This window comes from Leptosomus discolor, chromosome 4 (genome assembly GCF_034619465.1).
Source record: "Leptosomus discolor isolate bLepDis1 chromosome 4, bLepDis1.hap2, whole genome shotgun sequence".
Classification (NCBI taxonomy): Eukaryota; Metazoa; Chordata; class Aves; order Leptosomiformes; family Leptosomidae; genus Leptosomus; species Leptosomus discolor.
In genome coordinates this window covers 28,676,002-28,797,897 of record NC_141394.1, presented here as the reverse complement: position 1 = coordinate 28,797,897, position 121,896 = coordinate 28,676,002, and the positions used below count along the sequence as shown (strand labels likewise).

Here is a 121,896-nt window from a genome sequence, read left to right as displayed (position 1 = left end):
TTCAACTTCCCTTATTGGTAAAACTTTCATACAAATACAGCACAATTGATTGTGGAAGTATTTCTATCTTCAACTAAATTTGTCTAGGAAGGAGTTACACTTTTCAGAAGGCAACATGATACATCAAAGTCTGATAAGACATTTATTTGGCAGAGAAAAATTAACAGTTCTACAGAGGAAAGCTGTAGCAATTACACCAGGGTCAGGCCTTTTATTCCTCTGAAGATAGACTCTCTCAAACATGGAAACTCTATGCACCTGAAATTCAGGCTCCAGTCATCCAGGTCAGATTCACTAAAAAGTAAAATTAATAACTGCAGGAGAGTGAGGGGTTTGTACGTATTAGTGTTTACCAGTAACAGTAGTTCCTTCCTTTTTGCTAGCTTCCCCATGAATTGATTTATTCTAGAAAATCAAAGAAAAAAAAAAAAAGAACCTTCCCCTCAAGCAGATCCAATTTTTACTCTTGTGAATTCACAATTCCACTACATTTCCAGGTCTGCCATTCTGCCATCCAGGCTAGACAAAATCTTAATTGGTGATGTAGAGACCAAGCAGAAAAAAAAAAATCAGGACATCCTCAAACATCTCTCTCACTTCAGCCTTTCTTCGTATAGCACAAAGTAGACAAAACAGGGTCCAGCTGACAACATTTATTCCCTTGAAGGTCAGCTTTAAAAGAGCAAGCTACTGTAGCTACCTCAAAAGTCTGTGAAGCTTTTTTTTTACACAGAGGAGGGAGCCTGAACTCTGGAACAAGGCAGCATGAAGACACAGGCATGTGCTCCCCCGGGGAGCTGCCCCCATAGAAATGTGCTGGACTCAGGAGTCTGCTGGGCAAGTGGTGCAGTTCCCCATCTGCAGAGCTCAGAGTGAGAGAAGGGAACATACAAATCTCCCTCACCATGACAGAGATGGATGAATTTACCTGATGAGTCAAAGCTCGGTACCTCTTCTGTTTGACAACAGAGTTGAGCCAGCTAACACTGCCTTTCCATGGCAAAATGCCTAACATGAAGAAATTAAGCTGGCTTTGTTTATGGCTGTTTCATTTATTAGGTCACAAGGTTTCTGAAGTAATCAAGAACCCATGGGGCTGTTTGAAAATAGCTAACACAACAGGCACAAGCACAGGAGAGAAGGTTTGTTTGCAAGTATACACCATTTGAATTTGCTAATTTTTAACTGAAAGAGGACTTACAGCAGCAGAAAAGTGAAATGCACACAGTGACTATCAACAGCTCTGCCAAGTGAAATCCAGACATAATGATCCAACTATTACCAGGGTCAAAAAATAAGGCTTGCATTTGAAACAAACCTGGTCCTCTTTATGAGGAGAGATGGATGGAGGGGGGTAGCTGGTACTATTTTGGAAAAGTGCTGCTAACTATCAGAAAGAGTTGCATCATCCAATTTGAAATCAGGTTTTCTGCCTCTGTAATTCCATTGTTTTTAAGGCACAGACTGCTAAATTGCAAGACTTATTTACATACTATAACTGTATGGTTCACATTGCAAAAATAGAAGAAATTAAGTTGTTAACCAGACTTCCAGTACTCAGCAACTGAACAACCCAACAGAAGGGGAGATGCAAACTAAACTGTAAACAGGATTGGTAGAGAGCACAGTTAAAAATCTAAAGCAAAGATTAGTATCTCCAGCTCCTTTTGTTAAGTGCCACCAGACTGAATTGGAAGGGGAGACTCAGTCTGAGACAGGTTTGTTTATGGGAAGCTACTGCAGTGGATGATACAGATGGAAATGCCTTCTCATAACACATGGCTATGCTGGAAATTCGATTGCCATGAGAACATCTAAGACCAATACTACAAATTCTTTCAGAAAGGGATTCACAAAATTAATGGAGACAGATCAGTCAGTAGCTATTAAACACAAGGGTCTAGGTACAGGGGTTTTTTTGCCAAAAGTTGGCAAGCTGTCCCAATCTTTTATTTCTTAAGCTATTTTCTAACCATCTGTCATTAGCTACTATTGGAAACAGGACACAAAGTTGGGTCAATATTTTATCCAAGTCAGTAGACAGGAGCACACCTTTGCTGTCAGCCCCAAGTTTAAAATAAGCATGGTCAAGTATACAGTATGTGCCAAAGGGAGGCAAACAGCAGAGCTCCTGGATCCCAAGTGAGACAGAAAAGCAATTTTCTGCCTGGAATGCTCTAAGTAATAAAGTATCTTTTTTGTAGCTTTACTAGCACCAATGAAACCCCTGTGTTTGTGGGATTTATTTTTTTCTTTTTAAGCTCTTCAAAGAATAAACAGGCCCTGGATTTCACCACATGGAGAAAAGTAAAGCATATCATATCCCCTTTTCAGTGACATTTTTAGTTTATGGAACATGAGTTTAATGTGAGAAAATTCTTGTCAGCCCAGTCCGGTGTTATACATGGTTCTTTTTTCCTACTTGTACCACAACCCATAGTAATAGATAACAATTAACCATATGAATAAAAATATCACGTTTTTGTCCTCCTGAACTGAAGGGAGAGCAACAGTCACATCAAACTGAATGCTAAAAACCACTATCAACGCTTTCAAAAACATCTACCATGGTTTAACAGTTACCTTTCTAATCAGGACAGCTACAGAGAACTGCAGTAACTATGGCATTTCCTGCTTTGGACCGTGGCAAGGCACAAGAACATTTTCTGTAACAGTTATTTTCCTCTTGCACGTGCATCTCATGCCACTGGATAAAAGAAACAAGCTCTCTAAAGGGCTCAGTGCAAAAGCCACCTCATGCCACATTTCCCTGCAGCTAAAGTCTATTGATTTTTCCAAATGTGTTATTTAAGTCCTTCTTGCTGGGACAGATGTGAACAGCAATACAGGAAAACACAGTGAAGGTTTTATGTGATCCGAAACACATGGCAAACAATACCAACTGTTGGGAAAAGGCAAAGCACTGTCGCTTTCTACATTGTTTCACCTGTGCTTTTTAGTGGAGTTTCATTTGGGACATGCTGCCTACTACCGTAGTGCAAAATGTCTACCTCCACGTGTGTTCACCACTTGAAATTTTCTGTTACTACTTTATTACTGCTTGAAGGCAGATGACAGCTGGAGGCCAGCACCTGGAAAATGTGCTCTTGCAAGTATTTGAATTAGCATCCAATCATTTCAGCCAGGAAGGAGGTGGGAACAGGCCCAGTGCTAAGCCTTTCCAAAGCATGTCTGGGAATGATACACGCACCTGGTCAAGCTCTCAAATACTCATTTGTGTGTGATCCACAGCCTGCTGCAGGGAAATGCTCAGCCCAGCTCTGTGCCTGGAAGCAACAATGCCCAAAATCCTCAGATAGCACTGGTGTCAGAGAGGGAGATTGCAGCCCAGCTGGACTGGAGCTGTTCTAACCTGTGCCACTGGCATACCATCTCCCTGAGGGAGCACATCACCCTGCTAGATCTTCCTAGTATCTGAGTTTTGTGCCACTGAGGAGTTCCTTTATCCAGGGCAAAATTCTTAATCCACACATTCCTTTCCCTGCCCCTTTTTATAGCCTCTGCAGCAAAATCTAGACCACAATAGACTGTCCCCATGTTGCTTAATGACAAAGCACAAAAACTCTGCTGAAAGAAAAAAAAACCCAACAGGCTAAGGATTTTAAGATGTCAATGACTGTTTTCTGCATGGGTAACAATGTGGTAAGAACAGAACAGACCAGACAAAATGAACTTGAAGCCACAGAGCTGAAGTTACTGGAAAACAAGAACTCCGTTGTCAGTGTTCAGATATTTGCAAAAAAAAAATCACTATGTCTCACTAAATGACTGAAACAAAAGATTTAAGTAGCAGCTTATCTGTTTCCCTTTCTACAAGATCTTGAACTCAATTGAATTATCCCTCTGTAAAATACCACAAGAACACAGATAGAAGACAGGTAGGGAAGCTCAGGGATTGCATTTTGCACCCCAACATTCCCCACACAGACATGAAGACCTGGACAGACTTAGGCAGACTATCAGGAAGTTACAGAAACTTGTTTTTCTCTGCCTTTCCTAAATTCACATCACCCAAGAGCCATCTGCTAACACCTGAGGAGCACACTGGACTAATGCTGGGGCAAGCTCTGTTCAGAGAGCAAAAGCCTTTTCTTTTTCTGATTGAGTACTGATGTTTACACTGGGACTTTACTGCACAGAACTGCAGCTTATCCACATACCCCCCCCCCCCCCCAAGTCTTCTGCAGTTAAAAGGCCTTTACAGTCAATTGTCTCAAGCTGAAGGGAGAGCTCAGACTACAACCTGGAAACAGGAACTGCCCTGTCTAACAAAACCATTTCACAAACTGATTCCTGTTGGCTTTAGTAAGGCAGCAGCATGGGGCGAATCAGAAAAACCCAAGACATTGCATTAAGGTAAGCAACTGAAAACTGTTACATGCACAACTCGCCTCACAGAGCACCTACTATTTCAAAAGGATTTTATGTTGATTGAGGATGAGCTGTAAAACTTGTTGAATCTCCATCCTGTCTGATTTCAGGTTCAGCATCTGCCCAAGGCCCAGGGAAATGCTTTGTATCAGCTGCCTTCAATTTGTCTTCATCACCATTAATTCCAGCAAAGAAACAAGTATTGTTGAGATATTTGCTTGCTGAATACTCTGGCACAAAATCTCCAGTAGGAGTCATCCATCCCGTAATGCTATTACAAGGTAGGGAACAGCTCGCCTCTGAGCTACTTTGAAATGTCACATCCAGTAAACGACTTTTTACTGCTTACAGTCCAGCAGCTGTATTTTAACTAAGCAAAAGACTGCCTGAAGAGAAAGTACACAGCAAAGGCAGCTTGGAAAAACCCAGGGCTTGAGGCACTCTGGGTGGCACAACCATACTCTACACACAGCTGCCCTCGTGCAACACAGCACTGCACTGGCTGTCCCTCTCACACAAATAGGGCTTTTGGTGCTTTAGCAAAGTTGTGCCCATTGTAAAAGCGCAGCTTACACTAGCCTCTGAAACATGCAGAGCAAGTGTTTCCTTGAAAGGTTAATGTTCTGAGGTATTTAGACTCAGACCTACAGAAAGGAGGAATTATAACATTTAGGACAAAACCTACAGATTTTAAATAGTATTTTGGGTTATCTCTTTGATCCAGCAGGAGCTTTCCCACTGCTGCAGCAGCTCAGTCACTGCTGAGTAATAGTTTCACTGTCCTTTGGCACACTCCTGTGAGCCTCCTTCTCTATCCACTGCTGGCCACCCCCCAAGATATTCATGGGCACAACTGAAAGGCTATCTCACTATGTGCATTCTCCACTTTAATATCACAGCTCAGTTTTGGAAAAAAACCTAAATGGATGCACCAAGGCAGCTCGGAGTCTCTTCTTTCTTCCTTTCCAAGCGAGTCAAGCCCAGCTGCAGCCAGCCCAGCCTGCATGCGGGTGGCATTAACTAACATGCTGTTCAAGAACTGTTCAAACATTGCAGTCCTCTCATGCTGCCAATACAATTAGCACTGAGCGTAGCTCAACAATGCTGGGGAAATCCTTGGAAACTTATAAAATAGGCAACAATAAAGCCTCTTGAAACTGACACAACACGGGGAAGAAACTATGCTTTTTAAGCCAGAAGTATACTCAAGTATAGTAAAGTGTCTGTGCAAACCTCCTTACAAACTCTAGGCCCAGCAAAACAAGGCACAGCAGCCAGGAATGGGACAGCCAGCAAATGATCTCACTGCAAACAGCTCAACTCTGCCAAAGCATTTTACTCCCTCCCTCACACACGGCAATTCTGCTGCAAATTCCAGCAACTACTTCCTTTAGAAGGCAGGAAGGCAGACCTAGGCTATAGTTAAAACTTACCTATAGTATAATGAAGGTATACACACTATAGCATTTATAAAAACCCAAGTCTCTGTTGTTCAAACCTAGAGAAACTATAAAAAAAGACGAGGAGTAGGACTGAGTTCCCTCAAGGTAATTTTACTAGAGATAGCCCTAAACCATACACTTCAGTGCAACTGAAGACGTAGCCTCAAGAGCATAAATGACAAAAGGTTGTTGGGGTTGTGATTAACTCTGAATTAATCACGTTCTGGAAGAACACCTAGAATTCCAGACGAATCCTGGACTGTATCGCAGTATTAAAAAACATCCAGGTGCCGGGGTTAGGGCAGTAACATCAGGTGCGCCAGGACCGGGAGCATGTTTTACACTGTAATGCAAGTAGAGTTGGAGATTACCTCAGAGGGTGGAAGTGAAACCCTCATCTTTTACTGAAGAATAACCAATAGCACCCATAGCAAAAGCTTACGAAATACAACCAGCTTCCAGCTGCTGAGAGCTGTATCTTAGCCAGGGTACCCCCTCACAGCAATGACCCCCACTGCACACACTGCTGCAGCCATGGAAAAGCATCATAACTGTTAGAAAGATCCAATTCTTTTTTCATCATTTTCACATTTCACACAAATGGGAAAGAACCATCTGCTGCTTAAGGAGTCATCTATATCCAAACAGGATTTTGGGTTGTGTTTTTTTTCTTTTCCCAGTACATTCCCAAACAGTTCACTGCTGCTGCGGCTTATGACTAGTCTACACCGCTATTACAAACCCCCAGAACACTGGTAAATCCGGTTTAATGAAGGTAAAACAAGATAAATCCGTATGACCTGAAGTCACATTCACAAACTTTAGAGAACATAATTTGAGGATTTGGGGCTACTTTAGCAATAGTTAAAGAAATACCAGTTCCTTGCAACAAAGGGAACTGACTTTTACATTGCTTTTTAGCTAAACCTGTTAGTGCTTGAATCTCACCTTCAATTTTTATTTCTCCCCAAAATAGCTTTGAACAACCCTCATGCCCTGAGAAAAATCAAATCTCAGTTCTGCCGTTTATCCCCACACCCCAGTTTGTGTGTATAGGGAAGATATACCTCTACTGATGGACTAACACAGACTTAAGAGGCCTTTCAAGCTTTTTATTTCTTACCCAACCAATCTGGAATGCATCTGTCCCCAGATGGCAGCCTGCAGATGTTTCTCTCTAGGCTTTAGGGAATGAACTCAAGGATGAATTTTCCAGGTCCAGGGAAACTCTGAAGCAGTGTCTCCACCTCTGGAAGTCAGTATCACCATTTCTTCACTACACAGGAACACTCCCATTTCAAACATGAGATGAACTGAGGCCACATAGTGAAACCAGTTTATAGCAGAGGCAAACATCCACTCTTGAATCCAAAAAGTCCCCAGTATTAAGTATACAGCTATGCAATGACATACCTACAGAGAGCTTGTCTGGCTCCAAAGCCCATCATGGATCACGCAAACAGACTGAAACTCTTCGAGCAAGTTCAAGGTACCATCTCCGGCTGTTTAACATCAATGGGGTGGCACAACTGGAACACAGGAGCCTCTCTATTAGAAGATCACCTCCAATTTTCTGCTAGCTGGTCCCACTATACAAGCATTTAGGCTACTCTTTCCTACTGGGGAAACCACATTAAGTAAGGGAAGAGCAGGCAGGAGTGTTTTTGCGATCATGTTATTCAAATTCTGTTCAGAACAAGGCCAATCTGCGGGTGAGCTGCAGAAGCCCTAGCTACACACAGACTCCAAACTGAAGAGCGAACACACATTTCAAAGCAGTACCTTACTTATTTATCTTTGATTTGCATTTCTCTATATCCCAGACAGAGTCAAGAAGCTGAGACATTCAGTTCCTTAGAAGCTTTATTTTCATTCAAGCTACAGAAATAAAGTAGTACCTTCCAATTTCCCACCAGTATACTTTCTGCATATTTGTACGGCTCAGGGCGAGATGCACTAGGATAACTACCCTGTACACAGGGAGGAAGATAAGGCTCAAAAACTAACTTTACCTCAAAAAATGCCAAACCTTACCTATGAGTTTGGCTCCAATTCCTCAATAACATTAATAGGCACAACATAAGGAAAAAAAAGATCAATCTAAACTACCTATTGTAAGCAAAATCCAATAATTCATTACAGAAAGCCATCCAAAGAAACCTTTTAGAAATAACAAAACAGTTGTTTTCTACTTTGAAAAAAAATAGAAAAAATAGATGAGTCATTTTTGCTTTATATATGATATATCCACACACATACTTTCAAGTATCTTTTTCACTATTATCATACTTACATGGCTAGAGATAAAAAAGTGAAAATCCCATAAGCTGATTATTATGCCAAAGTAGTCACATACAGTCTTTATCCGGGCTTAGCAACACCTGGAATTCTCCATGGTATCATAGTAACCAAAAAAGCAGTGACTAGGCTCAGTGTAATTTTTCCCTTTATTGAACATGTTTTAGTAAGGCTTGAAAAGTATCAGGAGTTAGAAAAATTGAGATGGGAAAAGCACAGGCAGTCATACGCCCCACAAACTCACAGCTAAGCTTGGCACACACTCAGTATTATCAGGGAATAAAAAAAATATCTGAGTTATGTTGGGTTAGCAGGCAAACTGACACCAACAGACTGACTTCAGCTAGGATGTTTTTACATTTAAGACATCACACAAAATAACAAGTTAATGCTAGAAGCATAACAAACATCACGTGCTCAGCCACAATTCACATTTAGCTCTGGACATCAGAACCTGCTTTACTTCAAAACAGGAAGGCTAGTAGGGCATCCCATAGTCTTTTGGTAAAGTGCCAGGCAGCCACCAGGCAAGAGCAGAAGTGACTGGTTTTCATCACAGGGGAAGGAATTTAAGTGCTTATTAAAGGCTTTGCTGCAGCGCCAGAGCTGGACACCTGAAAACAAGTTCTGGTGGAATACAAAACTTTTAAGAGCTAAAAGGCAGAAAGTCTGTTTAAGCAGCTACAGTGACAAGTGTCCTGCAAAGAGTTCAAAATTTCAAAGTCTTCAAGATTTAACAGCTTGTGGAGCTTTGAAATGATGATGATTGAGAGGTCCAGCAGGTGCATTTGACAGCCAGGGCTGGGACTGGTTCCACACTGCTTGCTAATACACTCTGCATTCCCGCTCTCCAAGTCTAGTTTGGATAGACAGGGATGAAATGTCTCAAAGCAGAACATGTATAAACTATTTCCTTAATGGTGATGACACTTCCATTTGTCTGTTTCTTGCCCAATATGAAAAGGCACAAATTCTGCATAAAAATTTATTTTAAGACTAAATACTACTCACAAGAAAAAAAAAATCGGCAGAAACCACTGACTTCTTAGTAGGGCAAAGTCATCTAAAAGTTAAGTGCTAGGCAGTCTGAAAGCCCTATGGGGTTTAACTGTTAAGCTCGACTATTTGGTTTAGTACTTCAGTGCAGGATGTTCTTAAAATCTAGATTTAAAGCCATCAGGCCTAGACTCAAAAGTAAAGCTTCCTGGAAACAAGGGAGGTCACATCTGTCAAAGAGAAGACCCATGTCACTTTACTATGCTGAAATGCAACTTTTTTTTTTTTTGCTTTTAGTAAGGGTCCCATGGAGCCCAGAATTTTTTTCCAAGCATTTCTGTAGGAAAAGATTCCATTAGGTAAGATGGAAGTTTTGAGCTGAGTCCAAGCTTTGCTAAAAGCTACTAACTCCAAATTTCCAGAATTTGGATAACATTAAAACTTAAGTTTCCTGAGCTAGAGACAGCCTGAAACACAAGACAGTGACAGTGCAGCAGCAGGACAAACAATGAAAAGCACTGCACAGCCTAAGACTTGCAGTACACCCAGAAGCTGTGAATTCACAAATATTCCTCATTTGTCACCCCTTCTTCTCAGGCTCTCTTCTGGCACATTCTTACACCTCTTTGAACATAGCAAGCTTCTGCTTTCTTCCCTTGCTCTGCTGGTTTTGTACCATTAGCCGGAAGTTTAATGACACTAAATACTTTGTACCAAAACCAGACACTTAAACATTCACTGCTTTTTCCTCTTATGAGCCTGTGTCTGTTTTATTAATACAACAGAGAGCTCTCTGCTTTCTCACATCATGTAAGAATACAAACCACACCATTATAATCCAAAGAACATTAGTACGCAACACAGTGATTTGCAAGCTGTAGAAAACTAGGTTCACGGTCACCTGCTTCTTCTAGCAATGAATTAACGGCATATTTGATAAAGCATCTAATTTTCACTCAAGTCTTCTCAAAGTAGCAATTGTTATTTAAGCAGTGAAGAGCCTCAATCAACCTACTTGAAGTTCTCATATTACAGCACAAGTCAGTTGGCTGCTTAAATAGGCTCAGACTCAAAAACCTGAGATCATACCAAGAACACGATCAAACACTTTTCTAGATGAACAAAATGCTGCTACCCTGAACAATAATAGTCCAGTCAGTCTTGTAGTGAAATTGAACAAAACCAATACATTACTTCTCACAACAGTACTCAGGTTAATCTCAATGCTCTTTACAAAAGGGCAGCACTACCCACATTTCTGAATTACACTCATTTTAGTAAGCCTTTCCCCAGTGCTCCCAAATTACTTGCTCACAGACAATCTAATGTTACCACTCAGGAAACTGATTCATCTTTACCTTCCCATGTATAGAAGCATTACTGGTTTATTCAGAAATATCAAAGCCTTTATAAATACTACTCAGCTTGAAGCCGATGACACAGAAATAGTTCAGGGAAATTTAGTTCAAAAAGCTTACTTTAATTGCAAAGATGACTAGCTGAAGCAGTAAGCTGGAAAACAGGCAAGGACTGCTATATTCTGCTATGAATGGTCCTATTAAACAAACCAAACTTGCTTTGCATGCCTGCAGAATCAGGGCGGGCAGGCAACCAGTTACACCGGAATCCACAGAAAGGAGCACACAAACAGCCTAATAGCTCTCTCCATATCCAACATCTGTCCTAGTTAATAACAAACACTGAAGGCATAGTATCATTAGATATGGATGCCAACTCTAAGTGTTTCTATTGAACAGACATAATAATCCAGAAGTTAATGTAACACCTTTTTGGTATAGCCTGAGACACTATTTACAACATACATTTCTTATAAAGTGTGCAAGAAAGTGTTCCAAGCCTATCTTTGCACACAGACACACTTCGGTGCCTTAATCGGGCAGATTTAAAAGCCCGATTCAACTGAAGCTTCACTGCCACAGTGACTAAACTTGCTTTAAGGAGTTATCACAAAGAACAAAACCTCAACAAGCATCTGCCTTTAAGTTTAACTGAAGAAAGGCTACATAGCCCTGGCAAGATCTTCGAGTACACATCACACACTTAAAAATAAGAAATTAGCAATAGAGCATTGATTTGCTGCATGCTCTGCTTTCAAAGAGTGAAAAGAAAAAGCCTCTCACATTGTGCTCAAAACAAGAAGTTAACTCAACACCCTGCAAAATCTTCCCCCAGTCCTGCAAGTCAAGCAAACTTATAGCTCCCACAGCAACTTTCAAGCCAATGAAGTTTCATATCCTTGTAAGACATCACATAATCGCAGACTACCTAGACCCTCGTATACTTTTATTTTGTAGCCATGTCTCTAGTGCGCTTTACTTGTACTTCATATAGGAATTACATACTTAAAAGTAAAATTACTCACTTCAGCACTTTTAGTGTACTTCCTACCTGAAACTAGACAGCTCTCTATGTACTCTTGAATTTCTTGGTTGGCATAAACCAAAGTCAAAAGAGAAACAGCACAAGCCATGATCAATTAGACCAACCACTAAGAAAAAACAGTAGCCACATCAATATAATTTCACTTTGATTTAGGGTGCTATCTAATAGATTTATTAAAAGTTTCAACAGACTATAGCTCCAGACTTTATCTTTCTTGGAAGACACTACAATAGAAGCCACAGTAGAGACTGCCTTGTCACAAGAGGTACAAATACTTGCTGTATAGATGGAGAAATAAAAGGACAAATCTAGTTGTCTAAAAGACAATTCACTGTACACATTTTATTTACAGTTTTGTACACTGTCTTAATATGAATGGGACCGCTTTTCTACTTGAGCCATTTTAACCAAAGCAAAATAACCTAAGTAATACAAAGTGTTAAAATACAGCATAAGATACAAAAACAGACATACTATTTCTAGTAAGGAATGTAAATTATGGTGTTACATTTAAAAAAATCCACAATTATGTTTAGGAAATCACACAAACAGATCACTGATTTGACTGAAATGCATAAATTTGTAGCAAAGCTCTGATGTTACAAAAAACCCAAAAAATTACCAAAGAATGCACAAAATTAATGTTTATTCCACCTTTGTCATATTCCCAGATTCTTCACCAAATGTTACATGAGCAAAACCAACTGAAATCAAATATCACTAATGTTATCAAATAGGGAAAAACAAATAAATTAATCTAGCAGCCATCAGCATAGGTTACAGCAAAGATGATGCTGTATAAAAAAAAATTGCTAGAAAACTGTATGCACCATACTCTTTTCCAAACCAGCAAAATGTTACTGCATACAATGCAAATGTAAAACGGAGTAATTTCCTGCAGGTACAGAAATGCAACTTTTCTGAATACTGTGGATAAACAATTTTTTTTTGTAATAGTAATGTTTCTACCAAGCTATTACAGAGTGGGCCAGAAAAACATTTATGGATTCGGGGGGTGAAGTGTACTAAAATTCTGATCAGTAATGGTTACTTCAGCCAAAATAGAAAAAATTGAACACGGAAGTACAAGACAAAGGCGAATGAGACTTCTCACAAATCTTAGCAACACTTAGATGGAAATCAAATTTAAATGTAGTCCACTCTGCTTTTGAAGAGGCTTTGGTTCAGCTCCCAAATCTCGATTGCTTGACGCAGTCTCCTATGAAAGAATACTCAGAAGGTGTCTTCTTAAACAACAAACCTATTTTTAGTGGTGGAGCCGCTCTTAGTAGCTGTGTCTGCATGGGACTGATAACCAATCACTATCTTTGGAGGAAGTCCTAATCTTTCCTTGTATACTCTCCTGGAGAAAAGAAATAGAACAACAGTTTAAGCAAAGTCCTTAGGAGGGAATCAGTAACAGGACACCTGCTTTTAAGATCTGCTGACACCTTCATGAAAAAGTTGCCTATTCAGAAACAATTTCTCAGGTATGAATAAAGGACTTGAAACAGGATTTTTCTAGCTTATTGCATCTAAAAATCGGCTTATAGTTCTGTACGAACAATGACATACAATATAAAAAAGGAAAAGCTCTTGCCAAAAAACAATTAACAGGCCTGCATAAATGTAGAACACAGGGATCTACTGCGTTCATGTGAATACCATTAATATCAGCAAGCTGCATTCCCACACGTAGAATCAAAACAGCCATGAAGAAGTCAGGGTCCACAATACCAGAACTACTGAGATTATAAAATCACTCGAACCAAATAAAATAGCAATTCCCTGAAGCAGTAGTCAGTTTTTATCACCACACAGATCTCAGTTGCACAGACTTGCTGTCTCTTTTTTAACCCCATCCCCCAGTTCATTATGGTACTGGTCACGGGCAGCTACTCCACAGGAGCTCTAAGAAAAACCAGCCTGGGTCTCATGCCGTCAGAGAAAGAAGCAGCAGTACCCGTCTCACACCACACTGTGCCCCTTAGCATAGAGCGAGTGAGATGCAAGCCACTAGCGGCACTAAGCTCCCAGCTCTGATTAACCCACAGAACAAACCTGTCCAACTGCAGATTGTTACCAAAACTACATCAATTCGCTTTAACTTACCCTAATCATAATGGAGCAGTTTACAGCACCATGGCTTACCCCAATTTTAACTGTTAAATAAAAGCTCGATGTATAGCCTCTGGAGTTATGGCAACGACAGCAGGTAGTCAACATAACTTACCTTAGTCACCGTGTCAGTCAATTTGCAAAATCTTAACTTTTTCACAGTTCTCTAACAGAATCATCTTAGCTCTTTAGTTAATGGTTAATGCCATTTTAAAAATGCTCTGATGCCTACTAGGTTTGGTGAAAGGTTATTCTCTACTAGCAGAAGATATGTACCACAGTTCTGTTTATTGTTAAACACCTACCTTTCAAGTCTGAACATGACCGTACAATTAAATTGTTAGTATAAGGTAGACCCACCAGATTCTTAAAGGCCCAAATGAAGAATGTGTCAAGAGAGCCACCCAGTAAGTGAACAATATTAGCAAGATGCTATGGCCAACAGTTAAAGTTCGCCCTAAGATAGATGTGCTAAGCTGTGAAGATAAATATTTTCATTGGTTTGCAGAGGTTAGATGGCCTACAAGGACTGAATGTAAAGCAAGCAATTTTGAAGGAATCCCCTAGCTTTAGCAATAGTTGCTAAATAGCAGAGCACAACATGCATTTTCCATAGCACAGACTCATGGTAATCTGAGATGACTGATGTTGCTTACTGGAAAAAAGACTACAACATGCTACTATACCTGTCAAAAAAAAAATCCATGAAACTCAGCATTTTGTTTGATTTGTACTTAAGAGACAAAAAGATGAAAACATCAAGAGTTTTACAGCACATCACCATCCAGCTTTTTTCAAACATAAGGACATGCTTGTGAACTTAAGATTTACAGCACCTTTCCTCTCTTATTTGTAAGCATCGCTTTCCTGAGAAAAAACTTACCAATGCTTTACTGTTACCAGCTACCCACCTTTATGAACTGGCATGTTGCAACAGAATGTGCACTATCTACGGGTATTAGTTACAATGCCTCATTGTGAAACTAAAAACTTCTGCCAACATCTGTGTTCAATTCTTCGTATTTCTAAACTACAGCGAAGGTAGTGCAGCAGTACAAAGAAGTTATTAACATAAGCCTATACAAAAAACTACACAGTAACACAAATAATGAGTTACATAAACTTGGGATACAGATCTGCACAGGCTACATTTGCCTGAAGTGCGTTCTCTATCAAATTATCTGGCTTTAAAGACATTGCTGAACTTCATACATTCATGACAATAACCATGTTACTTACCCTATATGCGTAACAGCATCCCTGTTTTCACATTCAGTTGTCCATATTGCTATTTTATCACCCTTAGTTCTAACGTTAACAACAGCACCACATACATCATCACTGTAGTCATCAAACGACTCCCCAATAAGGCACAGCAGCTACAAAACAAAGATCAACCATCAGAAGCAGCAGTTCAAAGTCAGAATCCTGCTCTATAGGCACTCAGTGTACACAAAGGACTGAGAAAACCCACATTTTACTGCTTATAGGCACTTGCCATGCAGTAATCATTTTCTGTTTATTGCAGCATCTCCCTGAAATTCCAAATGTTACAAGTGAACATAAACTCAGCTTTAGTAGGGTTCCTCCTATTTTGAGTTTTCTTTCTGTGAAGAACTATCTGGGCAATGTATCAGCTATGTAAGGTCCAACTTCAATCCTGAAGTGTATCAATTCAAAAGCAAATCAGACAGCAACTTAGATGAAAATTGCTATCTGATGAAGTGGTACTTCTATCAACACATGCAGGAAGCTTCAGTCCCCACATACTCTAAAGTGGGAATTGGTCATCCTGAACAGTGTGCAATGCAAGCGCAACAATACAAGTGTACAAGTAACACAAGACTCTTCCCCCACAGATTTCTAATGGTGAAGCTTGGAATTGGAAAAGGTGGAATACTTCAGGAACATCAGATTAAGTTAGGTCACATCCCTGTACAACATTCTAACTGTGAAAGTGATATTTAAAATATCCAACTTGCAACTTGTACAACAAGCCATTTTCAGATCTTCAAAACTGAAAATTTCTCGTAGTTAAGACAGATTCATCTAGTCCCTGCTGAATTAAAAATTCTTCCGCACACTGAAGTATTAATCTCCAAATAGATGCCTGTTTACTCCACTTGCACAATACGCTAAATACACTGCTATTATATTAATTTTCCAGAATCACTTATAACATTTGGAAATTCAACACTTGCAACTTTTTTAACAAAGCAGGTCTTTCAGTACCTGTGAGAGCTGCAAGGGCTGACTTCATCAAGGAAATACAAAAAGGACTAAGTGTGCTACTGAATAAATCAGGTATAACTGCACATACTTTAAATGTTACACCCAACGGCAGGCTGCACACATTCACTGAGTAATGACAGCCATAAATATTTACATTTAAACCACACACAAAGATTCAAAATATTGATCAACAGCCTTAATACACATACAACCAAAGATGACTACCACACTCAAACACTGCAGTCAAGTACATTCTTCATGAATGCTGCACAACAGTGGAAAAAAGTCTTCTCAAATGAAGTTTATTTAACAGTCATGAATGGTAAAGATCACTAGATTATAATAAAAATTTGTTCCAAAGGGGAGCAGTAAAGGAATAGGTTTTGATCTTTATTGGAGAAAGTTGGTTACAAATAATTATTGGAATTAGTAGTGACAGTGTTGTTTCAGAGCACATATCCCAGTCACCTGGGTATTTGGGCTCTGTGCCACTGCATGCCACTAAAGAAAAAGCAGAACCCTCTAGCCTTAAGTCTACATAGACTATCTACACATTTCCAATGCATATGCAATGGCCATTAAGAATCAGAAGGGCTCATACAGGCATTTAGGTGGAGAGGCTGAATGCACACGTTCATTTACTCATGTGCAGTCATATTGCCTAGTAGTGCAACGCTCACAATCCTTTTTTTCAAGTGGCTACTACAGTGACTAGATAGATCCTAACAGTTCTGGTATTTTGGGCACCTCTGCTTTGATCCTGAAGGCCATTTCTCCCTTTCAAAGGGGTGTAATACTTCGTGCCTCTCACACAAGCAAGTGGGAAAAAAAAAGATCAGAGATTGGGTAAGATTCATTTGCACTGTACCGTCTGCAATCCATGCCCCTAAAACCCAGATCACACTAGACTGTTTTAGGCTATTCTGACTCGGTTCCTAGACAGTACAGTTGTATCGTTTTCTACAACACATTTACTGCAACCCACATAATCTCTAGAAGTCTATTTACTTTCAATTACTACATTCAAAAAAATCTATTCCAAAGAGACAACAGCAATGGAAAAAAGCATTTTTATAGTGTACATACAGGAAGATTGTGCTATTACTTGACTATCCTACTGTTAAGATAAGTACAGAGAGAACAAAAATAAATCCGAAGCTCCCTTGTTTTAGCAAGACCAAAACCCGAAAACTATTCACTTGGAGTACTTGTAAAACAAATTGTTACATTTAAGCAGTTAAACTTGGGAGTCACATTCAAGAATTTTCCCAGTAGTTCGACAGCTATTCTGTATGTTCCAGAGGAAAAAGTTAATCTGTCCTGTAGAATTATCTCTATTGCTGCTCGTTATAAGTATTTAACAGAACATAACCACATTGAGCATCATTATTGAAAAATCATGTCTCAAATACCATCTGTCAATAAAAACTACAGGACACCGTGCTGCCAGAAGTTAGTAGTCTAGTGTGACACACAGAAAGAACAAACCAGTTAAAATATTAAATACAAATGCAAGATTCTTCAATTGCAACTTCTAAAGCCATAGTGCTTACTGTCTCTAGCCAGAAGCGATCAAGGTCACTTCGTCTCTGCTGTTTGTTTAGTGTAATAAGCCACCGTCCTCCTCGCTTGTTTTTTTCATCTTCCCACATGGGTTCAATCCCATCCTACAAAGAACAACCAGAAGTTAAATCAGACTTGATCTGTATTTTTCCTGAAGAATAATCAAAAGCCCAGTGATAAATGAAATAGTAGCTTAAGAAAAAAGTACATAGTTTAAGATACATACCTGTCCAGAAATACTGCCTCGTACCCATACCAAAGTTCCAAAAAAGCTTGACAAGTGCACTTTCTCTAATGAATTTATTTCTAGAGAAGAATCAGCCCAAGCGAAAGTCTTGGCTACACAAAATTACATAAAAAAACTGTGGGAACAGGCAAAGTCAATCATCCACTTTGCCCCATATAAAACCAGATAAAATTAGCATCTACATTCTGGACTCCTTATTTTAAGTCTTGGACTCAGTGCCACGTTGGCAAAGTGCTTTGCTTATGCATAAAGATTACTTTACTGAAACAGACACCCTGGGCAGTCCATCTCAGTGACTTCCTGCACACATAAGGTGAGCATAAGAGGGTTTTTATTGCCAGGGCCACAAAAATCAACACACCATTTAAAAGTAAGTTGCACTCTGATTCCTGCTTTACCAATGGCTCTGCACTTAATTAAGTGACTGTGGATGTGCTGATCCAGCAAAGCACCCAGCTGCCACTCCCATATCCACCAGCTACGCTGCACTTCAGAAGTCAGTCATTAAAAAAGCAGGTAACTGTCTAGACAGAGTTCAGTTAAGCACTGCCTATTAATGGGAGTCACACTGCAGAACTTTGGCTGAAAGCTAATTAAGCGTTCAACATGCAGGATGGAGTGGTGTCAGCTCACTTTAAATTTAACACCCTCACTGGCAGCTGCAGAGCAGAGCTCAAACTACTTTTAAGAGGCAGTCTTACGAGGTCATGATTGAAGGACAACAGCAAGAGACTGCTCACAAGACTGCAACAGTTGCCAAGTCTGTACCTGTTCCATGCATTTAAATAACTAAATTATCGCTGATTGATGAGAAGCAAACAGAATAGATACACATACTTAAAACACAAACTTAGGATTCATGCAAAAAAAAATGCAAGCACTGTCCATCAATATCCTAACCTCTGAAGGTCCTACAGCTTCTTAAAATTTACTAGTAAGGTTTCTCATTCACCTAAAATATCACTACTTTCCAAACGCAAGCATCACCACCTCTTCCCTACCTAAAGCTGCTGGGGTTTAAAAACTATGTACACAGTCTACTGAGGAGTCCTAGCCAGCAGCTATGTTCTATAAGCACAGGAGGAACCAGGCACCAGTACTTTAAGGGATTATTTAGGTATTTGAATCCAGAAAGGAAGCTGTATGTTAGAAGCACTTTGGAGAGGTTAGGATTTAATTTAGAGCTCCAGTTCATGTCTCCACTCCAGCTGAGGCAGGATTTCATGTACATTTTCTCATGAATATTTCCTATTCACTAGTTTGAACACGTACTCAGTGTGCTTTAAGCATCAGTGTTGGGTACAATTTTCTAGTTCATACATACGTAACAAGGCATTTCACTGGTGGGGTAAAAATTAATTGTAAGAGCACAGTGCATCTGGCTAGTAGTGCTTATAAAGAATACTGGAGAACATTGCAGCCTGCCACAAAACTTGGACGTTTTAACTCATTTCATGTCACACCACATGACAGTGCTTTCATATTATAAAAATTATTGAAATTTAATATATGCACAAACATCTCAAACATAGAATGAAGGCAAATGTACTAACAGATTAAAACATACTGTCTGTGAAATGCGTTAAAGCATTTGGGAGTCACATTCATGCAATCCATGCCCCTAAAACTTGCATTTTCAAAACTAGTGACAGCCTGATTTTCAGAGGACATGTGTTTGGGACTTCCTAAAAAAGTTAACACCTTTAGGACATTCCCAACCATGTTCCTAAATATCTGAAGCAAAATATTTGGACAGTGTCTTGCTTAGTCAGGAAACCATCCATCAACATCCACAACTGAAGAAAAAAGGTTAGCAAGCATACCTTAAAGAGCGAGTAGTCACAACCAGGCATTAAATTACTAGAGAGCTGGATATGGTTGTATAAACTATTGGAGGGAAAAAAGCAGGATTAAAAAGTAAGCATTACTTTAAGGTACAAAATTCTTGAAGAATTCAAGACATATAACCAAACATAATATAAAAATTGAAAAGCATTAAAGTTACTCCAGAAGCAAACCTTTTTCTTAAGTATTTTTCAGCCATATAAAAGCATTAGCTTTAAGATGTTCTGGACTTAAAGCAGCAGAATAGAAACTGGTTTATGAACACTTGCTGGGTTCCTATACCAATACTTCTTTTAAACCTAGTTTCAACAAACTCATTAGAAACAACTCACTGAACTTCCACGGCAACAAGTTCTGTGTGCATGTGTACTCTGTGCATATACATAGAATAAGGATAACTGTATTTCTAAGGCTACTCTCTCTGCAGAGAGAGGTTTCAGGAGAAGCATTCAATTTTGCTATTTAATACAAAACTCTAGTGATGAAGGCAGTAGGCCTGATAATTTAAACTGAAATAAGCACCCAAAAGGCAAGAACAGATGAAACAACAAAACAGAAAATATATACTCAGAACTAAATTTACAACTATGCAATTCAGAGCAAAAAAACCCCACAAAAAACAAAGGAGTACATACTGTCTGTCCCCTCCTCTAGCAAGAGGACGGGTGCTTTTTTTTTCCCCTGCATTAAGGTCAGACTTCAGAAAAAGACCTGCACATATCACAGTAACCTGTAGTCCAAGACCAACTAACATTCAGGCATGGTCCAGCACCAAAAAAAGAAATTACTGTGATTTTTTTAAACACAAATCAGGCATTGGACCTGAAAACATAGGACCTGTAACAAAGCCAGTTACAGAATTTACCACCTTCCCTCCCTCAGGTTTACCTTAGGCTTAGTATTTCCTCCCCAGAACAACACACCTATTTCCCACTCGGACCACAATGGAGGAATAGCTTCTCAATTGCTTGTGACTGATTTTATACCTTCACTGCAGACATCTAGATCTAGCACCCCTTTTAATTACCCAGACTATCTTAGTGGAGCTCAAAAACTTACCCTTAACCAACTTCAATAGTAAGCTTCAAACAATTTAGCCACACATCCCATACCTCAGGATAGCAAACGACTGTTCACTCAGCCATTAGTCACTCCCACAGTAGGAACGAGGAGGCTGGTTACAACCACAGAATCTGTTCCCCTCCCTCTGACAACTACACTGATAAACACTTGTTCAACTTTTTCAGTATCTTTACTTCTTCCCTGTTGGTGCTAACAGGTCACTGATGGGTCTTATTATTCCACTAAAAGACACCATCTCTCCCTTACTGATCATGATCACATCCAAAAGAAGGTATGCAACAAAAACCTTAAGAACCCTACTGCTCAATGTAGCATGAAACACTAAGAAAGATTAAATATCTAATGTCTTTTTTTCCACCCTCAATTTCATGCCACTTGCATTTTCTCCATATTTCATCATTATGGCAGGCAAAATCTTCCACGTAAGCCACCTAATTTGACTGAAGCAAGTGCTTGGAAAGCACAGGCCTACCTTCAAAGGCTTTGTTACTGCTGTTTGGGCCTGCTTTCACAGACCTTCAATTTAGAATAAGGGTAGTTTCTTCTGTAATCTCTAGCAAACTTCTTTCAAGGATGCCATTAATCTGGATCAGCCTCTCAAGTACTATGCTCCAGATTCAGTCACTCTTGAACATCTGAAGTGAGCCAGCTATCTGAGAATTTAAGCAACTACCAAAATTTGGGGCTGAGGAAGTGACAATCAGTTGTCTACAAGAATTTACAAATTCATGTTACCATGAGATAGCTACTGCACAACTTTCTACATGTATGTCTTGTACATATGACTGTAAGCAGTGTTTCAGTGTTAAAAGCAAAACAATGTGCATTTAAAGTATGAAGAACTTCTCCAATCACTTTTTCTCCAAAGGTTACACTCTACCACATTCAGAAGAATGGGGCAGACTTCACCTTCAATTTTGCAAACATTTCAGATTACATCCAAAAAGTTGCAGTTAATGGAGTACTTTGGGTTTTTCTGACTTTGGCATATACTTTGACAACATTTGCCAGGATTATTACGCCGATTGAAAAAAAAAATCTTTACTTACGCCCAAAAATCTTCAACAGTATCAAACTTTGAGATAAGACGAAGATTTGCTTGCCAAGTTTTGCTCTTGTCATTTTTAAAAAACCAGAGGGCCCATCTAAAGGAAAACAAAATAAAAATAATAGCAACTAGAAATCAAAGTACATTAAAACCATAATTGTATCCAAACAAATTGCAAGCCTTAAGATATTATCAGCATAGAAGTCCAGTTTTAATCAATAAACTACAGGAGAAACTTCATTCTCAAACACAACTCTTTGTAGATCAACATTTGTGATCCTGTTATAAGAATCATGGTAGATCTGATCAATCCATTTAGGTAAATATTTTAAATAGTTTTGGAACATTTCTAAGCCTCTAAGCCTCCGACATTTCTCCTTGCTGCCACTACTAAACTACAATACCCTACCGCAAATAACTGATTATGGCCTAAAACAACACCAACGATTCAAAGCCAGAGCACAGCTCCCTTTCCAGCAATTTCCTTGTAAAGGTTACAAAAGCTAATTATATCACTCCAAAGCTATACAGGACATGAAAGTTTCCCAAGCACTCAAATATTAGGAGAGCATAAATTTTAAAAGGGAAGCTGCATTAAGCTTATTAACAGCAACAATCTTCAAAAATAAAAATCACCAACTTTAACTGTTTCAAGTTTTTAAATCTGCAAATATAAAGACAAGACTAAATGAAAAGTTTTCCATCTGATTTTCATCATCTCTGCTGAGTACAAATCTCAACACATTATAAATCAAACCTTTCACATAAAGATGCTCTTTCTGGGTCTAAACAGCATAGTTTAAAATGCTGGAACAGCATACCTAATAAGGCATTTAACAAAACTGTTAATTTTGATAGTTTTGGTAGTGTTGAAATCACTCAGGTTAGCACTAGAGTAGATTTATCTTCTCCTAGCAGAGTACTTTAAGTCACCAGGTGTTAATCTATTGTTTTGAGACCTTTCCTGATATTTCAAACCTTGCTTTAAAAGTTTACTATTTTCCAGTAATAGCCCCACTATCCACTAAATTGATCCTGAAGGAGTGTCAGCCCCAGTTTAATCAAAGCATTTAGCGGAAAAAGAGAAAGGATGGAAGCTGAGAGAAAGACAACATGGGAAAATGGGATGCGCATAGCATAGCACTACAGCGCAGAGTGGTTTTCCACACTTTCTCACACCTTAGGAAAAGAGTAAGGTGCCACTTGGTAAAAGGTTCACTTTGGGGCAGCACCTACCTACCAACATTAAGCACTGAGCACTCCACATCAGCTCTTCAGCTTACTTGGAGAAAATTACTTCCTAGCTGCTCTTTTTGAAGTATATGCAGGCTGCTGGAATAACTTGTGTGCACAGTTAAAGGAATTCAACCTATAAGCTTACAATATCTTTACTGCAGAAAGGTAGTTCAAGTTGAGGTTTCCAAGTACAAAGCTTCTTGGTAAAGTCCTCAGTGTCTCTATAGCTCAGTAAGAAGCCAAGTAGTAACTTTTACAGCTTTTAAGACATATCTGTTTTTGCACACTGACACAATCTAGAAGAGGGCTTTGATTTTTTTTGGTAACTTTTCTTGACTATACTTTAACGACTGCTCCATGTTTTTCTCATTAAACAAGAAAATTTAGGTGCCTTACAGTTTTTTCTTAGTGACATGTTGGTACAAATGTGTGTATATGCACTTCACAGGGTTGCTTCTGCTGTGCTTCCTACAGATAATGAAAACAGTATTACTGTAGACACTGACCACTCATATGATCAAGCCTAATAAGCAGTTTGGCTGATTAATACAGCTTCTACTACTTTCAGTTCCAAATAGGAGAAAAAAATGGCAACATATGAAGGAGTAAGACTCTGATAAGAAGTAAGAATAAGAAGTCTTTACCACTGGCACCTGAGCTGCCCAAAGTACAAGGCAGAATGGAAAGTTTTCCAGTTCTGCTTGGCAGCAACTTAATCTCAGTGTCAAGTCTCTTAAAACATACCAGATGAAAGCAGTAAAAGCTCTGCTTGCCTCCAACTAAAAGCAAAGCCTTGCTCCTTCCAGTTACCTGGATGCATTATGAAAATTTGCTAAGATTTTCAGCTTCTGTAACAATACTATGTGAAACGGCCCTGAACAGGATCAGATTCCATTTCCTCTGGAACCTCACTGTAAAAGTCTTAAAAAAATGAGAACTCTCAAAACGCTGCTAGAAAACTTAATGCAAACAAGGGAGCTGTAAAGCCACAGGTATTTTTCTACCTTTGGCAAAATTACAAAGGTGCTTCTGTACTATTTACCTGTTTTGTAGTGGATGCTTAATATACTGTTCAGGGCTGGCAACCTCCTGACTAGGTGCTGCTGGCTCAGTTTTCTCCTCTTCTGAAGGCTGAGGGTTGGGAGTGGTTTCCTGTTTGAAGAAAGGAGTTATTAATACGTTCCTTCGTAATTTTTATTGAAGTAATTTAGTTCTTTGAAGTAACTAAGAAGGGTGAAGCCAAGTTCCTTTAATTCATCCTGGATCAGGGGCCCAAATCACATCATGGAAGCACAATCTGCATCCCTTTATTCTTCAACATCTGAACAGGTCCTACAACAAATACTAACTGCATTCACACTCTGCTATTCAATGATTTGCTTCCCACATCATTTCCAGAATGGTTTGCTTAACATACATACTTGTCTTACTTTGAAACAGTTCTGAGCATTATTTCAGAAATACACAATCTGCCACATTATCTAGAATATGTGCATCCAAAAACTAATTTCCAGAATAATAATTTCCAAAGGAAAACTTTTTTTATCAGTTTCTGACAAGGCATCACTGGAAACTGATGTACAGGACCTGTTTATTTAGAAAAATCTGTTACTACAAGTAGGAGACATGCCCACAATTCTCAGTTCTGCAATCAGCTATTACAAGCAGCTACAAACCAAACCAGTAAGCAGTTATCTTTGTACTTGCAACATCACCATCCAACATCACCACTAACAAAGCTTCAGGCACCAAACAGCAGAACTTAAACATATAACAGTTCTCAAATTTCAAACTGAAATAAATGTAAACAAACTTGTTTGCCAGAGATTAAACTGATTCCAAGTATTACTAGAGACAGTGCTAGAGATGTCAAATATAATTTAAGACAAAGTAGTGAAATAATAGATTCCCTTTGCATGGAACCCCCCCCCCCCAGCTTGTCATTCGGTTTGAAAAGGCACCATGTCAGGTTTGAAATTCTAATGCCATTCCGTCAAAACAGGAAACACAAAGCTTTATTGTGAGGCCAAGTGTCCCTGCCAGTTACCACCATCTCTCCCTAATCTGCAATCCATGCTAGAATATTAGAGACAAGGAATGAGGACTATAGCTCATTCCCCTCTGCTGACACAAAAATGCCTGTACAGCTGACCCCATGAAAGAAAAAGCACTTCAGTATCATTTGTTTGATATTCAGTATCAACCAAACACTAGCTGCAGCAGATCCAACTACAGACATTCCTAAACACAGCAATACAAAAATAGTACTTAAAAATTAATTTAAACTTTGTGGTCTTAAGAGAACAAAGCAAGGTACAGGTGGATTAAGTCATAGCAAGTTATCTAATTAATGGAACAGTTTACTCTAGACTTCCATGTTACTCAGTTTATCAAAGCTGCTGAAAAGTGGAACAGATTTGAAGTGATAACATAAACACTATTTAACCTTGACAATCCCAGCTGGCAAACTCTTCTGATAACACCTAAAGATCTGTCTTAATAGGATTTTCTTTTCATTATCAATATTTAGCATTATTAAGCATGATACTACATTTTACTTCAGAGAAGTTACACCTTTAAGCTTGAAAGTAATTAAGTATGCTTTAGTTTCACAGCTCACCTAGAAAAAATAATCTCGGTTCAAAAGCTAATTTACATCACTTGTAAGGATGCTTTCACACGCTCCCATGTTCACAGGGAAGACTGAAATGCGAAGGCCTAACAGGGGCAATGACAACTAGGCTAGTGCTTTGGTTTACACAGTTCACGGGGCAGGTAGCACAATCTCCTGCCTCTTAATAAAACTATGTGCTTTCTGAAGATTCCTTAAAGGAGAACATCACTGACAAACCCACAGCAGCACAGTGTTGAATTTCAAATTTCCTTCAGTGTAATACTATAAAAATCTAAACAGATCTTCAAAAAACTTTGCAAGTGCTTCAAATTCTAGCTAGAATAACATTTCTAGTCTTAGCCCCATTTATTTTTTAAGTTGCCGGTATCAAATATACATCTTTCCCTTTAATCACAAACAAGAACCCCACAGAACAAATTAAGATGGTCAATGCTATAAATACACCAAAGAAGCTTTTCAGTATTTCCTCCTCCAAGTTATCATTTGCATTCTATTACAAAAAGTCAAGTACAAACAACTACATTTTAAGTGTTGCCCCTTCAGGGGCTTCTAACTAGAAGAGTTAGAATTAGTACCTGTGCAAATACAACGAGCATGTAAGAAAAATCTTGTTGGTATTTTGGAAGTAAACTAAGCATTAGGCTTTGTGACAAAGCTTGCTTTCCTTCACAATACTCTACAGTCGTGACATCTAATATTTACAAATGCTGTTACGCTGAAAATTTTTACACCAAAGAGACTCACTCTTGATGAGCACAGAGTATCTTCCAAAAAAGACGACTGCAGTTGAAAATCTCACTCCTCTTTGCTCAGCAAATAGCTTTCAATATACAAAGTGCTAATCCTAAAGTCTCCCTGGTCAGTCTTCCAGAAGTACTGTAACAATATAAACTGGAAGAATCAATGCAAAACTATTGAGCACATGCAGGATTATGCCTTTTCATACCTTCTAATACAAGAGAACATCAGAAAGGATTAACACAGCACCTTTATTAAAAAATGCAATGAGCTTCAGTACCTGCCCAGTACACCGACAGTCACCCTTCACATAGCTACGTGAAAGTCCTTTTCTGGACAAATGGAAGACATCTGACTCAGCACAAACACTATACTTAGGCCACCACAATAACAAGTCCCTTAAGATATTTCAAAAGCTACCCAGCATTAATGAAACTGAGGCTGACCATTATTTCATGTCCAAAACAGTACCTGACAACTCACCTCCAAGGCCTGGCTAACTATGCTCTTGACCTGGGATTATGCCACTCCCCTCAAAAATTAACCCAACCAGAAGAGATCCACCCACCCTCCCCCCAGCAACAGGCTGCCCATCAAGGATAGGTACAGCTGTACACACCAGAAGAAACCTGGAAAGGGATGCGAAGTTGGAAGCAGAGCTCACTATCAACAGTTTTCTGACTGGTCTCAGACATAAGCCTAAAGCAGCGCATTTTCACTACCACTGCCATCAAGGAAAACAGAAAAAGGTCCATTTTCATTTTTGGCTGGTTACTCATATCAGCTCCCGTTTCCTTTCATGTTGCCTTTATCTCACTATCCTGACCACCAAGCTAACATTTTTGTCTACCAAAGCACTTTTCATTATTAGTCAAATACAAAGTATGTAAGTTCACCAATTGGCATTCAAAGTCCATTTCTTGTATCCAACCTCTTTCCAGCTACTGAAATTCTACCACAAACCACAGGCATGCAGTTTTAAAAGACTATAAATACAATGTGAACTGAAGTTATATTGTCCACCTTTCACCAATTCACACCCTGAAATACTGTGATCACTACACTACTAACTTACTGAAGTCAGACTGTCTGTACCAGCAGTTTCTGGACTACTAAATTTAAAATCCTTTATATTACTTTACTACTGCTCACAACTAATGCATTCTTTAACCTAAAATTGACTTTGCATCTACTGCTAAACTAAGCCACTCCTGAGTTTGCTGCTTTTAAAATAGACGTAATAAAATAGGGTAGTATTACCAGATAAACCGGAAAACTTTATATGGCCGATCCTACTCCTCATACGCAAGACAGCATGTAATTAAGTGACATTTATTCACTACCCAGATGGTTTTTGATGTAGGAATCAGCTTGCAGAAGTCCATTAAACATTTACCTACTCAGCACTTAATGACTGTGCATATATGCACATGGATTCTGACACTTGCAGACTTAATTGGTGTTATTTATTCTTTCTCCACAGCACTCAAAGACCAACATATCAAAGGAAGGTGTGCATGTCACCAGGACAGGAAACAAACAGCACTTACAGTAAAAAATGCTTGATCAGGGTTGTCTATTGAAGAGAACAACTAGCTTGACTAGGTTTCCCCGAGTGTTTTCAGGTGCTGCCCAGACCACATTCATGCCATCTAATTGTCTACAGAAGTTGTCTAAGAAGTCCAGTTGATAGAGCACAACATTTACATCCCAGAAGGACATAACCTAGCACTATCATGCATTCTTGGTGAAAGTTATGAGAATTAATTAGTGGAAGAGGCTGCCAAAATTTCTTTGCATTAAACCAAAGTTACATTTGAGAGCTTCCACCTTCTTGTTTAGGGTTTCCAACAAGATAAGGAAATTGTATGTCCCTGTCACCAGATGTCTAGGGAAAAAGCATGTCAGCTATCTGCTGGTCCTTATACTTCTTGCAGACAACTGCTACCACACTACAGTTATTATAACAATTCACAAAGCACAAAATCAAGAGCTATTAATTTCAAAATATTCTGGACAAAAGAAGGATTTAAGCCCACCCACAAGTCTTATGTGCTGTAAGGAAACAAACCAAGTGATGATCTGATACACAACTCCGAGCAATGAATATACAGAGGTAAAAAAAAAAAATCACACATAGTGTGTGTAATACCAACTGCAAGAGAGGTACCGTCAGCCACCTGTTACCCATTAAAGCATTATACAGCTTTCCAGACACCAGGACAGAAAAAATTTTCTAGGCATGACATAACAAGGCCTAATACAGAGTGACCACCCTAACTGCCCTAATTATTATTATTTAGAACACCAAAGATTTTTAGAAAGGCATTCACTATTGGAACACTAACACAGGACATGTTTTGAACTGGGTGACAGCCCACCGAATTAGAACAGAAGTGCAACACGTATACAAGAGGACAGGAACAAAAGACTGAAGGAGAAGAATCACACACTTCCTCCAGGGTCAGAAGGGCACGCTGATTTGTGGTTTGTTTTTTTTTTTAGGAAATATAATCTCAGGTTTTAAAAGATGCAAAGGATATTTACAGCCCTTTCGACTTCTGAAAAATGGGTTACATATGCTTGGAAGTATCCATCAGATTTCCAACATCTAACTTTACAACCTTATAACAAGAATTAGCAAAAGAGTTACAAGGTATATCAAAATACTTCAGTATCTTTGTGCTTCTTCTAGCTGCCTAACCAAGCTGCCCTTGTGCTTCCCACCTGAGTCTGCACTCTGCTGCTGCCTTCACTACCAGAACATGAAATCTACCCAGGGGATGACTTTCCACATCTAACATTCTGTTAGTTTTAAGGCACTCAGACCAAAAAAAAAAAACAAACCAAGAACTTCCCAAAACTGCTGAGAACAGTTCAGACGACTCAAGGGATGAAACACCTCAAACCTCGCCACACACTTCTACACAATAGACACAAAAGCACTCCAAGTTACTGCAAGTATATGGAGCTGCTTGTACAACCAAGTGTAGAATTTTACATCAGCTGAAAAAAACCACATTGAAATTCAGAAAAATTTTTTAAAAAATTGTTTAACATATTCATGCTCAAGAGGTCAGTCTTCAACCAAAAATACAAGAATACTGGACATACCACTATATGCCCCATTACTGTAAAGCATGCAACGTACACCAGCTACTTTGATAAACAGCACTGAAGACGATTTAAACAAATGCTCTGCACATTTAGAAAAAAAATACTTTTTAACAGTTAAATTGTTCTGCCTTACACCTGCTGCGTAAGAAGCAGGGACAGCTACCACTTTCAGACAGCTAACAGAACACTTCTATTACTTAGCATGCTTACATCTGTAGATCACACAGTACCTTCATAACGTAGACATTTTAAAGAGGAATAGGTTTTAGGACTTTAAGAAACAAGTGACTGCTTTAAGTTTCTAGGTTAAAAATAGTCTCTAAATGTATGTTTAACCTTGACTTCAGAATATTTCAAAAGTGAAAGACAAATTTGAGGAAAAAGTCACATTAATTCACTTTTAAACCTGCATTTCTCTTTCATAATGCAAGCTTTCTACCAACATCCCTCATTTGATTCTCCTCTCTATCCCTTCAAAATTCACACTGATCTTTACACAGCTTCCAAGAGTCACATTTTCTCATCAAAATCTCCTGTATACCTCCACACCTGCAGGCAGTATCAGTAAATGAGACAACTCAGTCTCATATGCTATTTCTATGCATTATCTTGAAATAAGCTTGACATTTTATACAGTGTAAAATGTAGTTTTTAAAAATTGCTTTCAGAAAAATGTTTATCTCAACATTTACAAGCTGTCCAACATCTTCCCCCTCTTAAGATGAAGCTTTGTATTAGGTCAGAACTGTAGTTTACAATTCAAAAGTTTATATTTTATATTTATACTTTTATAAATATATTTATATTTTATATTTATATTTTTGTATTTTCCAGAATTTCAAGGCCCTACACCACTATGTCTGTAACCCCTTGAGATAATACTGTATAATTTCAAGAAAGTTGACTCTTGCCTACTGATGATTAGCTGTTTAAACAAGCATTTTTCAAATTATACATAACAGAAGTTTCATCCATGTATCTTAAAATGGGGAGTTAATTCACAAGAATTGCATTTGCACAAGTGCAACAACTGTCATGAAAGGCAAAAAGAGAACCATGATGCCCATTTCCAATTTGAACAACGACAGATCAGATGCTCGCATGTAAGTTACTTCCACATGATTTACACACACCTAGAAGTTACAGGCCTTGCGTGGCCATATTTTGAAGTCACCTTCAGTAAATTACCGTTTACTAAAGCATTACTATTTGTTTTGTTGTTGACTCTGTGGACTTTTGCACAGTGTTAACTGACCACATTCGATCCTCAAGGGCTACAATATGAGCACATTCTAATAGGACACACTTCTGCATATTCTCACAAATTAATCTAGAATAGTCTTAAAAGAGAAACAAGCTGGGTAGCACAAGAAAAACAGTTTCAACCTGTCAGTGCTGCAGAGGCTTAAGTCTTCCCTGCAGTGGAGAAGTAAACCACTGTGCAACAGGTCTGTATCTACTTAGAATAATCTTGCTTTTCTTAGCAACTTCCATGGGACTTTTCACAATACTCTCAACTCAAATTTCAATATTCCTGAAGAGTTTCAAACATTTTTTTTCCAGCCTCCTAACAAGACTTAAAACCTTTTACATTTGAGAGCATGGAAGTACTAGAAACACCACTGATTTTAGTAGAAGCCTATATCAAAAAAAAAACAAAACCAAAAACATATTCATTCATCTTTTGCATTTCCTGAGACACATTTTCACACTATAGAAGCATCGCAGATGACACCTCTACAAACCTAGGTCCAGATCTCGAAGGTCAACAACAGAGAGGCTTCCCTATGATCAAGAGGTAATGCAATCCCTAACCACCCATACAATTAAATTGTTCCAATTGAAAAGCACATGTATTTCTGCAACATTAAGCATCTATGACCTCAGTCACTACGCAAGCCTAACCTTAAGCTTAGGTAAAGGACAATAAACAAAAAATCTATTATTTAAATACATTTGAAAATAAGCAAGCATAGCTGATATTTGTTTCCCCGAAATCAAACATACTTCAACTATGGCAGAACATTCAATGGCAGCATTACTTAAACTGTTGTGAGCATTGCCCTATCTTCCTCTTCTACTGGCTCAGCACGACTGTCACTGCATGGCGAACTGGATCCGGGTAAACCAATTTTGCTGGGAAATGGTGTGGCAAAATCAATTATTTATTTTTGGCTAAATTAGGCCCCAGATCTAGGTCAACATGCAACCTCACGCTTATGCGAGAATGGAGAGAATGGTGCAGAGACAGGTTTACACCAGCACCACAGCCAAGAAAGCCACAAACCGATGCCTTTAGAGTAATTTTAATTTCCAATGGCCACCAGTATTACAAATTATTTATCACAACCCCTGCTAAGCTCCACAGTCATCACAGGATACTGAGCTGACAGGAAGCTTTCATCTTCAGATACATGATAATGAAAGATCAACTTCCAGATGGGAATGTGTTTGACATTGTGGCTGGAGAACATGGGAAAGGTGCTGCTGGTGGTCCAGCTCCCTACCTTAACTGACATTCTTCCTGTTCAAAAGTGCTAGTCAAGCAATTTATAAACGCTAACCAATTTCAATCTCTTGTAAGTAAAGGTGGGGTTTTTTGTTTATGGAAGAAAATTCTAAGAGGAGGATCAATGACACTTTTTGTCTAAGTGTTACAAAGCCTCTCCAAAGTACGCACTGACTACTTATTCACAGTGGGTAAGCAGCAGCAAGAAACAAGGCTTCCTTAAGTTTCTCATTTTCTTGAAACCCTAATACACAGTCTTCTGCTGTCAGCTCCTCATGACACACAAGCATGTGGGATTAGAATAACAACTATACTTGGACCACTTCCAGCTGCTTCAGCTCTTTATGGAAGTGCAGACTGGTACAACGTTTGTAGAACAGCGCATAATATCATAAACATAGCACCTAGAAAAATGAAAAAGTACTTAATTATCATGAAAGCTATACAAAAGCTTGAATAAAAATATCATTTTGATCCAGAGAGATGACATAAGCAGGAAAAGCCAACTTCGTTTGCAACACGCCTCGAGTCCTACCGGTCACACTGTTTTCGTGTTTCGGCTGCCAAACTCCCGAGCAGCGCATCTGCCAGCCTACAGGTCCTCACCCCGGGTCAGCCTCCTCACCGCAACCTCCGTGTCTGCCTTCAAACTAGACCTTCGCCGCTCCCCGCCCGCCATGAGGGCGCTCGCCGGCCGGCGAGGAAGAGCCGCCCCCTCGGTGCCCGGCCAGCCTAACCCACCGGCCTCTCCGGGCCGAAAGCAACATGGCCACCCCCACAGCGCCACATGCGCCCAGCGCGGCGAGGAGCCGCCCGCCAGGCGGCCGGCCCGGCTCGCCGCCGCCCAGAGCTGCTCCTCCTCGCCGCGCCTTCCGGCCCCAGCGTACCCCCACTGCCGCAGAGCCGCGGGGGCGGCCGGGCCGGGCGGCGGGGGCCGCGGGCGGGGCGCGGCACAATGGGCGCCGCGGCGGCAGCCAGCGCTGCCGGCCCGCAGGCCTCGCTCCCGCCCGCACGCCAGGCCCTGCCCCCGCCCGCTCGGCCCGGCGCCCCCCGCCCGCACCCCTGGGGCGGGCGGCGGTACCGGCACGGCCCTCCGGCCCTCGCCTCCCCTCCCCCCACGCAGACCGGCGCCTCCCGCTCCCCCTCCCCCCCTTCCGTCCCCCTGTCTGCCCGCCTGCGTGCGTGCGCTCCCCGCCGGCCGCGCCACGCCGCGGCGCCCATCCGCCTCCCGCCCGGCCGGAGCAACCGCGGCTCGAGGAGGAGAAGGCGGCGGAGGCGGCGGCGGGCGGGCGGGCCAGGAAGGAGAGAGGAAGGCGTGCGGGAGAAGGGAATGAAACACTCACCGGTTCCACCGTCGCCATCTTAGATCGATCTGATCGCAGAAGCGCTGCGGGGAGGGGAAGGGGCGGATAAAAAACCCACGTTCAAACCCGGTTGGCCGCCCGGCTGTCACGTGAGCCCGGCGGCCGTTTGGGGAGGGGGAGGGGAGGCGCCGGTCTCCGGTCCGCGGGCGGGGCGCGGTGCCCGCCGGGAGCTGTAGTCGCTGAGCGCGGGGGCCGCCGGGAGCCCCTCCCGCTGCCGCCGAGGCGCCCCCACGTGGGGAGGAAGAGGCGGGTAGGGCCGGGAGGCGGGGGCCTGGCGGCCGCGGTGAAAACCAAGGGAGGGCGCGGCCGGCGCCCCCCGGGTTGCCGTGTGGGACCTCTGTAAGTACACGGGGGGGGGTGGGGGACGGACCCGACGCTTCACGCACCGGTTTACAGCCGGTTCTGCCCCCAGCACCGGGCCTGGGGCCCGTTTGGTTGGCCCGTGCAGGAGCGGGTGGCTCCAGCCGCCTGCCGTTCCCCAGAGAAAACTGCCGGCGCCTGAGCACCGACCGGAACGCACCACGGTTGACACTCCCTGCCTGTTTCGGATCACGCACTTTATTTGTTTCGTTTAACTTGGATCTTTTGCCGGTTTCACATTTAACCGACCCGGTCCTCGGGCCGGGCCGAGGCACGGCCGGCCGCCTAGAGTCACCAGGCAAGAAGAGGCATCCGTCAGAGAAACCCGCTGCTTCTGCCCTCAAACCTGATGGCCAGGCGGCAGCCAGCTGGGGTTTGGCAACGGGAACGCCAGCGCGTCCAAAACATGAGGCTGCCGGTGCCTGGGCCTGGTCAGACTCCTCGCAGGGAGGTCTGGGACAGCGGTGAAGGAAGGCAGGAGGTGGGATGCCTCCCCTGCACGGGGAAACAGGAGTTCGCAGGGTAACAGAAGAGTGAGAGGCACTCCCCATCCCTTCCCCAACTCTGCAGGAAGGCATCGGTCAGCAGAGGTAGAGCCAGCCCATCTAAGACCTCCTTTTTCTTGTGAAAGGGTGCAAACGTGGAAACTACCCTCAGCCACCCCATCCGACTTCCCAGGCCTGTCAGTAGAGCCCATTTGAGGCACATGGGAGAAGGGACAGGAGAGGTGCTCTCCAGCCAAGGAGGGATTAGGCAGGTTTGGTGATTAAGGGTGCTGAAGCTTTGAACGTTAAGAGCAAATTGCCAAGCCCTGGACACCTGGTCCAATCACCTACATCAGGAACTTGGTCAAAGCGTGCTGCAAGATCTCTCATAGCTCATGGGCCCTGAGCCCCTTCTTGTACCACGGGGAGCAGGAGAAGTCAATGCTCAGCCAGATCTCTTCCCAGCACAGGAAGGCAACACAGCCAGGGTGTGCAGGCTGGGCGGGCACAGGCATACAGCCGAGTGCTTCCGTGGTTGGGAAATGAGGCACAGAAATTCACAACTGTTAGGCATCTCTCTGCCTGGCACAGAGCAAACTCTCCCTAATAATTCAGAGTGTGAAGAATTGTACTTAGCTTTAAGGACATGTCTGTACGAGGGCTGCATGGGCGCCTCATCTCTTAAGGACGGCTCCAGGCACTGTCAGCTCCCACCCTCCTGAGCACATGAGACACTGTATTCCTAAGCCCATCTGGCAGTTTAAGGCACTGCGAAGCTCACCTGGGCACACTGCCCTCCAGCCAAACGTCCCCCCCTTGGTGGGCCACAAACATCTTGGGCTTTATCTGCTGTCATGCCTGAACATGAATTGCCATGCAGATGTGTCTTCTTCCCTTGGTTGAGATGTGTCTGAAAGTAAAGGCAGGCTTACATTCAGCATTTGCGTGCCAGTAACAACTCTAAAGCTAGTTTACTGACAAGCTGTTTCTGGGAGAGCAATCATGTCAGTTCCTATTTGCTCAGAAGACTGTATCTCAAAATACAGAGTCCTGAGAGGTGGAGCCCTCTCAAACAGAGGAAAAGACAAAGATAGAAGGGCTGCCATTTTAAAACCAAGAGGCCTTAACACTTGACACCGCTGTTTTGCTCTGCTGTTTCAACTGACTCAATCTTTTTCCACCGCTAGTTAAATTATATTTCTGACCATAATAACTACAGGATTTGCAGCTGCTACATTTTCCCCACCCCTTGGCCCTCGATTAAATGAATTAGAAGTTGTAAGAAATTTATTCCAGCCACTATGGAAGAAAAATATTCCCTTGCTGTGTGCAAATAGCAGGGTGCAGCCCTGCAGGAATCAAGCACAAAATGAGACCTACCACAGCTGGAATTTTTGATGGTTCCACAGGAGATCGGAAGGCTGTAAAGGATATCTGATTTGCCAAAGCACTCCTAATTTACAAAAAAGCTCTAAAAATTAAATGGAGCTATCTTAAGAAAAAAGATCTTTAAGCAGTATAGTGGAGCTGATATTTTAGACGGCTATTCAGGAGCAAAAATGACAACTGATCAGGTGAACAGTAGAAATACAGCAGTACGAGAGCAATAACAGGATATTTGAGCTCTAAGTTGGTTCCGTGAGAAATGGCTGTAGCAGTGCAGAATTCCTGTGAGCCTCCAGAGAGGTGTTTCGTTTTCCTTTGGAAATGTTCCTGTCACAGAAAGTCTGGTAGGGGATCTGCACGTGCATCCATTCTACTTTACCTGCTAAAGAGTTCGTTAGCAAGCAGGGCATTTTCAGGCTTTGAGACCAGGTTCGTTCCTGCACATTCATGCAGTATCCCCTTGTCAGGGTGACTTAGAAATGGAGGCAGGGCATGACGAACAGAGGCCTATTATAGTAGTTATAATGCTTTGAATTCTCCCTAGAAATCTACCCTTCAAAGCTCTCTCCCTTGAAATCACTGTCCAGAGTCAGGACAGTATCGCTCATCTCATGACAGAAAGGAAGTAAGAAGTTACATTCCTGAGAAGAGAGGAAGTTAAGGAGGGTGACAGAGGGTCTGAGACGCACCTTATTCAGCACTAAGTTTTAAGGGAACCAGATATCTAAGGGAGGTGTTGGTGAGGTGAGAGAAACAGCTGGTTAGGGGAGCAATGTGTGATTGGAGATAAATATCCCAGATGCTTCAGACAGGTATGCATTCTCTTATTTGCCCCAAGCAGATGAGTTACCCCTTGGAAATGCAACTTAAGACTATATAAACCACTTTTCTCCACCTGTACACTGACTCATCAGGGAATTCATTCAGTACATTCATAACGCAGAATTTCCCTCTACAAAAGTCACGTTGACTCTCCCAAGTAGATCATAATTATCCAGGTGCCCACTAGTTCTCTTGCCCACCACAGTTTCTACTGATGTGCTAGGGAGAGCGAGCAGACCTTCTGTCCCAGCCCACCAGGCACCCTGTCTTCCATGGAACTCTTTTTAAAAACTGACATCCCATTCGCCATCCTGCAGACACCGGGTACCAGCACACTTTTCAAACCATAGTTGCACACAACTGTTAGAAATTTCCATCTGGTCCTGGTGGTTTCTTACTGTTCGTTTCACCAGTTTCATCCATTTGCTCTTCAAAATCCATTTCTAGGCTCTCTATTGGTGAACACTGACTCAAATAGTTCATGAACTTCTTTGCATTGGCCTTGTTTTCCTTGAGTACTCCTGTTAATACCATGGTTATCAATTAGTCCTGCAGACGCTGGAAGGCTTTCTGTTCCTAAGGACTGAAGAAAGATTTATTATTAGCTTTGATTCCTTGGGGAGGGACCCAATCCAACTGTTTTCTTACATTTAATCTGCAGGAATATGTCAGAATTATTATTATTTTTTTTTCTTTAAAGAAAGCTTGTTGTTTCTAATAGCCTCCTTCAGCCTGTTGTTTACTTGTGCCAGTTTTCTGCTGTATTTTTTCTGCCATGGAATTAATTTTAGTATTACCATTTGATTTCTATTTAACAATGGCAGAGGGTTCGATAAAGTATTGTTTAATCTGTCACCTCACGTCTCTAAAGGAAAACTCAACAAATATATATTCGAGTTCTTAAACTTTTATAATATTAGTTTACAAAATAAATACCAAAAGAGTTTTCAAAATAAAAGAACTGGGACATATCTTCCCAGTGACAAAACAAAAATTAAGAAAGAAAGTATTTTTCCCTGTGCTGTATAATGTCAAGCCATGTTATGATGTACATATTAAATTTGTACATTCTGAAAGTACATCAATATATGCAGAAGCATTATTTTTTGTCCACTGACATACTCTTCATTTGATCTATTTTACACAATTTGGTTCCTAGTAATTCCTTACAGACTGTTTAATGTGAATACATTAATTAATAAGCCTTCCTATTTATTTGCCTAATATGCTGCCAGATGGATCTGATATTCCAGTTTACTTGTTTGGCAACCACGCATGTTCTTTGACTGCCTGTTTTAATCCAGCCTTTAAGTCCTTTAACATAAATAAAGATAATCCATCCAGAATCCTCTTCCTCTCTGATCATTTTATCTTCAGCTTCTTCTGCATTTAACTTTGTATTTTTATGCTTACATATACATTTCAGAACCACATGTACAGACCTACATTTTAGAGCTTTAAATGTCATTTTACTGAGAACTGTGAATCAGTGTTAACCACCAAATGATACTGAATGACATATAGCATTTGGCTGGATTCTAATTTTTTTATGCAGTACAGGGTTAACAGCATGAAGCCCCTATAAGACAGGCATGGGTACTAACAACGTTTAGCGAGATAGATGAATACGTTACATCTGAGTTCTGAACGTGGCCTACCTTGTGACTGCACAAATAGGAAGTAAGCATGTGTTGTGATTTGGTACACATTCTTCTTTGATTTGTTGAGTTACAGAGGCACAAAGCCTCAATGGCACCAGAAGTTACCCAACAACTAATAATAGCAATGAGAGGATTATGAGCTACAGTAATCTTTTCTTTGAGTCACCGACACATGTAAGCGGGATCCTCAGAAGCGATGTGGCTGCTTTTCAAGTGACATCATCTTCAAACTAACTAAAAGGAAATCAAAAGAAGGCAAAGAGGTATCATAGATACATCCACAGAACCACACCTTTTGAAGTTATAGTGGGAAAAAAGAAGAGTCTGAAGTAAAGAAACGTTGAATATCTCTTCTTCAGCAATCCTCACACACTTGAGAGCTCTGTCAGTTCTCAGTGTGAATTTAAGCAGCTGTTAGGAACACCTGTTTCATTCTGCAAAGTGCGGCATCAGAGGTGTGCCAGGACCAGCTCCAACTGATCAGCACACCTGCGTCTCACTGATTTGAGTGGAAATGGAGCAGATCACTCACATCAGTGATACAACACTTTTAGAATCGCTGTGTTTTGCATGACTAAAAATCTGATCATAGAATCACAGAATAGATTGGGTTGGAAGGGACCTTTAAAGCTCGTCTGCTCCAGCCCCCCTGCAGTGAGCAGGGACTTCTTTGGCTAGATCAGGTTGTTGAGAGCCCTGTCCAGCTTGACCTTGAATGTTATCATCTTAGTTTGACTTTGAAACCTGAAAATAAAAAGACTTCTTAATGTATCAATAGTATTGTCCATCATATCTAAAGCAGAAACAAAATACTGTTAGTCTTTTACTACTAAGTCTATTTTTTTATGGTCTTGACTTTTATGACAAAACCTGGGTGAAATTCCTGTTGATACTAGTAACATTCTCATTTAATTCATTGGGCCAGAACTTCACTCTGTGACTTTTATTGTGTTTCCATAGTAAAGAATAAAAATTTTTATCGCCTCAAGACATAGTCGTGGATTCTTTCAGATATTACATGTGGTGGAGTTCCTCTCTTTAAAGCTTGCAACTTATTGGTTAACTAGGAATGCTTTTTAAAAAATACCATTTTGCTTAAAAAGATGCAGCTTTTCCTTTGTTCTTGTCCCATGATAAACAACCAATTTCATATGTACGTACTAAAAAATGCTAAGATTCTTGGATACCAGAAGAGTGTTCTTGAATTCAGAGAAAAGTGTTCTTAAATCATAGCAGGAATTTTGATCCACTGTACTAATACATAGCTGCAAGAGGCAGCGTGGCTTGAACAAGCAAAACAAGACAAAAGAATGTGCAGGATCTTCCTTTCCACCACAACTAGAGAAAGCACGCTTGGAATTAGCTTTGAGGAAGCCTGCTCCAGTCTGAACTGTGGCTGTAGTGGGCTTTTCAGTAGTTTAGTTTGTATCTCCACCTATGGAAGGAACAAGAGCGATGCAGGGGCTTACAATATATTGCAATCTCTTCTGATTTAGAGAATTGGACAGACTTTGAAATTCCTCATCATTTTTCTTTAAAGAAGAAAAATGGAGACAGGTATTTCTTTAATGCAGCTCTGTTCATTTACAAGGGACGATTATAAAGTATTTTTTTTTCCTCTGGCCATAGTAGGACTATTTCGCTTTGACCACAGGTTTGCTTTTTCTTCTGGGTACCCTCTCATACCAGGACTCTCTTCCATTCTTATTCTTTAAGATCACGCTACACAATTTTTTGCGGCCATCTTTGAGACATCTCTGTACATTTGTGATGGTTTTGCAGTTTCTCATTTTTTACATGCACACACAGACACACGCAGCCTACATAACTCTTGCACTAGTTACAAGAATCTCAGTAAGTGCCTGTACCACCTGGCCAAGTCATACTAGTGCATGTTTGCACGTGGTCTAGCTCCTGGGTGATATCTTTGCACTGTTTCAGCTATTGCTAAACAAAGAGGCATTTAATTGTGTCTTCAATGAGCCTGAACAGAAGACAGCTACTGTACCCAAGAACTTCACTGGGAAAGTGTGATTGCCCAGTCCCTGCTACTGCAATGTGCGGGAGCAAAGTGAGGAGGGGGAAGATAGTCTAAGGCACGCTCTCAATTAAGTAACGTCAAATTCAGTGGCCATTTTCTTCCTAACCAGCAGCTGTCTTAGCTGCCAGATGCTCTAGCTTTTTTTGCAGCAGCTATCTGACCCATGAGACATTGCTGACCTCTCTTTCTCCCCTTGTTTGCTAACCTTGCAGGCTCCCAGCCTTGCATCACTTTGGAGAAGTTGGGAGGAGAGCAGGAATACAGCACTGACATAAATCAAGGATCATGAATGGGCTATAAAATTTCTGATGCATGCGCCTCTGTGTGCATTTGTCAGTGACACAGGGGGACAGGCAGCTAGAAAGTGACATGAAAAGCCTGACAGAGAAAAAAAGAGCTCTGCTCAGGGAAGGTCACAGCAAAAGTCAGTGAACTTCCCCAGTGAGAATGAGTGTGCCACCAGATAATGGGAAATGGCAGTGGATGGACCTCCAGGAGGCGTGAACCGGTTCACTTATCAAATCAGAAAATCAAGGGCAAACTGGAAAACAAAAGCATTGAAACACCACAGAATCCACATAATTTTTACTGTGGAGATGATAATATTAGGCTGTTCAAAAGTAAAAACCATCACAACAACAAACACAAAAATCTTAGGTCAAATCCTTCAGACTTTGTTATTCTAGGTTGATCTGCAAAATGCAGTCTATGTTCTTTCCAAACACCGAGCAGGGCAAGTAACCAAGTTTGTTAATTCCCCAATTAGGGGGCTTGCTGTTCTTTAAATTACATATATTTTTTAATTGTTTAATTAATATATGCATCCTTGCTTCTCCAAGTAAGCAGGGAAACAGCATGCTTTTATTTTACACTTCAGAAATGCAGCAAATAAATGAAACTGAGTAACAGAAGGAACCCTGCCTACTAGTTAGTATGGGCGTCCTCTTTTTTTTTTTTTTGACCTGCATCATTGTCAACCACTACAAAATGAGCACAAACAGATAGTGACATTGTCCCAATAAGGATATTGAAAGACACCAATAGGAATAAATTGTAAAGTTATACTCAGACATGAAATGAAATGTGAATTTAATACTCATAAAATTTAGCGAAGTATCCTGAATTATTCACGATGATTATTCTGAAATCTCATCAAGAAGCAGATGATGACATTTGAGCAGAAGACATTGGACTAGATCAACCAGTATGCTTCAGGTTTTTTACACCATGTCAGTGACATCAAGTACTTGCAAACCCTGCTTAACCTGGTAAGTGATGTCTACAGCTTCTTAGGGTTCTTTAAATGGCACAAAGCAGCAACTAAAGCATATGAAGGTACCTGCTCTGCATTGCTTGATAGCTTGATTTGTTGGTTACTTGGGAAAAGAGCACTGATTTTTCATGGGCTGTACACTGTACAATACATGCTAGCAACCTGGGTCATTTAAGAGTGATTCTGCCCACCCAGTAACATTTTGCTTTAAGGTTAGACCAAGCCTTTAATAATGACTTGGATTTGGAATATGTAAAATCACTATCTGTGCATTTTACAGATCTTTAGAGATATCTCATGATGTTGGTTGCCTGTCTTCAGAACTCGGACCTAAACGCTGTCACAGCACGAGCTGCATGAATCAATACGTAGCTATTTTCACTCCTTGAAGAAAATAACAGTTGTAATCTTTGTATTTAACAAGGATCCTAGAAATGTTTCCTAATTCACAGTATTCTTTTTCCATGAACAACAGGCGGATACAAGTATTATCAAATCTAGAGAAAGGAAGGGGAGAACTGTCAGAAAGACAGGCATTCACCTGCAATTACACTTCAGTAATAGCATGGCATCAAATTATTTCGATTCTTTGACCATCAGTGAAAGTGTTTATCACACAACGAACCAGGACCAGTTACTTTGTTACCTGTCACATTGCTCCTGCAATCAGCTGGGCTACTTAGCCACTTTTTACCAATTACATTGTCATAAGATAGCAACTAAGTTTATACAAATACATTTATTCTGACAAAAGGAGAGGATTTATGCTCTTCTGCTCTGGAGTTAGTAAATGGAAATTTTCACTTAACTTGTAAGCCTGCCTAGGAGATACATACATATATATATTTTTTTTAATTAAAGACGGGGCCATAAGACCACAGGGAACAGAACACAATTGCAGAAAATACTGAGATTACAGTTTGGATTTTGAATCACACTTTCTGGGGAGTTATGTCAATGCCAGGACACAAGGAGAATATTTTGTATACTAAGATCAGAATAAGGACTGGTGCAGTTTCATTTAAGTCAATTACGTTGAAGCAGGAAGAGAGAAACTGATCCTGCAGAGTTTTGACTGAAATCATAGGCTGTGCCTGCCAGCTAGTGGGAAAGCAACTGAGATTTACACAGGGAGTGGGATCCCAGCACTAATGGCTGGATCTAGCAGATATGTGCCCTGAAGGCTTTTGCAGCTATTCTCCTACCCAGTAGGCATCTCTCCATATTCTTTTTACAAGCGACTTCCTCTTGACTTACGAACCAGTAGAAAGCGTCTTGCAGTGATAGTAAGTTAGAGATGGTTTAGTAAGTATTGGCATCAACACTCAGAGAACATAAGCACAGTTAAGCTTTATAGGCACAGCTAGTATCTTTTTCGAGATCAACCCATGTAAACAGGGGAAATATAATGTATATCACACTTATTTTTATGAGAGGGTATCTAATCTTTCTCTTTCCAGGAAGAAAATTAGCATCCTTCCTGTGATAATGCCACCGTGACTCTGCAGCCTATTTATCTAATTTTAATTACCGAATAATGAATTTGTGATGGTGTGCCATCCCCCCCTCTCCGAATGAGAGCTAAAAATAGAGCAAAAGGATTATTATAAACTACACAGACAGCCCTACAGACCAACACCGTAATAAAGAAGATACTTTTGAAAAATTCGGGACACAGCCTCACGGATGGAGAACACCAGAAGCCAAGACAATGAACGTCCTTCTTCCTGGCAGATGGAAACGTACGTGGTCAACTGAAATACATATCTCAAGCAATAAAAAAAATAAACCAAACCAAAACCACAGGCGCATACCCGCAGGCCGGGTTATCCCGCCGTCAGGCCGTCCCTGTTCGCTGCCCTCGCCGGGAAGTTATGGCTCCTGGAGGGCACCTGAGGCTCCGGCCGCTGCTCTCCCGCCTCGCCCGGCGTCTGCGCTGAGGGACGGCGGGCGGGGAGAGGAGGGAAAGGGAGGAGCGGCGGCGAGCGGCCCTGAGGGCCGCTCGCCGCCGCTCCTCCCTTTCCCTCCTCTCCCCGCCCGGCGGCACCTCCGGGCGGCGGCTCCTCCCCCGCCGCTCAGCCGCGCCGCGCCTGTGGCAGCCCGGCAGCATGGCGGCGGTGGAGACCCGCGTTTGCGAGACGGCCGGTTGCAGTAGCGAGGCCAAGCTGCAGTGCCCGACCTGCCTCAAGCTGGGCATCCAGGGTTCCTACTTCTGCTCTCAGGTGAGGGTCGCCATTCCCGCCCCTTCTCCCTGCGCAGCCCGGCGGGCTCGGCTCGGCTCGGCTCGGCTCGGCTCGGCTCGGCTCGGCTCCCCTTCCCTCCCCGCCCCTGGGGGAGTCTTCCCGTCCCCACGCTGCGGGCCGTTTTTTTTTTTTTTTTTTTTCCTGCTCGTAGCGCTGCCGAGGAGCAGAAGGGAAATACGGGAGGGGAAAGGGTGTGTGTGTGTGTTGGGGGACACACACACGACCCTGATGAGATTTCCAGTCAGCAATTGGGACCGGTGCGCGAGCGCGGGGCCGGGCTCCGGGCGTGCGCGGCGAGGCGGAGGAGCCAGCTCCCCTTGCCTTACCCCCCCCCCCCCCCCTTGGGCCGCCCGGGCCCGGCCCTTCGTGCCTGGGTTTGTCTCTCTGCCCGCGAGGTCCCTGCGAGCTTCGGGGAGGAGGGTCCGCCGTTTGTCCTCGCAGAAAGTTCCCCCTCACGGGGCGAGGTTTGGAGCCCGAAATGTTGGGGGGGGGGTGGGGGTGGGGGGTGGTGGTGTGCCGGGCCGGAGGCTACGGTTGGGGCGGGAGCCCCTCAGCTCCTCGTGTCTGGGGGTAATGGGAGGCTTCGTTGCTGAAGAGCAGCCGCAGCGTTCCTGAGAGGGTGCAGGGTTTATTCCTCTGCCTGAAGGTTTGGATGGTCTGTCCCTGTGTCGTGTGTCCGTCCCGTCCCCCCCCCCCCCCCCCCCCTTAAAAATAAGGGCTTAGAGGGACAAAATGGGACGTGCTAATCAAATTCCAGCGTGTGCATTTCTGTGTCTGCATCAGCTCTGGCTCTGGAGTTGCTTGGCTTTGATAAACACCAGGAGACTTGTTGCTCTGAAAACATATTTTCTGTTTGCTTTAAATACGAGCTTTTGAGAAAATGATTTGGTGCTTTTTTTTTTTTTTTTTTTTTTAAATAGTGTCTTTGGATATTTTATTTCAGGGGTACCAAACAGGGTGATTCAGGTTAGGCTAGTTGTCAACTCCTGTTAAACATATTTTGTAGGCCTCAGCTATTCTCACTTATTACTACAGTGGTAATACGGTTTAGTCCTTAATTTAAATAGAAGGGTCTGTCTGATGGGTGTTGAGTGGGGTTGTTGTTTGTTTGTTTGTTTTAATAACTTTGAAATGCACAGTAAAGTAGCCTAATCCTTTGAGGTTTTGTATGTGTAATTTCTGTCAACATCAGTGACGAGTATGTGTTTAATTCAGAGATTAATGGTGAACTTCATTGTCAGAATTATAATTTGGGGTAAAATCATTGACATTTTCTGGAAAAACTTAACAAAATCGTTCATCAGCTAGATTAATTTACTAATTGGACAATTTTTTTTTTCTGAGTGAGGATGTAGACTGATAGTTATGGTTTGCATAGGACTAGGGGAAAACTTCCCACGTGCATGTAACATACCCACTGTGTGGTTTTGGGTACTTTCCCCTGAAGTCTCTGGTGCCAGATGCTGGGAATCAATGCTAAATTAGAACCACTGCAACTCAAAATTGTTCTCACGATTCTGTATCTCCAGTTCCCATGTGGTGCTTATAGCTGGTTTGTAGGATTTGCTCTGCATTTTACTACCCGTTTTGACATGTCTGATGTAAAACTCATCATAAATGGATCTTCAGCGTATACAAATATTAGTTGGTGATGACAAAACCGTTCGTTAACAGACCAGACAAGCCTGTGTGAGGAGTTCTAGTAACATCTTCACTCCCCTCTGTCTCATCCCCAGCTCGGCTAATTGTATATAGGATGCAGAGATTCTGATTATCTATATATTTGGTTTAATTATTTTGAAATATCTGCTACTGTTGTAAGGTAGAAGGGGAATTACCAGAAATATTTATTAGCTTGTTAAAATAGTCTGCTGGATAACTGACTACATGCTTGTAAAGCTGTCCTGCCTAAAAAATAAAATACTGAACTGGGAATCCCGGTCATCTTCTGAGTGACTTTGGGTGTGTTGTTCCTCCTTACTGTGCTTTGCTGTCCCGATCAGTACCATAGGTAAGCATAGTTATTCCCCATACGAAAGGTGCTTTGAAGGTTTTGGGGTGAAGAGAGAAGGAAATCGTCAGCCTGTTTTCAAAATGTGCAAAAAATGTGCACTGAGGGAAGAGTCCTTGTGTTCAGCCTGCAGCGAGGACCTTCAGCCCCCCCCTTAGTACCTTATGTGGGGCCCAGCACAGGCTGCCCCAAGGTTCCAGCTCTCCCCATCATCTGGTGTGTGTGACTGAGGAGACTCACTGCAGTGCTCTGCCGGTGTCTTGTGAGCAGAGTCAGGAGGGTAGGTGAGGTGCCACTGACAGCCTGGCTGTCTGTTCAAATAAGCATGTGATAGGCAGAGGAGTCTTAAAAGCCAGGAAATTTTCTCTGACCTGGAGCGAGATTCAGCTGACAGTACTGGACTGGTTAGCATTTGTGAAACTTTTCTGAAGTTCTCTCTGGTGGTTTTCTTTCCATTGTGGTATTACATGCGTAAATAACTGTTAAGTAAGGTAGTGGGTGGCTCTAGGATGGCATTCCGCCTCACAGCACAGCCTGCACTGTAGCTGGCACAGGCCGATTCCCTCCCTGCAAGGATGAAGGTTTCTACCCTTTCCATTAAGCTGGCCCTGGTTCTTTGGTGAGCCATTTCTGGGGTTTTTAGGGTTTTCTTTTAATGGAGGAAAAGCAGTTGCATTAAATTTTCTGCTAGTTTAGCTCCCCAAAGCTGTGCACTGCAGGATCAGAAAACACCTTTGTGCTTCAGGAGCATGCTGCTGAAGAGCACGTGCCCGTTGTGGCCCAGTTTGGCATAGCCATAAAGTCAACCCATCCTTTATCACACGCGGCCATGTTGGCTGTGGGTATGCAGGCGCTCACTCTGGGCTGAGTGCAGGATGGGAGTGACAAGCTACTTGGCATCTCTTTGAGGGGTAAGCGCATCTGTATGGACATGCACACTAGATTAATTAATTTGCTTGGAAACCTACAATGACTTGTTTGTACAACCAAAACTCCAATCAGAGCTAAACCCAAATTGGTAGGAGTTTCATTTCTCCAATGCTAAGAATAAACAACAGAAAGCTGTGAACTACTGTAGAAGGGTAACCAGTGTGGAGCAATGTGTTTGGATTATAAATAGTAACATACAATTTGTTAAGAAATACTAATGCAGGTGGCATAGGACTGAGAACCTCTGTGTAGTGAGGAGATTGATTAAGCATTATTTTCTGTCACTGCACGTAGAGAATTGAAGTGAACTTTTCAAGTAGATTGTATCAAGGCAGTGATTTCCCCAGTGGATTTATCATTTGAGTTTCTCCATTCCTTGAGAAAGGACATTATTCTGGTCATTTATTTTTTCCCCCTTTCTGCATCAAAAGGAGTACGTCTCAACAACATGCCCTGAAAATGCTTACTCTGAAGTAATTTGACATCCTTTGAAATTCCTTTGAGCCAACACTTTTTCATCTCTGGGTGTCGTGCTCCTTGGAAACTCGGTACAGCTATTGGGTAACAGTTGTGCTCGTGGGTCGTGGGTGGAAAGGGGGCCAAGGCAGCCGAGTTCTGGCCTAGCAGGGAGGTTTTGAACTGGTAATGGAGATGGGGTAAAGATGGCTTCTAGCAGCGGAGGAGCTCTGAGGTGGTGTGTTGAACCCGTGTTATTTTTTTTTCTTTCACTCCAAGGTATAACCAGAGGGAATATTCTGCTGAGGGATTCTGTCTGCTGTTAACCTTTAGTAAGATCTTCATTTAGCCTGGTAAATATGGTACTGTCGCTGCCAGCTACCTTCTTTTACTGTCTTGATTTCTTTTTTGTAGAGACTTACTACAATGTTGCATGTCTTTATCATCTTAGACTGAATTACTGTATCTCACTGTATCTTCTGAATGTGGAAATAACACAGATGCCCAGCATCACATCTCAAGTGTGTTGTTCCTTTTAAGAAGATGAATTTGCTATTACGAAATCTGCCTTTATAGATACACATCAGTTGTGTGTGAATTATATGTAGTATACATAAACAGTTTGTGTTTAAATAAACAAACAATTTACATTCCTTCTATGCCTTCTACAAGCTGCCTTCCTACAAGCAGAAGGAAAGTATATCTGTTCTTGAGATCTCCAGTTACCGCTTTTACATGAGCCTTTTAATTGTAAATTGACCTCTTATTAATAGTTTTGTGTTTCTTTCATGAAAACTTCCTCTGTCATACTATTTATATCTCTATAAGTGTCTCAGATGAAACAGAATAGTCTGAGGTTTTCTGTGGTGTGGACTGGATGCTGGTGTGGGGGCATTTCTCCAGCTGAATTCAGAAATATTTGTTCCTAGCCACATACTGGAAACATACTCTTGCTATAAAGTCAGTGGCCTGTGGTGCATTTTTTTTTTTTCTCCAAGAGGTGGAAGCCACAGATTGCTACAGAATAGTTGTCCTAACTTACTCAAGAACGGTTGTCCCTTCCTGCTTTGTGTGCCTGTGTGGTGTCAATCCCAGAGGTCCAGGTATATCAAGTGATCATAACTTGACAAGTTATAGAGTCAAAAGTGGGGACTGTGACACAGTGAAGCTGCTGCATGAAAGCAACGGTTGGATGGGTGTTTGAAGGGAAACAATTTCTCTGAACTGTACAGTAGGCAGCAGCATCTCTCTCGTAATGGTGGATACCCACCAACGGGGCTCTTACCATTTGAGGTGGGATATGACTTGTTAAATTCCAGTGACAGGAAAGAAATGCTGCTCTGTTTTCTCAGTGGGTTTATATACTGATCGACTCCTTTCTGGAGACATTTTCACTGATACTCGGACCTGGGCGCTTGACAGCTTTGGATACTGAAGGTCACAGTAACTTGAGGAAAGAGTGTGGTCCTGAAGAGAAGAGTGGTGTTGTGCTGTCCCCCACTTTGCTGTTTCGTTTCACCTTCAGTGTCGTGGAGGTGGGGAGCGGGGAGCAGCGGACCTGTGGACGAATCTAATTTTTGTCTTCTCTCATGTCAGACTGTAGGACATAAATGCCATATTTCATTCTTGGTTCACTGTTCTTTGCTGTGCCTAAAATAGGCTGAAACCTGCTCTTGGATCCAACTGCAACACATACGGGTTTCTTTTGGTATAAATGGCACTCTGCAGCTACTGCCTTCTAGGTCTTTCAACAGATTCCCTTCAACAGGAAGGTGACGTTTTTAATTGCCTATAAATCACCATAAATACCTGTGTCTGTGGTGTATATATATCCTGGTTATTGTTGAAGCACAAATGCTGAGCCGTGAAATAAGACTTCAGACTCCTACAGGCAGGCTTTCTGAGCTAGCATTCAATATACTGAAGGAATGGTCCAGTTTGAATTTCTTTGGTCTGTTGTTCCTTTGCAACTCTCAAAAATCCCTTGTATATCTCCATAAATCTGAAGAGTTGCAAAATGCAGTCCCTTCCTCAAAGTAAGGGGTCTGTCATGTGAGACCAAGGTGTCTCTGGGTGAGATCAGGCTTTAGATGAGGGAGAAAGCCAGTGTTGCTGATACCAAGGTGCTGCATGTCAGTGCTTCCCTTGGATTTGAATCTGAAAATACGTGTTCAGCTCTTCTGAAAAAACTGACTAGTCGCGTATGCTGCTTAGACTAGTTTGGGAATTTTGCACAGAGTTTTTCAGGCCAGAGGCTGTCTCTGTAGGCTTGTACCGCACCTAGAAGAACGGGGTTCAGCATGCTAAAAACATGCAACTGGTTTTTTTTTTGAACATCAAATGTATTAACAGTTGCATTCCTCAGCATACTTGTATTTATGGATAAAATGTACAGTTCACCTGTATTGTATTAAATATATATAGATATGATAACCTGATATTTTTCTTAAGCTAAATGCCATACACATAAGCTTTTTTGTCTTCTGTTTTGCATACCTTCAAGGTGTTTTTGTTAAAAACGAGTTCTCATTAAGCAAAACTACATGATCTCAGATTAAGCCCAAGACAATTTTACATTGCAAAGGACATTTTAAAATTCTATTTAAAAAATTCTCAGAATATTTTTTAAATACAGCATACTGCTTGGCACTGTTTCCTAGATGTTTGCCCATTACAATTCAGGGTATAATGAAATGCAAAGAGACAGTTAGTCTGTCCCCACAGTCTCGATTCCAGCTGTCCTTTTTTTTTTTTTTTTTTTTTTTTCTTTTTCGCTCTGTAGAATGGGTGTTTTTTGGCTTTAAATGATGAACACAGTGGATGGAGAGGGGTAATTTTGTGGAAGTGGAACATGAACTCGTGGAATTCTCAGTAACGGTACAGTGGGGTGGGTTTTGTATACCTGCTGATAGGAGTATTTACAGTGTCAAATGCCAGGTTGTATAAAGCAGCAGCACCCAAAGGCAAAGGGGAGCCTGAAGAAGAGTTCAGCCTTACGGCTGGAAATTGCTGACAGAGAGTTGGCAGAGCTATCTTCAAATGAGCTGCTACCTTGCAAAGGCAGTTCAGAAACACAATCAATGAGTATGCCTTGAATTCTGTGTTGTGGTGCCTGCATAGCTTCCTGTACTTGGGTAGCTTATTTAAAGCCACTTTGGTTATGACTGTGCTATACAGAGGTTTGCAGTGTAGTTACATTCTAATCTTGGTTGATTTAGCACCCTTTTCTCCTCTGGAATTTGCAGTTGGCTGTGCTTTTTTACATCTTAATCAGGTTGCACGGATACATGAACCGAAAGAATATGAAGCTTCCCATTACTACTGTAAAGATGACAATAATAACAGGGAAAAAAAATTCCTTGCTAAGTAGCTCAATAACTGTTTTAAAGGGTTTTGGTTTGTTTTGATCTTTCAATGGCTGATGAAAAAAAAAAAAAGCCTAAGGTATTTGGTAGTGATCATTGTGCTCATAGTGAAAACCCACTCTACTGTAAAACAAATTCTGCTATGCTGCACAATTCTGTTAATATTTCAACTCGTAAATAGAAGTTGGGCTGAGTACTTAAGGTAAAAATCATTTACAGAAATAACACTGCTTCCGCAAGGTGATCCAAGAGGAATCTTTCTAGATCATAATGCTCATTGTGCCTTTGGTTACCTTTTGGTAAATGCACAGATTCTGGTGAACACTGGGTTGAGCTTGTCTCTAAACGCAGAATCAGTGGGATTGGCTTAAGAATGGCTTGAAACCAGAAATATTGTTAAAGGTTTAAATATGTTGGTGGCCTCTGTCTAAAAATCACAATCGTGATTCAGTGTTTCCAAGTCTGTCTTGATTGCTTTATAAAAAACACATGCAATAAAAAGAAAAATGCTTTAGGTGGAAAAGGTGGGGATGTTAATATTTGACATACTAATGGATAATGTAGTGTTTGAGATCAAATCCAGGAAGTCTTCCAAGAAACTTGAAGCCAAATCCATATTATTCCCATGTACTTTTCCCCCTGAAGCTAATTAATGTTTTCAAATGCAGCCGTGTGAGGTCATGTGTTCCTTTTTTAACCATATTAGAAAAAAAAAATCTTTAATTTCTTCATTTTAATATTAAATATCACTCTGGATATTTTTTCCTGGATTTTGTTTATTTAATAATTGAAAATTTTCTATCCTGATCTGTATATGGCATAGGAACATGGAAGAATCATTAGAGGCAGGAATGGTAATAGGAAGATTGAAGTAAATGTGTCTCAGCAGAAGGCTGAGAGGAGAAGGCTCAGCGAAAAGCAGAATTTTCACCAGAAAATTCTCCAGAAAGTGGCCCAGATGGAGAGAAAGAGGGGCTTTCTTCCATGACTTGTCAGGAAGCCTGCTGTATAGAAGGTGAGGGTGTTTGCAATATGCAGTGGTATATTGGTAGTGTTTTGTCGCCAGAGCTATGGTTCTCCAGCCTGTGAGATAGCAGCTGCCGTATTTTTATCTGGAATTGCCAAGGCAGAGCTCTGCAGGCACCTACAGTGTAGTGCTTGCGTAGTCAGTTGTTGAATATAAATAGTTTGTGTGTACCCGGTAAGTCCAGTGCTTACAGGAAGCATATGACTGATCCTACGCAAAATACAGAGGTTGTAGGTGGATGTAAAGCATATCCTTTGAGTGCCTTCCAAAAGTGTCAGACCAAGACAGAGATATTCATTGATTGTATACTGCATGTGTTACAGCCTGTGCTTACAAAAATGCTTCGGACTTGCTTTGTGTACTTGTTGCAGTTGGTTGATGTGCATATAGTGCACGTGTCTGGGATGTCCTGGTGTAGAGCAGCTTGCTTGGAGTTCTGCTGTTGTAGCCTGATGGAGCTGCTGTTCCAGAAGTAGAGGGCAAGTAAAATCTGGGAAACATCTTTGGGAAGACTCAGACATATGGCAGCCTTATGCAGGATCCTCTTAGGTTGTTTACAGCTGCAGGAAATAAAAAGCCAAAATGGAGCCTGTCAGGTTATGATACTGCCAGCAGTGCGGTGCTTGCCTGGTGCTTTCTGGTTATGGGCCGGCAAAGAGGAAAGACTGTTGGCGTCAGAGAAAGGAGTGACATTGGAGAATACACCCCAAAATTTCATGGGGAAGGAGAGAATCAATTACAACCAGTAATTAACCACAGTTGATGTGTGTCTTCATTCCTGAAATGCTCCTTTATATCCCAAGAAGTGGATTCTAGATTTGCAGGCTTGGTAGCTGCTCTAAGTCCTTAGTTCTGTAATCCTTCTTCTGCTTCAGAACAGAGGCCTGCTGTTTAAAAGGGGATTAAAACCATACTGGTGCTTCTAGTGTCCTTGACACAGGGTTTTCAGCTTTTTTAATTTTTCTTAAAATAGGCCTCAGTTAAAGCCTGCTCCTTTTCTCCCAGCTCCCCAGCAGAAAACAGATAATAGTGCAGTGCAAAGGCCCATGTATGCAGTGGGTTGTACAAGTGTGACAGTAAACCCTTGCACTGCTTGTTCAAAAAGATGTTCTCTCTGGTAATCTAAAGTGTTGGTTTCAAAGCCTCTTGTTGCCCAGACCATTACGTTGGATCGTGGCACATTGAATGCTAGGCAGTCCAGAGAATGTGGTGACTTCAAGTGTATGGTGTAAGAGAAGACAACAAACAACTGGTTTTGGTGATGAGGGAAATGGCACGCAACAGGATCTCTTTGAACGTAGGGATACTTGTGCACCACTTCACAGTGGTCTTGTGGATACAATTTGATAACTACTCCTTGCAAGACTACAGAGAAAATGGATCTACAGGAGTAGACAGTTAAGACTGCTCAGTAGCAACCGTGAAGCAGGAGTAGAATGTTATATGCCAGGCTTAGTTTACAGATCTGTTGTCTTGGATTGGTTGAGTGTTGTGTACATTAGATTGAATCAGTTATTGGCTCTGGATGGTAGTTTTACAATGATGATTCAGCATTAGTATTGTCTTCCCTTATAAAGGAAAACAGTTTGCTTCCTGCCTCTTTCTTCAGAAATTCAGCTGTTAACTGTAAATGATTGGAATTAGCTGTTTCCTAATGGTTGTTTAGAGTGCACATAGCCATTGAATTACTTTCTGCTACAAACCCAAGTAATTTCCTAATTAGCACCTTAAAGGATCACCTTTAATGCTGCCTTCTGCAGCTTTTCTACTTAAATGTCTCCTTTTTTCATGTCTTTCCTTCATCTTAGCCTTTCTTTATTCTTCTCCAGCTGCCAGCTATTTCCATCTGCCCCTTTGCTGATTCATTATTCATCACATGAACTGTTCTATTTGTCCTTTGGAAGAAGAGAAAAAGACAAACTCCTTCTTGACAGTCACTCTTTTCTTGATTTCCATTTCAACTTTCTCTGTTTATTTTTTTCATTTGCTATTTCTATTCAGTAGCCCTTAATCTATAATTTGTTCCCCTGTGATCATGCTGATTGGCATCTGTTGCTTTCCTGTGCTGGGGAAGGAGGCAGAAAGGATGTGCTTAGCAGAAAGAGATGGCTTCTTGTAGGAGCCAAGGGAGTACCATCCTGCTGCTCCAATGTTGTAAGATCTGGTATGGAGATAGACCAGAAGAACTCTTATCTCTGTGTTTCCATGAACAGCACAATGTTTCAGCCAACCTGTAGCAGCCATGGCATTTAGTTACTCATTAAAACAACAAGGGGACAATGTTCAGTAGATAGGATTTGATCCGTGTGTTTCGTTGTGATGGATGTGTCTGTTTGGCTATGCTTTGTGTCTCTTCTGGCTCATAAGCTGTTGAATGTAGTATTTTCTATTGTTAGCAATAAGACTGGCAGTTACAGTATCACTTTCTGCATGTTGCTACAAGGGTTAATAAAATCTATCTTTTAGTTTTAAAATACAGTTGCTTTTCTGTTTTGTGGGGATAGCATGTCTGTCCCAGATAACGTTGCTTTAAAATATATATGGTTTTTGTTTGCAATTCTAGGAATGCTTTAAGGGAAGCTGGGCCACTCACAAGTTATTACACAAGAAAGCAAGTAAGTACATTTTTTTTTTTTTAATCCGTTTTAATATTGGTTTGAATTTTTGTCCTCTGCAGCCAGCACTAGGTGGCCCTGCTTGAGCAGGGGGTTGGACCAGATGACCTGCAGAGGTCCCTTCCAACCTCAACTCTTCTGTCTTTCTTTTTGTGTCTAAGAACAGTATAGATGTTTTTCAAGATATTTAGCACTGGATTACACATGTATGAAATTCTGTCCAATCCCTGGTAATCTACAGATCTATGTAAAATTTCAGAGGCAGCGATACAGAAATCTCAGTTTCTGTTACTGTTTCTATTTGTATGAAGTATTCCTTGAGCCACATTGCCGGGTATATGGACAGAGAAAGAGAAATGCTGAAATACAGGGCAAGGAGAATAATAAACCATTATTGTAAGGCATTGCCAGGCTTGTTCCTTTATAGCATTTTGATATTTGATGTAGTAAAAGGCAGTAAAGTAGGAAAGGTTCTTGTGAGTCTTTGTGATTAGACACTTGCTGGAATGCAGGCAAGCCAGTCAGAGTGCAGCTGTTCTGTACATTTTGGGCGTACCACTTTGGTGCAGAAAAAAAAGGAAAATGCTTTTGTGCAGTGCTGCAGCCATTGATAGGAGGTTGTATCATAGGATTTTGCTGAGTTTAGTTGAAGGTTATAAGAGTATCTGTATGCCTTAGTTACAGCTGGTGGCTCTGGTACAGAAATACTAGTAGACCCGTAGATTCTCGCTTACCTGAGTAGTAAAGATAATCCATGAGTTTAAAACCAAATAAACAAAAAGAGCAGACCCCAGTTCTGTCCCCCTTGCCTTCTCCCCCTGCCCATCTTCATCAAGCCCTGCTTAAAAGGGAGGTAGGATTAAAAAGTAAGTGGCATGGCAGAAATTCAAATCCTCAAGTAATTTACCTCCTCCGTTCCTGAAACCAAGTAAAACTCCTTTCTCCAAAGTGTTTCATGGTTAATAGGTTGGAGTAGCACAGACAATTACAAATGTTTTCCTTCTTTCTACCTTCCCAGTGTAGGGGTCTCACAGTTCACACTTGCATTCTCTATCCTGTTACTTTGTACCTACATGGGTATGAAACTGTCTTTGTTAGTAGTTCTAGTAATCCTTTGGTGCAGTCTTCTAATGCTGTTGTTTATCTGACAGCAAATTCATTTATGGTTCCACTAAATCCGTGATCTTGTTGGCTTCCTGGATAACTGCTGAGCCCGAGCTGAGCTGGCTTGGTTCTGATAGCTCTCAAGACGTCAATGCAACAACCTACTGAAGCATCTCAAGGGAATCCAAAATACCGCTTTGTTAAAACTTTGGATTTTTGAATTACTGTTTCTCAGTGGTTCATCTAAACTGAATGTCATGTGAGCAGATGGCTCAGATGTCAGCCACAGAGACTCTGAGGAATTCGTGCTAGGGCTTCCTATGGCAGACCTTTTGCCATCTCTTCATTCTTGAGAGATATAAAAAGAGAAAACAAACTTAAGTTATCAGGTTATGAGTTAAAGATTAATGCTACCATGCTCGCTCTTAACCCTTGCCTCCTCTTTCTGAGTAAATACTTTTCCTTTTGGTAATGCTCACGATCTACTTGCTTCAATCCTTTGTGTAAACACCTTCAACCTGCCCTGTTAGGACTGCGTTATTTGTGAATGAAGGCAGTCACTGGACCACATCAGACTTGAATTTCACGAAGCTGAGAGTGCTGGGAACCTCCAGCAGATTGGGACTGTCTTGTAAGGTGCACACACTGCCTGTCCTGAAATGCAGCAGTGGCAGCACCTGCACTCTCCATCAGATCTGGAGGGGTAGCAGGCTTCATACATTGAAACTTAACAGTTGTATACCCTCCTTCCCACCCCAAGTCATTTCTGTCACAGAAATCAGAAAAGGAACATTCCTCCACAGTGCAAGAATGTTAATTGAAGAAAAGCAGAAATAATGTGTTTTTTTTTTTTTTTCCCAAGAATTAAAACAAGCACAGAACTATGTTTTAGAACAACAAATGAAGATCAACTTAAATGATTACTGCACTTAATTTGTACATTCAGTACTGCTGTCCTGACATTCCCTAGTTTGCTATTGAATAAAGACAGTCGGCAGGATGTGAATTTTGAATGTGAAAAACTTAAGGGCAGTACAAAATGGTAACTGCTACTTACGCTTTTGTATATTAGCATCTAAAATGCCAGAAGGAGTCAAATCTAGACTTATGTACTTGTAACTCGCTTTCTGGAGCTACAGTTCTTATTCTTGGACTGATTTTGCTGCTACAATTTCTTTTTTCTTTTTTTTTTTTTTTTTTTTGTCTTTTCAGAAGATGAAAAAGCTAAGCGTGAAGTTTCCTCGTGGACTCTGGAAGGTGACGTTAACACGAATCCCTGGTCTGGTTATCGATATACTGGTAAACTCAGGCCACACTATCCACTGGTAAGCAATAGGTGCTGCGCTATATTCCAGCATTGCTATGTTCTGTAGCAACTAATGGATCAGTCCTGACCTGATTACCTTCCACATTTTAGCTGAGAGAGGAAAGCTTCTTTTACAATCTGAACCTGATGGCAAGGACATGTATGACTGTATCTTTACTGTGGTTCATTTTGATTTAACTTGATCTGTCTCTTCGTATATTTAAAATTAGTGAAATGCCTGTGAAGTAACATGCATCAGTAACAGACTTAAACTCATACCTTTTGGCTGTACATTTTGAGATTTGTTCTGCAAAAAGCTGCTGCTAGTTCAGATGATGTCTTGTCGTAGCTGTTTACTGTTCTCACCAATAAAGGAGCAGTCTGTTTCAGAAGAAACTCAGGTGAATTAATTTAGAATTTAAATAAATGGTTTTATAGTCTTTTATGTAAATGGTTTGAAATAACCTGGTGAGTAGGCTGGTGAACAGCTCTGCTGAAGGAACAGAGGTTGTAGTAATCTCCAGCACTGGAATGAGGTCAGTAACATCTTCAGCTGTGAAAGGTGGGTTTAGAAGATGACCTCAGTATAGCTGTATTTTTTTAATTGGTACAAGTTTGTACGTGGAATAAGCCAATTTTTTTTACAGGAGTAATGGCACTTTATTTACATGTGTCTTTTCTAATTTACCTGTGCCAGAAATGCTGCCCGTGTGGCATCCTCTCTATAGTCTTCTCCATCTGTTACAGGCTCATCAGAGAACAGATTAACAGAGCCTGAGCCCATGTGTGTTTGTTAGTGTGGTTGGAGAAAGGGTGTTTCGGCTATGTCATCGGCCAAGTAATTTAGTAGTGTTATCACTGAACGTTTGCTTTTTTGTCTTCTGGCTGCTGTAGGATTGATGCAAATGAAACTATAATAAAAAGTGCTGATGACTAGGATGATGGTTAGAAATAACAATCTTGCTAGTAGATACTAATAACCAAGAGAGGGGAAGGATTTATTTGGAACCAGTGTATTAGCAGTCTGGAAAGTAGCATAATAAACACTACAATATAACAGGGATAATATGTTATAAAACTAATTTAATTTGCTTGACACATAAAAGTTGGATTTTTACAAAGCTGTGAAGTTGGCTATTACAGGTTGTAGCATATGAAAGTAATAAAGAGTAACAGGAGAATCTTTGAGAAATGAAAACTGGAACTGTTTTGGAGTGTTTGCATACTTCACAACTTTTTCAAAGTGGAATTAGACGTATTTCACTGTATTTAATTTTGCTGCAGGAGTCTTTGTTTTTGTGACTATATTAAGTATTCTTGCAACCTAACCAGCTTTGACTATGATTTATTTAGACGCCAACAAGACCTGTGCCAAGTTATATTCAGAGACCAGATTATGCCGATCACCCGCTAGGTAACTTGAAACAAATCACAATTATGGAGTGTTATGTTTGTTTTCTATTTTTCTTTTAATTGAGAAAGCATTTAAACATGAAGGAGATACTGGAGAAGGGAACCTCTTTGTTTATCTGTTCTGCTCGCTCTACCTCTTCTTCCCCCACATTAACTTACTGTTATGAGTATTTTTTTAAAAGTCCAAAGTTTGTAATGTGTCATCTTTCAAAGGTGTTCAGGGAAGAAAAGAAAAACAAACCATGCAAGTCCTAGTCCTGTGGTTAACTTCATAACAAACAGCAATAAGTTGGCTGTCACAGGTGAATTCTGCTAAGCCATTCTCAGCAACATCCATGTACCTGTTGGAAATGTGCTATAAAATAACCAAACAAAACTGCAGGGAGCAACCCCCAAAAGAAAACTGATATATGAGTTCCAATTATTTCTGGACACAGGGGGAATACGGTCAAAATCACTTGCATATTGGTTTGTTTTGGTATTTTCCCCTTTTTATGTTGGTATTGGTGCTTTGCATCTTCCAAAAAAGCTTCTATAAAGTCTGTTAGAATAATTTTTAAATCTTCAGCCGTTCTTTAGTTATTCTTTACAGAATGTAAATATTTAAACCACACAAAATACTGTCTTTTAGGGGGTCGGTCAGTTATACAACTGAGCTTGCCCAGAATTTGTTTGGAAGAATTTACATGTTTTAATCAGCTGATTATTGCAATATATAACTAGAGATATTCACAAGCTTATATAACCCTTTATGGCTCTTTTAGAATATTATTTATTACTACTTATTGTTTCCAAAGCAGCTAGGAAAAAAAAAAAAAAATTATATGAATAAAATCATTTCCTTTTTGAAGTCTGATTTTTTTGAGGTTGTGTTTTGACTAACTGGGCATGATGGTTTTATGCAGTAAGTGAGCGGGCATCCTGAGCACGTGTGGGCATTACAATATTGTGGAAGGCTTATGAATTCAAATTAATCTGGGTAATTATGATAATGGTATGACTTGGTGGGTTTGTTACTTTAGTCTGTGTCGAGAAAGTATGTATGTTTATTGCCATTGGTAAGCTAAGTAAGGTCCTTGATTGGACATGTGTAGCAATCCCTCCTCTATATAACATGGTTTTTTTCTTTCCTTTTTTTTTCTCCTCCCCCTTTTTTTCTTTTCAGGAATGTCTGAATCGGAACAGGCTTTAAAAGGAACCTCTCAAATAAAAATACTCTCATCTGAGGATATAGAAGGGATGCGAGTAGTGTGTAGGGTAAGGGGGTTTTGGTTTTCATGACGAAATGCCTCTGTTCTTTAAAAATCAATAGTGATTTCACAAGTTTGTGACAGCACATTTCAGAGTAAAAACTTTCAAACCACTTTTGAGCACTGAAAAGTAGTTTGTGAAATTTGATATTTGCTTGCTTTTTCTTTCCTTTTGGCTCCCAATTCACAGTAAACTATCGTGCAAGCAGGAACATGACTTTTATGTGTTTTCTGGCTTTGTTGGTACTAGTGAGATAATCTGTCGCTGAGACGTTGTTACCATTAAGAATATATTTTATAGTGTGTAAATGACAACAGAACTTTTTCCTCTCCTAGAGTTAGTACTAAGTAGAAACTAAAAAGCAAAAGCAAAATAGAGTCCCATCACTAAAAATTTTTGAAAAAGAGCTGTTCAGTTGTAATCACTTCTTGTGCATTAAGTCAGACTTTTCAATGTATTTAGGTAGTTCGATTTAAGTTTATGGTATTCAGGGAAATTGTGGTCCAGATCTTAATTGAAGTATTTTCAGATCTCACAGAGGTGGCTCAGTAATATAACCTGTAGACATCTTGAAGTCTTTTCAGAGCCCAGGTCTATGCTGTTTTGCTAGCAATCTCAGTGTAGCTGTAGAAAATGGGTTGCTAATCTTCTAGGTCTTCCTGGTCTTATTTTAAATCAGTACTTTTGTTTCGTTTGCAGCTTGCTAGGGAAGTATTGGATGTTGCTGCCATGATGGTGAAAGCAGGCGTAACTACTGAAGAAATTGATCATGCTGTCCATTTAGTAAGGTTTTTTAATTGTTCTTCTGGTGTTCACAAGTGCTTTCTTCTATTTTTGAATGATTCTTATGTGGTTTTTTGGTTGTTGCATGAATTTCTTTTCTTTATTTTGAACCATTTTCCAGTTTGAAGCTAGTGGGTAGTGCAGATGTTAGAAATACGTCACAGTGCAATGGTGGATTCAAAATGAGTTAGGAACTCCTGGGCCTCTCTCTGTACCGGCTCCTTACGTGATTTCCAGCTTCAGATTCCCTCTTAAGTTTGTTCACCTGTTTTCTCAGTTAGTGTCATATCATTTTCTTTCTTCTAAAATCTTTTTGCTCCACTGATACCATTATGTAAAGAACACCATATGTAGGCCATAGACTTTTTGTGCTCTGTGTTGTTGGTTTAGACATACAGAGGAGAAAGTTTAATTATTTATGACTGGGAATCAGAACTGAGGAGCCTGAGAAAGAATTCAAACAAGATGCAGTCAGGCCAACTGAAGCTGCTATCCAGCAAAGTGTTTGAAATACATGTTCACCTATTTTCCTGGCTTAACAATTCATAGATACTTGACTTGTGTAATTTTTATTTTTCTTTGCTGTCTTTTCTGTAAGGCATGTAAACTGATAATTGAGGATACTTGTGTGCACTGTGCAGAAGGTAACGATTTTGTTATAGTTAAGTTTGTTAGAAAGCTTTCTGGTTGCTGTTCTTTTTATCTGCATTTTCAGCTGTTGAGCCGAGATTGTAAGGAACTTATTCTGGTTTTTGATGAGGCCAGAGGTTTCTGTTGAACTGCATTGAACACTGAATTATTTGCTTATGCATAATGTCTAATACGAACAACTAGTAGTTAACATGATGTTATCCCTCCTCAGCAGTTTTTGGAAACTTGCATGGCAGCTTGTTGATACTGACTGATAGCCCTAATTGGTATTTTGCAGTTTTTAAAAAAGTATTCTTTTTTTAAAATTAAAAAAGTTAACACAGTATTATTTTTCCAGAATTGCTCAGTACGTCATGTAGTGTGTATGTGTATGTACCTGTAAGTATATATAAAATGTATGTGTCAATTTTGCAAAAATAAAAAAAAAGGTTATTGGAGTGAGTGCAAAGGAAGCACTTAAGGTTTTAAAGCTAGGGCTGAAAGAGTGGTGCTAAATGTTATTTTGTCTAGGCTGTATGAATTGCAAAAATACTTAGTCTTAGACCAGGTGCTTAAAAACAGTAATTGAAAATGGCTGGTTTTTAAACTGAATAAATATTGCCATGATTTGTTTTAAACCTGAATATTTCAGAATTGGTAGTTGAACATAAAAATAGTAGAAACAAAATTAAAGTAGCTTTATTTTCTTCCTGGTAAGAAGTGCAAAGGCTAACAAAATGCTGTAATGCCAAAAAATGTTTGAAGAATCTTATTTTCAAGAGCCACTGCTTTTCAACCTATCATTCTTACTGCAAAGCTGTTGTGCATATAATTTTTTGTTTTTACAGAACTTACTAATGTAAAGTGTAAATTGTGTTTTCTAAATTAGGCTTGTATTGCAAGGAATTGCTATCCTTCCCCTCTGAATTATTATAATTTCCCTAAGTCGTGTTGTACCTCAGTGAATGAAGTGATCTGTCATGGAATTCCCGACAGGAGGCCGTTGCAGGAGGGAGATATTGTTAATGGTAAGTGCTACAAAAATTAACCTTCAATGTTTCTACCTTCTATGCGGTTAAACTGCGCAGTAAGGTGAGGTTTCACTAGCAGGCAACATGATTGGAACAGTTTCTTCAGAGAGCGTTTTGTTTTCATTTACCAATTAACCTCTGCTCTTGGTGTATTTAATTTCATGAGTTTATTTGATAAAATAAGTGCAAAAGTTTGGTCCACTTCAAGAGCTTTATAATTCTTCTACCCTGATCTGTGCATTAGTATGGTGCCCGAATATCCCACTTGTGGGCTAGGTTCCAGCAGTTCCAGACTGTATAAATAGTGAATAATGTCTATACTGAATTATTCAACTGGATTAGTTCTGTATAGATTCTTAATTAGATGGCTCTAGATCTTTAAGATTTTGCTATGGGCATGATGATTATGAAGGCTGTAAAGGCATTGTATAGGTCCATATTAAAAAACTCCTTTTTTTGAGCATCTTGCAGCCTAACAGTACCAGCTGCTTCTTGTTTGTGGTACTCAAGTTACTTACACCTTCTTGGGTGGTGGGGGATACTTTTTATAAATTACTTGACCATTTTTTGTTTTCTTGTTAATTTCTTCTTGGTTTGGCAGTAAAAATTAATGACATTTGTTTTGTACATACATTTGCACCTTTGTCTATTGCATTGGATTGCTTTTTTCTTATCTGTAAATATCCAAATAAATAAATACCCAGCATATCCTAAGATTTGGCCTGTCTCTAGAAGCAGGTTGGAAATCTTTTAGATTGTCAGATATTTGATATATATTAACATGCAATAATAGCTACTAAGTCTACGGCTCAGTGCTGTGGGTACCAGCCTTTTCAGAACAAGCCTCACGATTGCTTCCTCTTTCTAGGTCAGGTTTGGTCTGGCTGATAGCTCTGAGCTGTAGCGTACGTGTAACCATTTGGCCAATGCTCCTTTATCTTTCTTTGATTTCAAAGATGATACCTTTGCACAGCTCTCTCTTGTTGCCAGCTTTTCTGGCATTGCTGGAGTCCAAGCTAAGAAGTCCAGTTAAGCTTACTAGGTTGGTTTCATCTACACAGTGCCTTACCTCTCTACTATTTGCATGCCACGGCTTTACCTCAACACTAGAAAACACCTTTTGTAGGGGAGTTTAGGCATACCTTTGTTCACATCCCTGTCCTGACTGCGCTTGCCCGAGCTTTTAGCCTTCTGCTTTATTTTGTTGAGGAAGAGCTAGATTACTCTCGTAGCTGAGTAGGTCTTGTTACAAAATGGTCCAGGTTTTGTGGCTTGAACTTGCGTTCCCCGTGGGCTCAAAAGGCTTCCAAGTCTTGTAGGCTTCCCTTCGATAAGATAGTGGATCAAAAGCCTCTTCAAAAGAAGGCACAGAACAGGGTACAAAGGAGGAGGTAGAAAAAGTACTTCAGAGGGAATGTGCCCAGTGAGCAATAGAGGGAAGTGCCCATCTTTCTCTTTACTTAAAACTTTTTTAGCCTGCTGGAAACAAAATGTGGCCATGTCAGAGTCCAAAACAGGTTTTTAGACTCACAGGAAAATGTCATCCAGAAGTTACTGGCAGGTGATGTCTAGTCCAACCCCCTGCTCCGAGCAGGGCTTCATAACATTTTCTTACCACGCTGTTCCCTGGGAGCAGATTCTTAAACGAACCTGATCTCTCTGCAAAGTGAGATGTTCTGGCCAAATCTGGCAGTGCCAAGAGAAAGTCTTGTAATCACATGGCCTATAGAGATAGCCTCTTTGCAACAAGTAGTCTGGACGCTGTGCTAAGGAGCTCTGATACACAGTTCAGAGGACGTTTATCTGGATAAGTTATCAGGGTGCTGGTTTCTGTACAGTCCTGTTGTTACATTACCAGATATGTACACTGGTCAAAATGTTCCAGTAGTCCCACACCATCATGCAGTGAGTATAATATAACCCTGCACATGCATGGACCCACAACACGCAGTATTGTTTTTGTGTGGTGTTAATTTAATCTTTACACGTTTGCCAGCACTACAGATTTACTGTTGACACCAGTGGTTTTCCTATCGAGGTTGTACTGGTCTCTCTAAGCGGCTCATATACCATATTCTTAAAGTGTTATTGCTCAGTACAGTTTCCTTCATGGCTATTTACCTGTGCAGGGGTCTGTGTATGGATTTCTTCATCAATAGCAGTTCAATAACTATTTCAGTGGTTTTGGTACTCTAGCAGCTGTTAGACCTGACGGACTGCTGACAAAGTGTGTTAAACACAAAAGTACCTAATCTACCACAGGAAATCAGCTTGAGATACAAATCTAGAATATTTTGCATGTGTTTACTCTATATAATGATATACGATGGCAGGTTTTAATTTTTTACTCAGCTACTATGAGAGACAGAATACTAGAATTAGATGACAATTATGTCTAAACTGGTAGGGCTGTTCCCGTGTTTTGTAAAAGGACTATTTGTAACAAGCATCTTGTGTGGGTATTCCTAATATGTCTTTTTTTTTTTTTTTTTTTGGAATAAGTTAAGCTGAAAAAGATTTTTTTTTTCTCATTAAAACTACTTATGCTGCTGTTTTTCCAAGAATGAGTTATATCACTTTTAGTTTACAACCAACTTTATACACAAAGCAAATGAGGTTTTGCTGCAATGTAATTCTAAACTCTTACATGTTCTTCTAAACCTTGGTTGTTTAAGCATGCCCTTCTAATTCTTGCTATTTGCCTGAGACTGAATGTTTAAATTCTTTCATTTGAAAGAAAAAAGAAGTAGTTTTAAGTCATTTGGTGTATTTTTCTTAGTCAGGAATACTGTTGGAAAGTTGCTGTGTATTTAATGTTCAAGAAATTTTACGTTTTTGATTGGAAGCAATGGGTTTTGGCATTAACTGTTTTTGCAAAGGTGTGACTTGCTATTCTAAACATGCATAGAAATCACTGAAGTTAAAATATGGGTTAAAACACGATTACATGTGTTTTAAAATTTAATTTCCCCCTATTAGTGCTGGAATTAATTCTAAGAAAATATTTTAATTGGTGAAATCAACCATGGAACAAAGAGCTACGCTTTCCTGTTTTTTATATTTACCTAGAAAACAAATCATAAGCTTGCTGTGATTGTGTTGTATTGGTGTGGGGTTTTGCTCTTCCTTTTTTTTTTTTAATTATTAAATCCAACTGTTGACCAGTGAAACACTATCTTATTAATTAATTCTGTAGAATCTACAGGATAAACATGAGAGAATTGGCTCTGCTGCAAGAGTTTACATCTGGGATTCTTCCAAAGTAATCTTGCAACTTCTTAATTACAATACTGCATTTTTACGTGTGTGTGTTTGTCCTTTCACAAATCAAGAGACAAGAAGTGAGAAATACAGTGCTAATATTACAATATGTCTGGTATTCTTTGCAGTGGATATTACTGTCTATCGTAATGGCTACCATGGAGATCTGAACGAGACATTTTATGTTGGAGAAGTTGATGAGGGTGCAAGGAGGCTTGTCCAAACAACTTATGAGTGCCTAATGCAAGCCATCGATGCAGGTAAACCCTTTGGCTATGGCCTGAAGCATTGGGGGTTTGGTTCTCAAAGATGAGTGCTCATATTTGCTACTACCTGGGAACGACTTCTGTTGTAGAATACAGAAGTGTTAGTGTATGTCACCAGCAGATGATATATATTGTGTAATACAGTGATTCTTCAAATGGCATGGTTCCGTGGGTGGTGGTTGCAACTTTTATTTGAAATGTGGGTTGACAAGGAAAATGCACTTGATGCTGAGCTGATCCACATATGATGATATTTACATGGAAACAGCCTTTTCGGACTATAAGTTTGAGTAAGACATCCTTGATCTGAGTAGTTTAGAGAACATGAAGAACAAAATGTGTTTTGGAAAACCAAAGTACGGCTTACTACTTCTATGATTTGTGTGGTGTTGCACAATGAACCGATAAGGTAAAACACTGTTTGAACGCTTAAACATACCTCTTTACCCCTGCCAAACCTGATGGTTATTTTGTGAAGCTAATTACGAGCTCTTGATTTTCAGCTGTGGGAGTGTGCCAGAGAAGACAGATCCACATCCTTCAGTACCCACAGAGCTTTAATTACATTGCTTAGATATAATTCATGACAACGTCATTGAGACATACAATGAGATAGAAAGGTAGCTAGAGAATATCATCTTCAGCTTCATTCACAAAGGAATATACTAAGTTCTCTTAGACAAACAGAGAAAACAAAACAAAAATCTCCCAAGTCCCTGGAATATTTGTATTGTCTGTACCTTTTATAGCCTTCAGCATCTTAAAATCCCCAATAAAATTTACTCACTTCATGGCCTCTAAAGACTGAGGTTTAAGGTGCTGTGTATGAAGGCTTTAAACTTGCATTTAATCAAAAGTAAATGAAAAAAAAAATATATAATTAACTTGCTTTGGTTAATAATTTGGAGATAGCTAGCCAAGCTGAAAAGACAAAAATCCATATGAACAATGTCTTGTGTACCCATTGTGTGATCAAGAAAATACTGCAGAGTTGAGCTGTGAACTATTTATTGTGGAATTACTATTCTGAAATGACCACTTTGTTTTTCAGAGCTAAATCAGAATAATGTTTATTTTTGCTCCAGTACTGTATTTTTATAGCAAATGTTATATGTGTTGTCTCTTATCTTTCATACCCTGGCTTTGATGTATGAACTATGACAGAAATTCACCTTTGTTCATTATAATAAGATTTGAATTCTCAGAGTAACTTTTCTTTACCAACTTTTTAGATGCTGTAACAGGTTTTAATGGGTTTTAGGCATTCCCTGCTAGTAGGAGTTTTGGCAGCATCTCGGCTGTTTTTAAATCATCTTAGTTTTGTGATGTTGGACCAGCAGAGCTCTAACAACAAGAGTTGTATGAGAGAGAGAAGTGGAGGGACCTTGCTGCATTGAGATGAGTTGGTTGGCATTCTCAGACCTGAAGGAGATGGTACTACTTCACAACTATTTAGCATAAAACCCAACAGATTAACTTTCCTCTCTTCCCCACCATGTCTATTTTTGGTATTTTGGGAAAAGCATGCATGTTCCAGTAATCTAAATTTCTTGTTATTTTCTGTAAATTCAGCTTACTAATTTAAGTTGTGGTTGTTTACATTAGCAGAGACCTGAAATAAATGGCTTGCCTCAGGTGACTTTTAGCTATGAACTTTGCTTAAGATGGCTCCACATAGCCACACTTGGCATCTGGCTCCTTAAGGAATAGCATATATTCAGGGAGTTGTGAATGATCTTGAAATAGCATTTACATTCTTCTTTTCTTTTTATTGGCTCAAGGTTGCTTTTGGTATGCATCTTTGTTAGCTGACAGATGAGGCGCTGTTGCTTTTATGGTATTCTTACTCCCTTGTCCAAGGGTTCAAAGTGAATTTTTCACAGCATTTTCATCTGTTTCAAACTCTTAACTTTAAGTCTTCCTAAAAAGATTGTCAAAAAAGTTAGTCCTATGAACATTCTTATCTGCTGTAGTGTTGCCACTAAAAATCTTGTCCAAGATTAGAGATACCTGTTTGTCTCCCTTCCCCCCCACCCCAGCTTGGTCCTTCACATATAATAATTTTTCCTCTTTATTTGCGTGCACTTTTCACGTAGTAGTAGAAAGGTAAGTGTATATTAAGATACAGTTCATACATTCTTTGAAAGAAGTTACCAAGTACTGTGAAAGTCTTTTGTTGTCTTTAATTTCAAACTTCAACATCCCTTTGATATATGAGCACTTATAGCCACGAAAGGAAAAAAGTAGTGTTCTTGTGAAGTTTTCTTCTTTCTCTCTTATTTTTTCTTTTATGTGTGATTCATTCCTCCCTCTCTCATGTTATTGCACTCCCTTATGTACTTGGTGGATTAAGTGATCATAGGAGGTTGCATACAGAGATGATAGTCTGAGTGCTGTTTGATGGTTAGTTATGTTGAAAAAAGCTCTATGATTTGTGTCTTTTTAATTTTGCAGTAAAGCCTGGTGTTCGGTACAGAGAATTGGGAAACATTATTCAGAAACATGCTCAAGCAAATGGATTTTCAGTGGTTCGAAGCTACTGTGGACATGGAATCCATAAACTTTTCCATACGGCTCCTAATGTGCCACATTATGCCAGTGAGTATTCATTCCCTTTGGACTGACCCGTAGACAAGCAGTGGATTGCAATGAATGAACCCAATTTACTTCTTGCTTACGTTCTAATAAAGTAGCATGTTGCCTGACAGCCATCAAGTTAGCATTTTTGCACTTGTGAAATAATTTTTTTTTCTAAACTCTGGCCCATTACATGCTTTAGGAACGTAAATAAGGTGAATATATTATATACTGAGACAGTCTGTGCCTACAATAATTGTGTTAGCTCTCATCTGTACTGGGTAAGTGCTCAATGTTTTTGCCTGAATTCCCAGCTAATCCCTTAGACGTCCTCGCCTGACACAAGTGGGCAAATGTTTCTATCCTTAGAAGGTCTAAGCAAAAACTTACTGCCATTTCCAGATGTAAATAAAAGGCTTTGTGAATGCTATAGAGGCAAAGGAGAGAAGCTTAAGTGCTAGTGGACAACTAAGCATAAAATAAATGTCATGAAGCAGTGATAAACAGTTCACACGCAGTTAAGCTGCAAAGCTCCCCTGATAGGACACTTATTTCCTCAGACCTGACAGATGCCTCCATCTTCCCATCTCCTAATGAGCTTTAACACAGGTTATAGCTATAGATTATAATCTAGCAATCCCTGACTTTTCATGTTGTCTTTTCCCTAAGTTATTCTTTCAGAGAACAGAGAAAATCTATTAATCACAGGGTAGAAGTGTATCAATTCCTGATATTTACTTTTTGTTGTGCAAAATGAAGAAAACCTGGATTCTTTGGGGATGGAGGGCATTTTATACCTATTAAAATGCAGTCCAAGAAAAAGGAAACTTCCGTCTTTCCTGGGTGTGGGAACTTGGAACTTTTTTTTTAATTGAGCCAAAATGTCTGTTCCTAAAAAGGAAGATTTTTTTTTTCTGGTATTTTTAAAATACGGCTTTACAGCAAAAGCAAAGTGGAAAGACCTGGGGGACTTAAAGGCTCTTAGAGGAAAAAAAAAAAAAATGAAGCTGCTGCTTATTTCCGGCTTTCTGTGACAGGATTTTTAAAAACAAAAAGCTCATTTTATAAGCCTTTAAATTATTTAACAAAGTTGTGAAAACTGCAGGGAATAAAGGACAAAATTTGTTCAGATGCTGAAGACTAGAAACTTACATTTAAGTGCTGAGTGTAAGAAATACCAGCAGATGATGGAGATAGAACCAAGCCCCTTTAAGTAAAAGAAGAATGTTCTGGTTGTGTTCTGTCAGCTTTATGTCTGAGATTTTTAAAGCGTCTAGATGATTTAGACAATTTAATAAATTTACACAATTAGAGTAGACCGGGGGATGGGGGATCTGTATGTAAGAATTGATGCAAATTGTCTACAGCAGCAAAGTAGCTTGGAGCTAATAGTTCCTGTGCAGTACTGGAGTTTGTTCGAGCTCTCACGTGCTAGGCTGCGTCAGATCTAAGCTGCACTGTGGTTCAAGGTGAAACAGGGCAGAGGAAAAGGGGTGAAGCCTTTCTTCAATCAAACTACACTCCTAGAGATGTGCTGTGCGTCAGTTCATGTGCCCCCATGTAAACATTTTTGTTGTATATAACATTAAAAAGTTCCAGTATTACTGTTCTGAATGCTTTTGAAGTTCTCTGCCTTTTTATGTTAGCTGAAGAAATACAGCATTATCACCTATGACCCTGTTACCCAGAGTAATGAGTGGGGCAATGTGTCTTTTTGTAAATGGAATCACGGAATTACTTAACCACTATCATATTTTGACAATTTATTGGAGCTAATGGTTCAGTGGAAGCAAATTAAGAGGTTTCAAGCCTTCTCTGAGTATCTTAAGTGCTTCTTATGCGTATTGATTTTTTTAATGATGTTTTTCATCATAGAAGTCTGCAGAAATTTCTGTATTACGTTTGTTCAGTTGGAGAGAAAGACAGCAATTGATTTTAAGGTCCTTGAGTAAATATTGCAGTGTTGGAGGAGGAGGAGAAGGAAAGAACTAAGGGAAATCTTAATGTAAAATTAAAACTGGGCAAATAAATGGGTCATCTCTGAAGGGCTTTTCTGACTTTAGTGTTCCTGCTGTAGTATTCTGGGACAAGGATTCATTCAGTTACGAAGATGGGATCACTTTTTCTAACTTCAGTGTTTATTTTATTGCAGAAAATAAGGCAGTTGGAGTCATGAAGCCAGGTCATGTGTTTACAATTGAACCAATGATCTGTGAAGGTGAGCAATTTGGCAATAGATTAAACATATTAAGTAGCGATGGAATCGGATGCTGATTCTATTCTGTATAGTTGATAGATTTTTCATTTCCCATTGAGGAACTGATATCTGTTACTTAAAAATAGTCAGAAAGCCATCATTTATGTTTTTAGGTGGTTGGCAAGATGAAACATGGCCTGATGGTTGGACTGCGGTAACAAGAGATGGAAAGCGATCTGCCCAGTTTGAACACACGCTTCTGGTCACCGATACAGGCTGTGAGATCTTGACCCGGCGACTGGATAGCATTCGTCCCCATTTCATGACACAGTGATAGTCTAGACTGAGCAGGTGGATCCGAACAATTTTTTTTTTTTTTGTCCTTGTCTCTGTACTATGCATTTTTTTTTTAAGAGTACAGAATAGAGAGATTTCATCATTTACTTTGTTCTCAGTGATTGTAGGTAAGAGGACTATCTTGAAGAACCTGACCCAATGTCTGGAAAAGCAGAGAAGAATTTAAAGGATTTCCTGCTTTCCTCCTACCTACAACACTCATGCTATATTCTTCTTTTTCTTCAATTATCTCTTTAGTACCTTTCTTCCAATTAGACCCACAATTGCTTCTGTTGTTGCCATGATATTAGCTTGAAAAGTGTGGGTAACCTTTCCCACTGGGACTTGATATTTTGGGATCCAGGGTGATTTTTTTCACCACTTCAGTGGGCCCTGTCACTCTTTGTGAGTGGCACCTGAGATTTTAAGCATTTCTAGTTCCAAAGACTTGCTCCTGCTTCTGCAGATACTGTTCTAATGGGCTGGGCCTTGTTTGTTTATCAGTTGAGAAGTGGGTAGAAGGGAGAAGGACATGCATGTTACAAAGAATAGGCTACCCTTACCTTTAATTCTGTCCCCGTCTCTCTGCTGATGGCCTCTGTGGTGATTGCAACTGTAGGTGACAACACTGTGTTAATGGCAGGGCTTGTATCTCATGCTGGAGATTTGATGGTATGGGCTTCCTACGGGGAAAATCAATAAATTTTGTCTTATATGCAGCTCCCTGGAATAAGCTGCTTCTCGGCAAAGCAGTATTTATTTGCAGGTAGTCTCCTGCTCCAAAAGCTTGGTGAAGCTGATGTATCAGAGTTGCCTAGGTAAAGGAATGAAACAAGAACCAAAAAGATCCCGTGATTCATGGGATCCCTGTGTGTACTAACTGTGGGACATTTTTAAAGGTACATCCACAGTAGCTATTTGGTATTGGATTTGCAAGACTTATGAGTGAAAATATCTCAAAACAAGTCTGAATGTGAGAAAATGAAACGCCTTCAATGCTGTGTTCATTTTCTTTTGGTAATTTTTAAACAGATCATATTTTTCCCCCTCAGTTAAGTGAGTTTCATGCTTTTGGAAAGTCTTACAGGGGCAGCTATGAGAACTTTTCTGCTCAGGCTGGGTGTAGAGTGGGCAATGCTAATATATATACTCCTTTATTTTCTGTTAATGGGTCATGATGAGCTGGAAACTCATGTTAAGGAGTGTGGATTGATTTAAGTCTCTCTCTTCTCTACCCTTTCTTTTCCCATGCCCACTTCCTTTCCATCATATTTGGTGTCTCTGCTGAGGGAATTTATTTTTTGTTCTGAATTGTAATGAAAAATTTTTCAGACTCCATTGCAGACTTAGTCTTATACCACTGTAATGCAAGAAATAGTTAAACCAATGCAGATATTAAATCATACAATCATGGGCATAAAATACACCTTTTACAAGGTGTCTGGTGAATTTGTTGCCACATTAGACCCAAGCATATGAGAGGTACTGCATACCCTTGGCTCCCCTTGGCACTGCAGAATTTAGGTGGGGGAAAGGGGTTAGTGCTTCATAGTACTGGACTCGTGTGTACTTACCAAATACCAAATTTGCCAGAAAATGTCTTCTCTGCCCTGAGTGCCTCAGACCTCTGTTGCTCTAAGAGTATCACTGCGATGTTTTCATTACCTTTATTATTGTTTTTAATTATGCAGTAAAGTGACCTGAAATGATGCAGATAGAGCGAGTGTGCGTGCGTATGCGTGTGTGTGTGTGTAGGTTTTAACAAAACAGACTAGTACTTGAGTGGAATTACCTGTGTTGAATGAGATATAATGTATTGAAAAGATGACTGTCCTGGAGGTTTGCCCACCATATCATTCACTTGAATGGTTACAACGGTCTTGCCTTTTCTATATGTGTGTGTATGATGGGGGGGGGGGGGGGGCGGCTTCATTTTTGGTCTATAAAATAAAAGTTGCAGCTGCTTTTAACAGAAATAACTTTTTGATTTGGTGTTCCAAAACCAGCCATAGCATTCTCAATTATATCCAGGTTTGCTTGCACTAGCGCAAGCCCTACTGGTAGATGCATGCAACCAGTTAAGAATCACTCTTAAAGCTGCACACGTGCCACTTGAATACCTCTTTGTCATTGCGCCAATAGACCACATTTAACACTGCATATTTTTAATAGAGGTAATCTATGATGCTGTGCATTTCTGCTTATAAATTGAAATCACAGCATGAAAACTTGTTGTTATATGTACTGTAGAGTTCATACTACTACAGTATTTTTAAACAAGTGGAAGCGTACTCATGTCAAGGGTTGAAGCTGGGTTAACCATTAACGAATGACAGATGCGCTCTATTAACTCCTCTCACCTCTCAGAAGGGGAAGGGAGAGAGAGACTTACGGATTGGGAAAGAAAACTAACACAGCTTTATGAAACAATAACAATAAAAGAAAAGGTAATAATAGAAATAAGAAAATAATGAAATATATACAAACCTGATACTGAACCCAACCCCCTGATGACAACAGCCACCACTAACACTGCAGGGCTGGCACTGGGGCAGTCCCAGGCTGGACACAGCAGCAGGCAGGGATGGGATGCAGGAGCTGGACTCAGGCACTGGATTCAGGGATGCACGGATTGGGATCGATGACAGAAGAACAGAGTCCTCCTCAGATGTCAGTCAGCAAAGAAGAGAGAGAGAATATGACGTATATGGGATGGAATACTCTGTTGGTCAGGATTGGGTCACCTGTCCAGTTCACTCCTCCCTGCAGGTGCGACCTTTTTATGTGCTTGTGCCCCTTTTCACTTCTGGGACCACAACACAGAGTACAAGATTTAGCAGTGAAAGAAGCTTGCTAGAAGCAAGTACAAGCAAGGGCCTTTCTGCACACCATTCCTTGGCATTAACTATAGACATCAGGTGTTACCACTACTGGAAACAGTCACTGTCTGGAAAAACAGGCTGTTGATTTCAGAAAGTGCAGTTACTTAGAAGAGACTTAACAAAAAAGTAAAATCACTGAATACTGAACAGAGTTAGTTCTGTTTTAGCTCAAACCAGGACAAATCACCATCTACACTAGTTCTTTCACCATAAGATAGCACATCAGCCTGGAAAACAAAACTTATTTAATGAAAATATTGCAAAAGGCTATTTTTTTTCACCTATATAGCTGTAACTTTGCTTGAACATGACATATTAGACTTGTGCTGACTGTATTTGGGAAATGATCTATTTTTGATTCTTACAGAAGTTGGTATCCACTTAAAAAAACCCAGACAACCAAACAAAAACCCCAACAGCTTAAATCTGCTTTCTAGTGAAATTTTTAGAAATGGTATATACACTTTTGCCAAAACCACATTCCTGCAATTGTTCTGAAATAATCTCTGAAAGTATTTTCCCTTTACTGTCATAGACTGTGGAAGGTCTTCATGCTATTTCTGCAAACTGACATGAATATTTAAGAAGTTAATAGCTGATGTTGAATAAAAGTAACAGCATGAGGAGAGGGGACAAGCTGCATCTTTTCTATGACAGCCAGCAGAGTGTCTTTGGTTCACCGGTAGAAAGTTTGGGGTGATATCTATGCAAAGGAGAAGCTTCCCCTCCCCCAAAGCAATCAACCAGCACATCATATGTTCTGTAAATGCAGCAGTAATTAATGAGATGCTTACAGCTGTACATATCTGGCACACGCCTATTTAATTCATCACTGGCAAGCTTGCCAGCTACCCAAATCTCCCCACGTACCCCCTTCCACCTTCCCCTCTGCCCCTGAAGCTAGAAAACAACCGATGCTCAGAGTGCAAGTTCCGTGGCGCACACTGAGAGCTGCATCCAGTCCTGCATCCTCTGTGCAGAGGTGGCAACCACAGCCCTGTTTCCATCAGATTTACTGTTTGATCCTCTTCTCGGAAAAGGAAAGGAACTTAGCTAATCAACATGAGAAGCACCCAACATCTGATGTCACCATAACCTTAGCATTCAGTGAAACCCCATTTTCATACAGATGGTCTGGGCCTTTTAGTTCTTTGGTAGAAATGGTTGTCACTGACAAAGCTGAAAGTTCAGTGTTATTTTGTGACTGCTGCACAGCAGTTAACATGAAGGCAGAATGATACCATGTGAGCTGCATGACAAGATGCCCCAGGGGTTAGAAACAACTAATGCCGATAAAAGACAACAAAGATCACCTTTGACGCAATGAGAAAAGCACACAAGATTATCCACGTGTTCAGTGATTAATTGCAGTTTTCAATTCCATAGCGTAAAACTGCAAAGTAATGCCCTCCTACAGGAGAGGTTTGTTTCTAAATTGGTGGCTTTGCTTGAGAGGATGAAGATATCCACCCATTTGGTGATAATCATGCTTTCACAAGATACAGCCACCATGGTTTGGAAGATTTTCAACCGCTTCACTGCAACTGTACGCAGGCAAGTAGTTGATTCAAGTGCACTCAAGAGCACATTTGGGAGAAGAGCATTCATACACACATACGTGCACATTTCATGTACAGTCATTTGGTGGAAACTTTTTGTCCATTGAAGTCCTTACAGCTGTCAGGATGGTACAGTTCAATGTAGTACCTTGATCACTAAGAATGGGGTACAAGCTCTTGTGCTTAAGAGACTCTTTGTTAACTGAGCAACTTCAGAGAGACTACTTCAAACATACTACATTCAATCAACTGCTTTGCTGGACAAAAAGTGGTCTGAAAACTATGTTATGGCTAGGACATCAGTTCTCCAGCTAGGAAGAAGCTATCTTTGACCCAAGTGCTCTGGTATCACTAAACGTCTTCATTGTTGACTTTTACACTATTAGAAGACTAGCTTTCTTCAGACACTCTAAGGTGTAGATTCTCTAAAGTCAACGTAATGCAGTCAACATGATTGTATGGTCTTCATCTAGTCTATGCAGCCTCGAGGAACAACTGTTATAGTATAAATATTTTAAATCTGTTGGATCTAGTTGGGGATAGCTTTGCTGAGATGTTAAGGTAATATTCTATTGATACCATCTTGTAGTTACAGAGTACTCTCGCTGGAACAGCTTGACAGCAAGTTTTCTACTGAATAATGTTCAGCCAGTGTTTCTGGAGCTACAAGGTACTGAGAATCACTTCACTGTTGTGTTGGAGGGCTCAGTTTCCTGGTACAAATTCACTTTTTATTTCTTCCAGATGCTCAAAATTGAATTCTTAAGACATTCACAGGAGTTAACTTCGTTTCAGACAGAGTAAACAACAAAGTTAGAAATGCAGCTACCTTAACTATTTTCAGAACGCTCTAGGGATATCTTGCCAGTGACAAATGGAAAAGATGTAATTGTCCCAGTTGTATAGCAGTGTCGTTGGGTAAGATTGTTGTTAGCGGTGAGAGGGAATGTCTCCTAATATGATGAATGTCTGCATTCAGAGTTCTCTGTAGCAGTTGGTTTGACCGGGCTCCCTTAAAACAGGAAATTTCTCTCTTAAACAGTCTCCTTGGTTCACTGAAAAGCACAGACTTTATGTTTATAACTTTTCTTTAACTGGGTAGCCTTTCTGCCTCTGCTTTGCAGTCTCTTTTCTGCTCTCTGTGTTTTTCTGGACTGACAGCACTGCTTCCAGGTTTCAAGTCAAAGAAATTTTATTCCGTCAGATCACTTCAAGTATAGTTTAAGTCTTAATTTTGGAGTTGTAGGGTTTTTTCTTAAGCCCCACCCCCCAACAAACAAACAAAATTCCACAAAACTCCAAAGCCTTCCTCACGCAATGCTCTTTACTGTTGATCCCCTGCATCCCTCAAGAGAAGACTGCTGCTCTAATAGTAACATTCCCTGCTTCAATGGCATGATCCTGTTTCTGACTTGTTAGAAGTAACAATCCCGTACTGTCTGTTTTAGCAGTGTTGGCTGCAAAGGCTGCTGCAATTGCCACTAAGTTTAAGGAAACAGCAAAACTGTGCTACTGAAGTCTTGGGAGGACACCACTAGGGCAAGCGACTAGAGCAGTCTAGGCTATCATCCTTACAACAGGCCTGCCTACAGCTACTCTAATATTAGAGCCAAACAGGAAATAAGGCAGAACATGGACTTCCCAAGTGAACATGGGTACACCTGGACACTGAGGTCATACATCCAACCGCACTCTGCTCTACAGCTGGCTTCAAGGCAGAGCTGGATGGTACATCCTTTGTAGTCCTACAATAGCCTCAGAAGTTTGACAGCTGTTGGAGTTCTGCCACTCTCTCAGCAGTTACAGCACGTCAGTGCTGCTTCTCAACCCAGCTGTGCTTAGCAACCTGCTGAGTGTAACGAATCCCACATCGTTTACTATTGACTCTGAAAGATGCTCTTCCTCTGTCATGTAACACACACACTAAAATCACTAGAGGAAAACAGACACAGCAATCAGTCACAGTCTTAATGCTCAATAATTCCAACACTGTGTTTAGAAATAAGCTTTTATTAAGTAGATTGAGTTAGGCACTATTGAATTTGAAGAATAAGTACAGAAACAGAAGTTCCACAACCAGTGCTAATTATATAATGCTATTCAGTGGTTACCAATTTTTTGTTACTTAGCATTCAAAATGCTCACCCTAGAATACATCTTCTTCTTAGTCCCCGTGAGTTTTCATTTGCTTGATTCTACCCTCTATCAGAAATTCCATTATAAAAGGGCAGTTACCATGTTGCTGGCCAACTGGAAAGTCCACATTTGGCTCTAAAGTTTTAGGACAGTTCGAATGCTTAAAATGAAAGAGAAAAAAAAAATTAAATTACCAGTAAGTCCATTTTCTCCCCTTCCCTCCTCTCCCTTTCACTGCTGGAACGTAGCTCCTTTAAGAATGAAGTTCTTAAAGCTTAAATCTCATGACTGAGACACACTTAACTTCTGTCTCTTATGAATGAAGTTATGCTTATGCCTATAATAATTAAACATCCTGGTTAAAAATGGGTTAGTAATTCTTGTTATCTTTGTGGGTTTTTTTAGTCTCTCCCCCAGTAAGATATACTCAAAATGGAAGCTTTTTCAAACTATGTGAGTGTCAGTTTTCAGTAGCTAGCCAAGAATATTGATCAGGCATTCCCTCTTTTGGCTGCTTGGAGAATTTTAAGTAACTTTCACTGTTAGTTTCATAGGACATGCCCATGTAGGAATAAAGCACTGAAATGATACAGAAGTTTGTAATAGGGAAAGAGGATCAACTGCTGGATGAAATTTGCATAGATGCAGTGTTTCAAATTGTAAAAAGTACAAATGCAATTACTGTGAACTGGCTCATCCAAAATTGGAATACGTATGAGATAAAGCAGATGATAAAGTTATATACAATACATCAGCATGGATTGAGATACAATACAAAGACCATGCTCGTTTCTTGAGATAATGCTGGTAACTATTTATCCATCTGCAGGTAAACCTAATATGGATAAACAGAGTTGCCTGCATTACTGCAAGTATCCAGGAAAGTATTTTCTTTTTTACCAGAACATCTCTCTATTTTTTTCCTCTTGTTCACCTGCTGATTGTTCCCATTATTCAAAATATGTTTTAAAAAGCATGTGACCTAGTCTGCTAAATAAGCTGGTTTCTACTCTAAGAGGCACTGGTAGCTATCTCATTAAGAGTCTGAACTTCCAACAAATTACAGAGCATCTCATTAAAACTCTCATGTAAAAGAGGCCTGCTCTTGAAAAGGGACAGCAGGCCAAGCTTTAACATATCTCAGGCTAAAACTGTCTAATCTTTTCCCCTTTTCTGCATTAGATTTTAACTTGCAGATACAAGTTCCGCCACAGTATCCCCCACCACGCTGGTCCTCATTTTCCCTCAAGCACACCCATGCCCGTATCTGTTCAGGCCTTTACAAGGATCACCAAAGAGATCCTCTGATAAGAATACCCTACTTTGCACTGCTTTTGCAGGTTGATCACTTCTTGCAAAGTACGCTGCTGTACAGGCAACAAGGCTTCTCACACATCCAGCAGGTTTTTTACCAGCAAGCAGGGTCACTTCAGTGTGCAGTGGGGTTGGGCCTCACAGGAAGTTTAATACAGCTATGGCCTAAGCCTGCAGAATGACCAGTCCAAACTGCCATTTCTCTTAATAAAGAGAGAAAACTGCTGTATGTTAAGAAGTACAAACCCATCGTATGAATGTTCCACCTCAGTTCAAACTAGAGAAAAAAAATATTTTAAAGTGTAGCGTATTAAAAAATCATTCCAAGTGACTGACTGTGTTGGAAATCTACCCTAAATAGCTTGAAAATATACTGAAATCTACTATTTAATTAAAACAGACTAATAGCTTAATGACTTATAAAAATACATTAATGGGAACTCCCCTTCAGTCTCTTTACATTTCTTTTTCTGAGGAAGAATGTTTTACCAAAGTTGGAAGCCTAAGACTGACTTGTCCCCTTCATCAGCTTTACATACTTCTGTATTTCCCTTATACACTGCCTGCGTTTTGGCATATACCTAGAAGCTCATAGAAAGTCTATTTGTTTATCTCAGAATGAATGTGCATGATATATGTCAGCCTTTATCCTCCCTGTTTAAAACATGACAGTGGGCAGGGAACCTGTATTTTGACAGTGTCTCATCAAGAAATGTCTTTTACACCTTTCGCCATTATGAACGTTACCTCTTTCCTGTATGCATCAGCTCAAAAGCCTCATTAATTTTGTCAAAAGGCAGGGTGTGAGTCACAAATTCATCAACCTTGATCTTTTTGGACATGTAGTCAGTCACCAGTTTCGGTACACTGTCTACACTCTTCCAGCCTGAAAGACAGAAAGCATGCATTTGTTTTTCCCCTTTCCACCCACCTTGGAAAACAAAGAAAAGATACAACCCTTACATGGGCACTTGTGTGCTAAATATGAAAAGGAACTGAGATCAGTGACGTATTTGTCTCTCTTGCTCTAGGCAGGCAGTGAGGTAGGCCTGGCAAGAGCACACATTATCCAAACACGTAAGTGCACTAACCTTTCACTAGGTATTTCAGCATTCAACATAACAGCAGCCCTCGCCTAGGAAAAGCATGCACAAGAAAAGCATCTCTATGAGCCCCTCCAGGTATCTTTATAACCCAAGTAAGTTTTGTATTACTTGGAAAAAGGGCAGTATAATAACATCATCAAGTTTGGATACTTCCATGTACTTCTGCAATTACTGAATCCCAAAGTTACCAGTAGCTGTAAAAGTCTCAACCTGTTTTTGGTTTGACAGCAGAAAACGTGTATCAAGCACTTGTTGCTTTTATTTTAAAGCTCTTTATAGCACATGCCCATGTTAGCCCCACAATTTGCTCAGCGATTAAGCAACACAGACATGTTCATGTGAGTTCCCATCTCCCCAAAGGCTAGGTCCTTTCACTGGACCAAACCTTCATTTGGTGATAAAGCAATCCCTCTATACCGCTCCTTTAGTACTGAACAGCATATAGTTATATTCTCTCTTCAAAATATGTGAGATATCCTAGCAATGTTTCATCTCTAGCCTGGATGTAGGAATATTGGATTTTAAGTCTTTTATCTTAAAAGTCAGCACAGCATTTATGAATAGCCTATCAATAGTACATTTCTTGCACAAGCAAAAGCAAGGCAGTGTGTTTTTCCCAGCTTTAACCCACAGTAAATTATTTTGATCCCCATACCAAAAGAGAGTTACCTCCAAACGCGGTCCCTTTCCATGTCCGTCCAGTTACTAGCTGGAATGGCCGTGTAGAGATCTCCTGACCAGCAGCAGCCACTCCGACTATCACGCTGACTCCCCAGCCTTTGTGGCAGGCTTCCAAGGCAGCCCTCTTCACAGACGGATAGGACAAAACAGAGGGTTTATTGCTATTGTTTACGCTGCCTAGACTGGCACAGGTTGTCCTTCCTTTCTCCCAGTTAATGAATTACCACATTAGTATTTAAGGAACAATAAATACACTGGAAATTACATTAAATTTTCCATTGGTTCAGACTCCTTATACTGTAGAAGATTCACTTTGCTCTTTTTATATCCCACCTGTCTTCCAGACAAGTCACTCTGAACTCCCACTGGGAGTTGGGATAAACTGTGATCAGAGACAATGCAGACCATGTTACTGACAGTTAGGAATGCTGTTGTAATTTCTGAAAACCTAGACTTACATTCAATAATACATCTGCATTTCCAAAGGTTAAATTAATTATTTGCAGAATTACGGAAACACTGAGTGGTCCTTGAGATTTTACTGTTCAGTGTACAATATATTTTATGTGGGTTTCATTAGTTTTTCAACTGTCAACATATGAAAACTCACAATTTCAAAGAACTCCCATTAAGGAAAAAAGTTTGTAAATTTTAAGTGCCATTTTCAACTTAAGAAGTAGCATCTGCTTTCATTACATAATTAGGATTGGATGTAAATCGGCCTTTTTTAGTCGTAGCAGTTACCATAACTATTTAAAACAAATACATTAGTATGGCATGCTTTCTGTAACAAGAAAGCAGCTCATTTTGCTCTTTAGCTAAACAACCAAGTGGCAGCTAGCTGTCCCCTCCCTCCACGTACTACTGTTAAGCAAACACTCACCATGACTCCAACATTACCAATGCACTCAAAGGAGTAGTCTACACCACCATCGGTCATCTCAACCAGCACCTCCTGTATGGGCTTCTTGAAGTCTCGAGGGCTAATGCACTCAGTAGCTCCAAAGTCTTCGGCCTTGGCATACTTATCCTTGTTAAGGTCAATGCCAATGATCCGGGATGCTCCCGCTATTTTACAGCCCATAATAACTGCCAGCCCAACTCCTCCTAAACCAAAGACAGCACACGTAGAGCCAGGTTCCACCTAGGAATAAGAAAATAACCATGAGTAACACAGAGAAAATTCATCCTTCCACTTGAGTGGGAAACACAAGTTAAGAAGGCTAATGAAGGTAATGAAGGAAACATGGAAGCAAATACATGTGACTATGAGACTTTATCACTTAGATAAGGGAAGCTATACAGAAATTTCATCCAAAAGCCCTTAAAAGTACTAAGCTCTCCTTTTATTTTTCTCCTAAGACTCTACTCTCATCACCTGCCCTAGACTCATGCACACTCACCTACCAGCTCTGTCTCATCCTGAGCTTCAAACTATCAGAATGACTTGCAGCAAGATTAAGATGAATTGGGAAAGTAATTTATATTTAGCTGGTATCAAAAGGGATGCAGAATCTTCTACCTGGATTTCCTCTAAAGGGCATCAGGTTCTTCTAAACTGATCTGGCCTTTACAGAGAGGTTAGAAATTTTTAGCTAGACTCAGTCAGTTGAAGAGGAAGAAGAAACAGAGATTTGGTCATTATGTTTACAGTCCTAATGTAGTCCCTAAGCTATCGGTATACTTTGGCTCAGATACAGTTACAGAGAAAAGCAAGAGGCAACCACAGCCTTTACCTTAGCAGTGTTAACAGCAGCCCCATAGCCAGTAGAGATGCCACAACCCAGCAGGCACACTTTATCGAGAGGTGCTGCCGCATCTATCTTGGCTACCGAGATATCAGCCACCACAGTATACTCGGAGAAGGTGCTAGTCCCCATGAAGTGGTGAATCTGCTTTCCTTTGCAGGTGAATCTCCTGGTACCATCGGGCATGAGTCCTTTCCCTTGAGTAATTCTTAAGGCAAAGACAGGAAGTACAGTCAGAGTCTTAAGCAGTAAATACTCTCAGCAGACAGTACCTGCCAAGTATCACAGAGATGCAGTTACATACTTGCACTGTTAATTTTTAACTGTTCCAATCAACCCCGGAGTTCACAGAAATTAGATGCTAAACTCCTAAAACTTCATGTTATTAAATCCTCCATGGGCAAGCTGAAAGAAATGGAGTTTATCAACATGATGACCTTGTTAGCTACCAATGCCAACTGCTTGTGCCATGGTACCATGCCCCCGTCTCCACTTCCTTCAGTACACTTCCCTTGAATAGTACCTGTCAATTATGTCACTGGGGTTTTTGTTTGGGTGACTTTTTGTCAGAATGGGAGCTGGAAATTTAGCTGGGAAGCAGGTGTTAAGGAAATAAAGAGCTTCCTGTGTAATGCTTTACCACTTGACAGCTTTGGTGCTGACTCCCAAGAGGTAAATTCCCTGAAGTGCTTCCTTTAAGTACAGATTAAATACAGAGTCAGAGCATTTATATTTTCAAAACAGTTTACACCTTCACATACATGAAAATAGAGAAACAGATTTATTTAAGGGCAAAAGAAGAAAAGAAACTTTAAGGAAGAATGGAAAGTAGTGCATAACTGACTCCCTAAAACACATACTTTCCAAGTCATTAAACAATGACAAGACCTGTCAATTACTTTTGATGACTAGAACAGCTATACATTGGACAAATACTATAACGTGTGTCAAAATAAAAAGCATACAGACCTTATCTTCTGGCACAGATTTGTTTTAGGATTCTTACAGAACTTGCATTCTCCACACTGGGGGATGTATAGAGGGATAACAGTGTCCCCTAAGGAAAAATAAAAAAATATTCTGTGGCTAGTTATCAAGTCCAGCAAGGCATTAGGAAAAAACTGAAGTTACTCAACTTTCATGGCTTTTATGTGAGCTTGTGTTCACTTAAAACCTTCTTTGTGTATTAAAAACCGTTTACGGTATAGAATAGCACTGTTTATGGAGAGTGATAGATAAAACACTCTTCTCAGGCCTGAGCAGACGGCTGATCAGAAGTTCATCATTCCAGAACAAACAGGAATGTTACTGTAAAACAAACAACCCCAAATCAACAGTGAACAACGTGATTAAACATTTTTAAGCCCTTTAACTGAACCAACAGGTAGAAACTAGCTCTAGTTGTCTAGTCTCTTCTAACTACATTGATCCAGTTTCAAGTAAGAAATTGGTACGCTGGGCCCTTTCAAGCATTAAACCAAGAGCACATTGAACAGATTAGTGTTGTATCTCACAGACACGAGAAATCTATGCAGGCATACATCCCAGAATAAGGCATTATATTAAAACTCCTGTAATATAGTATTTCAGTGGCCAATTTGACAACTGACCTTGTAGTAAAGTAACACTTTTTAAGGAAGGCAGAAAACTTCTAAGGTATTTTCTTACCCGGCTTTACTTTCGTTACTCCTTCCCCAACACTCTCCACAATTCCTGCTCCTTCGTGACCCAAGATCACAGGGAAACATCCTTCGGGATCAGCACCACTCAGAGTATAGGCATCAGTGTGACAGACAGCAGTGGCGACTATCTGTGAAGAAATGCATAATCTGAGATACCCTGAAGAACAGAATAGTAGCACAGATCTAAATATTTCCTTTGGTCAGAAATTCAGAACAATTGCTCAGACAGATTTGCCAATCTCAGCAGCGTTTGTGACATGGCCAACATACTTTCACTCCTGGCAAGGCACAGGAGTGCCAAGGCAAGGGACTTTTTCTTACTTTGAAAAAGTAAAGTCATGATAGTACATTTTTTCTGATTTCCATCAACTAAATTCTGACGTTGAAACGAGCAGAAGATGATGTCTGGTTTCCTGAAGCTAGAAATCAGTAGTCCAAGTTGTCTCATAGTAGGTTGGCACCTCAGATTTGGAATAAGTTAGTCTCTCAAAGGTAAAATGACCAGAGAGACCACACAGGACTCTCAGTACAGCATAAATCCAGTTTAAGTCTTAAGCACCATGCAGAGATCCTTTCCACAGAGATAAATTTCACCTTATTGTATACTTCCTGGCTGATACAGGCTACTGGGAAGTCCTGATCAAATCAGAAATTTTGGTATGGGGAATTCAAGAGAGCAATCACAGCTTAGGAGCCCATAATTTACGGCCTGACTCAAGTAAAATCCAGTGCATTGCACAGCTGCAACAGCTCACAAGCTGCTGCTCTTCAAACAAGATCAAAGGTGTTCCTAGCTCAGATGTTTTGTGGCAGCTTAGCCTGTAACAACTGGAATTGATGCCTGAGACTAGCCCAGTAGAAATGATCATGATCTTTAGCCCAGTAGAAATTGTTTTTCATAAACAGAAGATTTAAATACTGGAATTTTCTCCTTTGTAAAGCCAGATGATACTAATGAACTAATGCTATCCATTCAGCATTTCTTCTGTTGGTAAACAAGCTGCTCAGCTTTAATACTTAGTCTCCCAAAATACAATGCATACAGTTAACGATTTAATTACCTTGATACGAACTTCATGAGCTTTTGGTGGAGCAACCTCCACCTCCTCAAGAGAGAGAGGTTTACCTGCCTCCCAGGCAACAGCAGCCTTGCACTTAATAACCTAAAAGACAACAACAACAAAAAAGAGGACATCTGTTGTATGGTTCATTTAAAATAATTCTCGTTCAGCCAAGTGAGAAAATGAGAGAAACACTACTCGCTTTTGGAAAGAATCCTAGATCTGAAATTTGTGATTTCACACAAAGGTTTAATTGCCCTACATTTGCTTTCAGGAAGCTAAATAATAATGAGTAAACCAAGATCTGAAATTTGGATGTCATTCTCATATTGAGCAAAAAATACAATAAACCCAGGAGCGCCTAGGAGATACTCAAGTACTGCAGTGAAATGGGGAATACGAATGGAAAGACTGCATAATAAAAATGGTGGTTTAAAATAAGAGACTGGCATTTGAGTTGTGCTCCTCAAGCACAGAGCGTTCAAAGTTAAAAAAATTCAGAATGCAAACGAGGTCACATAACAGTCCAAGACCCACATCAAGAGCGAATTTCTTGTTCCTTAGCAGGATGTCTTCTGAGTATGATTTTCGCAAGGAGAAGCACGTGCATGCAGACAACATGCAAAGCCCTCCAGTGATGCCCAGGGACCAGCGAGATTTTGCTGTATGGTTATTGCCAGCGAGTTACCGCGCACTCACCTCTGCAGAGCCCACGTGGATCACTGTTAGCGGGTCTGCATTCACTGCTCTCAGCACCATGACAAATCCTGCTCTGCAACCACACCTCTACATCCCAGGAAGCTTTTCAAGCCAAATGGTGCAGAGCCTGGATGAAAGAGCAGGATTTGTGGATCTGTAAACCCAACCCTATCAACAGGTACCTACGCGCGACTGGCTGAGGAAATCGGCAGGCTTTATAACCATACAAGCCAGAGCAGCTTCAGGTGCTGCAAGGGTAAGTACCTGGAGGACCCTTAGACGTTAGTTTTACAAAACATGGCTCCGGGTCTGTCCTTCAGGATAAAACGGGCAGGGTATCAAATAATCTGAATTTTGCTTTCCGACAGGCACACCTTGCAGCATACATGATACGCAATAGCTACCTGCAGGACACACAGACAAGTTCTGAAATCAAATTCAAGACCTTATCTGCATAAACCTGATGAGGAACGCTGTCGCAGACTAGACTGCTTTGGAACAGGTCCCTATGCAATCTACTCCAAAACAGCATCCATGTATTTTGGAATAATTCAGTTATACCAGAAGACTCACACTGATTTTCTTCCACACAAACAAGGTCTCAGCCATTGCTATGGTGGTTGGAAACACAAAGCATTTCATGGCATGCGCTATAAACGAAGAAAATGACATTTTGTGCCTTCAAACTAGCTGTGGTGTTCCCGTGGAATCACTGAAAGGGGATTAATGCAAATTCCCAAGAGCAGATGTACAGTCACCCAGCCTTTTTGAAATTTCACTGCCTGGAAGAAATAACAGTGCCAAGACCACTTGTTGAGCTTGCCAGGTCTGACTCATCACCTGTGTGTACAGCAGAAAATAACGGGTAGTTTATGACTTTCTGTGGTATTTTTGTTGTACAATAAACAGTATCAGACTTTGCCAAAACGAGGTAACACCCTCACTGTACCGGTAACAGCAGAACGGCAGACATTTACCTTGGCTTAAACTTGACAAAATAAACACTGCCAACCCTAAAAGGCCTGAAGGTCTATAACTGAAAACAGGTACCCATTCCTACAGCTGGCAGGGACCTAGATTGGACAGAAACACCCTTAACCTAGAACAGTGAATTCCCCTTGCCCTGCTTTTTATTACCAGGGTAAATATTATAAAAATGCACCGAATGTGACATAGTAACTAACTGTGGAGTCACAGTATGGGCATTCAGTCACAATCTCTAAACGCACTAAAGATTTTGCCAGAAAACCTAAATTCAAGGCACAAAGTGCAAGAGGAGCCATCATTCAGTAAATCATTTACTGGTTTTCAATCTATCCCTCATCATCCCCGCATGAAGTCACTTGTTCTCACATGGGAGACTGCACAGTCCTAAAATCTGAATTTCCGCAAGCTTAGATAAGCACAGGATTAAAGAAGACACAAAAGTCTCCTTGGGGGATAAATTCTGATCTTCCTAAAACTAACATTACACATCTGGAAGCGTATTTTGAAATAACTTCTGATTCAGAAGTTTTTAAAGAAGCTGGCTTTGAAACTGCAGTCAGCTCACTGTCGTGGTTTGAATCTGATCAACAGCCAAACACCACAGGACTCCCCCTGCCCCAGGGGATGGCAGAGAGAATTGGAGGGGTAAAGGTAAGGAGACTCATAGGTTGAGATAAAAACAATTTAATAACTGAAATAAAATTTAAATTATAACAATAATAGAATATACAAACGAGTTATGCACAATGCAGTTGCTCACCACCCGCTGACCAATGCCCAGCCTGTTCCCAGCTAGCAATCCCAGAGCAGAGAAAAATCCCCAAACTGCAATTCCAGAAGATAGCAAGCGAGCTTCCCAGCCAATCCTCATCTATACACACAGTATGATGTTGTAGGATGTGGAATATTCCATTGGCCAGTTTGGGTCCGTTGCTCTGGCTATGCTCCCTCCCAGCTTCTTGTGCACCTGCACACCAGCAAGACACGGGAAGTTAAAAAGTCCTCGATTTCTTAGCAACAACTGAAAACATCAGTATGTTATCAACATTCTGCTCATACCAATTCCTGTACTGAATCCAAAACACAGCACCAATCTAGCTACTAAGAAAAAAAATTAGTTCTATCTCAGCTGAAACCAAGACATTCATAGTGCCATAAAGGCCCCTAGACTACTCAAGAGTGGGTATCAGAAAGGCCTCAGCTTCTGAGCTTTCGATATTCAGACTGCTGCTGTGCTTTGCTGAAAATCTTGACGCCAACAACTGGAAAAAACTGCTGGAGGCCAGCCTCAAGATCGCGCTTGCTGCCAAGTGGCATCTTCCCAAACACGCACCCTTTCTTTCTTCTCCCGCGCAGCAGCCACGGGAAAACAACACGCAGGGTGACCTGTGCTTAACTACTTCGCCCAACCCATCCATCCCAGCCGGCAGCACCCTCCTCACTGCCGGGGGACTACGGGACGGTCATGAGCAGCCCCCACCTTCCCAGCCCCTCTGCAGAGCCGTCCGTTTCCCCTTCCTTCCCGCTTATTCAGCCACGGCGTCCCAAAGCCCACCGCAAACCACGCACGCTCCGGATCTTCTGCTTGTTCTTCCACCGCCGTGACTGACAGGCGGTCTAAGCTCACAAACGGAACCCTCAGGTCCAGAAAACCCGCACGGGGGTCGACTGTAACACACGGCGGGGGCAACGCAGGTATTTTTGCTCCCAGTCCCGCGCATACTGATAGCGGGAGCCTCCCACGCGTTAGTAACGGCACAGACTTCCACCGCACACCCTGCGGGCCTAGGACAGGGGGGGAGGAAACGCCAGGCCAACTCCGGCACCCCGCTTTTCGCTCGGACGGGACCACACAAACGAGCAAGGGCCCGCCACCCCGGGATCCCGAACGCCTCCCGCTGCGGCCGCAGGGCGCCGAGGCCCGAGGGCAGGAACCGACCGACCGGGACCGACCGCGGCTGCACGCGCCACGCGGGCCCCTCCGCGCGCCCCCGCGAAACGCACGCGCGAGCCGCCTTACCCCACTCGCCATCACGCAAGTCTACCGCGGCCCGACGGAAGGCGAAGGAAACCCCGCCTCTCCCGCCCCGCACATGCGCGCTGCGCCACTGTGGCGCGGGGCTTGTAGGCGCCGTGGGGCGGGCGGACGGGCAGGCCGGCGTCGGGAGGGGGTGGTTCCCTCCTTCCCTCCTTCCCTCGCGGGCCGCCGGCAGGGCAGCCTAGGGAAGGAGCGCCCGCAGGGGGTCGCAAGCTCCTTGCAGCGCTTTTCCTGCTGCGAGCCCCGGTACGGGCGGAGGTCTGGCTGTTTCCTCACGGTGTCCGCGGTGTTGCGTTGTGATGCGGCTGGTTTTGGGGCTTCTGGCGGCTCTGTGGAGGTCTTGGAACGCAATCTCGCCAGTCCGGCAGGCGCGTTTACGTTACTCTGCCTGTGAGGGAACAGCCCCCTTGTCCTGGGTAACGGGCGTAGTGTCCCCGATCCTGCCGACACCGCGTTATCCAGCCGCTTACCCCAGTAGCGGGCTGCAGCGGGCCCTGCTGCGCGGCTCCCCGAGGGCCGCAGCGTCTCCCTGCCCGTGTATTCCCGCGGGGGGCATCCCCCTCTCGCACCCGGCCTGGAGGCGCTTGGTACCGCCTGTATGTCACCGGCGCGCAGGTGGGAGCCGTCCTCATGTCCCCAGCGCGGATCCTTCGCGCCTGAATCCGTACTCGGCTGGCTAAACCGCAGCGGGGGGAGGCTCTGCTGGGCAGCAGTGTGTGCTTCAGGCGGGGTGAAAGCAGCCCCTTTCCCGCGTGAGCTAAGGGATCTGCAGTGGGATCTGCAGTTTTGGCTGGGTCTCTTGGGATCCCATCTGGCAGCTTTTGAAGCAAATGGGCTATTGCTACAAGGTGGGATCGTGAACCTGCTCGCTCTGTTGCATTTTCTGAAGAACCTTCTTTCTCCAGGCAGGATAGGAAGGGCTTCTTGTGAGGTCTGCAGAGGTGGCTGTGCAGTTCTGCCATGGGCCGTTGGGATTTGACATGAGAGGTGCTGGTGCTTGAGGAATTGGAGGATGTAACTAAGTCCCCTTAAGTAAGAAATGGAATTTTTATTTTCCGGTGGCATGCTAACAAAGCTCAGCAAATAGTGCAGTTAGACAACAGCACCAGCTTGGGGAAAAATAAACTTTAATAACACAACATAAACAACTGTAGCATTTAATAAATAACATCAAAATAACATAACTAAACCAACAAATTAAATCTGTAGGCTCAGGAAAGCTGACAGTTAGTGGGAAGGTAATTTGGGCAGTGAGAGTGCTGTATAGGTTTCACATATGGTGAAAGGTGTTGGGAAGGAAGGAAAAGGTGTTTGATCAGGCTGCCTGTCCCATGGCCTTCTTGAGGCTTTCCACTCGCTATTTCAGTTTGTGTTCACTGGCTACCACTAAAACCTTGTTAAAATCAAAGCAGACCTTGTCCGTTTCCTTGGTTAAATTCAGCTCTGCCAACCTCTCCTGAATTTTATGCTCTTTGTCACCCTTGGTTTGTCAGTGCTTCCAGAAAGCCTCCATTTGGTGTTTAGCTAAACTCCACAGATGCTCTGCTTTTGTTAGTATCTTTGACATTCTAGAAACTGCAGGTACTGATTCTGGTAGACAAAAGCACAGATGCGTAAATCATAACTCCTTAATGCTCATTGTCCAATTTCAGAGACAAAGGGGTTGGGTTTTTTTTTTTTTCATTTTTCCTTCCCTTGCAGTTTTGTGATACTCCCTCCAGTATTGCTGTGTACTATTGGAAGCCCCTGGACATGGTATGTGGTTTTGCAACTCTCTTTCTATTCTCAGTACAATGCAAGTAAACCAAGTTACCACTCTGTGCTCTCGACTGAACTATCCATGCTTTGTTATGCGTGTTTCAGGTTTATATGTACAAGTCCTGTAGGTGAAGGCTCCCAGTGCTACTGTGGTTTTCACATTGGGTTGGTTTTGGTGGTATCCTAGCAGATGTTATGGGGTTATCAGGAACATCCGTTTGGACTGAGAAAAGAGGGCTTGGAAGCACTGTGAGCATGTGTGAGAGGGGCCTGGCAATAATTTTTTTTGCGTGGAGGATGTTCTCTGTTCTGTGTGGCAAGTAGGGGGAAACACCCAAAACAACTGGGGATCTGCATTGCTTTTTTATTATTTAAAAAAAAAAATTAAAAAAATTTTACTATTGTGCCCATTATTTTTTAGTGAGGGTTTTCTGTACCTTAGTTTGACTTTGAAGTACAAGAAGATGCAGGTGAAGAAGTCACTTGCAAACTTGGCAACCAATATGTGCTGAAAGAAGGTGCAAGTGACCTGCTGGGTTGCTTGTCCCGGGGCCGTCTGAGTGCCAATGGCAGAAGCTGGCTGTGTGCCACCTTCAGAACTAGGAGGCAATGGTTAGGCCCTGGGACTGCTGGCTGCAGCCCCACGCACTGGCGAACAGGTTGGCGCGGCATAGCGAGGCTGGAGGGGACCGACATGCCTACCCATAGGCAAACTGAAATGCATTCACGCAAACGTTGCCTGGTTTATCTTCCCCAAACAGAAATAGTGCTAGATTGACCCAGAGGTCATTTTTCTCCCATTAATACAGTTTCCCAAGGAAAATCAGTGTAATTTAAATAGTTTTGATAGATATGTTTCATTAGAACAACCCATTAAACCTGAGATAACGTGTGCACAGGTTTCAGCTGTGGATGCTTGAGTGTAGCAGTCTTGTGGGGCGTTGCTCTCAAAATCGTCCTTTCGAATTCTGATTTAAGTTTCCTACATTTTACTAAGAAGTTCTGGAGGATAATATTTGCATAGCATTCAAAAAATCAGAAATTCTTGTCATTCTTCAAATTAGCATCAATTTATTTTTGTAAATTACAAATATAGCTGGTTGAAAACCAGAAACATTTTAAAAAAATAAAAATTGTTCTCATTTAAAGTGTTCAAAGCTGGTTGATATTTCTTTGGAAAAGTCTTAGTTAATTAAAATATCCTGGGTTTGTAAATACAAATATAAATTTAATAATTTATCCAGTATTTCAAGAAATGTTTGGTTCCAAAGGAAAAACTTTAGGAATAATTTCAGGGATTAATCTAGTATTCACTAATTAATCCTAGTATAATATGAAAGTATACTAAGGTAAAATAACTTTTCAAAACAAAGGCCCATGTTAATTAGACATATTCAAAGTAAGTATGAAAGTGACCGTGACCGTTTTGCAGTAGAGACACATGAGGCTGGATAATGAAAGATTTTTGATGTTTTAGATATGGCAATAAGTAATTTTGGTGGTTTTGTGATTAAATATTCTCAGATATTTTCTTTCACTGAAAATCAAATAAAACAAAAAGCTGATCTTTTATGTGCTGATTCTAATATGTTAATATTAAACTAAGTGCGTAAAGGAAATTTTAAAGATAAAAGTAGTGTATGGGTTATGCTGGCACCTCCTTGCTCGCACTTGACAGCATTTTCTTCTGGTATGTGTGAATGTCTTTTCTAGTCTTTCGAACGTAATTGTTTGGTCAGCTGTGAAACCAGTGATGTTTTGGGAATCAAGCAGAATTTTGAGAAGCTGTCTAATTATCTGCTGAAGCTGGAAGTCCTGCCCAGGCAGTGGTCGTTACCGAAGGGGCAGGGGAATCCCCAAGTTAGTGGAAAGTCAGCAGCGGCGCATTTGTTGGCTCGAGGAAGGGGCAGCTGAGCAGCCTCCTGCGGGCAATCGCTGTGTCGTGGCTGGTGGCAGAGCTCAGCGATGAGGATGGCAGGGCGTTCAGTGGAGCTGGCAGCCGCACACGCGTGTGCCCACATACCCTGCTGTGCACAGGGCAAACCTGGGCAGGTTATGTCTGCTGCAGGCCCGTGTTGAGCTGTGCAGAAACTCACCTCTTCCAGCACGTTCTGCAGCAGGCAGAGAAAGCAGAGACAGGTAACCACCAGGCGGCACTGCTATAATGACAGAACGGAAGTGCTCACCCAATTTTTCACGTTTCAAAATAATTGGTAAAGTGCAAGTTACAAGTGACTTAAGGCAGAGTTATTTTACAGCAATCGAATTCTGTTTCATCTAGGTTTCCTTTTTGAAAAAAATCTAAAGTATTTTTTTGGTGTGCCAATCCTGCACAGCTCTATTCATGTGTTTGTATTTATTACAGTTACTAGGCTAATTGGTTACTTTTTTTTGAGGCTTGTCACTAGTATAAAATTAAGGCCGTGTGGACACAAATGTAGTATTAGGGAAACATATTTTTTATCGGGAGGAACTTGTAGTGTTTTCTCAGTAGGTATCCTGGTTTGGCTGGGACAGAATCGTAAGCCAGCCATGCTAGGCAGGCTGTAAGCAGTTTCAAGTCAGCCAGGGCAGCTGACCTGAGTTAGCTACAGGTGTAGCCCACACCATAATGTCATGGGCATTATAAAAGGGGGAGATTTGCTAAGGAGAGAGCGCTCTTGTGGGGTTCCTGCTGGGGTTACTCTTCTGGCTTCTCCTGAGGACTGCTCTCTGGTCAGTTGTGATGACTGGATGTTCATTTGGCTGAGTACAACTCTGTATATCTCTGTTGGTATTGGTGGTGTTTCATTAAGTCTGTTTCACTTCTACTCACGGATTTGCTCTCCTTTTCCTGATTCCCCTCCCTGGCTGGTGAGGGGTTGTCAGGTGATAAAGCAGCTGTTACAGTTTAGCCCCAGGTATAGGCTAAACGTAGACAGCAGGGAAGTGCTAGAACTCAATTAAAACATTTAATGAGTTATTTTGGTGTTGTCTCATTACTTGCAGTCTTATTGTTTGATTCTTAAAAAGTAGTTAAGAGAATTATAGGTAACTTTTATAGCAGGGCAAAGTGAGTTCTATATGTAGAAGTTACTGTAAGTTGGCAGACAAGGTGGAATTTGTTAACCTTTGATAACTCATTTGTGTGTTTGTGATGTGCTGTGTAATTGTTGATGGTGCTGAGGGGTTTCCAGAAGTTCAGAGGGCTATGGACTGGGATAAGAGTTGCTCAAAAGAGGTCAAAAGGCATTATAGTGTTAAGAGTCCAATATTCAGCACCAAAAGAAGCTTCTGTTCAGTAGAATGACCTACTCACAGTAGCAACCCTGTTCTCTGGGGAAGATTTTGCACAGTTGTGCTGTAATATTTTGTGGGACTTGCTGCCAGAAATATGTTGGAAGTACACAGTATTTGAAAAAAATGAAACCACATCCATGTATGCCTGTATAAATGTTACACGATAACAAAGTGATCTACTGCTTTATATGATGTACCTCAAATAATAGTGCTAGCTACTGTCCGTTATTACCTTTCAATGCTAACCATTCCCTATTTGTGTGAACCGCACTCTCTTAGGTACATATTGATTCTTAATACATATTTAATAAATCAATTTGTTAAATAATGAGACCAGCCAAAAATAAAGCTTAAGCTCAAGTGAGAGTCGTCTTCAAAAATTTGAGATCAATCTTTAGGAAATAAGAGGACAGTCTGATTGCTGCAATGAAGAATCAACCACATAAAAGTTTAAAACAAACTTAAGAAAAAATGCCCAACCCACCAACTCAAAACATTGCTGTATGGAACTTGGATGTGTATGGTACTCACTCCCTGTCTTTAGATGTTCCTGTTCCATTAGAGCTCTGGGCAATCCTATTGCTGTGGGCTATTCATCAGCTTAGTAGCATTGCTCTCCTTTGGCAGGCTGTGAAAATAATATTTTAATTGCTTGGCTCAGTAGCTTTTTTGTATCCCCACAGAAACTGTCCTCATGCTGAAGAGAAATTTGGGGAAATTTTCTTCTCTTACTCTTTGTTAAATTGTCCTTGACACAGATAAAGTCACATTAAAGGAGAGTGTGACAAAAACGTTTGTGAAGACAAAGTGTTTTCAAATATCCTTCAATAAAGGGACTTCTGTGACCTGCTAAATGGTTCTCACACTCCGTGCTTCTTGTGGCTGCTCCAATCCCACATTTTTTTCTATTATATAAGCTAAAAATTTTATTACTCTCTCCTGTCAGTTCGTGATGGTTATATAGATCAGCAGTGAAGCTTTTCCATCAAGGTAGAAGTTTCGTCAAAGTTACTGCAGTCAGCTGGGGTGTAGATGTAAAAAGCCCTAGGTTCTGTAGGCTAACTCCTCTTGAAGCTGTCCTACTGTTGACAGAATGCCCAGACACATACTTCAGTTTGAAAATGGAATACAGAGTTTGGTGGGCATTGCTTTCCTCGTGAAGACTCAGCACTGGGTACCTAAAGCTGTGGAAATACATAGCCTCACTGACTGCATGTTAATTTTCCTTGTTAGATATGAATTAGTGGTAGGGATGAGGTTTTCTTGGACCATTTGAAGATGCATGTTTGGGTTTGTTTTTTTTTTTTTTAAATGCATCCAGGGTCATAGACTCGTAAGACAGAACAACAAAATATTCAGCTTCTATGGTTAAAATGTGCCTCATGAACAGTGTAAGGTAGATTTGATTTCTTGATAACTTATCTCTTTCCTGCAATCATATGGTCAAAAGCATCACTGATTTTTGTCAAATGGCAATGCATATGACACCAAGCCAAATAACGTTTCTTTGCCATATAGTCATACTCCAGCTTTGGTACACTCTCCGTGCTTTTCCAATTCTGCAACAGAATCCATAAAACTAAATTCTGTTAACAGTGAACAAACTAAATTTAATTAATAAATCAGATTACAAGAAAACCAGTTTGATACAAGATTAGACGCCTGCCTGATATTCTACCTGATTCTCTACTTTAATTTTCAAGCCAGTTGTCTCACTTTCTTTTCTGATGATTTTCTTGCCTTATCGGCCACATATGTATTTCACAAAAACTAGTAAATCTGCTTGATGAATGTTTCATGAGTGCAGGAAGTTAATTGAATATATAATGTCTCTAAAGTGTCTAATTGCTGCTGAGTATTCTGTATCTGTCCAGGTTAAATATACCCACCACACTGAGCACTAACATACTGATACAGTAATATTTATACTCTGAATACTATATAGAACATACTGCAACAATCCACTGGTTGTGAGAGATACCTGCTGAACAGAAGAAAAGCACCAGACCTATTACTAGTTAAGTGGCAGATTGTGCTGTGTTGCAAAATGAGTGATTATGGATCCCCCACAACTTTGAGATAGAAGCAATTTAAATTTATTAGCACTATTACAGTAAATAACAAGATTAGGTTGTATTATTTTTAACAATAATTAATAATTAGCCAATTATCAGAGTGATTTAATAAAATTTACTGTAATCAACACAGTGACTTACTTAAAGAGTAGAAAATGGCAAGGTTCACAGGAGACTTAGGACAAAATTTCCTAAATCAAATCGTGCATGTGCACACACACAGATATAGAGGTTAACCTATGATCAAGATTTTTCTTTCTTTGCAAATTGTAGTAAATTATTGATACCAAAGGATCTTTGAAACCTCACCAAATCTAAGCATAGTGATTTACTCACTGTTCTCCTTTGTCAGCATTTGTCAGCAGATGATCTTTGAACCCTTCTTCATCGGCGTCTATCAGCAGACAATTTTGGAAATCCCCGCAAAATCTACCCTGAGAGGTGTTCCAGCTCAAGGAGAGATACTGGGTCACAGCCTCCCGCAGTCCCGGAGAGCTCAAAGGGTCTCGCGTAGGATTGCTGTTTATAGGGTCGTGAGATGATTGACTTCAGTCAGTTTTTTTCCATTTTGGCCACAATTCTTGTCAGATAATTCTGGTACCTTCCAGAACGGGCTATGATCCAGGCAGCAGGAGTTTTGGGTATGGTCCCCAGACAGCAGGAGTTTCCGGTACTGTTAGAGAGTGCCTAATCATTCTAACTCACCGTGCTTGTAGCCAGGACAAGAAAGTACCAGATAGTCCCAACTCAACGGCACTTGTAGTCAAGATAAGAAAGCACCAGATTGTCCCAGTCCGCTGCACTTGTAACCAAGACAAGAACACAATATTGACTGGTCCTAACATCACAACATGGCCCAGGGGTTCTGCACTACCACACACTGGTGGTGCTTTTGGTTGTCTTTGCTATGAGTTTTGGTTAAAAAGCAGTGTTTGGTCAGGATACCTTCTTTGCTGTGTTAGCAGTCAAGTGTAACTCCACAAATTGCTGATTTGCAAGACATCAATTAAATGATGAAGCTTTGCATGCTGCATGCTTTTTATTTTAAGTATCACATAGTTTAGTTTTTGCTTGATAAGATGACGGCCCAAATTACTTTAGTAGTACCCTGGAAAGAGAATATTTAATACATTAAATACTGTTACACACCCACTTACACTCTGAAAATGAAGTTTTTTGTTATTATGTTCAGGTGTGTGACTCCTAAGAAACTGCAAGTGTGAATGCTTTATTGAAGCTTTTTCTATCCAGTGTTGTGAGAAACTAGGAGGCGAATGGGAAACCCTTATAATGAGCTTGTTCTGATAATTGTTCCCAGAAATTTCAAGCCTCTAGTAAGTGTAGTAACTGCTGGAACACTGTCATGAGGGAATCTACATTTTAAATAGAGTATATTTCCTTTTTTGCATCTACTTTTTTTTCTGTATCTTTCCAAACTGTTTTTCTGTGTTTCTTTCTCCTGGATACCAACAATTATTTAGAATTAGATTTAGATTCTTGAAGTATGCATCATTTTGTTACTGTTATTTTCTACTAGAAGATTTGCAGATTTTCTGAGTTGTAAGTTTAGTTTCTGAGGTTCCTGGGACAAAAAAAATCACAGTTGGAATGAATTATAGTAAGATCTTAAAGTAATTTAAAGTGAAAGCTAGTTACACTGCATCTCTCTGCACATTGCTGACAGGATATTTAAATAAACAACATATTTGATAATGATCTGTGTGGAATGTGCAGTCCAGTATCCATAAGTCACTGGGTATTGTATACCATCTTGGGTCCCCTTATGCATGCTCCTTTACCAGGAACAGCCCTAATAATATTCTCAAAGGTTATTTGCACAAAACCGTAACATTCTAAGTTTTGAATGTCTGTGAACTGCAAGAGCAAGTTTACCCAATTAGTGAATGTGTGTGCTTAAAGTTAATAAATCTAAGGGAAAAACCCCCACAACCAGTGATTCTAAGGCAGTCCCTTACCACCTTCCACGAGGAGACTGATGCCCAGCTGTTCTCTGGGCAACAGTTACCTTGGTAAGACTACCTCCCAGTTTTTATTGCTGAGCATGACATTACATGGCACAGAATATCCCTGTGGTCAGTCCAGGTCAGCTGTCCCAGCAGTACTGCCTTCCAACCATTTGCCCACCCCAGCCTGCTCACTGCAGGGAGCAGAGTGAGAAACGGAGAAGCCTTGACGCTGTGCAAGCACTGCTCAGCAACAGCTAAAACATCGGTGCCTTACCAACACTGTTTTGGTCACAGCTATAAAACACAGACCCCATGGGCTGCTATGAAGAAAGTTAACTCCATCCCAGCCTGACCCAGCACAACTCTGTAGGGCAGGGGTGCGTTTCTACCCTGTATTCAGAGTGTTTAGTGTGACATGCTCTTGGTCTCGGACAAGGACTGGCAGTTCCTATGTAGGACTGCTGAGTGACATCTCATTGGTAGAGAAATAATTTGTCAGAGTCAGTGGAAGAACCTGTGGAACTGGGGCAGTTCTGGCAAAAGTGCAAACCTGGGAACTGCCAGACCAAGACTGGAATAGGGTATACTGAAGCTGGGTGCCTGCTCTTCCAGCTTGTTAGGGAATGAATAAAGGGGTTTTGTGGTTGTTGCTTTGGAATGCAAGTGTCTAAACTCCATGTATGTCCTGTTTCGGAGCTGAACTTAAGTCAGTGATAGTTTGTGGCAGTACTATACTGAACAAAATATTTAGACTAAATCCCTCAAAAATGCAAAAGAAACTACAATAAATCAACAACATTTCTGAAAATTGCCACTGTAAGCATTAGTGTAACGCTGTAGCATGAGTAAGTTCTGTTGTGGTGTTGATAAATTATTGTTCTTTTTGTTACTGTTATTATTTCCTTCAGAACAGAGAAAAGGCCATTTTTGCTGCAAGGTAGATGCCAGTTATGTTTTTCTCCAGACTATGCCATTGTAACCCAGCTCTCTCATATCGCAGTTTTTTAAAATAATCTAGGCATTCATGAATATCTCCATGATTCCTTTAAGAATTAATGTTTGGGACATACGTACCCTGGAAGCCTTCAAAAAACTTACTGAAGTCTACATAAAAGCTTTAGCACTAGTTAAGTAAATAAACACAAGTGTAACATAATGGAAACAAATTTTGCATGTGAAAGCCAAAATGCTTTTTCATCTGCTTATAACCAATGATACATGGATAAAGTGCATAAATATAAGCCTCAGTGCTTAGTTGCTAAAGAGGATGAATTCTTGCTCAAAGCAAGAAAAGGAACTACAGAGATTTGAATAGCAAAATACTGGCTGACGAGATGCTGTTAATACTATTCTGGTGATAAAAAAGATGATAAAATTTATAGGCATTTCTATTGAAATGTATCTATTTAATAAAACAGATGTTTTGATGTACAACAGAAGACTTTCTCTGTCTTATACTAGCATGCAAAGCCCCAAGGATGTCAAGAAAGCAAAAAAAAAGAAAAATTATATTCCTATAATTCTTACCAAAATTAAAACAAGGTAAGGCCCTTCCTGCATTTATTAAACCCTATAGAGCAGAAAATCTCTCAGCAGGTTTATTACAAAGGATATTTTCAAGATATAACCAGCCTTTATTGCAAATTTTTAATGATATTTGAAGCAAACTTGTGCTGTGTTTGTTCTGGAATATAGCCCCCATCTGAGTTTGTGCAAACTTTGGTTAATATGACTTGGGTAATATTATCAGTTTAGTACTGGTGTAAAGCTACTAGTAATGTTACTGACATGTCTTTGAAATGTTGACCCTTTGACTGAGAAAAAGGAACGTTACCTCCAAGTGAAACCAAAATGAAGGTAACTGAGTATCTCTAAGGTACAGGTCAAAATATGAAATTGAGAATTCTGAAAGAAAAATTATTAGCCCAGGTCGTAATACTTGTGAGGAATTATGTAAGGAAAGCAGGGGATTTTGTACCTGCAAGTATCAAACGCATGTGATTTCTCACTGAAATTTGTGACCATTTTTATATTTCATGCAACTCATATATGAAGATAGAAACATCCTACATTTCTGCCATGTTTTGTCTGTGCTGTAAGACCGTGTTGTACCATCACATGCTATTGCTTTCGTTAAAGACTTTGTTTTTTCCTGTCACATGGTGAGAATTGGTCAGAATGTGTGCTGATTTGATCAGGAATTTAATTGACACTGCCTCATCTTGTTCTTTAAACTGATCCAGACTAGGACCATAATTGACTTCTTACTCTCTGTAACAATCGGTAGCAAGTATCCAAACCAAGCAGTCTTAAGTGTTACAGCAGAAAATCCAGTTCAAGTAAAAACATTACCAAGACTTCAACTGTTACAATTTGACTTGTTTGCTGCAGAACAAAATCAGTGGCTTACACATTGATCATGTAGCAAGTGTATTTTTATATACAAATTTTGGTGAGGATATCTTAATGTAGGTGAGTAAATTGGTGAGTAGTTGCTCGTAATGTTTTTGTTCTTAGTTCCTTATGAAGCGTTGCTTGTATGGCAAGGTGCCTGAGTGCTCTCAGAGCAACTGCCACCTCTGGAGAAAGCCATTTGCGTTAGAAGTGTTCATGCAAAGGGCTTATTCACAGACATAAAACTTCAGTGGTTGTTGACAGAAGAGTTGCTTCTGCCGATTATCTAGATGGTTGCTAGGCTTCTCTTTACTTTAGACTTTGTAAAACTTTAATCACACAGCAAATACAGAAGGAAGGAAAGGAAATTATGGGGAATAAGTATGTGCTTAATATATTTCCATTCTCAACTTGCAGGAACCAGCAAAGACCTTCATTGCAATGCACGTGCCCCAGAGATGTGGCCTGCAGGTCGAGGGACGTGATTCTCCCCCTCTATTCCACTCTGGTAAGACCCCACCTGCAGTGCTGCATCCAGCTCTGGGGCTCCCCAGTGTAAGAAAGACACAGACCTGCTTGAGCGGGTCCAGAGGAGGGCCACGAAGATGATGCTCCCTTTCTTAAGTGGGCAGAGGTATTACTTTTGCTCCCTCCTATCACCCTTCAGTTTCAGGGAAGAATATTATGCACAGGGAGCAGTAGTTTTAAAATCCTTGGCTGTGCTGAAGGGATTGGAAATTCAGTAATGAGATCGCTAGGTGATCTCCAGAACACCAAACTGTTGTTGAGCAATCTGCAGTACTCTAGTCGTTAAGTTGTGGCTGAGCAATGGGTTCCCTGAGAAGAGACTGACAATTTGCAGTGTTACTGTAGAGCAGGCACCCAATGTGATGGGTGTTGTCTGCAATGAGTTGTTTTTTTTTTTTTTTTTTTTCCCCCAGTCTCACCCATAACTGCAGGCTCCTGACAGTCCCCATGGGAGCCATGACAGAAGTCTTTCTGGAGAAATACTGTTTGAATGCTCTACTGTCCAATCTATAGTGAATCTCTTGCCACCTATCACTAATCCAGTGAAGTGGAAATTAAACATTGGAGAGAGGCTCACTGGATTAAAAAAGTACTGAGTGAGATACAATGGCTGAGTTTTCTCTAGCTGCTGAAGCTGATGCTACTTCAGTGACATCTGGGCTTTTTTGCTGCGGGACTTTAGGGTTGCAGCGAAGTGTAAGTTTATGCTAGAAAATTTAATTGATATTGTATTTCTGAACAGTGTTTTAGTGGAACTATTAAAAAAAACAAATTCAAATATATTCCACAAGGGGACGTAACATGGAACAATCTTTCTGTTTAGGTTGTAAATAGAATAGTGGAAAAAGTATTTCTCCTTCTGTATTTTACCAGGCAAATTTGAGAAATTCAGTCCACAGTATATTGGCTAAAACAAAAAAATAGATCAACTTCCTATTATAAAATGTGTCTCATCTTTTCCTCTCCCTAAAGCTGTTGGGCACAATTCATAGCAGAGTCAGCTCTACTATGTGGCTTTCATCTTGGAGTAGAGTACACTTATTGAATGTGTAGGTAGCAGGAGGAAAGAGAGGATTAGAAAATGATCCTGGCAGTTTGGGGGAATGCTTCTAAAGAACTGGGATGCAATTGAGTGTAGTGATCAGCAGAGGATGGCAAGTGACAAGTCAAAAGCAGTTCTGCAGAAAAAAAGAATGTCTGCAAAGAATAGTAGATGACAAAGTGAACATGAGTTAACATAAAAAGTAGCTATAAGGTTGAGCAGGATGTTTAATCTCTCTGAGGAGATTGACTTTGACAGTATGATACAGTTTGAAATGGTAATGGAATAGATCATTGTGGGAGGCCTTTGAGCACAAGTTCTCTCTCAAGAATAGTAGAGACTTGATCCTGCACTGGGGAAAAAAGCTAATCTACATGGTCTCAAAAAGAACCATCTGAGCTCTGTTTTCAGGTGAGTTCATTACTTTAATAGTCTTGTTTTGTTATTTTTATGCACATTGGATTGTGTGTTTTTAAAAAAACTTCTAGGATGTTAGAAAACCACACATTTGATTAGCATCATAAGAGATTTATTTGCTTACCATTTTGTTGATATGAATGATATTGCTAGAGGTGTACATCACCATCAGTTTCTCTAAAGTGGTAGTGTAAATGACCACAATCTTATGATGTACTGGATTTTTATGGGAACTAGGTTGTATTTAAAATATTGATATCCCCTGCTGGAGTATTTGGTGTGGCTGTCATAACATTTGTGTAAGTCAGAGCTCAGAGTATTTGACTTATATTATCTGAATAATCCTTTGGTATTTATTTTATTACATTTACGTAGTGCTAGTTTATGTGGTTCTAGAAGCAAAGATTGATTGACATTTATGTTTGTGTTACTTCTACAATGTGAAAGACCTGGAAGGGGGACATGATGAGAAATAGTTTGTGGTTGTTGTCTCTCACGTATAAGAAAACAGTACTGAGTCACAAATACTCAAACAGAAAATGAAAATACTTTAAGTAATGGTCTGTTCAGAGATGAGTGCTCTTTGCATTCACCTCTAATAGTTTGTAAGCATCAGCAGAGAACAATGTTTGATACTCCGATGCTTTATGTATATGTTATGGAGCAAACCCATTTGTTCCCTTTTGATCTTTGCAGTCTCATATATGGGCTTGTTGCCCATATAAACTGTTTGTTAGGATACAGTAGTAAATATTTTTCTGGGTTAAAATATATCTTGCAGAAATCTAGTGGTGTTTTATTGATTATAGTTTTAGACTGTTGAGTCTGCATTTATATTCTAGAAGAGATGATCTTTTTGTTATTTCTAAGAAACTGAGCAGTAGAATTGATTGAAATAGAATTGTAGCTGAAAGAGGTAAGCTAAATAATGGAAACCACTCCAAAGAAAAATGTGTCCTTCCCATTAGTACTCTGGAAAGAAATGCCACACATTAAAATATTGAATGCACGTTGCTGTTACGTGTAATTTGGCAACCAGCTAGAATCGCTAGACTTATCATATACTCAACTTAAAGCTGCTGCCAAGAAGAGACTGATAAAAGGAACAGAAAGATGATAGACAAAGAGGTTGATAATGGAGATTATATGGTTAAATGCCAGTAAAGAGAATTGGTTTTTCCAAGCCACACATGTGAACTTGACCCCAGCATGTCAGAAATGCCATGTATTGATCATAGCTTTGAAATTTTGTGTGTTCTCAGAAAAAGCAATGAGAGCTCTTTCCAAGTTAAAATAAAGATCTTTGCGCAAGTCTTGCATCCTTCCTCTCTTTAGACCTGTGTTCTCTCCCTACCTCTCTGCTCTCTACTTCCGTTTTTCTTCACCCTTAGCTGCTTAGCCCAGCACTGAAAGCCAGTTCATCCTTCTGCTAGTCCCCCTCCCATTCCTGGCTTTTGCTGTGCAAGAACTCGTGTTATCAGTAATGTATGTAAGTTTCCACATGCCTAATTCAGCCTTGAGGACCTACATGATCCCACCAGCTGTAGTCTAGAAGGTAATGATAGACTAGAAAAGGCCTGCCCACTAGAAAGGTATCCTCCATCCATGTGGCTGAAAGGACTTTTTTGTATACGTAAGGAATGGGATAATGTCCTAGAAGACTAACAAATAAAAATCCTTCTTGGATCAGAAACCATTTAGAATGCTGTGGTGAGCAGAACTCAACTCTTTAGCTGTTGAACAAAATGATAAATATACAAATATTAATATTTTTTAAAAATCAAAAGCCATGTGTTTAAAGTTAGGATGCAAAAAGATTAGTCCTGATCAGGAAAAAAATGCAACATTCATGAATCAGGAAGGCATTACTCTGTAGACTCATGCTCAGGACACCCAGCTCTACGGTTGGTTCACATGTCCTTCTTGCCTGTTATCCTGTCGGTTCACTCACCAGACTTGGTGGAGCAAAGACGTGGTTCTTCTCCAGGATTAGTTGCTTTCATGTGCTTTGCAGTCTTCACTCCACTTCGGAAGTGGACTGATGTTTAAGTGCTTAGCTGAAAACAAGAATATTCTTTAAGCTGTTCAGATAGACCCACTTTACACAGCTTTTGAGCCTTGTTTGAGTTGGTTTTGATTACCATTCAACTATCTACATTGTGCAAGAGCTGGTGAGCAATTCCAGAGGGCAAATGCTGTATGGCTGATATCCCATATGGTTGCTAGTGTTTGAAGTTGAAAACATCAAATTTTACAAATACTGTTACACATAATGAAAGAATTCAACTGCTTCCTAGATAACATTCCATACATATGCCTATGTTTTCATCTCACACATAAGGATATAGATGTGAACAGTGCTACACGTACTGGTATTTCATGCCTCTCAGAACTTGCCCAGTCTGCTGTTGAGCTTACAGCCTACAAAATAGCCGTAAAAAGGTCTTTCAAATGTGTAATATTATTTTTCCTTAAAACATCCATGTGATGCTCTCCTCCATCAAACTTGCAAACCCAACATTGATGTGAAGACAACCTAGATTTCAGAATTGCTGACTACCTTGCTTGCAGTTGTGAAGTGCCATGCGTAGCTGGCATCTCTGTAAAATATTTGAAATCTAAGTGAATATGGGGGGAGTTGATACTGAGATCCTGTTTCTGTGCAGCTTTGTGTATACCTTAAGAAACGAGGATTGTTTTTTTCTTATCAAATTAATAGAGGGAAAATAAAATCAAATTTGTATGTCAGTAGGCATGGATTTAATGATTAACATTTTAACGACAGATACTGCGTTCAACGATATTTCATAACCTGGCTTGCTATATGTATTCAGATATCAGACAAGTTTTAATAACTGATCTGCTAGGTCAGATATTTGTAAAGATAGACACAGGCCTCAAGGTCTTTGTCTTGATCTTGATAGTCACTGTTCTGGCCCCCTTTGTGTATTATGTTTGTTTGGAATTTATGATGGAAAAAGGGAAGAATATTCGACAGAAATAACTTTGTGGAATAGACAATGAAATGCACTTATGAGGGCTAAGTACAAATCATATCTTTCCCCTGCCTGCTGTAGTTCAAACCCTTCAATAATTTTTAATTAAAAGACAAAGGCAGATATCAATGCCTTTATTAATACCTCGGTGTTAAATTTTTGTCTTCAGTGTAACCAGGCACCAGTTTTAGAGACAATCTTTGCATATCTACCATGAAGAACAAACTAGATTATATCCTAGCAGGTATGGCTTTGCGTTTATTAGCAAGATTGATAATTCACTATTCTTCAAGGTGCCCTGTTGCTTTAATTTCCATTAGGACAAAAATGTTGTATACCTCATACAAAATGGAAGGGGGAAGAGTCAAATGAGGTAAGGAATGTGAGAGTTAGATCCACCCTGATTTATTATACATTGAAGAGATATAACAAAAATATTGATAGAGGTCTATTAAACATGTAAAATTGGTTCTGTTCACCCTAGTGAAGGAGGATGGCTGAGGGAAAAAAATGTGTTAAGATAGAGAATAGGAATCTTACAGCAATTGCTAATTTTGAGTCCATGATATCATGGAATCGTAGAATCCCAGATTATCTCAAGTTGGAAGGGACACATACAGATCATATCCTTCCATTTCCTTTTGTGCATTGAACAAACTTAGTTGCCAAACCAGTTGTGATCCTGGCAGCTCCTATAGCATTACACTCCTTCAAAGTAAGGAGGAATTTTGCTTTTTACTTTCTGAAAGTCTAGGTATAGTACATCTAGCACCCACATTTACGTATCATGGGACATAAATGCACTTGTAATTTCTCTCCCCATTTCCAATCTGTAAATTTCTCTGAGGTTGTTATCAGGAGAACTAGATACTAGATCAGGAGAAAAGCCATCAGACTAAGCTCAGGAGGCGAGAGGATCTAAAAAGGACAAATACAAATTGAAGAAGGGAAAATGAGGAGACAATAGGACCACAGTAATGTGATAAGAAAACCTCATGTGGGCTGGAGTGACAGGTTTTACCTGAGGAAAACCTCATGTAGCAAAACACATTGTGGTCCTGTGAGGAGACCAGAGAACAGCAGCAGCTGTCATTCCCTGCCGTACTTTGGATGAGGTTGCAGTATTCACCCAGCTGAGATGGGGGCAGAGACACGTGGGCGTGTGTAAGGTGGGTGAAGGTGGGAAGCAGGAGCGGTGGAGGGGGCAAAGGCAGTTGCTCACTGCTGAGATAAGGAGTGTGATGGAAGTGCCCATGGCATGAAGAAGAACCCCTCCTGCCCCAGAGGACCTCTTTTGATTGAGTGCACTGCATGGGATGAGTTTGACTGAAACCTTTTATTTGTAAAAGTGTTTTCTTGGGAGGGGCGTCCTCCTGGTTCTCAGCTGGGCACGGGATTGCTGGCAGCGGCACCAGTGTTGGCAAGTTCCTTGTTCTCTTCTCCTTGTGCCTCGCAGAGCAGGTGCTGGGCAAGAAGGGCCTGTGCCAGGAGAGCATCTGCTGCGCTGGCCCCTCTGCTCGGCCTCCTACGGCTGTGTCCTTCAAAAGAGCAGGACACTGCGAATGCTGAAAAGGGGGAAGGAAGGGAGGAGTTACAGGTGCTGCAGTTCAGGAGCAGGCAGCAGGGCGGGCAGGTGTGCCTGAGAGCTGGCCGCTGCCTTTCTCATCCAGCCTCTTCCTAACTCAGCTGCAAGAGATGGGCAGCAACAGAGCAGCCTTCAAAACCCTGCCGAAGGGAGCCCTCAGGAGCTAAGGCACCTTGTCCCTCCCCAAATCTCTTGTGCTGCTGCTGTAAGGTATGTTCTTTCTTTGGCTCTTATGCTGTTGTCGCCCCTTGCTTGTCATTCTCCATCGCCCATCTTGTGCTTTCAAGCAGTGCCCTGAGACGTGGTGTCTGAGGGCCTGTGCTGGCTTCAGCACAGTGCTGGGGGCTGCAGGATCTCTGCTGAGCTGAGCCGTGAGCAGGAGGGTTCCCTGTGTTGAGTGTGGGCTCTTCCCTCTGGGTTATGGCCGATCCTCCCAACACACGGCTCTGGTCCCTGCTTCCTCAAAAGGCTTGGATGCTTTTTTACACGCTCTGCCTGCCTCGGGCTGTTTGAATTGTAGGTGGAGGTGGCCTTTGCTGTGCCTTGCTCCTGCTAGTCAGGGTCTCACCTTTTTCCTGCACGTAACAACTCAAACCCCTCGTTCACTTTAGCAATTGGCAGCGTGTGCGTGATCAGTAAGTCTGAGTTGAATTTCTTCTCCAAATAGCTGGAAACTAATTTGGGGATAGTATCTCTCACTTTCCAACCTAGAAAGGGGAGAAAACACCTGCAGTGAGTAACTGGAGAAGTGCTTTCTTGGTTATGTGGTGTTGCTGTGTGGGTCAGGACTGAGCGACCGGTACTGATGCCTTTATCTTGTAAGCAATTTTCATGTCCTTGGGATGAGAGTGGGTTAGCATAGGCAGTTGTGTGTGTTGAACTGAATGAAACAGTTACAGGTTTATTAGCACGTTTCATACCAATATATATAGTGGAAATGCAGTACTCCTCTTTAGCTGTGTTTTTCTGTAAAACCCTCCGAAAGGGGCTTCCTGTGACATAGCTGAGCTTGAAATACTCTTTGTCACCAAGAGATTAGTGAAAAATGACTATGAGGAAAAGTGTCTTTTGTCCTACAGCTGAGGACATTGCTCAAATAGGAAAAATAATTTTCAAGGGGAGAGTTGTTTGTACGCCCTGATAGTACCTATTCAACAGACATTTGGAAATCACCATGAAAGGAAAAGATGGAAATGTCTAAAATGTTTTCCTAAGTTTCATACCTCCAAGCAGAGTCCCCTTCCACGTACGCCCAGACAGCAGAAGCATAGGATCCATGGGAATCACTGAACCAGAAGGCAGTTCCCCAACCATCACGCAGACACCAGTGTTCAAGTTGCAGGAAGCCAGGGCAGCAGTCTGATGGGACAGGCATGTGAATTAGAGAAGGTGCTGATGAGTTTGTCAGAAAAGCATTCTTTCTGTGCAGTCATCTGCCCCTCCCTGGTAATCTGGAAATGCATACTCCCTTGTGCACAGACATGGAGAGCTCAGTGCCTGTTTTGAAGCTTGTACCTTGTTTTCTCGCAAAGCCAAGAGACCGCCTTCCTGAGCAAAGATGTGCCCACCAGTGCAGGCAGCAGGCAGGGAAGTTCCCGCTGGGGCAAATTTTTTCCTGATGGGAGCCCGTGAATGAGCTGGGCGGGAGGACGCATGCTGAAATGGCACCTACCATGGTATCCGTGTGCCCGATGGCCTCAAAGGAGTAGTCCACGCCATGGCCGGTCATGTCTGTGAGCACCTCCTGGATGGGCTTCTTGAAGTCTCGAGGACTGACGCAGTCGGTGGCTCCCAGCTCCTTGGCCTTGGCAAACTTGTCCTTGTTGATGTCAACGGCAATGATGCGGGAAGCTCCAGCTGCCTTGCAGCCCATGACAACAGAGAGGCCAACTCCTCCGAGGCCAAAGACGGCGCAGGTGGAGCCTGGTTTTACCTGCACAACGTGGGTTCCTGTGAGTCTCCGGCATGAAGAGGAGGTTTCTGTGGCACAGGGTCATGGAGGGTGGGAGGGCAGCTGCGGGGTGCTTGTGCTCGACACGCCTGAATACCAACCTTCGCGGTGTTGATGGCAGCCCCATAGCCTGTGGAGAACCCACAGCCGAGCAAGCAGACTTTGTCCAGAGGTGCAGCAGCATCAATCTTGGCAACAGCGTACTCTGGGACCACGGTGTATTCTGCAAAGGTGCTGACCCACAGGAAGTGGTGGATCTGCTTCCCTTTGCAAGTGAACCGGCTGGTCTTGTCAGGCAGCAGGTTTTGTGGTTCGGAGATGCTGTTGGGAGGCACAAGCATTTGTTTTTCACCAAGTAAAGCACCCGTGAGGCTGTCAGACTTGTGGAGAGACAGCCAGCCCCATTTGAGTATAGGGGAAGGCAAAGCAAACTCACTGGGACTTCAGGCAGTAGTTGGATTCAGGATTCAGGCAGAAGTTGCATTCCCCACAATGTGGAAGGCAAAGGGGGATGACTTTGTCTCCTGCAACAAAGTGGATCCGTGTTAGGTGCCTCCTGGCAGGCCCCGAGGGTGCTGCCTGTTGGAACCCCTCTGGTTTCCGATGGCAGCAACCTACCACAAGCCCTCTGTGACCTCTGTCAGAAGGAAACCCTCAGAGCCCCACTCGTGTGTACAGGGAATAGGCCAGGAAAGTGCATGTGACAGTGGGGTGCAGTGAGTGTGCCCTGGGGTTTTGAGCCAGTGATGCAGGAGCAGGGGGTAATTTCTGAGCTCAGGGCAGCCTCGTCCGCTTTGAGACCTGACTCCTGGGTGTGTGTTTGTGTGTGTATGTGTGTGTGTCTTACCTGGTTTCACAGAGGTCACTCCTTCTCCAACGCTTTCCACAATCCCAGCTCCTTCGTGGCCTGGGATAACTGGGAAATCCGCGCTAGGAAAGCAGCCTTCCAAAAGGTGGTCATCTGTGCGACAGATGCCTGTGGCCACAATCTGTTTGGAGAGGAAAGAGTAGATGCTGAGCTTGAGAAATGGTCTGGCCTCTGTTTTAACTCCATTTGTGGAAGGACTTTTCACAGAGAGAGCTCTTCTCTGGGGAGTTAAGGCCTATGGGCAAACACCGATCCTTGACAGGCCTATTCAAGGTGTAGCCGTAAGAAGAGCAATTCCCACAAGGGAGGAAAAAAAGGTATTGAGATGTGTTTTTACCTTGATACGGACTTCACCTGCCTTTGGTGGTGCAACCTCCACCTCCTCGACAGAGAGTGGTTTGCCCACGGCCCAGGCAACAGCAGCTCTGCACCTGATAACCTGGAAGCAAGAGAGAGCATTGTGCTGCATGGGAATGTTTGCCTTTGGTGCGCTGTCGGGGACGGTCATCCTACCGTCACCTCCAGTGGAGGGGCAGAGCGTGTGTGTCTGCATGACTGTCCTGTGCTGTTTCCTGGGGGACCTGCTGGGTGGGTAGGATGTGGTGGGAGACCAGAAACAGGGGTGTGCTCAGCTGTGGGCGAGGCCAAGTGATGTTCTGTAAACACTGGCCTTGTGTGAAATGTAAAGATGAAGTGACCAGTCCACAGAGGGTAAGGCTCGTGTTTTTCCTGGGAGCACGGACGTGGAAAAAGCTGCCTGCCTTGTGTGTGCAGGACGGGGCTCGTGGGGTGACCTGGGGCAGCACGGCTGAGGAGCTGCAGCCCAGGGGATGCTGCAGACCCTGCTGAGGTGGGTATCCTCCCAACAGCACTCTGTGCTGATGCCCTGCCCGGCCTTTGGCTGCTCTGTGCTAAGGGGGAGGTGAAGACAGCTCTGGCCCCTGTCTGGCTGGCAACTGGGTAATTTTCTCCCTTGCCAAAGGGATGATTTGTGTGTGGCATCTCCCAAACACTGAGCCAGTCACTCCCCCCCGAGCTGTTTTGATGCTCAGCAAAACTGAGCCTTCGGCTTGTAAGGGCTTTTGCGAGGGAAAAGTTCGAATGCAGGCGATGAGTGGCTGCAAGGCTGCACCTCTGAAGAGCCGTGTGTTTCCCTGCCAAAGCGGGAGAGCAGAGTCAGGCTGAGCAGGGGGATGTTTTCCAGAGTGGTACAATTCGGTCTTTACATTCCTGAACTGCTGGGCAGAACAGGAGAGGAACGCAGTACCTAACGCAAATACCGACATGTGCAGTGGTATGAAAGCAGAAGCTTGTGTGATTCAAAGGGGTGCGAGTGAGTTGGGGGGGAGTCAGGTCAGAGGAAAGAGGATGCGGAGGCTGAGGCATTTTCAGAGTATTTCCCGAAGAGCAGGGCACCTCGGAAAGGAAGAGGGGAAACGCATTGTCCTTACTTTTCCAGAAGTGGCCATGTGGTCTTAGCAGAGCTGTTGCCGTTGCTGCAGCAGGCTGGAGGGAAGCTACTGCTCATCTGACCGAAGCCCCGTACTGTGAGAGGGCTGAGCCGTGGAGCCGGAGCACTGCTGGGCAGCTGAAGGAGGAGGCAGGGAGCGTGGAGGGAGTCCTGGTGTGGGACAGTCACCGGAGAGCGGGGAGCTGTGTTGAATCTGTGTCCAGAGCCGGACGCTGAGGAGCACAGCGAGTGGTGAGGGTAGGAGCTGGGTACAGGCAGGGAGATGGTGATGGGCAGCAGTCCCGCTCAGCAGGGAGCAGGCAGAAGTCCTCCGGGGAGGCTTTTATTGGTGGCTCTGCTGTCGGGCCATGCCCTGCCCTTCCTGGCTGAACAGCACAGGAGGCTCAGTGAGATTTTTCCTCCCTGGTTGCTTCCTGCAGGTGTGGAGGGAGGAGACTGGTGGCACCGCTGGGGCTTCCTCGGCGTCCTGTTCTTACCAAGGGGTAGCATTTGACCTGGCAGCGGTTCATGCCAAGGTGTTTGTGAAAGGATTAAAAATTAAAAACAGAAAAAAAGGACAGGGAAAACATGGTCTGGTGGACAAACACGCATGCCCTTTCGGAGTGGAGCTTAACTGTCTGTGGTGTTGCAGCTGTCTTCCTCGGGGTCGTAAGGGGAGGATGTGTGGGGACAGGGGGCTTTTCCAAGGACCCGTTTGTTTCACTTGTGTGTAACCAGGTTTGCAAGGGCGTTCACTGCCTGGTCTCTTCTGGTTCTCACAAATCTGTTTCTGCTGAGGCATTGGGCGAGGTGATTTATAGGAGCTTGGATTAGCAGGACCTTGCTGGAGAACCAGGCTAAGATGAGCACCTTGTGTGTGACCCTCAGGTTTGGGAACTGCTTCTGCACTTGGGAAGATGCCAGCCCCAGGTGTATGTGTTCAGGGGACTGCCAGGAGAGATGTGTGTTGGTGCTCGCTACCGCGTGTCCCAGCCGTGTTTCATGAGCCAGGGGTGAAGGGTGGCAGCAGCAGCAACAGCACTTGCTGTTGGCTGGCCAAACTCCCAGCTCTCAACCCCCCTGGACCCATCTCCAGCTTCGTTGATGCAGACCAGCAACGCTACCCTGCCCCAGCAGCTGGCTGGGTTATTGCCTGGGGCATGGTGGCCCTGTGGTGTGACAGTGGCTCCAGCCACATGGAAGCACTGCTGGGCAGCTGGTTCCCCAGCTTTGCTGGTCAAGCCCAGCCTCTGTGTGATGATGTCCAGGTGCTGCTGTGCTCCTTCATGGAAGTGAGCAGCCGGCACTAGAGCGGACATGGAGTTGTGGATCATTTTGATCTGTGTTTCTGGTGCTAAGGTACTTTTAGGAGTTTTTCCCAGGAAAGTTCTTCTTTTTCATAGGTTTCTTTGCACACCTGTGGTAGCCTCCATCAGACTGTGAATACTGGTGTTTTGTAATTTCCCAGGAAGAAGGAGTTTTTGAATAGAGTTTTTAAGGTTTTCAATATTCAGCCTGATCTGCTGCTGCATTAAAAAAAAAAAAAAATCTGTCTTGATTTGTGGTATGATTCATGTATTTAGCAAGAGAAAAAAAATTCATTTCACTTGTCCTGAGCAGGCTAAGATGTGACAGATCTTGAATGAAACATTGACGTGTCAACTCCCAATAATCTGTGTAGCAAGTGTTTTTTATTATCAGGTAGTCTGCACCTGATAACCTGGAAGCAAGAGAGAGCATTGTGCTGCATGGGAATGTTTGCCTTTGGTGCGCTGTCAGGGACGGTCATCCTACCGTCACTTCCAGCGGAGGGGCAGAGCGTGTGTGTCTGCATGACTGTCCTGTGCTGTTTCCTGGGGGAGCTGCTGGGTGGGTAGGATGTGGTGGGAGAGCAGAAACAGGGGCGTGCTCAGCTGTGGGCGAGGCCAAGTGATGTTCTGTAAACACTGGCCTAGTTTAACATCTGAGGAAACACCATTTGTGCTTTGTCAGACAAAGAGTTGGTCTCTTGGTAAATTATTGGGGTTTTCATTACTTTTAGTGGATTTTTTGTAGTGTTGTCATGTGCTAATGGACAGATTGTGCTCTAATGGGGAGCGTGGACCCTGCTCGTTCACAGGAAAGCTCCTAAATGGAGGCGCACACAGAGCCGCTGCATGTGGTCCTGAGCCAGCCTTGAGTACCTCAGAGGCAGAGAGCCGTGTCAGAAAGTGCTGTCCAGAGCTGCACAATCACAGAAATAAATTAATCTTCAGCTGAGTGTGGATGGGGATCTGCAGGGAGAAATACTCTAGGAAAGTATGAACTATTTGTCATTCCCCAGTCAGAAGCCTCTTCATTCCTCCATGTGAACATAGAACTAGATGGCTGCCTTGTAAAATGTTCCTAATAAGAATGATTTCACGAGTTTATTGTCTTGGACCCAAGCAACTATCCTGATAGAGATATCAACAGCAGGTGTTTACTATGCTTGGCAGATTACAAGAGGAATGGGTTTTGCAGAATCCTGAAGAGGAGAGAAGCAAGGAGGTTTGTTGTACTTTATTCCTTAGGTCTTTTTTTTTTTTTTTTTTTTTATTCTACTCTTGAGACTGGTGTTACATACTCTAACCTTCATGCAATAGGGAATGCCTTCGGAAAAAACATGTATCTGGCACATGGAGGATACTTCCTCTCCATACTCCTCCTTTCTGTCCTCACAAGCTTGGCTTAAACAGGCCTTCTTTGGCTTCTGTTTAAGTCATGAGTTAAACACACCTTAGCTGGTACAATAAGCTAGCTTGGCCTCCACAGGAAATATTTTGTGAGAATACTCTGAGAATTGAGATATTGTTATGCTCTTGTTCCTGCTGAATCCATGTTACCACAGATGAGATCAATTAAGTGGAATTAAGCCCCCTCTCCTTCTATTTTGAATAGTGATCCAGTTCACACTGTTGGTTCACACAGAACCTGCCTTGCAAGTTCTTCAATCGAACTGCACCTGAAAAGAATTTTTTTACGGTCCAGAAAAAAAATCTTCAGACTTGACTGCACAGGTAACCCCAAAGAAACAAATGACTGAAGCTTGGGTCTTAGTTGCTGTGGAAACTGAGTTTATTATACACACAGGTGTTTAAGGATCTTCTGTTAAAGTCTAATCTCTTGGTAAACTTATCCTCAAATCATTAACCTAGCTGGGCTGTTCAAGGACACTTTCTGCTGACACAAGCAATTAAGTCATCATTAGCACACAGTCCTCTTACTTCACGGGCTCTTCCACCCAGCTACCATGCATGTGAGTGCCTGCAAGGTCTGATCAGTACTTTCAAAAGATAGGTCAATGTTAACTATATTTGTCAAGATAGAAATAGCCTCTGTTCCTGCTTCCACGTTACAAGCACGCAAAGCAGTAAGATGCTTTATATTAGTTTTCCTGCAAACTGTTACCAGTCATCTGTTTCTTCTCGTTTACTCTGTATTCATGCTTAAAGGTTAAGAAACCTCCCCGTTATTTAGTGGAAACAAATTAACTATACTTGATGCACATTCATATTTCTTGATATTGTTTCCCAGGCATCAGATGCACTTGTACAAATTGGCCGAAGATCTAAAACCATACTGATAAAACAACTAAAACATCCCTGAGAAAGAGGTGCAAAGGTAAAAAAAGCCCAAACCACAACATGGAACACCACCACAGCAGTTTTATATAAAATACTTGGAGGTGTGAATTTGGTAAAATATCCAGTGGTGAGATGTTCTCCAGTACCTAAGACTATGATTCACTTAAATATAATTTACTGAAATTATTAATTCAAATACATGGCCACCATAAATTTTAGTCTCTCAAATTTCCTTGCCTATCAGGTAATGGAATGCTAAAATCACTCATGATGGATACATAGCTCTGACCTAGTGTTTTACTGTGAGCTGCATGCACAAATCTGTTAAGCTTGCGGTGTTAAGAAGGCCCAAAGAAACAGTTCCCTTCATTTTTCTTTTATTAAAAGATCGTATATTAAAAGCCATTTAAAAAAATCCAGGTATTTCATAACACCTGTGGCAGCAGCACACAGGTCATTCATAACTGGCTATTAAAAGAAAATTGCAGCGTAATACAGAGGATTTAAAGCAAGAATCAGGAGAAAGAGGGAGGAGGAAAAAGATTATTTCGTTTATAAACACTGTGCTTGGAGTCTTGGGTTTGAGCTTGATCCTTTTAGTCAAAGGTAGTGGTGGTAGACCTTTCAGAATTGTCTTGGTTTGTATTTCGTATGAGTTGTATTGGAGGATAATGAAGTTTGAACTGATGCAGAGCCATCTGCTGTGTAACAGTTGGGAACCCTAAAACACCAGAACACTGCGAATACTGCAATATAAAATGACAAGTTAGTGACTGTAGAAAAGCCCCTGGGCTAACATCAGCAAAACACTACTGTTTTCTCTGAAAATCTAGGCTAGTGCTGTCAACCAGGGTACTCCCTCCCTGCCCCAGCCCCTGCTTGCAGCAAAACAACAGAGCAGATGTGCAAACGTTGCTGCAGGTGCAGAGAACAAAATTTCAGGCAAGACTGCAAAGACTTTGCTCACAAAGCCCAGGGCTCCTGGCAATTAATCACCAAATATAGCCTGGGAAGCCCTTGGAGGGGGACTTAGACACATCTTTCCAGTTACAAGTGGCTCTAAGGGTAACCTCTGAATGGTACAGCTTATTCTGGGCTGAAACACTGAAGTGTCTCACTTAGTAAAAGTGGTCAGCTGCAACGTGCCGCTGTCTTCAGGTGTGTGACTGTCAGTGTTTTAGCAAAGCTGGTCGTGTCTCTGTCCTTACCAGTCTCCCCTGTTTGTTACACTAAAATGTAAAACTAACATTTACAGCACATCTAAAATAAGGTCAGTCAAAACATGAAGTGCATGCTCCATAGTTAGAACGTGCAAACAAACCTCAAGGGTGAAAATCTTCTGTTACATGCTTTTTAAGTTTAGAGCAACTAACACCTAAAATAATGGCTAGCAAATGACAATGAAAAGAAAACATGAATGTAATTCTCCAGACTGTGTAAGTTATAAACAGCTGAGGGTAGTCCCCACACATACTAAGATACACAAATGTATTTCCCGCTTCTGACAAGGGGAATTTTCAATCATTCCTATGGTGAATCTTGTCAAATGTCTCTGGCAAACAATAGTTCTGATTTCCACACCCTATGAAAACAGAGTCTGAGCTGAACTCTCGCAATATTTGAGGAATGCATGAGAGAGAAATTCCGAGTTTGCAATGTATATAGACACCAAGTACTTTCCTTTCTGAAAAGCTTTGACTTTCAAGGTAAACTACCCAGTGACTTTAGGACTAATTGCACTGGGACTCTGTTCCCTAACTCACAAGAGGAATGGTGAGTTGCTCTTCAGTAAACATAGGCTATTTCTGTGTTCCTGCTCCTCATCCTAAAACGTTTCTTGGAATGCAATGTAGCTAACCCCTGTGGCACTCCACAGCTTGGCATTCCCAGGCTCCCTTGGATGTGTGCTCTTTTCCAATGGGTAGTGGGCAGAGACTTCCTCATGTGTGTGGCCTTTTCTCCCTCTGCCACCCAGCGTCTTTGCTCAAACTAGAATCTGAAAGTTCCTCTGCAAGGAAAGACAGTGCCCGCTGCATTTTGAAAGCTAAAGCTTTGCTCTCTTTATTACTACAGCTGCCACCCATGGACACACACTGGGTGAGATTAAGGGGCATGATGGGTTGCCTTCCCTGTTCTCTGCTGTGAAGTTCTACTTTGTGTTACCATACAGCTCCTTAAGGTTATTTATATATAACCTTTACAATTATACAATGTTTACCTCTTCCCTGTCCTTAGCAGATCAAATCCTTCATTGATTTTAGTGAAAGGAAGTGTGTGGGTTATTAACGGATCCAGAACAAATTTTTTCTTCATGTAGTCAGCAACCAGTTTAGGGACTGCGTCTTTACTCTTCCAGCCTGAAAAAAACCCACAGACAATGGATAATGGAACATTAAATGCTTGTGAAAACAGATAAAACCCACAGCAGCTTAAATTTTTACATGAATTTTCTATAGCAGAATATCGTGATGAAATGTTGCATCATGGCTTGACCTCTTTTTACCATATGAGTGCCAGCAGGAAACATGGGGTGAAGTGCAGCTATTCTACATATGACAAATTCAGTGCTTTACTGGTAGAGGACCAGTAAAAATTTGAATCCTTACAGAATCCAAACTTTGCCCCACACTGAATACTGTTTCAACTTGTCTATTGATATGTTGTCCACTAAATCACACATTATACAAAAGCCAAGAAACATCTACGTTGATAACTGGAAACTTGATTGCCTGGTCAAAACTGGGGGACAGGGGTGGATGTGTGTCTCTCTTTCTTACAAGCAGGACTAGACAAATCTGTCTTAAATAGTAGGATGCCCTTCCAGAAGAACCTCATTTGTCTCTGCTATTTTATTCAGTGTCTATTGACTACATCAGCGTGAGAAAACTTATTGTGGAAACAAGTTTTCTGTGGCCTTCAGCTTTGTTTTGAGCGAGCTAGGGCTTGCTGAGTGTGGGGCTGTGGGGAGAGCTCAGAAAAGAGAAAGAACTGGAAGTGACTGATGGCAGCTGGCAAGAGGCTGAGCTAAGGTTTAGCCCCTGATGTCCTTTAATGTCCTGACTCTCCATCTCTTCCACTCTCTTATTCTTTCCCTCTCTTTCTGTCTTTCTATCCTTTTCATTCTCGTTTTTGGTCTTGCTCTTTTTCTCCCCCTCCCTCTCCCCCCTCTCTATCTTTTCCTCATTTTCTCTTTGTCCTTTTCTCTTATCTTTTTCCTTTTCTTTCTCCTTATCTCTTTTTATTTTTATCTCTTCTCCTCCCTCCCTCCCCTCCCCCTCCTATTCTTTCTCTCTTCTACCTTTCTCTCTTTCTCTCCCTTTCTTTTTTCTCCCTTTTCCCTCTTATCTTCTTTCTCCTTTTTTCCCCTCTTCTCTATTTTTTGTCTTTTATCTCTTCCTTTCTCTGCCTCTCCTTCTCTCCCCCTTCTTCTCCCCTCCCCACCTCTCTGTTTTTCTCTCTCCTTCTCTCACCATTAACTAACAGTACCCATAATTAATTCCCTTCGTGCTTCTTTGGCAGCAAAATAGCTTCAATATTGCTTCCAACAGGACAACCTAAGCAATGAATTGAGATATATCCTATTTCATTCAAGATAATTTACAAGTTCCCCAAGCCAGTTAAGTCACACATTTCCAAGTCCTTACCTCCAAAGATGGACCCTTTCCAGGTGCGACCAGTGAAGAGGAGCATGGGGTCAAAAGTGATCATTTGGGCAGCGGGTGGCACTCCCACAATCACACTGACTCCGTAGTTGTATTGGCAACAGGCCAAGGCTGCAGCCTGCATTTGAAACAGAGGGACACCTCAGAGTCACACATGATTTGCTGCTGGGACACAAAAATTCAAATTCCTTCTCCTCCTCTCAGGGCTCATCTTGCAATTAATTTTTTGTGACTGAAAGCACATCAAACAATTTCCATTGTATCTGCTCACACCATTGTATCTGCTGTCATGGGTTAGCTATGTCCTAGCTTTGTTCTTATTCCCCATTTTGTCTTAATCATTAGTGATGAGCCGCTGCTGGAAAGTAGATTGCGGGCTATGTGAAATTTAGCCACCCTGGTTAGGCCAAGGGAATACACTGAAGTTCCCTCTCCTATGTTTTTGAGTGTGCTTCTGTCCCTGCACCTCAGTGGTGGGTAGCTGGACTTTACAGGTTTAATGTTAGCTTGACACTTTGCCAGTGGCTCTCGGTTCCTCCCGCTTGGCACTTGGTGGGTTAGTGAAGAGAGAGCTAACAAGCTAATGCCTCATTTGACCACATCTTTTGGTTGCATACCATGGTTTCGGTACGGCCAATGACCTCAAAGGAATAGTCCACACCAGGGCCAGTCATTTCAATCAACACTTCATGAATAGGCTTCTTGAAATCTTTTGGGTTGACGCAGTCGGTGGCTCCCAGCTCCTTGGCCTTGGCAAATTTGTCGCTATTGATGTCAACGGCAATGATGCGGGAAGCTCCAGCTGCCTTGCAGCCCATAACAACAGAGAGGCCAACTCCTCCGAGGCCAAAGATGGCGCAGGTGGAGCCTGGTTCTACCTAAAAGAACCATATAAACGTGTCATACTGTTACAGCCTAGGTAACATACAACGTGTTTTCTTATTATCAACATGTTTTTACTTAAGCCACTTGTAATTTAGAGATTTTCTGCTGAGAAGGAATTTGCACGTGCATACCTACTAGTGCAGTAGCCACCTATACTGTTAGAATCCTACATGTGACTGAGATAAATTGTCCCTAAAATAAATTCCTGAGACCAGGTTTTCATTACATGGCTCAGCTTCAGGTTTAGAGACACTTTTTTTTTTTTTTTTTTTTTTTTTTTTTAATGCTTTATATTCCAGTGGTGTTATGATCTGTAGCCTCACTCCACTGGAGACAGGGCCGGCTGAAAAAGTCACATTCATGTGTTGCTACAAATTATCTGTTGCATACATAGGCTTAGATGTATTCCTAGGCTTCAGTTAACAATAAACCAAATCAGCTCTGTTCTAACATTTCTCAAGGGGTGATAAAGCTATGACAGAAAACTTAGTAGATGGTAATAAGTATTTTTACTGGATTTTAAACTGAAGCCTTCTGAGTACCTTAGAGACAAAGAAACTGAAGTAGATGAAGAACCAGTTTCTTCTTTCCACTCCGAACTCAACAGAGTCTATACCTCCTGGCTGCCACGCTGACAACCCACTCACAGGCTACATAATCCCGAACAGACACCATGTGATACCAGAAACACCCACCACGATCCTTACCTTGGCAGTCTGCACAGCAGCCCCATAACCAGTTGAAAATCCACAGCCTATTAGACAAACTTTTTCCAGAGGAGCAGCAGAATCGATTTTGGCTACAGCAGTTTCATGCACCACTGTGTATTCAGTGAAGGTGCTTGTACCAAGAAAGTGGTGAATTGCTTTTCCTTTACAGGTGAATCTAGTGGTGCCATCAGGCATTAATCCAGCAGCTGAACCAATGCTGTTTGAAAGATGACCAGAAACAATGGCAAGTGAAATCTGTTGAATGTGATCAGTTTTGTATAAATAAAAATCAAATAGAGGTTGTAGGTAACCCAGGAAAACTCACTCATTTTTACTGCACAGGTTACCCTTGGTGCTTAAGCAACTGCTGCACTCCCCACACTGCGGAATGAAGAGTGGAATAACCTTGTCTCCTAGAAATAGAACAGTAATGTCAGAGGATTAAAAAACACAAACAAGAAGCATGCGGGTAAAAGCATGAAGCAAGTGTGTTTAATCCCTAGGAAAATGTGCACTAGGAGTGCAGTGCTGGTTTTATTTCCTTCTGCTGCCCGCGGAAGGCAAACCATCTCTCTCTGTTATAAGGGACATCAGGAGGGCAAAGTTATGACAACTAATTTCAATGTGCAAAACTCCTGGTGTCTTTCATAGAACTGAGTCTGAGCTATGTCATAAAACCGTGTTTGCTACTAACATTCCCAAAGTACTTATTCAGCAGTTTACTGCATCTTCTGGTTAAAAGGAAGACAGTAATACACAGGTAAAGAAACAGATAAAAGTGGACAGCCACTGGGACAGCAGATTGGAGTGCCAAGATAACAGGGCTGTAAACTGTGCATGCCAAGAATGGGAAATTAAGCATTATTTTGCCAGGCCCTTTGAGTCTCTTTCCTAGTTGCAGTCCTATTACTGTTTCATTGGAACAAAGGTAGGTAAAATATTTGTCAGAGCAGCAGTGACACATACAAGCTAAGACAACATCTCTCATTCTCCAGCACAATTATATGAATAACAAAGTAGCACATAGCTTCCCAGTGCAGTTTTTTTACTGCTACACATTTTACACAGCACCAATGTGTGGTAAATCCCTAATAATCTCTAAACAGGTAATCCCTAATACAGATCAATTTGTGATTTGGCAGTTCTAAACTGTGGCTGATCCTTGGCACATTGAAAGTCAAGGGAAATCTCCGATTTCTGGTAAAAAAATGGAAAATGCCTACAGAACATGAAATGGCCCCACTATCCTGACCCTCAGTTAACTTAGAATTGTGACATGGGCTTAGTAATCATTCTGCTAAAGAAACTTTGCATGTCTTGGTGCCTTTTTTTAGAACTTGAAGGTGTAAATTAAGCAACATCTGAGAAACGTGATTTTGTGTGTGTCTGTGTATTCAGGCCTGCTGTTTCGGCTCACCTGGAAACAAAATGGCAGCCTGAATTAGACAACAGAGTGATTTATGTATCCAGACATTAGAGAAAAAGCAGTTAGAGCTATCACTGAAATTTGCAGTATATATATTTGTTTGGGGTTAAAGCAGAAATCTCCGATAAAACTTTTTCTTATTGTACCTGCTGACCTGCTTTGGACAGACTTTGTACTCGTGGCCAGCATGAACAAAGACACCAGAACTATGGAGGTGTTAAGAGTGAACTACTTAGGTACTGTAAAGAAAGCCTGTCTCATCTTGTGGCAGTTGGACAAAAATCAGCATCTTCCACTGACTTCTCTATCTACCGACTGTGGTTCAAAGAGAGTGCAGCGAGAGGAGTGGCTGGTCCCGCTAAGTGTCCCTGGAGCGACCCGGCCCTCAGTGAGCATTGCTGACTCACCTGCGCTGGTGCTGCACACAAGCAAAGCCTGTAGCAGGGTGGGCCACCCAGTTGTACCCTGACACACTTCAAGTGAAGTGATTGAACACACACATCTAAATTCTGGTCTGCTGCAGTCAATGGATTATTTAGCTGTTAGGAGAATTCAAAGAAAGTGCTTTGACATGTTGTCTAGTACTTTGCTTTGCCTTATTGTTGAGAGAGATTAGCTGTGTAAACTGTGTTTAAAGAACCTGCAGCTAATACCTGGTTTCCTATGACCAATAGCAAAGAATCAGTGTTCTTAATCCCGTGACAGGAAAAGTGCTTTGTAGGTGGAAAGCAAGCTGCGGATTTTTTTGCCAAAACCAAAAGAAATGGAATAGAAAATCTGAAAATAAATCAAGATTGGGAACACAGAAAGATGTAAACAGCACTTAGTGTCCTTTAAGGTCTCCTTGAAAAAACTCAAAGTTAGAACATTTTCCTTTCCAATACCAGTACTCACACATGTAATCACCTTTGACTTAAACAAGAGTCTGGGAACTCAGCACAGGGTTTGTGTTCACCGCTGTTTTATACCTGGTTGGATCGAAGTCACTCCCTGCCCAACGCTCTCCACAACACCAGCTGCTTCATGCCCAAGAATTATTGGAAAAGGCATAACCAGTCCACCAGTTACCACGTGATCATCAGAGCGACAGATCCCTGTGGCCACGATCTGATTTAGAGGACAGACAAGACTATTTCAGCCTTTAACTACGTCATGTCATATGAAGAAGTGAAATGAGATCAAGTATTTGGAGAACTCACTTTCTTCCCTCCAAAATCACATATGTACACAATAAATCTCCAGGTAAAACATTTTTGGTTGCATGATTCATGATTTCCATGGTCTGTATTAGTCTTTCATCTACAAAGAA

General features: G+C 41.4%; 5 protein-coding genes across 7 annotated transcripts in view; 1 reads left to right on the top strand and 4 right to left on the bottom strand.

Annotated features, from left to right (window-relative positions):
• Positions 1 to 11,843: 11,843 nt before the first annotated feature.
• On the bottom strand, positions 11,844 to 33,278 carry EIF4E (eukaryotic translation initiation factor 4E). The gene is made up of 7 exons (XM_086464067.1): positions 33,246 to 33,278; positions 23,946 to 24,055; positions 21,669 to 21,764; positions 19,515 to 19,578; positions 17,435 to 17,548; positions 14,889 to 15,028; positions 11,844 to 12,894 (listed from the first exon to the last, which is right to left on the bottom strand). Exons 1-7 carry the CDS (start codon positions 33,261 to 33,263, stop codon positions 12,780 to 12,782), a joined length of 657 nt encoding a protein of 218 aa, XP_086320193.1. The 5' UTR covers positions 33,264 to 33,278; the 3' UTR covers positions 11,844 to 12,779.
• A 10,124-nt stretch (positions 33,279 to 43,402) lies between these two features.
• On the top strand, positions 43,403 to 71,971 carry METAP1 (methionyl aminopeptidase 1). The gene is made up of 11 exons (XM_086463922.1): positions 43,403 to 43,516; positions 53,890 to 53,941; positions 56,258 to 56,370; positions 57,705 to 57,765; positions 58,930 to 59,021; positions 59,715 to 59,798; positions 61,318 to 61,456; positions 64,849 to 64,980; positions 67,441 to 67,584; positions 69,716 to 69,781; positions 69,934 to 71,971. Exons 1-11 carry the CDS (start codon positions 43,403 to 43,405, stop codon positions 70,092 to 70,094), a joined length of 1,158 nt encoding a protein of 385 aa, XP_086320048.1. The 3' UTR covers positions 70,095 to 71,971.
• A 4,556-nt stretch (positions 71,972 to 76,527) lies between these two features.
• On the bottom strand, positions 76,528 to 88,007 carry LOC104344974 (alcohol dehydrogenase class-3). 3 transcript variants are annotated; one of them, XM_086463716.1, is made up of 9 exons: positions 87,972 to 88,007; positions 84,266 to 84,367; positions 83,191 to 83,332; positions 82,492 to 82,579; positions 81,511 to 81,730; positions 80,658 to 80,918; positions 79,763 to 79,898; positions 78,735 to 78,873; positions 76,528 to 76,833 (listed from the first exon to the last, which is right to left on the bottom strand). In XM_086463716.1, exons 1-9 carry the CDS (start codon positions 87,981 to 87,983, stop codon positions 76,809 to 76,811), a joined length of 1,125 nt encoding a protein of 374 aa, XP_086319842.1. In that variant the 5' UTR covers positions 87,984 to 88,007; the 3' UTR covers positions 76,528 to 76,808. The 3 variants fall into 3 exon arrangements, with proteins under 3 accessions (XP_086319842.1, XP_086319844.1, XP_086319841.1); XM_086463718.1 differs by having other exon boundaries at positions 87,960 to 87,983; XM_086463715.1 differs by lacking the exon at positions 87,972 to 88,007 and adding an exon at positions 84,965 to 85,075.
• A 17,978-nt stretch (positions 88,008 to 105,985) lies between these two features.
• LOC104342752 (alcohol dehydrogenase 1) lies at positions 105,986 to 110,318 on the bottom strand. The gene is made up of 9 exons (XM_009946439.2): positions 110,301 to 110,318; positions 109,187 to 109,288; positions 108,829 to 108,970; positions 108,418 to 108,505; positions 108,083 to 108,302; positions 107,703 to 107,963; positions 107,254 to 107,389; positions 106,599 to 106,737; positions 105,986 to 106,010 (listed from the first exon to the last, which is right to left on the bottom strand). Exons 1-9 carry the CDS (start codon positions 110,316 to 110,318, stop codon positions 105,986 to 105,988), a joined length of 1,131 nt encoding a protein of 376 aa, XP_009944741.1.
• Positions 110,319 to 114,625: 4,307 nt separating this feature from the next.
• The window catches only part of LOC104342753 (alcohol dehydrogenase 1), an 11,549-nt gene continuing 4,278 nt past the window's right edge, over positions 114,626 to 121,896 (bottom strand). The window contains exons 3-9 of the mRNA XM_009946440.2: positions 121,556 to 121,694; positions 119,487 to 119,574; positions 119,159 to 119,378; positions 118,184 to 118,444; positions 117,549 to 117,684; positions 116,123 to 116,261; positions 114,626 to 114,650 (exon numbers count right to left, since the gene is read on the bottom strand). Coding sequence (XP_009944742.1) covers positions 114,626 to 114,650; positions 116,123 to 116,261; positions 117,549 to 117,684; positions 118,184 to 118,444; positions 119,159 to 119,378; positions 119,487 to 119,574; positions 121,556 to 121,694 — 1,008 coding nt within the window. The remainder of the gene's footprint in view (positions 114,651 to 116,122; positions 116,262 to 117,548; positions 117,685 to 118,183; positions 118,445 to 119,158; positions 119,379 to 119,486; positions 119,575 to 121,555; positions 121,695 to 121,896) is intronic.

Coding starts and splice junctions, on each gene's coding strand:
- EIF4E (XM_086464067.1), bottom strand. Junction 21,765..23,945: donor AAGCATCCACTACAAAACAG/GTAAATAGTACA, acceptor GTTTTCCTTTAG/ATGGGCCCTCTGGTTTTTTA. Junction 19,579..21,668: donor ACTGTTGAAGATTTTTGGGC/GTAAGTAAAGAT, acceptor TCCCTCCAATAG/TTTATACAACCATATCCAGC.
- METAP1 (XM_086463922.1), top strand. CDS start 43,403: ATGGCGGCGGTGGAGACCCGCGTTTGCGAGACGGCCGGTTGCAGTAGC. Junction 43,517..53,889: donor GTTCCTACTTCTGCTCTCAG/GTGAGGGTCGCC, acceptor TTGCAATTCTAG/GAATGCTTTAAGGGAAGCTG. Junction 64,981..67,440: donor AATGCAAGCCATCGATGCAG/GTAAACCCTTTG, acceptor TTAATTTTGCAG/TAAAGCCTGGTGTTCGGTAC.
- LOC104344974 (XM_086463715.1), bottom strand. CDS start 85,024: ATGGTGCTGAGAGCAGTGAATGCAGACCCGCTAACAGTGATCCACGTG. Junction 83,333..84,265: donor CTCATGAAGTTCGTATCAAG/GTAATTAAATCG, acceptor ATTTCTTCACAG/ATAGTCGCCACTGCTGTCTG. Junction 79,899..80,657: donor TTGGTAATGTTGGAGTCATG/GTGAGTGTTTGC, acceptor CCGTCTGTGAAG/AGGGCTGCCTTGGAAGCCTG.
- LOC104342752 (XM_009946439.2), bottom strand. Junction 106,738..107,253: donor GAAGGGGACTCTGCTTGGAG/GTATGAAACTTA, acceptor TCCCCTTTCTAG/GTTGGAAAGTGAGAGATACT. Junction 106,011..106,598: donor TTGTTACGTGCAGGAAAAAG/GTGAGACCCTGA, acceptor CCCCCTTTTCAG/CATTCGCAGTGTCCTGCTCT.